Source organism: Pogona vitticeps, chromosome 2, assembly GCF_051106095.1.
Source record: "Pogona vitticeps strain Pit_001003342236 chromosome 2, PviZW2.1, whole genome shotgun sequence".
In the NCBI taxonomy this organism is placed as follows: Eukaryota; Metazoa; Chordata; class Lepidosauria; order Squamata; family Agamidae; genus Pogona; species Pogona vitticeps.
In genome coordinates this window covers 286,198,077-286,342,255 of record NC_135784.1, presented here as the reverse complement: position 1 = coordinate 286,342,255, position 144,179 = coordinate 286,198,077, and the positions used below count along the sequence as shown (strand labels likewise).

Genomic DNA, 144,179 nt, shown 5'->3' with positions numbered 1-144,179 from the left:
GATTTCATGGCCCTTGGGATCCCTTCCAACTGTATGATGTCTACTATGATAGCAGAGGAGTGACAGAAAATTTTGCAGACTATAGTCTTAAAAAAAGCCTTAGCAGGTCTTAGCATATCAGGACAGGACAGGGTAGGGAAGTGATAATTCTTCAGACATTTCAGCCTATAACTCCAATTAGCTCTGTCCAACATGGCCCATAGGAAATGAATGTGGGAGGTGTAATCCAGAATACGGTACTTGAAGGACTGAAGATTACACTGCCGAAAAGGAGAAGTTAGGCTACATACTCATTGTTCTAGAACTGGGGCTGAAGATCTTATGAAACCTGTATAGATGCGAGACCATGAGCGTAATACACTCTCATAATCCCATCACCATCTGGAAGTAGATTCTTACATTTGGCACCGAATTTAGCTGAAATCTCTGGACAATTGGCAGATCCTCGTGTTGGAAAACAGCCCAGAAACAATACGTTTCTAAACAAAATAAACTGTCAGGAGTATGTTGCTGAGCAGCAAATTGCAAAAATAAGTTGCTTCACTTTCCCTTAAATGTAACTAAAATGAGTAGTAAACTTACTGCCAGGTAGTGGCAGTAAGTCTGCATTATTATTCCAATATTCTAACAATCTGTTTTTTATATATCTTTCCTAGAATCTTGCTGCCAGGAACTATAAAAATGGCAGTTTCCACATCTGTAAGTTTTGAGTCTTGAAAGAAAATGTTCACTTTGGATTTCAAAGATCATGAGATTCAGTGCAGAATGTCCTGTAAAAAGCATGCTTGAGTTTAAAGATTAAGATAGGAAAATTTACTGCTTAGTCCAGTGGGTGATAAAACATTAAAGCAAGCCAATGAAGTCTGAAGAAGAGTGCATAACTGTATTCAAATGCTTCTGCACAATTTCAAAGTGGGCCTGATGGATCAAGTCTGGCAAAATCATTCTCCAAGTCAAAAAGCAAAATCTACTACTAGTGAAGTGCTTGTCTACTAATACAACTCTACAAGCCTAGGCTATTCCTCTTCTCTTATGGTTAATGGATTATAGACATGGGTACATACTGCCAGTTCGGGGGTTTGTGCCAGTTCATTGAATGAACAAACTTCCCCGCCCTAATTTCTCCAGTGGGTGCCCACTCAGAGGCAACACCCTGGCTTCCTCAACCCGCCTCCTCCAGGCTCTGCCTCTGAGTGAGCACCTGCCAAAGGAGGTGGAGCTAGGAAGTGCTGAACACCTCTTTGGCTGTCCAACGAACTGGCACAAACTGTCAAACCAGTGGTTTTCCCCCCATCTCTAGTGGGTTGTAGTGCAGTCTCAGCAAGACCCCTAAGAGATATAGGTACATGCTTCAGTTATTACTGATACATTCTTGCTAGCAATAGCCATCAGTAAGTTGTAGCAAATGGAGATTTTAAGTCTATATACACTTGTTTGGTTGGGGTTTTATTAGCCAAAGCATGCATCTGAAGGTATGTGATGTGGCAAATTTGCTGAAATAATGCAGGTACTCTGAAGAGCACTTAAATGAAAAGCCTGCTGAAAGAATATCACAGTAGCATCATCAAAGAAAGGATGGCTATTAATGTACCATATTTTCGCTCCATAAGACGCACTTCCCTCACCCAAAAAAAGTGGGGAGAAAGTGTGTGCGTCTTATGGAGTGAATACTGGCTTCCCACCGACGCCATTGCCACCACGCCGCCCTTCTCCTCCCCTTCCGGAGCAGGGAGCGCTTCCGGATGATGAGCTGGCTGGGACAGAGTTTTAATTTAAATTTTTTTTTTTAATTAGGTGCATCTTATCGTCATATGCGTCTTATAGAGCAAAGAATACGGTAAATGTTAATAACCAGCTCTTTCTATCTACAAACATCACTACAATTTTATCTTAATTTCTTGGCTAGTTGAAAAGTTTTATCGCATAGCAAGCAGATTAAAAATCACTGCTCTCAAAATCACCATCATGGCACTCTATGGCTTTCTCTGTTGCTTCTCTAATTTGGGAATGGGCAAATGGCTCTAAAGAAAAACAGTCTGGACATACAATTGATGGCTACCCATGAAGACCCTCTTTACTAGGTACACATAACCGACTCAAACATTTTACACGAAGGTTGATCCACAGGAAGATGAAGTTTCACCTTTGAGGTGTTGAGAAATTAGTTTCCAAGACAAGAGAATAATATGTAACAACCACAGTAAGTAGTGGGATCATTCCATACCTTATAGCCCTTTCATAGTTCAGCTGGTGCTCTGTAATCTGTTCAATGCAAATAGAACTGTGCTCTTGTTTGGGTATTCATTGAATACACATGTAGTGCAGCAGAAGAGCAGTGCAGAAGAAGAGGAGCACCAAAATGGGACATGAAAGGACTTTACTGGCCTATCACTTATAAGGAACCTGCAAACTGCTTTAGAAGCAGCAGCGTTTAGAGGCTAAAGTTTCTGATCCAGAGACCAATACATCTTTATTTAACTAGAAAGGCTAAGCTCCCACTTACTTCCTAATCATCCAACACTCTTAAAAAGCCAACAAAGAATATTTTGAGGCATCCGTGGTTATGATCAACAAATACTAGATTGCTTCCCTGAGATTATCCCAAAGCACTGTGCAACTTTGCTACACAGAATGATTTCAAATGGGGAGCCACCATTGTTCACCAGCAAACATTCGCCTTGACAAAAGGGAGAGAACAATGAGAATCTGTTCTAAGGGGGAAACAGAAGGGCTAAGGCATGCAGAGAGAGGCGTCATTACCTTGGGTAAACATTTCCAAATACATGCCCTAAAAGCTGAACTCGTGCAAAATAGCCAAGCAGTGGATACACAGTCACCATCTGGAACAGCAGGAATATTCTTGCAAGAAATGACATGATGTCACTGCTGGGGAAATTGTCTAGAAAGTTCTAACAAAGGAAAAGACTAATGAGACAACAGCAAAAACAGATCTCTTAGAACATGTATTTTTAAATTAACAAAAATCACCATCACATATACAGGTTTCAGAAAACCTTTAAACTGTCTCATCCATTTAATACTCTGTCTTCAATATTGCTGACAATTACATTACACAGCTAATGTAAAGCAGAACTCATATACACCCCCTTTATCCATAGTACTTTGTGACCTTGAATTTAAAAATGAATAGAGACCCATTTTATAAGCAAGGCTATTACTACCCAAGGCAGATTCTTACATTATGTTGTCTTACTTACACTTATTAGAAGACCTATAGATAAGAAACAGTAAATCTAGAACAAATTCGGAGCCCAAAACAGGGTCAGTGGATGGAGGGATAGTAGCTACGTTAATGAAGAGCATTATGAGGTCATTTGTTTGGCATGATGACCAGAAGTTTGACTATCACAGCCAAGAAACTTAGGAAGTTGTTTCATACTAAGTTAGAACCCTGATTCATCTTGTCCAATACAATTAACTTTGACTGACACAGGCTCTCGAGGGTTTTAAGTATGATTCATTTCTAATCTGACATGGAGAACCTTGAAATTATTTGAAAGTCTCCCATCCAAGTACCAACCTGACTAGCTTCTAAAATCAGATGAAACCTAGTGAGTTCAGAAAGCCATGATGGGAGTAAGAAGAGATACATCTTAGTCCACAAGAGGAGAAATATGTGCCCTTCCTATGCTGCCAGACTGCAATATAACATCTAGTGTGGTATAGTGATGAGTGTTGGTCTATGTTCAAGTTGTCACTATGCCCCAAAACTCACTGAACTAAGATTAAGCCAGACATTCTCTTTTGCGCTGAGTGAATTCACGAGGTTTTTGCAATGATAAAATGGGGAAAAGGAGAGCTGTGCTTCAAGCTATCTCGAACTCCCTGGAGAGGAGGCAGGACAAATACGTAATAATAAATCCCCCTCATCCATAGCCAGTATAGCCAGGGGTAGAAATATCATGAGAACTGAAACCCAGTAACAGAAAAGAAATGGACCTGGAAGTTGGCAAATTATATAGTCTGTTTCACAGGATGGTTACCATGTCAAAGTAAATTAGTCATTCTGGACATTTTTAACCACCTAAGGTGTTTGTCTGAATCCATCCTTGTTTGTCTGGTTATATTTTACTAATCCTGTGCCAACAAAATAGGAGACTGTGGTTCTTTTTTCTTTCTCTGGTGGCAGAACATGTCAGGTCTCATTCTTGAATCAGAAGAGGGATCCGGTGGCCACAAATCAGAATGATATGCAATGATCATCTGCTGAAATGTCCTCCTATGATCTTTTTCAGTTGACTAAATGGGTGGGGTATAAATTCAAATAAATAAATAAATAAATAAATTTTTCTTAATACTCTCTTTTTATATTTTTCAGTTTTATGGATAAGATTATTTTGCATTGGTATAGAAATCAAGAATCTACAGTATACACAAATTTCCTAGTTTGGATGAAACAATAAGCTATGAATCATTAGAGATTTCCTGGTGTAACCACAATTTGAATGGAGTGAAGAACCTAATAAGAGTTCTGCTGTGTCAGACAAAAGGCCTACCTAGTCCACCAAGTTGTCACCCAGTTATTTATGACAACCCCACAAGTTGGAAAGAAGTGCAACAGGACCCTCTGCTAGGGTCCTCCACAAATGAAACAGAAGCATCTGCTCCTAGACAGTAAGACTGCACAGATGAGTGAAATACTTGTTCAGTATTCAACAAAATGGGGAACTACTATTAATTTACAAACTTCCTTGGTTACTCATACTTTTTGCAAAAAAAGTTGTATCCGTGAGCAAAAATCTTTGTTCCTTAAAGCCAGATGGTCATCCAAAATAGTTTACAGTTTAGAAAACTAACTGAATGTTGTTTCCATGCTAACGTTTTTCCTCAGTCCAATTGTTACAAAGATTAGATGGATATTTCAGATCAGTATCAACTTACAATCAGTACCTAATTGCTGCCAACACAGCTTTGGCTAGAAAAGTAACAGTATTATTTATGGGTGACATTGTCCACAATTCTGGCTTCAAGCCAAGACAGGAAAACGCGGAAGAGAGAACAAGGCATGCAGTAGCATAAATTCTGAGCACATTAAAAGATGTTCAGTATGCAAAAGATCTTTCGTACCTGTTCTATGCAGTCTTTGCTCAGTGGCGGAGATGGAAAAGCAGCAAAGATTAACACTCCAACATAGAGATATGTGATACCCACCAGAAAATAAGCAATTGCAAGATCTCTGACCTATCATTAAACAAAGCAACAAAGAGTAATTTATTAAGCAATTATTACTGTTAATATTAAGCAGATATAGTGCTTATAGATATGGTTTTTTGAAACAGTATTATAGTAATGTGTTGCAGCATGTACAAAATTAATGAACATCTATCTGTATCAGATAATAAAAAAGTTATTGCTGTACTACAATTTCCAAAATACCCCAGCCAGCTATAACCACTGGTATTCTGGGAGATAAAAGTCCAAAAACTGTTTCCTGTCTTTTTTCCACATATATTCATACAAAGTCTAATTTAATGTGCAATCTTAGCAAAGCACGAAGAAAAGACGCAAGTTAATTTGTGCTAATTCAAAGATAATTAAACCATCACATTCTCCCATGGATCACTGAAATTTGGATCAGACTACTGATTTTAATTTTCTCTAAAGAGAAGTTGTGACGTTTACCCTGTGGCGCCTGCTTGTTTCACCAAACCCAGAGCTCCCGAAGGTATCCCAACATGCCCTTTAACACACTGCCACCAGTTGATCTCTTTATCAACCTGTATTTCCTAGGAAAGACTGAGGTCCATTCAGTACTGAACTTTTAAATAGAAACAGGTTTATTGATTACAAGTTTTTTTAAGAATAGTTCTTAAGCACATTCTTAAAGTTACACAAAACTTCCGTATTTTACTTTAACCTCTCCTATCTTAATTAGTACAGGTCACACTCTGACTAATCACTCCTTAAACAGTCTCCCTGCCTCAAACTCAAACTATCTTCTCTCTTCTCTGTCTCTGACTCCACTGACTAGACTCATTCCTCCCTTCTAGTTTCTCTGGCTCCACCTCCCAAGAGTTCCCATTGGTGCAGGCCAATATCATTATATATATACGTATAGGAAGACATGGTGTTCGCTACAGAAGTCTTTATTAAATACAGTGGTGCCTCGCAAAACAATGTTAATTCGTTCCGCAAAAATCGCTGTCTTGTGAAAACATCGTCTTGCGAAATGCGGTTACCCACTGGAATGCATTGAAGTCCATTTAATATGTTCCAATGGGGAAAAATTGTTGTCTTGTGAAAATCGCCCATAGAGAAACCGTTTTGCGAAGCATGGACCCAGCTGTCAAAATTGCTGTCTTGCGAAAAACCATCCCTTTAAAAAAAAGTTTTGCAAAGCGCGGACTCAGCTATCAAAATCGTTGTCTTGCGAAAAACTATCCCAAAAAAAACCCATCTTGCAAAGCGCAGACTGAAACATCATCTGGCGAAAATCGGCCATAGGGAAAACCGTTTTGTGAAGCGCCATAGCGGTCGCAAAAACCCAGCGTCTCGCGGATAAACCATTTTGCGAGCTAATCGTCTAGCGAGGCACCACTGTATATGTGCTGTAAAGCAAATACTGTAGAACGAAACTTATTCAAGCATTTTTTTTTAGTAAATGATCTAATTTAACTGTGTTTTAAATACCACTGTTGCTTAGAGTTGGGGAACGCGCGTGAAATCTTTTTCAAGAGCTGTTGGTGATATTTCACATATGTCTATTAAGCTCCTCTTTATAGACCTGAGCAAATTTTAAATGGTGGAGCTTCATGTACTGTGCCACAGTAACGGACTAAAACCTGATCCTGAAAAAGTTACTGTTTTGGAGCAGAACTCCTAAAACCTAACAATCAGCATGGCTAGAGCTCTGAAGGGAATTGATACACCGTGCCTTAACAGTATTGGACAATGATTCTGATACCTTGAAGATGTCAGGAAATTAGATTTTAATTATGTGGCTACTAAATGGATAGGATATCATCGGGGAAGACTGGGCTAGAGGAACTGGAGCTTTCACATCTACGCACTGCTGTCCATTGTATTCAGCCACTATGGGTTACTGAATTAGCAAGTAGTCCAATCCACTATATGGCAGCATTATATATTCATGTGAACATTCCTTTACGGACAGGACTAGTTGTTTACAATTCCAGGGGTCAAATACTGTAAAATTTGGTGACGTGCATCATATATTGCAAACCTCAACTTTCTTGTGGTCTGTTGTTTAAAAAAACAAAATTATTTCTAGCTCTCAAAGTTGTAGAGATACATTTTGAAAACATTACAGGCTACTTAAAAGAATATTTTTCTGTGTGTGCATGTTCGTGTGTAATGCATGTGTCCTTGCCCTTTCTTCTGAGGACATCCCATTCTGTATTGGGTGGAGAAAAAGATATTCCTTAGACGAAGACAGTCCTTGTAGGCACCACAATATTTCTGCCTATGAAATTAGCTCACTGCTCTGGTATAATCTGGCAGGCTTTAAAAGCTTCCAGATCTATTCTGGGCTCTCCTTAGGATCACAGTCCTCAACAGTTCCAGACCTGAGACCAACCTTTACCTCAGGTATGCACTTGGGGACCCACTTTTTCACTTATTTGCCATACATTTATTTGTATGTTGCTGCTGCTGAAACCCAGTTTAGGTTAGTCTCTAACTTAGAAGTAGCTCCAAAATCATCAGCCAAAGAGTAATGGTTTAGGCTAGGATGAGAAAATGTCAAGGGAACACTCTATTTTAGAAATTTAGATTTTTTTAATGTTTTAAAAATGTTTTTACAATTGTTTTAAATCTTGACTAATGTTTAATTTTTTTTTAAATACATATGTATGGTATGTTTGCATGGATGTTTTGCTGAGTTTTTCTTTCTGGGGTTTCTTTTTGTCTCCTCATCACATGGCCTGGGGGTGGGGCCTAGGGGCTGGGACTTTCTGCTTTAAAAGAGCGTGCCCCAGGACCGCGCGCCTAACGCCGTGCAAAGTTCTCAAATTCTATCTCTGGCCTTAATATGATAAATAGGAAAGCAAATTAGATTTGCATAAGCCTGGGAGGCAGGAAAGTCTTGAGGGTCAGATCATACTTCCACACTATTAAAGAGCAGGCTAAGTAGGTGGGGCTTGTCAGCCATGGAAGGCAGCCCATCTAGGAGAAGGAAAACTCCAATTTCAAACCTCCACTGCCTTGTGGCTATATCCACTCATGGAAAAGGGTTCAGGAGTTAACCTAGAGGCAAAATCCGGAGCTGGGGTCCCGAAGGCATCTCGTGTCGTTCTGCCAACTCCTATGACATTGCTGGAACCAGTTGTATTGGCTCTTGCCTTTCCATTGGACCATTTCAGCAATGTGGAGAGGGGGGATCTGCTGCTTGGGTAACAGCCTATCCTCCATATTACCTTACCCGGGCTTCATGCTCTGGAGAGGACACTCCTTGATTCAGAGCATGTCACCATAGTCTCTCGAGACTGAAGGATGCCTATGGATGTATGGTACTTTGTTATGATTGTAAGATTTTAATTGTTGGGAGTCACCTTGGGTCCCCTATGGGAAGAAGGGCAACACGTAAAATGAATCAAAGAAATATGTGCCCTCTAAACTTCTCAGGAGCATTTCTTTGGTATTTGGCAATACAACACATTACAATATACTTCATATTGAGGAAAGGAGTATGCCAGCCTTTCAAATTGGTTTTTTGAGATGTGATCACCTATGTGCTTCTCTATTCACCCTAAATTATTTCCTCCCCTTTCCTCTGGCAAACTACTGGTCTCCCTTTTGTGGCTGTTTCTAGCTGGGGAATAGCAAGGTAAATGGAAGAAATGCAGGTGAGGAAGACAGAGATGTTTTAGGGTAGAAACCAGGACTTTGTTTGGTCACCTGAAGCCTGTTAACTCACTATGGACAGCTATTTAATTATAAGAAGAAAACAAACTTGCTGACTGACCAGACCTTGTCTGTAGTTATTGAAATGTATTGTGTCACTGTCTACAACGCCAGACACAGATCACCAGCCCACCATGTAAAGAACTGTATAAGCACATCATAAAAATGATGGCTGTGGTCCAAGACATTGTGTAAGCATTACTCAGTTGGAGAAGGAATCAAGAAAACGGGGGTTGGGAGGCAGAATTAAGATGTGAAAGATAGTCAGGCAGCCTTAAACTCAGGATTCTCACAATATCCCTATGGTACCTATGAATCACACTCTTGTAATGCCTGGCCTACATACAGGCTTCCTAAGGGAAAAGAGGCATAATCCTGAGGCAAGATGGAGGATGGAACAAACGATCAACAAAAAAGATGACACATTAAGTACCTTCTAGAGATGTGGGGACTGTTGCTTCATGACATTTACTATAACTAAAGAAAATGGTATGCGCCACAGGTTTTCCTCATGTGTAGATAGTCAGGATAATTGTTTCACAAGCCAAACACAAGTAAATCTATCTGTTTGTCTGTTGTCTGCCTGCCTATCTAAGGCAAGGAAGTTCACATAGACTTCCTCTTCCCAGATTAGTTCCTACAATATTCCTGTGACTAGGCCAGTGTGTATACATGTGTGAATGCGTGATCAAGAGTAAGAAAGAGCTTGGCCCCATGTTACCCAGCGAACTTCATGGTGTAGTAGGGATTTGAAACTGCATTTCCCAACCTTGCTTGCTTTTTATGTACCAATTTTCCTCCAAGAATCTCATGGTGTACATGATTCTTCTTCTCATTTTATCCTCATAATAACCCTCTGAGAGAAGTTAGGCAGAGTGATAAAGACTGACTAAAAGTCACTTGGGAGCTTCATTCATGGCTGAGGGGGATTACACCAGCACTCTGACCATTATATGAAATTGACTTATCTATAGCCAATTGGAACAGCTTTGTTTGAAAGATGGTTTTGGAAGATGAAGCAAATGTCAATGAATGCAGGATTGGGCTTTGAGCTGGAAAACCTGGGTTCAGACTCTATTTCCACCAGGGGTTTACAGTGAATTTTGGTCAAGTCACTCCCACTAATGGTGTCATTTTCTTAATTTATAATATCAAAACAACAGCAACCTATCTGAGTGGTCGGGCACATAGAAAAACATGAATGTGTAAATTCTACCTTTTGCAAGACAACATAAGCACTGATAACATAATGGAATATTGTTGCACTGAGTTTTTTCTATTCTTGCAGACAAATAAAAGTTCTTAACATAAAATCAATTTTATGTTACCACAAGAATAATCTAATTCACTATTCTAATTAAAACAGACTGGTTATCTCTGTACAAGTACCTAACAATATGTACTTTATATAAACTACCCCAATATTAGCTATCTTTTAAAGTCAAATTCCTTAAGCTATTGCTAGTGTGTTAAATATAGTTCTCCTTTGTTTAAGGATGCAGTGAGTTACTCTCATTACAGATAGTTTTTAAGTCTATGATGAAACAAAGCAGTAATCTTGTATTCTCTATATACTCACTCTAAATTACTCATGATTTTATGTGCTTCTATCATATCCCTTCTGGGTTACTTGTTTGCTAAGCTCAAGAACCATAGTAGGCTTTAGTGTCTTTGCGTATGGAATGCATTCCATACCCCTGATGATTTTTGTTGCTCTGTTCAATCCTTTTTCCAGTTCTGGACCTCAAAGGGAATTATGATGTCATCAAAATTGGCACAGAGCAAAATCCTTCTTTGTTATAAAACTCCACTTACATGTATGTCAAATTTTGGAAGAGTGCAACTTTATACTACAAGTGTGAGAATCACGGTACAATTTATTGAACTGGAAGCATGCTAACAGGGTAAGCTTTTTAGTTATCATATACATTGACTAGTCTTTTTCGGCACACACTGAACAAACAGAAGAAGAAAGATTGTTTTGTGACTCTGTCAGCTGAATAAGCTCTTCATGTGCTACCATGGGGCTTTGGCTATAATGTATAATACGATCACATTTCCATCTGTCTTAGGTACATGGTATAATTCAGTTATAGGGAAAACAGGTGTATCTTACTAAGGACCTAGTTCTTCCAAACAGCTACTAATATAATAAAGACTTCTGACTGTATGCTACCATACCATACTTAAGGGAATCTCTAATGACAGATAATTTTTAGATTGACTACAGATTGTAGTTGGCAGAAGCACCTAACAAAATGGCTTTTTAAGGAGGCAGGGAGGAATTGTGCCTCTAGGGACCTGTCTTAGGTCTCAAGGGAATGTCTTCTTTCAGAACAGGGGTGTGTGTGTGTGTGGGGGGGGGCGAACCACTGTAAAATTGTTACCACATCTTATAGACCAGAGGGGTGAAATGCTGACATGCCAAATATACTTTTATCATTGGCAACAGATGCTGGGGATTCTGGGAGTTGTAAGGTTCAAGACTGCTTTTGGTCAAAATTAAAGAGATACCGGGGAGCACCATGTTGGCCCTGGAATGCACTTTGCAGATTCCTAATATATACAAATTCCCATATGTATTGGGAAATGAAAGAAGGTTAGAGATAAAATTATTGCTACATCATACTAAAGAAACTAGATCTAACAGTTTTACTGAAACTGTGACACAGCTGGAACAAGACAAACACCAAACCCCTATCACAAATGACAAATTCCTAACGCTTCTAAAAAATCTCAGTGAAGTTATCAGAGTTAATGTCAATATAGTAGACAAATAATATATTCAAGTGAAAACATCAATTTTATTGAATATATTCAATAGAAAATTGAATTGCATTTCTCAAATGAAATGAGAAAAAAGGGAAGCGTATCCCATTCACTGTTTGGCAATTTTTCCCAGTGCTCTATGACTATTTTACCCATCTTAGTCAACAAACTTAAATGACTACTGTTTTTCAGTAATCTTAAGTAATTATTGTTTTACCTAAATTAGATAATTCACCTTCTATGTTCTTGTTAAAACACCAGATTCAACTCCCCAATATGTGCATATAATTCTGAAACCAATGTTGTAGAGGTATGTTTAGAGATGTTACTAGCAAAACATGGTAAAGGTATAGAAAAGTCAACTATAATGAAACTCAATTTGTCAATTAAAACAACAACAATTCTTTGGATGTCCAACTTTTCTATCTTTCTCACATTTTAATATAACAATTTCAGAATGAGAACAATGACTATGCAAGATGCTAGCCCACTAACTGGACATTACATATTTAACATGGGCATTAAAATAATATGCAAACAGAATGTATACAAATGAAAATAGTTCTCAAGTACTATAGTGGTTTCTTGCAAAGTGACATTTTTAACTAGTCTTTTTAACTTAGTTATTTTCATCGTATATTTTGTGTTTATGGGCCTGAGAGCTCAGTGGGTTAGGCATCTGACTGTGGAGCCAGTTCTATGGAGTTCAATTCGTCACTGTGTCTCCTTGAGAAAGACTGGACTCCACGATCCATAGGATCCCCTCCAGCTCTGCACTTCTAAGATTATGATGATTACTCTTGTTGCACAACTCTGTCAGTTTAAAAGGAGATGTGTTGAAAATAGGAATCTCACTAATTATATTTGAATTCCATAAATGTTATGGCATAGAGCATATTTCTGGCCAAAATCCTATTTCTAGCATAACTCATTTGACACAACTTTTGACAGTGTACTACTGCAATTTAAGTAGGTAGACATTATTTGTTGTTTGTCGAGTTGTGTGATTTGGTACACAGCAGATAGTCTACACTGACTTTATAGCAAGCAGAAATTTGCTGTCAAATGTTACCCCATCTTGTGTTATACTGGCAATAGGACTTTTGTCTCTATTTTTTTTCAAGACAGGTTCCATCTTGCAGCTTTTCCAATGACATGTACTCAGATCCTTCATGCATCTGACCTCAACAAGGCACAGTTGCACCCTATGTACCCTGTGCCTGCTGGCCATTCCATAAAGCCAAAGAACCTGTGGTCTTCTAAATGCAGACACTATTATTCAGATAATCTCAACACTGGCTAGGCTAGCTGGAGCTGATGGTAACTGAATGTTAAGAACATCTGGAGAGGAAGGTTTAAGAGCACTGACTTACAGGATGCACACACACAAAATGCAGCCTGCTGGAATATGGAGCCCAGCAGACTCTCAGGGAAATAAATAAAAATATGAATCCTTCTGTTTCTGTGAGTGTCTCTGCTGGTTTCACAAAACAGCTCAGACTAGATTGGCTCTTTATCTGCAGATAAACATTTCTCAGACTGTTACTTACATTTTTTTCTTGGTTCTTGTTATTCTTCAGCAGTGTAATGACACAATTATGAATGAAAAAAGCCAAGGTCAACACTCCTGTAAGCTGAGGAAACAGAATCCTGAATTCTGGGGAAAAGAAAGTAAGATTAAAATGATCAAAATTGCCATATTAATGATATCTCATTCTTACTTACTTCTACACCTGATTTTGGGGCAACCTTTATGAAGGGGGATATTTGGGGCTCATAGAAGAGAATCTTCAATCACTTAATTTAACTGAACAGAATACAGAGGGAGGAAGGTGAAAGGAAAAGAGGTCATCACCGCTCAGAGACCACTGGCAATGGCACGGCTTAAAAATCTTGTAAATAAATAAATAATAAATAATACCTAAAATAGCAAAGAAGTAATTCTACAAATAAGAGGCAATGGCTCAAATCTTGCTGCACAACTTTGCACCCACAACAGGGATTGTGTCATCGTAAGCGACAAATGACAACTAAATAAAGGCATTTCAAGGTGCACATGACTTGCAAAGTGTACCTCAAAATCAACAAAGGAAGTCTGCAATCTCTTGCAATTTGCCACTGGTGATGTTCTAGTTTGGGCTCTGTACCCATCTTCACTTAAATACAATGAAACACTGCCCCGGTGCCTATTACTATAAGGAGATGGTTCATCTTACACAATGCAATACGTGTCTGTTTCCAGGAAACTGTACTTATAATTATCCTTAGATGTTTTCTCTCTTTTTCTTGATTACCAACAAACTGATGGTGGAAAAACATGTCTCATTTTGCCCATTTTCATTTAACTGCTCTATCCTAACTAAGAATTATCCAAAGTAGATTTATAACCTAACAATTACAGTCTGTTTTATAGGACTTCTGCAGTATTTTCTACAAAACTTTACCAGCTTAAGTGTGGGGACCCTAACTTTTAGAAACTGAGAGAGAAAGATAAAACACTAATCTTGAACACATTTTACTTTGGATTAATTCTCACTCATCAGTTAAACTTTATTCCAAATCATGTGTTCACCATCCAAGTGTAAGAGTCTCTCCAGATGGAGGAGTAAAGCAACATTATACAGGGACTGTACACTTTCTTAGAAGTAGGACTTTTATCATAAGGAAGGACATTCTTAGAAAACTGCCATTGTATGTTGGGAAATTGGGAATCCACCAACAGTGTTCTACTGTAACTGTGTGACGCAGACTTTGGATACATCAAGAGTTCTTTGGGTTGGTATCAAACAGTGTTTGTATAGTAAAAAGACAATGGCAAATTAATCCATAGGGAAAAATGCAACAACTTTATTGACCTTACAATGTAATTTTATAAATGTATTCTACAGAAGTGAAATCCACTCAGTTGACTAAATCTTAGTGCAAGTACAAAGAGGTTTGCTAAAAATATTCAGTTTTTTTGGGGGGCGGGAGGAGGGTTAATGCATTTTAAAGGGTTTTAAGAATGCAACAAATTCATTTAATTTTGCAATTGCAGAACATTTCAATCCCTTCTGTCTTTGCATTTCTGTCCCCGTACAACCTCCACTTTCAGCTTAGAAATTAATATAGCTACTTTTTTCTTCCCGTACTCAATACATTTTATATACCTTTTGAGTTAAATTTTTATTTTTTAATAATGCATATATAAATGTCAGACCACATATTTTCTTGAGGTACTAGTCAAGCAAGGGAGTATTCATCTACCTCCTTCAAAAATGTCCCAAAGCCTGATTTGAAACCCAATGCTCTCACAAGATTGAGCACTCCTCCTCTTTAGTACTGTGGCATATTTCTTCCCTGCTTTCATTTTAACAAACTTTTGCATAGATCAAACATTTTGCACTGAGTGGGTTCTGGAACATATTTTGCACACATGGAAATTACTGTACATGGAGGATTAGTAGTAGGCCTTAGCTTAAGTTTAAGTTATACGCACATGTCTTATATTTCCTGAACCCACTAGAAAACCAATGTCAGCCACTCCCAAATTAAGGCCACCAACTGACAAACAATGCACGTCATTTCTATTTTTTGGGCATCAGAGTTCACCAAAAAAGAACAGGAATAATTTTGTCCCAATCCCAGTGTTAACAACAACAACAACAACAACAACAAAACTCAACCAGGATGATCAACAAAACTAATTTTGTGATGTATTTTGTAGGGAGAGAATGTGGTGTCAGAATAAGCCTAAAATGCATACAGCACTAAAGAAAGATTGGAAGAGATTGCTAAGAAGTTCAGTGCGTTTAGCACTTGGTTGTGAAGACAGGTTGGGAGTTCAATTCCCCACTATGCCTTTCAGAACAGCCAGCCTGCGTAGCCATGTGCAAGCTGCACAGTCCTAGAGTACTCCCAGAAGGGAATTGTTCAGAAAATCCTAAAAAGTGTCTCTGTGAGTTGAGATCAAATTCATAGCATGTACAGTAATTATTTACATGGTTCGAAGTTTTTATCCCAATGGCTGACCTAACACATTTGTTGTTTTCCTTTTACTGGTATCTACAATGGCCATGCTGATAATGTAATATATCTTATTTTCACAAAATGGGGGACAACATGATGTGACTGCCTTTTTCATTCTGAGGTGACTCTTAAAGGGTTTTGCCAACCCATTCAATGTAATATCCTAGAGCTGAACTTTCAGTGTTTGTGGATCTGGTCTGTTTAAACTTGCAATCTGGATTCAACCAGATGCCAAAACAGGCTTGACATCTGTTCCAATTCACAAACAATTCATCAAAGCTGTCTAATTCTCCCCCTCCCCCTCTTCTCCTGCTCTGTTTGGATAACAATGCAGACTATAAACATTCACAGATTAAGTGTGCCAGTAAACAGTAAAAGCCTGAGCAGTGTTTCCTGACGAAGGCCATCTGGAGGTCTGACACGGAACCGCTCCATGTTGTGTGTTAGATTAAGCTAAAGGAGAGTTGAAAATCAATGCTATGGGCATGCAGTCAAGGGTAATTCATGTACCTACGCAAACATTCCATGTATATCCTGTGGCACATAGATATACCTGTTGCATAGACTGACCCACCCGGATGCAACTTGGCACACTGGGAGACTATGGAGGTGAGCGAGTAGTTTGCCCAAGACTATAACCATACTGTATCTATTCTGGCCCCAAGTCATCCTCTGGCTGCAGATCTTTACCAAGTGGGACTAAAAGTGTACGTCCCACACCATGCTCAAAGGAAAACGGTAAAACAAATGTTTTTCCTTCCACTGCTGCTATGCCAAAGGTAAAATCATGCTCTGTGTCATCATTCAGATGGGAAATGTTTACCACAAAATCAGCCATTGAAGAAGAAAACTCTTTGGCACTGTTATTTACACTACTATAGTGGTTAGGAGAGCAAAAGAAAATGTTTTCCAGACCACAAATCCTGAAATTTGGTGGGGACTTCTAACAAATCACTCAGAGTTCCACGTGCTTTTAATTACAACAAACAGCAGTTTTTCTTCTGCTAATCAAAATGATCTTAGTTTGTGAACTTCATCAACCACCCATAAAAAAAGCACCACTGAAGAATAATAGAACCATAAGAGGCTCTGCCATCTATGTAGATGTTAAAGCTCCAGCACAGTGACTACACAGGGCAAATAAAATTGGCCCATGTTTACAATATTCTGTTTCTCATTATTTGATCTGCCACTGCAAAGAAAATGCAGCCCAGCAGAATCTTGAGTCCTTCAGCAAAGGACTATGCTGCCAAGTCAATCTAGTCATACCCACCTGGTACTCTCTGGATGGACTGGACTAGAATCCCTAGAATCCCCCATTAACTTGGGCAATAGCTGGTAGCTTGTGGAAGTTGTAGTCTAAAGTAACTAGAGATCATTAAGAAGGGTGGGGGGGATTGGCCTAATTTCTGCTGTAGAGCCTGGGTGGGGACTGCGCAGCCATCAGCTCTAGTTAGACCACAACCCATCAGCTTTAGCCAGTAGAATCAACGAGGAGGAGCTGGCTCTGCAGACAAACAAGAACTGAAGGACTACATATGCCCCATTAGTACTGTAGACCAACTTCTTCCACCGAGTTTTAAATAGGGCATCATTACAGAGACTATATGTCTGTCTGTTTTGGCCTAACTTATTATCTGTTTTAATGGGCAAGGCTGAGGTGCTAGTCCTATTCACTAGTGACTCTGAGATCCAGAATCATCAACACAGTCTGTCTCCTCTATCCTGTTGCTGACATAAGCAGCCATGAATCTGAAGAAGGGACAATTTCTTCTCAAATGTGAGCTCCACACATGGGCAACAGCCCTGGAAAGTCTGCATTCTTGCTGATATGTCCTTGCTTGCATGAACAAAGAAGCAACAAGGGGCTGGGGCACAGCTACCTTCTTTTCATAATCAAACTGATGATTCCTGTTCACAGAACAATAAATAGGACTATTGTCGGCTGTCCAGTCAGTTCATAGCCAAGATGAGATTTGAACTGGGGGTTCAAAGAAACACCTGCTGTCCCTCATCAGTGCTTGTAAACATACAGCTTAGATTATAATACATAGTGACATAAGATGTCCTTTGTTCGTTTTAGCATCGTCTCTTCACTAGGTTAAATCACAAAGGAAAGACTAGTTATGTATGAAAATAAACTGTGCGAACCAGCTGCGCCTTTGAAAGGACTATCCTGCCACAGACCAAACTGTTCCCATGGATTGGCTTCTGTTTAAAAAATTCTCTTCTCAATATTCTGAAACACCCATGCACCCCTCCATAGGAAGAAGTGTTCAATATTCTTTGAATTACATCAAGTTTACCGAAAAGGTAATGGAAGAAGAGCGGGGTTCCACCTCTTCAACAGCAGCTACTTCTGTGGCCATTAGGAAAATTATGAGAATTGGGAGGCCAATATGACAGAAACCGTGTTTCTTATCCTGAGCTCTAAAGATGAAGAGCAGGAAAATAAATAAATTCAAATTAGGAGAGTAAGGCAGCAGCTGTGCCAGTCCAGCAGCTATTTTGAGCTTCGGATGGAGCTCACCCTAAATATGAGGGGAGAAAGAGAAATACTTTCCTTGCCTACATGGTCAGATCCACCAGATTAATTCCACAAAATTGGTTAGGTTAGGTGCTCTGAGTGGCCCAAATTCCTGTGATGTTTTAGAATACTGTACCATTGTGCTCTCTTAGAGGAACTCAATGTTAAAGATTTGCATATGGAAGACAATTCTGAAACAGCTCATCAACAGTGACTTGTCATTACAGAATATTTCCCACATGTATTCTTCTCTGTGGGAAAAAGTTGCACTAGAACCAACCCCTTACAGTTCTTTGGTTTATAGTTAGGGATATATCATGACCTAGAGACTTGTAAAACATGAATGCCACTTGGAAGAAATCATGAAATTCACTGGGGCATGTTTCGGATTCCCCTGGTTTCATATTAAAGCAAGGAATAATTAAAAATTAATGATTCGCATGTTGTTTCTAATTCCCTCAGCTACCTATTCCAAGCAACGGATAATTTAAAGAATAGCAACTGGCATAATGTTTTCTCCGTCTCCAGAGGAAGTAAAGAAGAATAATCTAATCAAACACTACAAGAGGAAAATAAAATCTGCTGAGCTTTTCTTGGCTGCCCAACAACACCCCTAAGTGAAGGTCAAAGGAGCCATCCCTGATGCCTCCTCGTAAGTCTTTCAGAGGAAGAAAAGCAAAGACATTAATGGCCTCAAGAGGACTTGAATAGTGACGATGTAATTTCCAGGTGGTAGGGAAGCTGGACGCCAGTCAATCCACCCAATCCAGCTTTTTTTGCCTGGGAATCCAGCTATTACCCAGTGCTGACTCTGGAAGTCTCATGTCTAAAAAGCTTCTTACTAAATAACTTCCTCAGCATGGAACCCGTATGTTACTCAACTCACTTGAATGCCTTGCTTATTTACTCTTTCTAGCAACTCTCTGACAGAACTCAGAAGCTGCAGGAGAGGAAAAGTAGTGTATGAACAGAGGAACAGGAGCAAAGCTTCCTTTTCATGTCAGGGTGTGTGGAAGAGGGCTTCCCTTGCAATGCCCACACATTTCCCTTTCTGATACTGACATCCGCAAACAAATTGAAAGATCAGTGTGGGTGGAGGGAATAGAATATGACATTCTAGATCTCCCATTTTGAAACTGGAACTCTGTTTCCAACCGCCAATGAGGATTTCCAATCCATCCTGTAGCTCTTGGCCAAAGGGCCATATCCCAAGGAGTTTAGGAATACAGAGTAAATATCCTATTAAATTATCAAAGAGGGAACTTTTTTGGGGGGTGGGAGGGGAAGTTACCTGGCACAAAATATTCACTTGTTTCAGACCAGTCAAATTCTAAATGGCATCCCAAACGTGCAGCTTTCACAGTGACAAGAATAATTAGATAAACGACTGAAACGGTACCTGTAATGGGGAAAGGGAAAAAGAAAAGTAGTGAACCTAGGAACATTTAGAGTGACTAGCAAGCAGTAAAAAAGTTGCTCTCTGGTCTGTGAGAACCACGCATTGCCTGGCACCAGCTCAAAGGAAGTGGGTATGTCCTTCTTCCCTCCTCCCTTCCCCATTTTGTTTTATTTGCTTGTAAATTGTCTTTGGTGATAATTTTCTACTATTGAGATATCATATCAGGGATGAGGAACATGTGGCTCACCAGCTGCTCTTGGAATGCAAGGTTCCATCAGACCTAACCAGCACAGCCAATAGTGAAGGATAGTAAGAAATGAAGTCGGACAACATCTGAAAAGCCACACACATTTCCCATTCCTGTTCTTCATCATATCCAACCAGGAATAAAACAGAGAGATCTCACAGGATAGTAAAAGTCCGAGGATAGGAAATTATGCTATCTTGATCCTTTTATGACTGCATCTACAACAGACATTTGTACTGAGAAAGATTCCAGAACGTGGAGACGTGAAAATTTTGTTTCAGAGCTCAGTAAAGTCACTTTCTGTACTATAATTCCCAGAATCTCCCAGACAGAATAGTCATTAGACATAATGGCTGGGAAATTGTAAAGTGCATTTCAGAAAAGCGCTTTTTCAAATTTTGAGGTGAGAAGTGGACAGGTATACATTGCTGGACTACAACTCCCAGAATTCCCTTCTGGGGAACTCTGGGAGCTATAGTCCAAAAACACAAATATGCACATCTTGAAACAAATCCTCAAGTTCTGAGGACAGGTTCTGCTTAAAAAGAAAAGATAATTAGTATGGAGGTGGGCAAATCACAGGGACCATAAAGAATCTCCTTGGAAATATTTTATGCACAGAAGCACTGCAGTAAGTTTCCCTGTTAAGAACACCTCCTCGTTACAATTTGCCTACTTGTTCCCATTCACATAAACAAACAGTAATTCTATTCTGAAAGTGTGTCATTTCATTGTAAATGTCTATTTTTTTTGAAGAAAAAAGGATTAGAAATGCCTCTGTTAATAAATAACTACTAAAAATAATAAATAATATAATAACTAATAAAAATTATAAAAATATTGCTGTTGTGAGAAGATAATATATAGCAAGGCAGTACATGAATAATGCTTGAAAAAACATAATAGCCATGACTGTTATTTGTCAACAACTGAAATCCAGTCATAAATCATAACTACAGAAGGCCCACTGAGTCAGTAGGGAGTTAGTAACTCTACACCTCTGTAAATTCTACTCATCCAATGAACCTACTATAGTTGTTACTTACTACTGGATTTCAGTCATTGTGTCCATGTTTTTACTATTATCTCTGTAAATCTATAAGAACTAGAAATTTCTTTTTTTTTTTTTTTTGTAAAAATGTGAAGTTCCTTAGAATTCTAGCAGGAGCAGCGAAGGGATCAGGGAAAGGTAGCATTAGCCTATTTGGCCCACATTAAAAAGAAAATAGTGCAATACTGAAAATATTAAGCCAAGACAATAGACACTGAATAGAAAAAAATTTCAGGACTGCAAACACATTAAATATATTTCTCCAGGACTAACATTGCCTACCTAACATGTTAAATTTGGCAAAGAAAGATGGAGACTTAAAATTCAATAGCAGAAGAATGACACTCAGGTACAATGGGACAGTTTTTGATTTGTCCCACAACTTTTCAAAATCTGGAAAACCTCCACCGCCAGCAGAAACAATCAGAAGTGTTCTGTTTCCCGACGCTTCCTCTCCAGCATCACCTGGACATATTACTGGGAAAACAAAAAGAGAACAAACGTCAATTTACTTTCATGAAAGCATAAGGAGTGTGTGTGTGTATATGTGTGATAGAAGGTAAAGGTTCCCCTTAAGAGGAATGAGCTCTCTATAGTGTCTGAGGCCACATGACTTAAATATAAATACTGCATGTGTTTCAGCATCCCCACATAGTCTGTAAAGAAATCTACATTACAATGGCTGCAACTGCATGACCACCAGCTATGCTGTACTCATCCTCGTGTGCTGGAATTCTATGAGAAATTATATCTACCAACTTGCTGAGTCATGAAGGATAAGTACTGTGAAACAGTAATTGCTCCCATACTTCTTTTCACCCTTGGGCCATCACAATGTTCCCTTCCCACCACTGGATGAAAGTTGTTCACAGTGTGGCAGGGCAACAGACAGTGTGACCTACAAGAATTCTCCAGTTAGGAAAAATCAGCTGAATGTTTTGCTTGGTACTCTTCTGTGTGCTCTCTACCCCCTTCCTCTTTGCAGAAAACAAGACGGAGAATTGAAGCAGCACTCAAAGGGCTGTTATCCTCCAGCGCATCTCTCTGATGATACGCTCCAGATGGCTATGTGCAGTACTATCTCGGGTGGAGCTCTGCTTCGTTGCCTGCGATAAGCAACTGCCCAGTTGCCCACCATGAACAGGCATGTGCCTAGTTAAACGCTGTACAAAGAGATATTTATTGAGCTGGATTTAGTTTAAACTGTTTCAACCTAGGCCCCACTGAGATCAATGAGGCATTTTAGGTACAATCATATTCAGCAGAATTTGCCTAACTTTGACGGAGTGAGCGCCCGTCGCTTGTCCCAGCTCCTGCCAACCTAGTGGTTCGAAAGCATGCAAATGCAAGTAGATAAATAGGGACCACCTCGGTGGGAAGGTAACAGTGTTCCGTGTCTAAGTTGCACTGGCCATGTGACCACGGAAGATTGTCTTCGGACAAACGCTGGCTCTATGGCTTGGAAACAGGATGAGCTCCGCCCCCTAGAGTCGGACACGACTGGACAAAAATTGTCAAGGGGAACCTTTACCTTTACCTTTACCTCAAAAAGAGCCCAACATATCTACACACACTTGATACTCAGGAACATTTTGCCTTGAGTTTAATTCTGATGTGTATCAGAATATTTGGACCCAAGCAGAGCAAATTCACTGACTCAGTGGCACTTAATGTAAGTATTTAGTTACTAAAGTATGGTTGATTCAAAAGTTCTATTTTCACTGGGAATAACAGCTGGATTTAACCCAATGGCTCAAATTCTATTGCTTAGGATAGTAAATTGCACTATACTAAGTCCATTGAATCAACTGAGGTTTAGTAAGTCAATTGCTCTGTACATTTCATTGATACAATTCTTACTTGTGACTTACTATATACTAAAGAAAGTCACAATTAAAGTAGGTTCATTTGAATCAATGGAACCTACAGAGAAGTTGACTCACCAAATCCCGATCAATTCAGTTGACTTCCTCTAGTGAGATTTACTAACAGGATTTTGTCTGACATGTGCAACATGCCACTATCGATAAGTACAACTGACAAGAGAGGAGGTGTAACAGGGTCAATCACAGTGTGCCCTGCCTAATTTTCTAGATACATGCAAGGATCCCTAGTGTCACCAGAAAATGTCCTCCTTGCAGACTAGTTTCCTTGTAGTGCATGGTTCCAGCTTTGTCTTATTGAAGCCACTCACCATACACTTTGTTGAGTAAATGTTTTCATAATTATTCTGAGCAAAGAATGTATATTTCTGTTCAAGTTTCAAAATTAACATGAGCTGCAAGGGATGTTAATAGTATTTATTCATGTAAAACTCCTTGTGGCCTAGCTTCTCAACAAAAGGGTTCTTCACATACACACCAACACTTTGTATAAAACCCACATGCCAGGGATTTTTTTCTTGGTCCACAAAGGGCTACTGTTTAAATTTTCCAGCCAACAGGTTAAGTAAAAAATGGGGCAAGCAGAACAGAAACTTCCCCACTCCCACCTTCTCTGCATTTCTTCCGATTAAGGGCAGACTTATACAAAACACACACAGCACTTACTGCACAATTTTGCTCTTTAAATCTGCCCCAACCCACTTCATATGTGATGACGTCAAATTAAGTTTGAACCACTGTGGTCTATCCCAGTGATGTGTTGTTTCAGCCATAGTTGTTGACTCTATGGTATGATGTGGGGGAGGGGAGGATGCAAGCAGCTGTCAGCAGCAAACAGGCATGATTTATGCACACAGCATGGTCTTACTATGCATTCCACAGAATTTTCTCAGTACAGATCTTTTCATCACATCTTGGCTGTGTGCCTAGCTGGCTACAATGCTCTTAACATAGCTTCATGAAGCATTGGGTCGTTTCTCAGAAGGGCCAAATGAGTCACTAGCATTATTTTTGCCAGTCTGTTTGCTCTCCATTGTCTTTATAATAACAGTGTCCGACAGAAAAGTCAGCAGTATCTCTGAAACCTATATGGACTTCTCACGAGGAAAGGGATGAAAGATCAGTGGTTGATTTTTAAATTCTCTGGGATACTGTATTTGCTTTGTGAAATAAACGGTCATTCCATTTAGGTACAGAAGTAGTCCAGATGGAATCGTTGTAACCCCCTGAGATCTTACATCTCTTCATTGACTGTTTTTCTCAGTGTATTTGTTCTTCAGGCATATTTTAGTGGGGTTTTTTTTGGGGGGGGGGAAGCAAAATGGCCAAAATCCTATTGCAAAATAACTGGGTCTGTAAGGGAAATTGTGCAATTATTTTCTGGCAAGTTGTCATACGTCCATGACCTGAGTGTGTTGAAGCATACGACAGCCAGCCAGAAATTTGCATACCAGTTATTCAGTTTTGGGTGTCTACTCCTCAAATCCAATAGGATTCTGGGCAATGTGAAACGAAAAAAACAGAAAAAGCAGATAGACACCACTGGAGAATGTACTGGAGGCCCCTCTCTTTCCTTCAAAAACAAAAAGCAGCTTTTTGAAATTCAGTATCCCAGGGGTGGTACTGAATTTTTTTTGGGGAAAATTAAATGTTTATTTAGCTTCTGAGAGTTTACAGAATAGCATAATTATGTGCAGTAATTAAAGGCATAACTAAAAAAGATAGGATATAGTATTGCTCAGTGTAGCAGTCACTAGCTGAAGAAACAAATGGTATGCACTAGTGAAGACATTTGCTTTTTTGCACAGAAAAATGTGGTGGGACAGAAGAATGATAGGTTTCCCTTACCTCTGTCACTCCCATTTGTACCAGGAACAAGATCTGTCACATTAATGTCATGAACGTAATCTGAAAAATCGCAAGAAAAACATATTAAGAATACCAGGACCTTCCAGCTACCCTCTTTGAAAGGTACATTTTTGGAAAAATCATGATACTTACATCAGCAACTCCAACCCGACTTACAGCAGTCATAGTCCAATACCTGTATGTCTCAAGGGCACCGGGGTGGGGGAGGCTCTGTTATACTACACCTCCCACAGTGGGCATGCTTGGTTACCAACACTGTCTTCTTTCTGGTACCCAGTTACTCTGTTTCATCTGCCCAGGCAATTTTATTCTGTACTATACTTTATAAAGTTGGCTGAAATATTCCTTAAAACAAATGTGGGAATATGGAAGCCACATTGCAAAACATCCAGAGGATCAGCTGTTCTACAACCATAGCAGGCTAAAAGACAGCCTTCCCCTCTTTCTCACTTTACAAACTTGACCATCAGGGCCTCTATTCACTTGCTTGTTTGTTTAAAAGCTCTTTTGTATTTTTGCAATGATATGGTCAAGACCATTTAGAAAACCAGAACATTCAAAGTAATAAACAAAGACATCTGCAATCTTTCCAAGTACTTGCAAAAGCCCAAAAAGGGGGGGGGGGGGGCGGACCCAACAGTGCTAACATGAGTTGGTTTGCTCTTACTTTTCCCCTTCTCCATCCTGTATTGCCATCTACTGGATAAACAGCTTAAAGAAATTAAACCTTCTTGACACTGAGATGAAGCAGCAGTGTGAGCCACTCAAAGAGGAATTTAAAGCTAATTATACCTATCTGGACTTATTGACAACCAAATGAGAGTTACTTCCAAATAAAATTCACACAGTTAAAACAAATGCACCAGGTGCACCTGTTCCTGGAGATGTCTGATTGGGCCATGCTGATATATGGCTTAGTTATGCTGACTTGAATTATTGTAATGCATTTTACACGGAGCTGCCTTTGGAAGGCATTCAGAAACTTCAGCATATCCTAAATGCTGTGGCCATACTACTAACCAGAGCGGTTCGCAGGCTGTAGAACCTCCTCCCAATGGAAGCCAGGTCTGCCCCCTCCTTGCTGACTTTCTGCCAAGGAGGGGATTTTCACAGGCAGGATGTTGTATTTGTAATCTTTGTATTGTACTTTTAAATCGTTTTATTCAATTGTTGCTATAATGTGTACATGGTCAGTATTCTATTCAAGATTTACATGTACTGATCTCATATTTCCCGAGAATCATCATTCCTGAATACGTTAATAATTAATTAAACTACTGTCCATTTGCTTATTCAATTAACAAACTTCTCAGTGCTGAGTGTATGTTTTACAGCAACTCTTCCAGATGATTTGAATATATGATTTATCTCAGATATCTTTACACACCCAGGGGAGCACAGAAAAGGAATAAAACTATTTAAACCACGTAAATACAAAGTCAACCCCAAAGCCACAAAATAGTAAAAACAGCATACATCAGTCAGTTAGATTAAAGCTGCATCAAGGTGAACCAGACTGTTTCACGCCTGGTACATCACCAATAATACGGCCTTCTCTCTGGCAACCACCTGCATTACCCTCAGATAGTGTTGTGGTGTCCTGTGCCAGGAGGCCCTTTGCTGACACTTTTAATCCATGGGAAGATACAAAGACAGAACTGAATCCTAAATCAAAAAAGACTCTGAAGGTCACAATAAATACTTTAACCTGGACATAGAAATGGATGGGCCCAGTGCAGCTGGCATTCCATAGCTGTAAACCTTTCATACTTCTAGTCCTAATAATTTATCAGTTTCCTTCTGGGTTGACTCATTTCCAAAGAGAGGTAGCCCCTGGCACATAACATTACAACTGTCTATACTGGAGCTTACTGGAGCTTCGGTAACTGATTGCCAAACTATCATGAATTATAACCAAATATATAATATAAAACACGTAATATAAATTATAGCCAATTACTATTATATGCCAATTTTACAGCCAATTATAATTGCAAATTATAGCCACCAGATATCCACGGTATAGTTTAATGCTAGGTATTTTGAGCTCACATAACGAAATGTTGCTAAATTTTACAGTTTGCTTCCGTGTAAATCAGCTAGAAAAAGATCAGTTAGGAGCAAGTCAATATAGGAACAATAACATTTAGTGAGGATTTTCCATTTAACTAGGAAGGGAAATTAGGCTTTGAAGCTTCGCTCATATCCTATAAAAGAGTGATGTTTGTTTAATCTAACCTCACCTCATGCCTGTGCCACCATAACCATGCCACCTGAGGTTATGGCAGATGGGAGGGATTTATTCTACAGAGGTGAAGGGCTGAGCAAACAAAGGCAGGATACTATAGTAAGCCCTCACCCTCAATTGATTTCTGCTGTATAGGTTTAACTATATACTCCCTGCCAGGGACGTGGTGGCGGTGCAGGTTAAACCGCAGAAGCCTCTTTGCTGCAAGGTCAGAAGACCTGCAGTCATAAGATCAAATCCATGCAACGGAGTGAGCTCCCGTCGCTAGTCCCAGCTCCCGCCAACCTAGCAGTTCAAAAACATGCAAATGCAAATAGATAAATAGGTATCACCACGGTGGGAAGGTAACGGCGTTCCATGCCTAGTCACACTGGCCACATGACCATGGAAAATGGTCTTTGGACAAACGCTAGCTCAATGGGTTGGAAACGGAGATGAGCACTAGTGTCGGATACAACTGGACAAATTGTCAAATGGAACCTTTACCTTACCCTGCAATGAGCTGCAGCTCCTGAGAACAAGGAGGATCTAGTATGATTTATGAACACTTATCTTCTCTATGGGTGAAATGAAAGCTTCACATATGTTAAATGGATGCTCAAAATGGGGTACTCAAGCATGGAAAAGCAGTGAACAGAGCTGTATGATGAAGTCTGCACCATTCCGATTTTATATGTGGAGAAAAGACTTTCACAGACCTCCCTGCCTGCCCAAAGAGACACTTTTTCCAGCCTGTATTCATTTTGGTTGCATCGCTCTCAAGTACCATTGACAAGTACCAGGCACTCTTTTCCTTAAAAATATCTGGTGATGTAAGAGAAAAGAACACAAACATCTCTGTCGCTAGACCCAACACAGGGATAACGGAAGAGTTATATCTATGGGCTGGAATCACAGCCTTCTCATTTTTAAAAAAAGCATGTTTGCTTCCAAGATTCTTGAAGGGCTGCCATGTTAAAATATGTTTCTGATTGAGAATTTAATACTTCCCTTTAGATAAGATTACTGATGTTCCAGACGCTTGGTTTCCTTACATGTTTTTAGAAGAACCATGATCTTAATCTTTTACTCCAGTGGCCAGTAGGCTGCAAATGAAAGATTTCTTTTTTCCATTTCAATCTGCGAGTGACTTCATCTCTTTGCACGAGAGTCACATACACACGGAAATTGGAAAAGGAGCTTTTTAATCAATGGCAATCTGCTGCTGACATCATTCCTGTTCTACAGACACACCCATGTAACAGGCTACTGGCCAGAATCTGTTTAACATAACTCCATCATTGGCTGCCTGCAGTGGGCTAGTTATTGTTTGGCAACAAAAGACAATGACTAGCAGCCAAAAAAATCTGGAAGAGATGACTTATTACTACTACTTCTAAGCATTTTTTGGACTGCTGCCATCATAAAGTAGTAAGTTTTGAGGCACTTAGTCTAGTGAGAGGAGCCTCTCCCCAAGACTGCAAATGGTTTTTGGTGTGTGCAAAAACTATGCTAAGAGCAATCAAGATCAATTATTTCTTCCATGACACATAAACTCTGATTTTATCTTCGGGTCTCACTATTAAGTATTACGAATTGTATGGGTTAACCATTACTTATGGATTCTGCATAAGTTCTCTAGCTCCGTGCTTGCAGTCTCCATTTGAGAGCACAGGGATCTACAGCTCCCAGGACTTGCAGTAACAACTAGCCAGGACAAATTTGGATTTTCCCCCCCTCTTTCTATCTCTGCCCATCATGTTTGCCAACATCCAGTCTGATGAAGAGTTCTAAAAGATCTGAAGTGCTTACTTTTTTAATGTTTTTATTTTATGGTGGTATTATCCACCTCTACTTTTAAAATGTTACTTATTGACCACATGGCTAAATCTTTTCAGCATTATGGATTATACAGTGGTGCCTCGCACAGCGAGGTTAATCCGTTCCGGATTAACCCTCGCTGTGTGAAACATCGCTGTACGGGAAAAAAAAAGCCATTGGAATGCATTAAACTTAGTTTAATGCGTTCCAATCGGCTGATTTACTCACCGTACAGCGATGCTTCCCTATGGCCGGCAGCCATTTTCGCGCCCTCCCCTCGCTTAATGAGGGCGCGAAAACGCTGCATGCGGCCATTTTGGGGCTTCCGGCGGCCATTTTGGACCCACTGAACAGCTGATCGGCGGGTCGCAAAGCAAAGGTCGGTAAGCGAACCGCTTACCGACCTTCGCTCTGCGATTTTCGGCCATAGAGGCCATCGCTCTGCGATCACATTTGCGATCGAAAAAACGTCCTCATAGAGCGAATTCATCACTGTATTATTTTACCTATCTATATTATGCTATAATCACTGAATTTATGTTTTAATCTGAATTGTTTTACATGTTATCAGACTTAGTTCTTAATATATTATATTAATATCTGATGTTTCTTGTGAGTAGCTTTGGGCACATTCCACTGTGGAAGTATACTCTATTGACAAACTTTAATTTAGCCTGCAATCTTATGTTCCCTGGGAAGGCTCTTCAGGGGGACTATAGATTTAGCCAATTTTTCTCTCACTCCATAGAGGGAAAGATCTGCAGTATTAAAGGGAATCAGTCTTCCCTTGCCCTTGCTGCTCCACAGATGGTAATGATGGCAAAAAGGAGTCATTTTAGGGGTGGACTAGGATGGCTTAGGATCTGTTGGTTCAAAGCCGTCTTCTAATGTGCCTACCAAATGTGTGGGGCAAGTACGTGAGCCCTATTGTCATGTATTTATCTTTCTCCATGGAACCAAGTGTGAAGAGAAAACCAGAAGGAAACAAGATGATGAATACCACCCCCTATTGTAGCAGTTCCACCACCCCACAACTCCTCTTATTTCTGAGCCCTCTGCACTAAAACCTGCAAGCGTCCTCTTTGTTCTGGCACTTTAGGTAAAGGTAAAGGGTCCCCTTGACAATTTTTGTCCAGTCGTGTTCGACTCTAGGGGGCGGTGCTCATCCCCGTTTCCAAGCCATGGAGCCAGCATTTGTCTGAAGACAATCTTCCGTGGTCACGTGGCCAGTGCGATTTAGACACGGAACGCTGGCATTTTAGCTTTGGGTAAAATACCCAAGGAAAAACAGTGGACAAATTACATATAGTTAAGCTTGGTGAGATTTTCATCTCTCAGAAAAGATGAAAAGATCCACTAAAACATCAGTGCAAATGTATGAAGAAGTACTGATTGAAAAGATTTCTACAAGATGCAGTAATGAGATCTGTTACAAACTTTTAAAATTTATTTGTAAGGTAAAATGCTATCACCCAGCGGTGACAGATTAACCAAACAAAACAAAAAACCATCGCACTTACTATAAATAAATTTTCCTGTGTTGAAAAGGAAATTAGACATGAGCACCCAGTAAACCACCATGGCTCCAATAAGAGACACCAGTGAAAATAAAAGGCTAGACCACTGTCCAAAGCATCCAAAATAATACTTGCAAACATCTGGGAATTCCCAAGTTGAGGTATCGATTAATGCTGAAAAAACAACAGGAAGAACATGAATCCATGAGGCAAAGGTTAATAGAAAGGCCCACTCATCAAATCCTATCCTAGTTTTCCAGGAGAAATTAGCTACATAAAGACAATAAGAAAACTTTGTTTCCAATATCTTAATAAAATAATTTTTAAAAAAGCAGTAGTTTGAGGAACTGTTTCAAGTCATTTCCATAAATTAAAGAGGGAAATATTTGGATATAACTTGCACAGATGCATTTGTGAGACTTATGTAAAACCTAAATTGAATATACACAGAATTCTAACATGCCAAGATTGTTAAGTGCCAGCTGAGATGATACCAGATCAGCTGAATGTGTGCTGAACTTAAATCCTCCCCAGCTATTTTGGAAATTATTTGGGATTACCTTCACCTTAGCCTATAACTGTGTTAACATCATCTCTGTATCCCTAGGCTGTAAGGGGTTTTATATCCAGCATAACCATGGTCCTTCTCCTCTCTGCTCCTTCTCCACTCTCCTCCTTTTGTGGCTCTTTGACTGCCAGATCTCAGTCAGCAAGAGATCTTACTGGTAGCAGATTGAAGGAGTCTGACAACAGAAGGGGATTCCACGAGGAGAAAAGGCTCTCGGCATTCACAAATGGTGTGGATTTGAGTTAATACTGCATTTTATGTTGGATACAATTTAGTCTCAATTTCTCAAGTATGATTAAATAATAATAACTGTGTACTGTCAAGTCAATTCTGATTTATAGCGACCCTTTTTAGGGTTTTACAGGTAGAGATTACTCAGAAGTGGTTAACCATTTGCTTCTTCTAGAGGGCACCCTGTCACCTTGCCTGTGGCCACACAGGCAGGCTCTACTTGCAGGAGGCACAGTGGAGAACTGAATTCCCCACCAGCTCTGCATCCAGAGACCTACGTAAACCACTGAGCAATCGTACAGCTGAACTTTCTTAACAGCTGAACTTTTTTAAATAAAAGAACTGATACTCCTGTATTTCCACTTGAATATTAAAGGTGGATTAGCGTTCTCATGGAAACATATAGAATGCAATAGCAACCATCAGCAATTAAGATAAGGGCATTAATTCAATTACTTGTCCAATCTAGAGTACCAATTAATAAACTGCTGAATAGTGATAAATGCTTATTCAAATCCCATTGACTCAATGGGTCTCCTTTAGTTGAATGAGTACACTCTCTGACATGTTCAGTAGTTTTCTGTTTATAACATGCCCCCATTTATAAGACGCCCCCCCAATTTTCTAACCCCAAAATTACGAAAACTTAGCTTTGAGGATTCAGCCTCTGAGCTCAGAACATCGGATATTTTGTCTCTGTTGAATCTTGAGCCTACAGGCTCCATCTCCAAAGAGGTGTGTTCCAATTGGTTTGTTCAGGATCAGCTGACATCAGTTCCATAAGGCTCGTGATTAGAGGAAGCTAAGTCTCCTGACTGTAAGAAACTAAGCCTCCTGGATGAAGGAAGCCTGTTTACAGAGGCAAGGTATGTGCCGTTTTGTTACTTCTGTGTAAAATACGCCCCTCAATCTTTAGGGTAATGATTTTAGGAAAAAATAGCGTCTTATAGACGGAAAAATATGGTAACGAGATGCAGGCCAAGCTCTGCCTTGATTTTGTTTTTTAAGAGCAGCATAAATCACCAGCTCTGGAGGGCTTCTCATACTTTTGGAGAAATTTTGGAGAAGGACAGGGCAAAAGGAATGCAGGTGACTGTACTCTACCACTAGTTACAACTGGTTGGTAATGCTGGCAGTCCAACAAAATTTAGAAGGCCACATTTCGACCACGCTTGGTTTCAGAATGTGTGGCAGGCTGGAGATGCACTCCTTTTGTACTTCTGTCATTGGAATGACAGCACTGGATTCTTCCCAACATTTTTATTCACCATCTAAAGCCAAATATACTTCTCTGGGGAGAGAATGTCACAATCTTGGCATTGTAAGAGAAAAGACTCTGAGCCAAGCAACACCCATATACTGTACATATAAATGGAACAGAAAGCCAACTCTGAACACTCCAAGGAACACCAACATCCTCAGTGAGCACAAAATGCTGCCTGAAAAGGTCAGGATGGGGGAGCAACTATTATTCTACAATTGTAAAGTAAGAAAATAGGGTAGCAGTGCAGTGAATGTGGGCCTACTAAGATCCATTAAATCAGTTATGGGCAGCAACACAGCTCCTTGGCTGAATCTGCCTCACCCCCATCTCAGACATATTTTCTCCCAGCATCTTAAAAAATATATGGCTGAACCTGGGAGGCAAACTAGACATAAGCAGAAAATGCTTATTATAGAGGACTTTTCGCAGTTTGCTGGTGTAATTTCATAGCAAGCAATGGAAAGCCTCTAAAATTAGCACGTCCTGCTGCTTTCAAAGGGCTTAGATGTTTGGCTGCTGAGCCAGAGGTTGGGTGTTCAATTCCCCAGTGAGTATTCTCTGAGAAGAGGTAGCCTTAGACAAGCTGGACAGTCCCAGAAAGCATCCAGAAGAAGGGAATAGTAAACAACGTTTTAGTTACCCTACACTTAGAAGATCACAGAAATGCTTGCCATAAGTCAAAAACAAGTTGGTGGCATGCAATTAATATTATTATTTATTGGTTTGTCACACAAATTCAGTGATGCTGGGTAATGAAACATTTTAATATTACAGTAAAGTCCGCTGGTCTGCAGAGGGCTTTGGGCAAATCTTTCATTAGAAGTGGCCACATGGCCCATCTCCACATTAAATATAGATATCCCTCCTTCCCCCTCCCATCAATTTAGGCATGTGCACTAAACTTTGTTCACTGCTATTTACAGCAAAATTTTAATTGTTTTTTTCCAGAGCAGGGAGCTGTTAGACGGAGGAAATACTACACAAAGTTAATGATCCATGAACTTCATAAAATTGGCCCTGCTTCACATGTGTGAAGATGCTCTGTCAAGTGACTTCTGATTGATTCCCTTCTACTTTGGAGGGATCCAGAAGGTGGCAGCAGTGTAATCAACGTTAGGCAACAACACACAGCCAATTTAATTTCCTGCAATACTCTTTAAGATAGAGCATTTTATTTGGAGTCCAAACAAAAATATGTGTATATGCCTAATGGCCATTTGGGGAGAGAGAGCTAGATAGACACTCCAGGTGGATTTCCCAGCTCTCCTACTAAACTTCCCTTTCTGCAGGGCATAAATAGTCAAGAAAACAGCTTCTTATAACAGAATGACACTCAGTGTCTCAAAATACATACTTACGTATCATTGCCCTTGATTTCACAACTCTGTAGCAGCAGTATAGTGTCAAAATGCCCATTAAAAGAAGAATAATGATTCCAGTGGTAAATCCCGCCTGTTTAAAAACCAGAGGAATTCAAATTACACCCTTGCTGGAGTGCAAGATGCAGCCTGCAAGTATTTTTCATTATAATCATGTACATATTCCCATACATATACACAATTACCCTACCTGTTTTATTCCCCAGGGAATACTTAAGATAGATGTACCCATCATTGTGTTCCAGATCATGAATCTGAGGGGGGGAAAGTATGACAAATAAATTTCATTAAAAGACTTAATGAGACTTTTTTTATTTTTACAATTTATACTATGAGTTTGCAACAGACAAATTCTAAAACAATTAACTTCCTATCAACCATACAAGTAAAGTGCTTCACCTACATTGTTACTATACTTGAATTTTTGCCATGACCATCAGCACAGCCATCTATTTTGAAAGCAGTTCCTAATGGACTGTACACATAGATTTCTTCTGGAGCAGGAAGTACATGATCAGGAGCCACCTGTCAAAAGATTTATTTTATTTTATGTGTTGCATTGATATGCCATCTCTTTCCCCATAGGAGATGCAATGCTGCTCACAGACAATTAAAATAACACGCTAAACATAAAACATAATATAATATTTTAAAAAACAGTCAGAACCAACATTTAAAAATACTTTAAAACATGATCTCTGAATTCAGTAAATACAGAATTTCATAATGTCCTCATCTGCCCAATAAAAGCCTTCCTTTTTTAAAAAAAACCCAAAAGGATATCATAGTTGATTCTACTGAAAGCCATTGCCAGGCCCAAAAGACAGGGACACACTGCTGTGTCCAATATCTTATGTAGGTCATCCACCCAGGAAACCAAGGATATCTTCATCCCACAACCAGTCCTGAGACCAGACTGAAAGGGTTCTAGAACAGTGGGTTCCTAACCTTGGGTAACCCAGGTGTTCCTGGATTGCAACTCCCAGAAACATTGGCTGGCACAACCTGGTGGTGAAGGCTTCTGGGAATTCTAGCCGAAGAACATCCGGGTTATTCAAGGTTGGGAACCACCGATTTAGAGAGAACTGCTTCATCCAAGAATTCCTGGTGGTGGGAAGCCATCACACACTGCAATAGCCTACTTGAAAATGGAATATTGGAGGCTGAAGATGAGAACAAAAAGCATTAAATATAGTGCAAATCTGCAGTGTTCCAAGAGTGTACTCATTCACAAGCCTACCTACGGGGTCATAGTTATATAGCTATAAAACACACATTGGAAACAAACAGATAACCTGTCTTTTAATGCATATACTGTCTTGGATCACATACAATCTTATTATCTATTGTTTCAGCTGCTTAGAGAACAGTCTTCACTGGTATGTATCTACAGAGGATTTAAGGATGTCTAGGGAATGACCCAAGGGTATTCAATGTGGTGCAGTGGGTAGAGTAATGGACTAGGACTCAGGAGGCCTGGGTTCAATTTCCTGGCTGTGCCATGGAAAATCATAGGGGTATGTGTAACTGGTAGAACCATTCCTTAAATACATTACTGACCTGAAAACCCTATTAGGGTTGCTATAAGTCAGTTCTGACTTGACAGCACATTACAAGAGGGAAATGTCCACTTGTGGTACTGTGGAGTCCCTTACCTATGGGGCTGTTCCACAGGAGTTTAATTCTTGACTTCTTAACTTCATAGTACCATAGCTATGGAACATCCTTCTAGCAGAGATCCATGCTTATTTCATTCACATCATAGGTTAAAATGTATTTACTGTATGGGTACAAGCATCCAGGTTAGAGAAAAATGGATGCAGGAGTAAGCAATATCTGGTATGAACAACAAATATGCCATGAAACTTTGGAACTTTATCTTGGACTGACATAGATAATTATTACCAAATGTTAGCCAGCTAATTGATTTCTTTAGTGCTATATGGAATCTTTCTTAGTTTTATTTTGGCTGCTTGTTTGTATTCTTGGTTTTGGATTTTATTAAGAACTTTCCTTCCTTCCTCCCTCCCTCGAAATATTTCTATTCTGTATTTCTCCATTAAAGGACCCAAGGGAGCTGAATCAATATTAAAATACATTTAAAACATCAGAGCCCAACAATCCATTTAAAACCTCTCTCAGAGCACCAGTCATTAAGAAGAAGTCTGCCTGAAGAGAAAGGTCTTTGCCTGCTTGTGGAATGACAGCAAAGATGGGGCCAGACTGGCTTCCAGTGGAAGGGAGTTCCAGAGTCTGGAAGCAGCAACAGAAAAGGCTCTCTGCTATGTCCCCAACCAAATGCACCTGTGGGGGTGGTGGGACTGAGAGAAAGTCCTCCCCTGGTTACTTTTGATACCTGTATGTTATCTTAAATGTGCCTTTTTGTATGGAGTCAGCAGTCTTGTGAGGAAAGATGTCTTATTAAATAAATAAAAGTCCCTGTCAGTTTAATACTAAAAATGATGGCCTAATGCAAGTCTAAATATCTACTTACTGAATCTCCATTCATGTCACCTCTAACCTTCTTTCCTTCCAGTTTTGCTTGTCCATAGATTGAGGAACATTAAACCCACTAAAAGAGTTGTCCTCACTCCACAGCTGACCACATAAAGCATTGCTACCATAGATCAAATAATCCAAAGAAGGACAACAGGGCTGTAGTTTTGCTTTTTCTTACCAGTGCTCTGTCTGAAGGGGAAGTGAGCCTACTATAATAATGAATCCGTTTATTCATCGCTGAAGCTTCATCTGTAACTCTCTGCATGTCGTCATTCACACTAACGATATTTGTAGGTTCTACATGGAATGGTCTAAAGGACAAACAAAAAAGTCAAGAGTACTTAAATTAGAATTAATAAAACCAGACACTAATCACATGATAAACAGCAACTTATCTCTGAAAAGTATACATTTTTATCTATTTACATTTCAAATGGTCAAATATGGCATAAATTCCTAGTCAGGCCAACCCAGCTGAATATTTTTCAAAAACCGAAACGTGTTTTTAATTATTTTGAATGCAGGGAAAACTAGAAAGAGAGGGGAAAATATTTATGTAAGGCTGATACGCAGGCCTTTTTCTTTCTCAGTGTCCTCTCTTAGCAAGGTTTTCAGTCACAGACATACTGATTCCCTTCCTTTCCCAAAGCAACACACCTTGAGCAGTCTGCAAAATTCTTCAAACTTGGAAAGAGATGGAAAAACACTTTGTAAATGTTGACATCATCTATCACAGTGTAAAGAAAAAGCAAAACTCAACATTCCTTAAGGAAGAAGCAAAACCCAACATTCCTCAGAGATAAGCTGCTCTGCGCATGGGTAACTGCTTTGCTGAGATGCGAGAAATTGTAACCAATGCATATAATCCTCAAGGAATCAATCAACTGCTGCATACTTTTGTTCTTTTTAAAAAACTGTATTAAAACCTGAACTCTGTTGATCTCAGGGTCCCCATCCTGCTGGACACCCAAGTACCTACTTGTTTTATTTGAATAAACCTGTTGCCCTTTCCTCCAAGAAACTGGAAACTGTTTCCTCCAAGAAACAGGGGGCCAGGGATCAATGCACAAAGACCAGCTAACGACACCCATCAATCACTGACAGATAATCTCTCCCCCCCCTTTGTCACAACAAAAACATGCTGATCACCCTATCACCTGAAAAAAGACAAAAGCTGTTGCCACAGCTATTAAATACTCAACTATCCAACAAACAGCAACAGAGCATGGACAGAGTTCCTACTCCAGTCCTCTGAAGATGCCGGCCAGAGACTGGCGAAACGTCAGGAAGAACAACCTTCAGAACATTGCCAAAGAGCCCGAAAACCCCACAACAACCATGTCTGCTTATTGTTATTGCTCGAGACTTGGCTTTGTAAAATTAGCTAAGACACTGAGCTCTGGGAGTAACAACAGTGTAGGGCTGGCTGGATAGGTCAGTGGTTCGAGTATCTTGCTAAAAAGCCAGAGGTTGGGAGTTGTATTCCCCACTGTGCCTCCTGTAAGTAGAGCGGGCCTGTGTGGCCTCAGGCAAGCTGCACGGTCCCATGGCACTCCCACAAGAAGGGAATGGTAAACCACTTCCGAGTATTTTCTACCTGGAAAACCCTGAGAAGGGCTGCCCTAACATAGAAATGATTATGATTATTATCACAGGGTAGATGAATCACCTTAGTGCAGAAACTGGGGTCAAAATAACAGGGAACATATATAATTCTCCCCCCTCCCCCCCACAAAAACCCCAAGTGAAAAGACGTGCTTTTTCTGAACATAGACTAGTGCTCTTCTTCCCACAGCGGCACATGGTTTACAGTATGATCTTTGTGTGTGGTCACAAGTGGGACCTGAAAGCAAAAAGGGTCTCAGGGAAACAACAGCAGTGCCATATCGTGCCTAAAACTGGAGAGTCCATCTAGGTATCATGGTCAAACCCTCATGGTTTACTTATTTTATTTTAAAGCCAGTAGCCACTGGGGCATTTTTGTGGCACTTGATTTCATATATTAACTATGATCTGCGTGGAGTGTTTAATGTCATCCAGTCCTTCCCATGGTTCGACCCCTCCAGATGTCCTGGTGACAACACCCGTCTACCCCTGCCAACATGCTGCCTGAAGCGGATGAGACTTGTCACTTGACATATCCTAAGTGCACCACATTAGGGAAGATTGATTTTGTCTGTCCTGCGATTGTTACTGATCAACTTCATTGGATGATCCAAATTCCAGCAATATGAGAAACAGAAAATGTTTAACTATTTTCTCTACTACTTCTATACTTAATGTATTTCTTCATCAACCTTATGACTAATGCATGGCACATTTTTATCATAAAAAAACAGGATTTAGGTAAAAACCCTGTGAACCAGATTGTATGAGATAAGGAGCAAAAAGAAGTTATATATTTAATTTTTTGGCATGCAGCAAAATGTGCCCTTCAGTTGTGGCAGCTGCAGTCACTCCTACCAGTCTCACACCCCATACAGACATATCTGCAGCACAAATGGCCTGCAGAAGGTGTTCCAGGCCCCATGATAATGCTAACAGGGTTTCCACAACAAAGAATAACACAAGCTAGTGATTCACTCCTTCCCTTGCTCCAAACAGCACAATAAGTCTAAGCACACACAGCTGTTGTCCTTCCTTCCATCCCCTCCCCTTGCTCCCGGTTTCTGGTGCACAGGTACCACACGCATACAAAACACATTCATGCTGAGTCCTGGGAATGTGTGGATACACTGCCTAACTTATGAAGTCGCCTTACATATAAAACCCAAAATTTCTACTACTCTATGCCACATACCTTAAATTTGTCTTTCCGCCTAGAGATCCAGGGAAATATATCAACATCCCATGGCTTGGTATCCCTATGTGCTTTAGAAATTAGGTGAACTAACTAGAAAGATCACTAATTTTGTGTCATTTCTTGAGTAGGATTGCACCACAGCTACTAACAACATGACCTACAATGGAATGACTTCTTAAAACCAGCTACCACTTTTTTTTCCAACAGGTTGCATACTTGTCTCTTCAGAGAACCAAATATCAATAAATCTCTTCCTTAAGGTGCCTACATTTCAGATAAAAGGAAGAGTAATGTCTCAGGAAGCCGATTTGTCCATGAAATCTGCCACAATGTTATTGTCTTTACTTTTTCTTTTTTCTTTTGTTTTTGGCCTGATAAGAGGACCAATGTTTGCCTTTAAACAGTATAGTTTAAATATAATTCCAGAAACATTACCTTGAAGATCTTCCAAAACAAGATGGCACTAACCGGACAGTCCAAGGATTTAAGACATGCTTTGTTGACTTCATATTTGTTAATACACTGCAAATGTCACCTGAAGCATGCACAACTCTCAGGCCATCAGGGCAGGCATCTTCTAAATGATCTCAGGTGTTCTACTGATCTCCCCAAAGGCCTGTGTTTTCCAAAGCCACACCCCTTGTTAAGGATTTCTCTTTATTATTCGTATTTCTCCATCCTCTTCCATTTTATTCTGCTGCTTTTCAGAGCTGATTCACATATGTACATACATAATTTAATGAATCCTAGTCACAATCCAAGAAAAGGAACATTTCAAAACAAATCTTCTTGCCACTGTTGCTGCTATCCTTATCTGCGTCCTTTGTCTAACCATGCAACTACTTCAGGATAAGGCCAAAAATTCCAGACACATGAAGGCAGGCAGCAGTTAATCAGTAAAAACAACAACACAAATTCAGTCTGCACATATTCAAGACTCACACTAATATTTTCCATGTTTCCGTGTTTTAATCTTTCAATTTTATTTTAAATCATATATTGTTTAATTTGTCTTTTAATATTTAATTTATTGTGTTTAACACAATTTTTGCACCTTGAATCACTGTGTAGAAGAGATAATTCCAGGCATCTTTTAATCTGCTGTTACAAGTATGTACAAAACAGATCATCATCTACTTTTACAGGTGACTTTTCTTACTTATTCTGGGTACAGTACTTCCACGAGAAGCAGATGTTAAGATGATTTTTTCATGGCATGTACTATAGTGACAGGAAAAGCAGACGTTTCATCTGACGGTCTCTCACTGGTTAAATAAACAATAAAAGGCACAGGAGACACATCAGGGAATCACTTCCTTCTCCCCTGCCCCCAAATCTAATTAAGGAGACCAGAGGCAAAGGAAGGGATTCCAGCAGGTGAGGCTTATCATAGAAGACTACGACTAGAGGCAACTACAAAAACTCCTTATTTTAAAAAAAAAATAGGAATATTTTCCTCCTTTGCAATGGGCCAGTTTGCATTTCACGTTTAAATGAGACTACAGCCATTGCATAATAAAGGTGAAATAAGGCAGTGACCCATAAAAATGTGCTTTATAAGAAGGTTTTTGTATCTGTACCACTCCAATCAAATAGCAGAGCTGCTGGATCTGATTCTGTAACTTAAATCAAAGCAAATTTCAATAAAGTATTGAGAAATCATAAGATCTGACTATTAGCAAATCTATTTTTTTTTAAACTGGAGACATATTTGCCCCCATATATGTCAGCCATTTAATATGTATACTAAACCAATGATACTACCCTTTCTATGTCTCTACCATTCTATAAATAACGAAAGGAACTGGTACATCCATTAAAATATTAGGTCAAAGGAAGATAAGACTGTAGTCTCAGGATGTAGAAAATACAATTATCTTTATTCCAGTATAAAATGCACGATATGTTTCAGCCTATATACAGGCTCTTTCCCCTTTCTAGTATAACTGATTTAATGGAACAGTTTGAACAAATAGGAAAAAATGAATTAGAGTTAAACAAACACAGGAAGTATAGATAATATCTATGACACTCTAGATATCGAGCTGGATAAATGCATTGGCAAAGCAGCTACCATGTTCTCTAGACCAGCAGTCCCCAACCTTTCGGGACCGTGGACCGGCTGAGGAAGGCGGGGCATCCCCCTGCTCTCGTGTGTGTATGCACTCTCTGGTGCATGTACGAAGCGATGGGGAGTGCTCCCGCCCCTTTGCGTATGCACCGGAGCACCCACTCGCCCCCTTCCCCTGGGCATTCGGGCGCATGCATGAAGGGGTGGGGGAGTGCTCATGCCGGTGCTGGCATGCATGCACAAAGCAGCTGTGGGGGAGAGTGTCTGTGGAGGGGGTGGGAGGTCTGTTTTCATGGTTCGGTCTGGCTCAGACCGCGCACCGGGGATTGATGACCTCTGCTCTAGACTCACAAAGAGTGCATGCCTTAATAAGAAGCTGACAGCATATACCAAGATCCAGGTCTGTAGAACCTGTTTTTTGAGTACACTCCTGCACTGCAGTGAGTGCTGGACCCTTCGTGGATGGCAGGAGAGGAAGGTGAACACCTCCATATGTGTTGTCTCCAATGCATTTTTGGTATCACCTGGCAGGACAAAGTTCCTAGAACAAGCTGGAATCTTTAGCATGGAATAGCGATGTCTACGTTGACTTGGGCATGTCATGAGAATGGCTGACGGTTGGATTCCAAAAGATCTCCTGTATGGAGAATTAGTGCAGGGGAAATGCCCCAGAGGGAGACCACAGCTGCGATACAAGGATATCTGCAAGTGGGATCTGAAGGCCTTAGGAATGGACCTCAACAGACATCTGAGTGTTCAGCCTGGAGGCAGGCGGTGCATCATGGCCTCTCCCATTTTGAAGAGACATTTGATCAGCAGGCCGAGGCAAAGAGGCAGTCCTGAAACCAGCAAAATCAGGGAGCTGGACAGGGGACAGATTGTATTTGTCTCCAGTGTGGAAGGGATTGCCACTCTCAAATTGGCCTTCTCAGTCACACTAGACGCTGTTCCAAGACCTCTCTATTCAGAGCACGTTACCATAGTCTCTCGAGACTGAAGGATGCCTACATGCATGTTTGTATGACTGCAGATTAAATGAAATATTATTTTAATATCCACTCATCTTAATTTTATGTATATTTATGCAACACTTTAAATAAGAATATCATTAATTAACAGATGAATACAGTAAAAATGTTATGAATGTGTTGTGGTATTATGGATGGTTAGAAACTTCAAGTTACATGTTAAACATTTCAACCTATATTTTTAAATGCTTAAAAATGGTCTTACTCACCTTCTCTTCAATAAGTCATCACACGGTACATAGGGGCAATAATAATCATCATCATAATAATACATGCTAACTTTCTAGGGTTTCCTTGGTATACTCAGAAGTGGTTTAGCAATATCTTCCAAAGGAAACACCTATATGATAATCCTGGCTCTGAAAAGATCCTATGGAACCAGCACCACCGATTCCATAAATTTAATAACTTTGTGGAGTTTGGGGCAAAATATTCATTTTCTCATATCTGCACTTCGTGACAACCCCAATATTTTTACTAGGCCAGCATAATAATAGAACCAATTATTTGTAAGATAAATTTGGAATAGCATTCCTCTTCACCTAGAAGTCCAGAATGGGGGTAGGATTTTGACTACATTTCCCAGAATTCCTGACTGCTTGACAAAGCTAGGTGAAGGATTCTGGGAACTGTAGTCCAAAATTAATTTCCTCAAGCTCTTGCGAGCTAATTCTAGCCTATAAACAGGACAGTGGCAAGGCACCTAGACAGTTGTTTCAATTATTCTGCTTTTTATATGAATCTAGCAGATACTGTAGTCTTGAGATAATGTAACTGTAGGCAAAGTCCTGTGAAGTGGGAGGATCAACTGAAGCAAATAGGATTACAATAAATATGAAATGAAACTAGTATAAAAATGTTGAAGAAAACCAGACTGTCCACACAATCGTCGAGTGAGCAGGGGGTTGGACTCAATGACCTTTCAACTCCATTATTTTATGATTCTAAATGCATACTTAAGTATTTCTCCTCACCTTTTGTACTTCAGGTCTTCTGGGTTAAACTGAATGTTGAGGATTCCAATGTCATTTTCATCACCTCCCACAGGAACCAGAAGAGGTCTAGTATCTTCCTCCATATTTAAATTCTTTCTAGTTGCTGTGGTAAGGAGTATTAAATTTTAAAACAAACAAACAAACAAAAAACCCCAGATAAATTATTTTAAGTGATCACAATTACATTTCAAGCCTTTCTTTTCTTATGAAATGAAACATTTATTAAGAAAAAGAAAAATGGCGTTTTGGCAATATAATGGTATCCTCCCAGTTCTATTATGTGAAATGGCCAGATTTGTAAAAAAAAAAAAAAAGCTAGGTGAAAAACTATCAGTGCAAGAATCATTACTAAATCCCAACCAGGAAAGAATTATCTTATTAATATTGGTATTAGTACTGAATATTTGTTTAGCATTTTTCTGCCCACCAGGACTTCCAAAACAATGTATAATAAAATAGATTTTTCTTTAGCAGCAAATTAAACACAATTTCTAAAAAGCCGATTAATAAACTATTTCAACAGGAATAGAGCCAACCTGATTCTCTTCAGAAAAAAGTTGTAGAACTGATGTACTGTTTAATAGAAAGCCCTGCCTCATGCTCTCATCAACCAAGCTTCGAAGTGGGATAAGGATATACATTAGGCTTCCCATGGGAACCTCAAGGGCTAGGTCCAAAACACTGACCTTTTTAAATGTTTTAAATATGGGCTGAGTAGAGTGGATCCATTGCATACCTCCTCTACCAAGCCCACTGGAGAGATCATTTACTGTCACTACCATGCCATCAAGTTTCTGCTAGGGAGAGATGGGGAAGGATTGGTGTTTGAAACAAAGCACATACTACACATGTACATTACTTATGAACATGTTCATGTTTCAGGACGCCTCTGATCAGCTATTTTTCCCCACAAACACTTTCAGATGTCTACAGAGACAGATACATACATACCTGTTTGTGAGGCATTTTTACTCATTAATTAATTTGTCTGGTAGTAGCCACAGGTAATTCCTGGCTTAATAAACTATGACATACACACATTCTATTCACTTTAGATTTACTTCAATGGGAAAACAAGTAGGAACAGAAGAGTTTCATTCAATGTCCAAACCAAGGATTATAGTTAAATAAATCTTAATAAGCCAGACTTTCAAAGACAAAAACCTGCAACTTTAATCCTGACTTCTTCAGGCACTCTTAACTACAATCATAATTTGTTGTATCACGCAATGTTTCTCCCGTTCCTGGTTTGTTGACTGAGTTGTATAAATGGGAAGGAAAGAAGCAGATTTATTAAGCCATGATTCCTGTTTTATTGTTTAGTACAAACATGGTCACTGCTTTGTAAACTTATGTGTGCCGCTTGCTTTATTTATTTATTTATTTATTTATTTATTACATTTATATCCTGCCTTTCTTCCAAGGAGTTCAAGGTGGTGAATGTGATTCTCCTCCTCACTTTTATCCTCCCAACAGTCCTGTGAGGTAGGTCAGGGTGACAAAGTTATGACTGGACCAAGGACATCCAGTGAGTCTCATGGCCAGAGTAAGAATTCTAACCTAGATCTCCTGAGTCCTTTGACACTCTAATCACTCCACCACAAATCATCTTCAAGTCATCTTCCAAGACCACCAAGAGCCAACCAAAAAACATTCCTTGCTTGTTCCTTCCATTCTGTCTCTATCTTAGTAAACTCGCGTGTGTTGAGGACTAGTGTGACTTCTTCCAAATGATTGTTTCTGTTTGCTGGTGTTCAAAACCAGTTCCCCTTTCAACTGTTTCTTAGTAGAAATAAAACTACTGAAATGTACATTAGATGGGAAATCTCTGATAGTAAGTCTGATAGGAAGTACAGTAGTTCTCTTGTTGGTACTAGTTCCATGAGAGCTGCTCTGAAAGCCTTTTGGCCTAAAAACAACATAAAATTAGATCTTGGACAAGTTACCTTTTTAAGTTACAACTCTCAGAATATCCCAGGCAATGTGACTAGAACCATATAGTCAGATTGTCAGAAAAACAGTTTAAACAAATTGAATGAAAGAAGAACTATGAAAAGTGCTGGTTTGTTTTTCATTTTCATCCTGTACTTATTACACAATCCCTTCATATTTTGACCCAGGTCAGTTTAATGGTTCAGAAGCTCAAGGCTTGCCTCAAAATGTTAAGTAGGACCAATGAATGACAATGGTTAAAGACTGGGGGAGGGAAAACAAGTTAAATTTAGCATTGCTCCTCAAGAGTGTAAAATTAACATTTCTCACCATAAGACATTACCTGTTTTAAAGGAGACATAGACGGTTTGAAACAGAAATCCTCATTCCGCTGCAGAAAAGGCCCAGCATGCTTTTACTGAGATAAACACAAAAATAAGCTAATCAAGTTTGTAGGAAAAACTGAGTCACAGGAAGTTAGAAGATAACATTGCAAATATTTGTGCTGATTCAGCTACAGACGTTACCATAGTGCTTTAAAACCACTGAAGCATGGCTTTCCAGCAATAGCCTCTCTTGCCTGCTGAAGGTTTAGAAAACAAGAAATTACCAATGTACTCTTGTACACATCTATTCAGACGTAAACCCCAAGTATGCCCAACAGGTATGCATGCCTGACTTTGATAGGATTTACTCTCAGGTAACTATATATCACTGGGTGGATAACTCAGTGGTTTAGTTAACTGGCTGCAGAACCAGAGACTGGGAGTTCGATTCCCCTCTGGGCCTCCTGTGGGTACAGCCAGCCTGTGTGGCTGTATTTGAAAAGTGCTATCATATCACCCCTCAGCCTTCTTTTCTCCAGGCTAACTATGCCCAATTCTTTCAGCTTTACCTCATAAGGCTTGGTTTCCAGCCCCCTGATCATCCTTGTCGCCCTCCTCTGAATTTGTTCCAATTTTTTAGCATCGTTCTTGAAGTGTGGTGTCCAGAGCTGGACACAATAAGGTGAAGCCTAACCAGTGCTGAATGGAGGGGTACTAGCACCTCACGGGATTTGGAAACTACACTTCTATTAATGCAGCCTAAAATAGCATTAGCCTTTTTTGTAGCAACATCACACTGTTGGCTCATATTTAGCTTGTGATCGACAACAATTCCAAGATCCTTCTCGCTCGTGGTTTTGCTGAGCTAGGTATCCTCCATCTTGTAACTGTGCAATTGGTTTCTTTTTCCGAGGTGCAGTACTTTACATGCATCCTTGTTGAATTTCATTCTGTTGCTTTCGGCCCAGTGTCCCATCTTATCAAGGACATTTTGCATTTTGTTCCTGTCTTCTAGGGTATTAGCTATTCCACCCACTTTGGTATCACCTGCAAATTGGACAAGCATTCCCTGAACTCCCTCATCCATGTCATTAATGAAAATATTGAAGAGCACCGGGGCAAGGACTGAGTCTTGGGGTACCCCACTAGTGACCGCCTCCCAGTTAGAGGACCCATTAATCATCACTCTCTGAGTACGATTCTGTAGCCAACTGTGTATCTATCTGACACTTGATCCATCCAGCCCACACCTAGTTAGCTTGCTAATCATTATATCATGGGACACTTTGTCAAGCTTTGCTGCAGTCAAGATATGCTATGTCTACAGTATTCCTTCTATCTATCAGGGAATTAGTTTGGCAAGTGTGATTAGGTTCTTCTATTTCTTTGGGCAATCCCTCATCTTCGGCGGGAAATAACAACGGAGACGTTTTTATAACCTTTAAACTTTCTTCTTTATTGACACTTATCTCCTCCCACACATTACTTATGGGATCGAAAACTCTTAGCTCTGGCAAGAAGCCGCAAATGACAGAACGGAAACTCTTGCCATAGTCCCACGGACTCAGCGGGGATGCCCCCCACGCCATTCCTTGCAGTCCGGTTTTAGGGGAAGAGTACTTCGCAGGGCCCAGATCGTCCCACAGCATGTGTGCCTGATCCACCCTCTTTCGTCAGGCTTGTCATAAAACCGGTTGTGAGCTATCTCAGCTTCTCTCTGGAACTTGAGCTCACGTGGCACTACTATCACAGTCCATTCTTTGGTCATGTATCTCGACGGTCTCGACTCCCCTGGTGGGGGCTCCAGCAGCAATCCTCCCACTCTCAAGTTAGGGAAGTCTCTTATCAGACCTTGGGCTCTTACCCTCTCAATCTCCTTTCTACTCGTTTCAGCTCTTTTTCTCTCGAAATCTGCCACAACTGAACCAAACCAGCGCACCCCTTCCTCATTTATATCTTCCTCCCAAACTGTCACCTCTTGCTCCGCCTACTTTCTCCCCTTTTCCTCCTCTGCTAGACAAACCTGTCTTTCCCGCCATTTCCTTTGATTGTTTCCCCCGCCTTTTCCTTAATTGTCTCCCCCTCATTCTATCCCGTTCTTCTCTTCTTCTCCTCCTTCTATGGCTTCTATCACTATGGATGGCTCACTTGTGCACTCTTCTCCTTCACAGCAGGATTTGTTCTTGACAAATCCTTGTTGGCTTCCAGTTATTACTGCCTTGTTTTCTAGGTGCTTGCACAATGACTGCTTTATGATCTGTTCCAGGATTTTGCCTGGTATTGATGTCAGGCTGACTGGCCTGTAGTTCCCAGGTTCCTCTTTTTTGCCCTTTTTGAAGATAGGGACAACACTGGCCGTCCTCCAATCCTCTGGCACCTCCCCCATTTCCCATGATTTCATGAAATCCAAAATTCACTGGTAGATAATAACTTTATAGGATCAGCACAGTTTGTGCAAACTTGTGAGTCTCCAGAAAGTTTCACCAGGACAGGTGGTAAACAGATGCTAGTAGGTAGCATGGAATTCCAAATTTTAGCTAGATGTTTTAAGTAATGAGCTTCATTTCCAGCTGTATTTATAAAAGGTCTGTGTTGTTCCTTTGAACTAATTTATGCCTCCATCAGACATCTGCTTTGCCTAAGGGAAGAAGCAGATGTCTAAACTGCTACCAGCCTTGTATGTCTGGAGAGAAGAACTCACAGTTTCGCCTTCATCCCATCAATGGTGTCATGTGATACCTGCACCAGTGACTTCCTACACTTCCATTCTAGGGAGTAAGTCAAATGCAGACCTCACAGCTTAAATCACCTAGTCAAAATTTTGGACTTTAAATAGTTCTGGGGAATTCAAAACTCCATGCTATTGCAGAATTGCAACTGGTCCTAATACTAGTACTGCAGATTTTTACTCCCCTACTAGATACCAGACGACCCTATTTGCATCTACTGTAAGTTGCAAAATGCTTTGGGTCATTCTTATACTTAATATAAGATTTCCTTGCCGCACCATCTATTAAACAAAAGGGGATGGAGATGCATTTCAAATCAAGCTTTGGTCCACCACCATCATTTCAAAGCTTTGTTTTGACATAGCTATACTATGCTGGAGACTTTTCAATTTGATTTTCTGTAATCATTTTTCAAGTTGCAAGGTTCCCAGAGTGGATATATCAGAGCTTTGAAAAGTTCATTGGACTAAAATTGCCCAAATCTCATAGCCAGCATGGCCAACATAGCTTTGGAACAAATCTCTAATTTGAATTGAATCCTTTCCTTCACAAATCTAATCAGTTAGTTATCTTAAAAATCACTGTAACTATATACACTAGACAGACAGACTCTTGGCACAATGTGAAGACCAATCAGTACAGTATTAGGCACGGAAACACCTGCATAAGTGAGTTGTCTTGAGTTCAATTTGTGAGGCGAAGGCAGGATATACATCAAATAAATAACCTGGTTCGCCTGGTACGGTGGATAAACTGTTTTCTATAGAGTGGCCTTTTAGGCCAGATGGGCGGGGTATAAATCAAATAAATCAAATAAATAAATAAAATAAAGAGTACTACCATTAGCAGGTAATAATGATGATGATAATGATGATGATGTTTCATGTCAACTTCGCTCAGTACAATAATTTATGTCTGGTTCTGGTCAGAAACAGCCTAGCCACTATTGGTCAGGCAGTAATCAACTTTGGAATTAGGCTACTGTAACATATTCTTTGTGCAGCTGCCTTTGTGTGTGATATTACATTTTTGTTAAAGGATCTAAATAACTATTAATTAACAATGCATTTTCAATGCTCTATTGCTGACATATTGCTGTTATCTAAACAATAGTCCTTCCCTGCTGAAATTTTTGGAGGACCCCTTATTGATCATTGACCGACAGCATGTCAACATGTAACACCATGAAAACAGATCCTTATCAGTAGTGATACCCCCTGTAACATCCTGTCACACAGAGTTCAGTGGGCAGAAATGTGGAGTTTTGAAACTCACATTTTACATAGGCTTTTCGTATCCTATAAAAAATTGATCCTAACACCGCACTATTTAACTGTTTAATTTTTTTTGGAGGGGAGTAAAATTATTATTTTATTACACTGATTCTAAAGGATTACAGATTCAGCTTGAGCATAACACTAGGTGTTCTCTCCACATAAACATTATTTTAAATATTTATTTCACACAGTATCTGCATGTATTTTAGCGGTAATCTTTATTCGCGTCCTCCATGTACACCACATAGATTTTACCTTGTTAAGCAGTATATATGAGTTATAAATAATACATAAACAATATCGTTACACTATTCCACGAGGAAAAACAAAACAAAACAAAACAAAAACCCCGAAACCCACAACTGGGCAATATTTTCATTATAACCAATCGAAGCATCATCGATTTTTAATTGTTTTTATAACTGATAGATGGTCACACAAACAGCTATTAACTATATGTTTACTCAGAAGTAAGTTCTGCGGGGCTTTCTTCTAGGGAATCGTGCATAGCCTCAAGTGCAGGCACACCGAGGTGATGCTCAGAAAGAAACCGAGCGAGGATTTCCTACCTGGAAGCGCTTCCGTCTGTCTAGCCCCGGTCTCGGGCTACGTGCGTTTCGCCGGCATACAAGTCAAGAAAACATCAACAGGAAGACCTGCTGCTGTTCCCAGCATAGATCATAGAGAGAACACACTAAGACTAGGACAATCGGTTCAACACTTCCGGTCCAAAACCGATCATCCACTCTATCTTCCCGTGCTAAGTACGGATCGCACCGTAACAGCGACCCCGTGTGTCCATAGGGTTAAACGATCAGCCATAGAGATCAAGACTAGTAATGGAAATTTTCCTTCGACACTTAAAAGAAAAATCCAAAGTGTGCGCGCGTTAAGGGAAATGAAGCACCGGGCAGTCTATTGAATATTTAGGGGTGTTTGGATCACCTATCTCTGTAGCAATCATTTAACTTCGCGAGCCGGTATTTGTGTGGAATTTCTCTTGAAGAGTTTTCTTTCTATGCTACGGTGAAGTTTTGAGCAATCCAATCCTGTAATGCACACCTTAGAAGCAAGGTGTTAAGAATCAGTGTGGCTTCCTCTCCGGTAAATGTATATAGGATTTCAAAACAACTCTACAGATAGAGGCAGCAAATAACTTCAGTTGAAATATTTGTGTATTGCATCAGGATTTGACTGCAGATTTGGAGAGCCGATGCAAAAAAAAAAGAGATTTGCATGTTTAAATAACATATCTAAATGTAAAACGTTTACATTTTATGTAATCCTCTCTGTGTTAATAATACGTCTACTACACTGTTTTGTACTGGACATGCATATCTGATTTTAGCAACTGAAAGACTTTGTTACAGCTTATTGAATCTATCAACTTCAGCCTCCATCTGCAATTGGAAATTGCAAAACGGAATGGTTGTACAGTGGGGTCTTGACTTGAGAACTTAATCCGTATTGGAAGGCGGTTCTCAAGTCAAAATGTTCTCAAGTCAAATCTGCATTTCCCATAGGAATGCATTGAAAACCATTTGGTCCGTATCTGCTCTTTTCCGTCCATAGAAACTAATGGGAAGCTGCTATTCCGCCTTCTACCACTAGAGGGGGGATATTTTGTTTCTTTTTTTCTTAGGTCAAGAAAGGTTCAGGGAAGGCAGGGAAAATACAGTCCAGGCAGTCTGAAGACTCCCAATCCACTCTCTAAACGCTGGGAGGAGTGAGGAAGCAGACAGGCACCCTTTTCACTGGCCAACAGTTAACTGAAAGTTCAAATTTTGCACTTTAACTGCCTCCCATGTGGTTTTTTTTCAGTTCTTAACTCAAATCTAAGTACTTAAGTCAAGTCAATATTTTTCTATGAGAGCGGTTCTTAAGTCAAAATGTTCTTAACTCAAGCCGTTCTTAAGTCAAGACCCCACTGTAATTGTTATCCCAGTCTTCAGCCAGATATTTTTAAAACAAGCTACACTACAAACAATGTTGTAAGTACTTATCACTCAATACTCCTATCATCTGAAACAAAAGTATGGAAAAAGTACAGTATATAATACAGTACTGTATTCCTGATATATGATTAGCCTCCACACCAAATGAGTTTGCTATGTGGAGATAATATTGGACTGCATATGAGACCGTTACATGTGGCTGTTATATATATATCCTCATAGTGCTAAACCACTCTCTGGGTGGTTTATAACAGTGGTTCTTAACCTTTTTGACAGAAACGCCCCCTTGAGCGTTTGAGGAAGTTATCATCGCCCCCCCTCCCTGCGGTGATGATATCTTTTATTTATTTATTTATTTATTTATTTATTTATTTATTTATTTATTTAAGACACTTAAATCCAATGACCCCTGAAAACAAAATTCAATTCCAAGAAAATGAAATGCCCCCCAAAAGTAACATTTAATGATTTAGTTGCAAGCAAATTTTAAGACGCAAAAATAAATAAAAAAGGGCATAAAAACAAACTGCAATGCAGGAACTAAAAATTTCAAGACGAAAACTCTGAAACTAAATTAAGATTGGAGGAAAATATATATTCATGCACATTGTAAAAAGGCTGCAGCCATCTTCACAGGTTTGGCTTGCTCCAGCACCCCCCTACCGCCCCCTTCTGCTCCAGCGCCCCCACGCCGCCCCTTTTTGTTCTACCGCCCCCCTGAAAAATGAAATCGCCCCCTGGGGGGCATTATCGCCCACGTTAAGAACCACTGGTTTATAACATAATTATGGGTGGTTTATAACAAAAGAACACTCCCCCCCCCAGCAAGCTGGATACTCATTTTACTGATCTTGGAAGGACTGAAGGCTGAGTCAGTCTTGAGCTGGCTACCTGAATCAGTAAGAATTGAATGCAGGTTGTGAACAGAGACCTGACTGCAGTACTGCAGTTTAATCCTTAGATCACAGGGCTCTTTTGCATGTCTATTATGTGACTTTCAACCTCCATTTCCATAATATAAGCATAACATCTCTCAGCCCCACACAATAAAGAGGGTTAATTTTCTATCGTTTTTCTCCCCTCCTAGCACAGAAAAAATTTAGAAGGCAACTTTCAAAAAAATACACATTCTCTACATTCAAGATGAGCCATGTTTTAAAAAACCAGGACCTGCTATCTTTATTTCTACTTTTTGAGGACGTTGTGTTGGGGAGAGGAAGGGAAGAAAGAATGACTATCTCCAGTCAATCCACTGGAAACAATCAAACTCTCCTTGGTCTCTTCATTTTCAGCTAAAAAAAGTTGTATCTTTTCCTAACAGAGAAGAGATAGTCATAAAATGAAAACTAATCAGGAAATCTAGTCTGCAGACAAACGAAAGCCAGTCTGTAATCACTACGGAGAGGCATGATCACAGGACAAAGTTCAGTGAAAACATCAGCTCAGTGAGTTTCAGAAGTGAGAGGAAAATGCAGCACTTAGGAAAAGAATGACAAATGAAACAGCAAACTATCATGCTGGTATACGTTCACACTATAACATGCATCCACAACAAGAATAACTTCAGGTCCTCCTATAGTTTGTACATCTCATTCTGGGAAAATGTGCAGTTTTCCTTTCAGATGTTAATACATGAGGATTAATGCAGAACAGGTTGCCCACACCATGTCTGCTTCCTGTCTTTGCAGTATTCCAACGTGCATGTAAATGTCAGAGATTGGCAAATGTCAGAGATTGGCCCAGTAGAAAATTAATGTGAATAATAACTCCTCCCCAGAATTAGCTTGTAACTGGGTATTACCATAACAGGAATAAGAGATGTATCAAGAAAATCACAGCACTGACATTTAGACAATTTTCTCAGATCCTTCCTAAAAACATGTTGTGGTGGCCAGTGAACTTTTGTTAGATGGGTCACAGTTTAAGATTTATAGACATCTCAGATTAAGTGGGGATTCCCAGTGTGCTGTAGTCATGGTCTAGAGTGATGGACTAGGATGAAGGAAGAATGGGGCTGTGAGTAGAGATTTAAATCAGGAAGAATGGGAGAGCTGAAGAGATGGGATCTGCTGTTGCCATTTGGACTGCTAAAGTCCCTGACAACTTGTCATAATTCTTATATGTTTGTGTTGGAGGAGTGAATCCATGTAGTGAATTCATGTATATGCGATTGAACTGATACTTCATTCTAGAGAGCAATGGCTCCCAACCTTTTTCAAGTTGTGACCCCTTTTGTAATATACAAGTAACATCCAAGCCCACCACCACAGTTGCATACATAGTCTGTCGTCATTGTTCCTTGACATGGCGGCACTGTTGATGCTGCTCCTGCCACTCACTCTACTGCCACCACTTCAAAATTGTGGAGGGAGCAGGCTAGAGAATTTAAAGGTAGAGAGAAAGCAAAGGACTTCAAAAATGGGCCGGGGAGGGGGAAATAACATTGTTGTAGCCAGGGGGTGAAACCTCTATGCAGAGAGGATCCCCCTCAGAAAGTGGCAGAAAGCTTTCCTTGCACCCACTGCAGAAGAGGCAGGTCATTTATGTTTGTTGTTCAGAGGAATTTCTTTTTCTCTCCTTTAGGATCTCTAGAACTGATGTGTCATAGCTAAAATCTCTTTCCTGTGGAAGCGGCAATTATATCTTTACGCTGGCATGGGTTGTATATAAAACAAAATAATAAATTAAAAAAATGTTTTTTGGAAAAAATAGTCCTGGTCATCTCAGAAAGTAGAGGCTTCTTTCTCCTCCAAAGGCTCTCTTTCTCATACATTGTTGTTTAGTCGTTAAGTTGTGTCCGACTTCATGACCCTATGGACCAGAGCAAGCCAGGCCCTCCTGTCTTCCACTGCCTCCCGGAATTGGGTCAAATTCATGTTGGTAGCTTCGATGACACTGTCCAACCATCTTGTTCTCTGTCGTCCCCTTCTCCTCGTGCCTTCACACTTTCCCAACATCAGGTCTTATCCAGGGAGTTCTCTTCTCATGAGATGACCAAAGTATTGGAGCCTCAACTTCAGGAACTGTCCTTCCAGTGAGCATTCAGGGCTGATTTCTTTCAGAATGGATAGGTTTTTTCTCCTTGCAGTCCAGAGGACTCTCAAGAGTCTCCTCCAGCACCATAATTCAAAAGCATCAATTATTCGGCAGTCAGCCTTCCTTATGGTCCAGCTCTCACTTCCATACCTTGCTACTGGAAAAACCATAGCTTTGACTATGCATACTTTTGTCGGCAAGATGATGTCTCTGCTTTTTAAGATGTTGTGTAGGTTTGTCATCTCTTTCCTCCCAAGAAGCAGGTGTCTTTTAATTTCAAGGCTGCTGTCACCATCTGCAGTGATCACTGAGCCCAAGAAAATAAAATCTGTCACTGCCTCCATATCTTCCCTTTCTATTTGCCTAGAGGTGATGGGACCAGTGGCCATGATCTTAGTTTTTTTTTAATGTTGAGCTTCAAACCATTTTTGTGCTCTCCTCTTTCACCCTCATTAAGAGGTTCTTTAATTCCAGACCACTTTCTGCCATCAGAGTGGTATCATCTGCATATCAGAGGTTGCTGATATTTTGTCCAGTAATCTTAAGTCTGGCTTGAGATTCCTCCAGTCCAGCCTTTTGCATGATGTATTCTGTATATAAGTTAAATAAGCAGGGAGACAATATACGGCCTTGTCATCTTCCTTTCCCAATTTTGAACCAATCAGTTGTTCCATATCCAGTTCTAACTATTGCTTCTTGTCCCACATATAGGTTTCTCAGGAGATAGATAGATGGTCAGGCACTCCCATTTCTTTAAGAACTTGCCATAGTTTGCTGTGGTCCACAAAGTCAAAGGCTTTTGTGTAGTCATTCTCATACATACACACTAACATTAATATCCTGCTCCGAAAGGTCAAGGATGAAATTATTTGAGAAGGGATACGACACATAGGTGACCTGTGACCCCCATAGAGGTCACAGCCGCAAGGTTAGGAAAACACTATTCTAGGTTTTGAAGACTTCTAATTTGGAGCCGATTCTTCTGTTACGGATACCCAACCCAGGTGAGGAAGATATTTTGGATTTTTGTCTGAATTTGACTTCAGTTCTTGTGTGAGGACTAACTACAATTTCCAGCATAATACTGGCTGTGAATCAAACTGCAGCAAAACACACGGTGAAATTACACCCTTAGTAAGGTTTTTGGTGTGTTGAATTTGTGATTAGGAAATCTAGGTTCCTCAGTAATTGAGATCTTGGATCACTCACTTTTCCTGATTTATTTCATAACACTGTTTTGAGGCTGGATGGAGAAAGATTTCCATATGCTGCCTTGACGTATATGGAAAAAAGATAAGACATAAACGTTTATTTATTTAAAATAAATACTTTTATCCAAACTTTCTCCTTAAAAAGAACCCAAGATGGCTTACATAATTAAAAGACAATATTTAAAGCTAAAAACATGAGTATAAAAATACTAAAAAGGATCAAACAAGTACCACTCTGAGAAATTGTAAACAAAAACAATTGTAAAAACACATTAAAAGCAATAAGGCATAGCAATCCATTTAAAAATCTCACTCAGGCAGCCACTCACTCAGTGAAAGCTTGCCTGAAGAGAAACCTCTTCATCTGCTTGCAGAAGGACAGCAAGGATAGGGCCAGGCTGGCCTCCTGTGGGAGCCAGTTCCAAAGTCTGAGAGCAGCAAGAGAGAAGGCCCTCTCCTGTGTCCCCACCAAACTCAGCTGTTAAGGTGGTGAGACCGAGGAACGAAAGGCCTCTCCCAATGATCTTAAAGTTGGGGCAGGCTCATAGTGGGAGATGTGGTCCTGGAGATAGCTTGGACCCAAGCTGTTTAAGGCTTTATAGGATAGAGCCAGTGTTTTCAAATTGTGCATGGAAAGGGATCAGCAAGCAGCAGAGCAGCTGCAAAAGGTCATCCCTGTAGCCAGCTCCAGCTGGCAATCCAGCTACCATATTGCCATCAAGTTGCTTCAGATTTAGTAAGTCAATGAATTAGGGATCTCCCAAAGGTCCAATAGAGTGTAAAAGCCTTACTCAAGTCTTGCAAATAGGCTGTTGCTTCATTTACTGAATTAATTCAATTCACATACCATCTTTCTCTTTTCCTGCTGCTTTCAACTTTCCTTAGCATTATCTGTTCCAGTCAACCTTATATTTTTCACAGTATGCCCAAAATAGAATAGTCTGTTTTAAGCATGTTTTTTTAATAAACATTATTCATTATTACATTTTACATGCTGTTCTGTTTAAAGACCTCAAGGGAGTAGAACATGAACTATACAATAAGCATAGCAATCTAAAAAGACCAAATAATGGATTACCAGGAAAGGGGTGGAACTACAAATAAAATCAGCAGACCGCTCCTTGAAACCATTTCATTCCTTAATATTGGGCAAAATTACTTAAACACACCATCGAGTTGAAAAAAAACAAAACCTCATGGATCTAATTACATAAAAAAGGGAGCGGCAGCAGTAACTTTTCCACACAGTCCTCGTTGGCGAACCGCAACAATAAACCCACGAATAACCAAGGCTCTTAAAATCTAAAGCTTACTATCTCATGTTTTATTAACAGGACATATAACTGGGTAAAACCAGCAGACTGCCCTCAAAAAAAAAAAAAAAAACACGTGCGTATACAGTAATGTACTGCATTTCGAGAATGGCTTTAATCTGCTCGTACACCTGGGTGCGGCTCTTTAAGACCGCCCCCATCCACCTGCGTTAGCCGATAAGTTTCGTTTACTCGTTGCGATTGGGAAAAGCCTAGTCGGGAAAAGCTCTTCCGCAGGCGGCCACCAAGTAATGTACCACGACTCGCGCAAGCGACAAGGCTTTGTTTACGGGCGCTACGCCACAAGCGCAAAATAATAACGGACTTCCCCCCCCCCCGCGCCGTTGATTTAGGAACATTCTTCTCCCCCTCCGCCCCCGCCTCGACTAATTGTTATAGCCCCGGCGGCTTGCGATTGGTCGCCACGGCCACGAAGGCGGTTGGGCGCGGCGGGGCGGGGCGGCAAGAGCACGTGCCGCGGAGCGCGCAAGCTGGCGCGCGCCTTAGTGGTTGAGGCGTGAAGGTGGGCGCGGAGCCGGTCCTGAAGCGCCTGCGTTGCCTCCCGACGTTCTGAGGAGAGTGAAGAGCGGGGGGCGGGGGTGGTTGAGAAATTGAGCGGGAAACGGCTAGAGGGGGAGCGCCGTCGTCGTCGTCTGCCGCAGGTGGGCCGTGAAGTCGGAAAGGGACGGGTGGGGAAGTTGACTCCAAAGAGCTCCCATTTTTAGGGGGCGGCTGGCACTCCGTCGCCGACTCGGCTCCTTCTACCGTGTGTGTCTTCTTTGCCTCACAGGAGCCCCTAAGAGGACGGGTTGCCGCCATGGGTGACGAGGATTGGGATACGGAGATCACGGGCAAGAAGATCGGCCGAGGGAGCGTCGGCGGAGATGGTGATGCTGGCCTGGAAACTGCACCTACTTTGAAAACCACTTTCCCGAAGCCGGTGGGTGGCTGTGAATGCTGGAGGCGGGGAGGTTAAAGGTGTCTCCCCGCTCGCACCGTTGTGGAAGATCCCTTTTGCGGGGTTGGGCTGTGCTCCGTGGTACAGTTTTTTTCCCCGCGGGTGTGGTTAGGTGGGTGGATGAATGAATTAATGAGTTAAAGGCAGGGAGAAACCAAAAGACTTCAAAGATGGGCCCGGGTGGTGGTCGAAGAACATTGGGGTAGCCAGGGAGGGGGCGAAATCTTCACGGAGAGAGGATCCCCCTCAGGAAGAAGATCCCTCCTGCAGGAAGGTTGCTTTCTTTTTCTTCTATTAGGAAGCAAATTATTGGGAAAAAAACCCCAGTGTAAAACAGTGTAACATCATTTATTCTAAAACTGTGGTTTATTATTCTTGATGGACTAATAACAGCCTCTTTGAAGTTATCCAGGAAACTGTAAACTTCGATGGGCTGCTTAAATTAAGATTTTTGGTGGAAATAAAGTGGAATCGAACTCATTGTCCAGCTAATTGCAGCTAATCTGAATGAGCTGGCAGTTTATATTAGTAACAAATGCTAAAACCTTACATAAACTGCAATTGTGGATGCACTTATTTGGGAGTAAGGTTAATTGAGCACTAAATGTTTTCCCAAATAAATAAGCATTGCATTGTACTGTAAGGCCTGGTCTATATTTGCAACATATGTGGTGGAATCCTAGGTAAATTGAGTAAAATGCAGCAGGATAAATTACAGGTGGGGAAGCCATTTTTTGTATCCTGTGTCTTGTTTGAAAAATAAAACTGCCCTATGGATAAGAGATACCACTTGAGGATGATGAATCATCATTAAAAGATAGCTATCTGCTTGATTTTTTTAGTGATCATAAATAAAAGTATCACCTGCTCCTGCATATTAGGAGGGGGGATTCTAGTCTAGTTTCTTGTTTGTTGTCTGTCTATATTCCAAGGGAGAGTCTTTTCAGTTCAAAACTGCATGCCTGTGATCCAAAACAGTTCTTGTGTCCTTACTAATTATAGTGTAAGAATAATTAACTACATATTCTTGGTAGTGCCCTCTCCACTTGATAGTGGAAGCAATGATTACTTAGGATGTGTTTTCAGGGGAAACAGTTTGTATTTTGGATGATTTGTAAAGCAGTCCAGTGTGATCTATTTCTCAGTGATCATGTACACTACAGGGAATTGTGCTTTAGCCTGACCCTGAGCTGGGCCTTTTGCTGTAAGACTGCTACTGTTTAGGGCTGGTCTGGAGTGATTCCTTGGAGGGGTTCTTTAAGGGAGAACACTCCCGGCACAGTGACTCCTGATATCTGATTGCACCCTTATTATTTTATTAAAAAAATTTACTCCACCTTTCTCCTTAAAAGGATCCAAGGCAAAAAGACAAAACTTTAAAGCTAAAAACAGTAGTAGAAATATTAAAAAGGAATTAAATATTATATTAAAATGGTAAATAAAATTAATACTAAGAACACATGCAAAAGCAACAGAGCACAACAATCCATTTAAAAGCCCCCTCAGAGAGCCAATCACTAAGGAAAAGCCTGTCTGAAGAGAAAAGTTGTTTTTCTCCACCCTTAGGCTACAGTTGTGTGAAAAATTAATTGGGAGTGATCTACATTTATCTCAGTGGGTGTTAATTGAAAAGCCATACACACAGGACTAGATTGTTGCTGTATAGCAGTGGTTTCCAACCTTGGGTCCTTGCTACTGTCTCTTACTCTTCCATCAGCATCTATGAACCCCCTGAGTGATCAACAGACCACAACATTCTTGGACTACAACTCCCAGAAATCCTGGCCAGCACAGCTAGCAGTGAAGGCTTCTGGGAGTTTTAGTCAGTGAACATCTGGAACCCAATGTTGGAAACCACTGTTTGGAATCCTGTTTCTGGCCTCTTGTTACTTTCCCATTGATATTTCTTGTTTAATCATTTTTTTGTATCCTGCATTGGTACTTAACTATGGGATGAAGGTGCAGGCTTTTAAAAAGTAAATAGTGATTTGTTGATCACTAATTAAACTATGAAAGCGAATAAAAGCTGTGTGATCTGCGTACACAACCCAAAGGGTGTACAAGAGTGGGTGATACCTTGTGTTTCTGATATTCAGATATCGCAAACACAAGATAACTGTGGCCTACATGAGTCTTCATGAGGGTGGGCATTGCAGAGCTGTGTGGATCATAGAAGAAACGTACAGTAAATGTAGCAAAATTCATGGTCATATGTGCAGGCCAAGTTTCCATTTCTAAAAGCAAGTTCTAAAATGGGAACTTCAGAATAAGCTCAGAGGTGGACAATTTCAGAATTCACTTCTGGATGTGTGAATTAGAATGTCACTCCCAGTCTAATTACAGTAGGGACTGCCTATCACTCAGCACCTGCCATGGCCCTGTATCAAAATAATGTGATTAGTTTCTGGCTATCCATGATTCATTTTTCTCTTCTGACAGCATATGACAGATGTAATGTTAAGGCAAAGTTGTGTGTTGATGTCAAAGTCGAATACTAGTAGCAATATGTTACATAATTTTTTAAACATTTTAAATGCCAGATTTAATTTTTGTTCTTAAATAAACACTTACTAGTTGAGATAGTAGTTCCGGTATGGCCTTATTCTTTGTTTAATATTGTAGGGTGGCTTATCTGGAAGAGTGATTGAATCATCGGGCAGTTTTGGTCAGAATGTAAAACCACCAGGTATGTGTGAAACATTTATACCGGCTGCAGTTATAATCAAATTATCTTTTCATGGCTGTACGCAAACCTTGTGAAATTATGTTGTGCCACTGTACCACAGATCTAAAGTGCTTAATGCCCACTTAGATGATCAATGTAGGTAAATTAATTGGGATTTAGAAATGTTTTGAGTAGTGTCAGTTTGAGTAGGTTGTGTAATTTGTGGCTAGGTAAACTGATAGTTGTGAAGCAAAAATAAGAGTTCTTTCTTAGTTTTTATATGATACACACATAATGCAGTATGCAACCTTTTAGATGCTGTTCCCTGTGTGAGTGGAGAAGGAGGGTGCCTTTTCCAGAATACCATGCCTGCTATCAGCTGTGCTTATTTTTAAGGAGAAAATAAAAGATTAATCAGATCTCTTGAATGGTTTCACAACAAAAATAAGCTGTGAGTCCTTTAAAACTGATGAATTAAATTACTGTCAGTTTTTGTGGACACAGTCCCACTTTTTCAGGCACAGAAGACATGAATTGTATCAACAGTTTTCTAGGTAGAGAGTGCTCAGAAGTGGTTTGTCATTCCCTTCTTCTGGGGGCATCCAGCTTGTCCACGGTCACCTAGGCTGATGTTTCTGGGATTCACAGTGTGGAATTGAGTGCCCAACCTCTGGCTGTGCAGCCAGATACAGTATCTAACTTAACAGCCAGCTAAACTTACTATGCAACAGTGAGACCAAAGTTTGCACATGGCTTGTGATTTTCAGTTGGACTTAATTTTTTTATTTAAATCATTAATTTTTATCCAACCTAGTTCAAATACCTGTTATAATGAAGTATAGTTGAACAACTCCAAGAATTCTAGCAAAGTAGTTAAAGAGAAATTATTGTCTTTAAACATATCTGGTGCTTTGTGTAGATACATGAACTTAGAAGCCTTGGGCTTTGCCATCAGTATCATTTATTTCATTCTTGTCAAAATCCTCTTATGTGTAACTTTTGAAAGGACATCTTTTTAAGGATGTTCCATGGTGAGTTGTGTGACTCAGTATGCAATAGATAATATCTACAGAGATTTCTTGAATTGAAGCAGTTTGCTTCAAAAAGTTGCACCAATGTAAGTAGGCAAGATAATTTTTGAAGTATGTAATTTGCAAATTTCATATTCTGTGTTCTATATTATTGCACTGTTCTCTTATTTGTAAGAGTCCTCTATTGATTTATATTATATCCATTTACTTTGTTTCCAAATGTGCAGTATAATGCTAATAAATAACTTCAAAATGTTTTCTTCTAAAAAGAAAGGTTATTGGTATTCTAGATATGGAAGTACCGCATCCATATCTAGAATAATAGATTCTTATTTTAAGCATATGAGCACTTGCACACATGCTGTTTTTAAGTGGATAAAGCTCTATTCCTATATAGCCGCCTAGAATGGTCTTAACCGACTAGATAGGCAGGATATAAATTAAATAAATAAATAATAAATAAATAGTGATAGATGTGTGTCTTCACTACATGTATAGTGCATACATGGTACTTCAGAAAGCAATTGGGTGAACTAGAAATCGGAACCTGTGAAATATTTTGGGTGATGCAGTGAGAAATAATCTTTATTGAAAACTTTAAAATTAAAATATGTATCTACCTAGAATGTGTGTCTTTCATTTTTATGTGAGAAGATTATGAACCATGTGGAGTACAGTTATTGGATGTAGCATACAGACCTTATGTTACAGGTTTCAGTGTAGGAAACCTGTAACATATTTGCTAATTATTATTGTGTTGACTGTTCAGACTTGTGAAAACATAAAGAGATTTCAGAGTTTGAAAGAAGGTTTGGTTAGTTTTCCTTCTGCAAGTCAAGGATAAGCAAGTCAAGGATATTTTATAAATATTTTAGACTGCAGCTCCCATCATACCAGTGTAGCAGGTTTTTAGTAATAGTGGAGTTGCCTATTGCTGTTGTAGATGTTCTTCATCTGTGGAAGTGGGGATCAGATACAGAAAGATTAAATCCTCCTTACTGAGAAGGCAGGCCCAAGAAAAGGCAGACTGGGGAGAAGACCTACCTGCCACCACCGTTTTTTGAGTCTTCACTTAGTGGGAGAGCAGGGTTTTTTAGCTGTTTGAGAGTAGCCTCAAAACAGCTTTTCTATAGGCCTTTAATGTTTCATTTCAAAGCTGATCTTTCTTTCTCTTCCTGTTCGCTGTGAATTACCCAGTTAGAGACCATTGGAAGAGTGAAGATTTTTGGTCTATGGAGACACCTCCCCAATTTACAGAGCAAAGAATCAGGTCTCACTCTGCTCCTGCCCTTTAAGGGGTTCCCAATCCAGTGGCCTAACCACAAGGAGCTGGGAAGTGAAACTGTTAGTCTGCAGCTAAGCAGAACCAGGCCCATACAGCCTTGGTGTCCTACTGTTTCTGTAGGAATGTGCTGCTAACAATTCAGGGAATGACTGCTTTACTAGTTCCTGCATGCTACCAGACCAGCCTTGAGCAACTTTGTGTAGCACTCTGTGGGAAGTCTCTAAATCCAATGTCTGGCCTAATCTTCGAGGCAGCACACCTACATCCACCTTCTTCACTGGTAATTAGTTTTTAGCAAAGGAAAGTTGGTTTTGGTTTTCTCTTTGGTATTTAGGAGAAAAAATAACTGGAGCTGCTTCTTTAATGATGGAAAAATAATCTTTTGGGGAGCAGTTGCTTCACCTTAGGTATTTTTTTAGTGGGCCATAAGGTGGGATCTGATGGTTGATCTATCTGCTGCAGCAAACAGTTGCCAAGTGCTGAGGTTGCTCTTGTGCTACCTGCATCTGAAGACAGAGGCCATGGATGTTTGTGCCAGAATAACCCACAGAACTGTTGAATACCTTCTTACCAGTTCTTCTATCTAATATTCTGAGATTGCTGTTTCGAGCGAAAGTGACTATAATTGCTTGGTCAAGAAGGTCTTAGTTTCCAGCTCTCAGGAAATTCACTGAGATTCTGATTTCGCCGCTGCCGCCAGCTCCGTGGAGACATCCTATCGCGCTGTTCTCCGCAATGGATTAGCCACTCTCCGGCCTAGCAGAGAGGCTTGTCATCCCGCTTTCTGCCAGGACTTGGTAATTGATTGCAGACAACAGTGCAATAGGAAGCCTCCATGGAGCCAGTGGCAGTGGCAAAATTGTGAGTGGACAGTCTGGCCCCATGGGGCTGGACCCTCATTATTTTCACCTGTGCGGGGGAATTCATTTACGAATACAAGTACCCCCATCTCTAGTCTAGACACTCATTAGGCCCATTAGGGAGAAACCAAGCTTGGCGGTGCGCAACATTGGCAATTATAGGCCCGACACCAATGTTTCTTTTCTTAGCAAGGTAGTAGAGAGGGTGGTGGCCTATTAGCTTCAGGCCCTCTTGGATGAAACCAACACCCTGGATCCATTCCCACTGGGCTTCAGGCTGCGCCACGGTATGGAAATGGTATTGATTGCCCTGCTGGATGACCTATTGATGGAGGCCCACAGGGGCAAAATGTTCTTGTTGGTTCTCAACATCTCAGCTGCCTTTGATATCATTGACCACAGTATCCTTCTAGGGGGGCTCTCCAAGTTGGGGATTGGTGGTCTGGATCTTGCTTGGCTCTGGTCCTTCTTGGAGGACTGTTCTCAGAGTCCAGCTTGGGGAGAATATATTGGCCCTGTGGCTTCTCAATTGTGGGGTGCCACAGGGTTCGATAATCTCTCCAATGCTGTTTAATATCTACATGAGGCTGCTGGGGGCGTTATCTGGGGGTGTGGTGCCTTGTGTCATCAGTATGCTGATGACACTCTGCTCTACATCTCCTTTTTTCCCATCAGCAGTGGATAACATTACATCCCTTGAGCACGGCCTGGGGGCTGTTTTGCAATGAATGCAGGAGAATGGAGCGAGGCTGAACCCAGACAAGACGGAGGTCCTGAGGGCAGGTGCCTCTATCATCTGTGGGTTGGGAGCTCCCTCTCTTTTGGGGGAGTGACTCTCACTACAAAGAGTGTGGTCCGCTGCTTGGGAGTCCATCTTGACCCGGCACTTGCCATGGAATTCCAGGTAATGTCTGTGGTTCGCACCGCCCATTTTCATCTTCGGCAGATTGCCCAGCTGCGCTCCTATCTTGATGTTGGGGCGCTCACCACACTTGTTCATGCGCTCATAGTCTTGAGATTAGACTACTGTAATGCAATCTATGTGGGGCTTCCCTTGAGAATGATGTGGAAACTTCAAATGGCCCAGAACATGGCGGCCAGATTACTAACTGGGGTGAAAAAATATCATATTTCCCCCACTCTGGCCACCTTACACTGATTACCCATTAGATTCCAGATCTGTTTCAAGGTGCGCTAATGGTTACATATAAAGCCTTAAATGGTTTATGACCTTGATACCTGTCAGAGCACCTTCTTCCACCTAGTTCTACCTGTGTCACTTGTTCTGGCCAGACTGGGTGGCTGAGGGGCTTAACTCTGTGAGAGGTCCAGAAGAAAAATACTAGAAACCAGGCCACTCGGCGGTGGCCCCTCACCTTTGGAACATCCCCCCTGAGATCCACCTGGCTCCCTCGCTAGGAGTTTTTAAGAATAAATTGAAGACCTGGCTCTTCAGGCAGGCCTTCCCTCCTGACATTACTTAATGTCTTCCCCCAGTTTTTCCATCTTGGATTATGTTTGCTTGTATAATTTTTTTATTGATGTTTTTAATTTTATTGCTTTTTGGACTGTAAACCACCCAGAGTAGATTTGTCTAGATGGGTGGTATAAAAGCCAAATAAATAAAATATAAATAAATAGCAGTTCTGTCAACCAGCTCAGTATTCCATGGAACACTGATACAGGTGGATGGATGCACCAACACTTAAAGTAGGCCAGGAATGTTGGAATTCCTTGAGGTACCAGTAGATCTCTGCAGAAATCTTATCCCTCCCTTCTCAGTAAGGAGCAGTGAACCCTTTTCTGTCAGGTCCATTCTCCACTGGCCAGAAGGTGCCATGTGCTTTCTCCTATCTTCACATAATAGGAGACTCCGGGAATAATGGTTTCAATAACATTTGCTAATACGGGCATCTTGCCAATCCTAATTTATGTTAAGAAGCAGTGATAGAATTTTGAATGCAAGTAATGCTAAATTACAGTACTTTAGCTAAGCTTTCGAGGCACAAGCAAATTTGCTCTGAAAAAAGAAATTGATTTTCTTTTAAAAAATCACTGTAGTGGAACAGCTCAAGATTTCTGCCTGCTGCTACTGCTGAATCATAATTTAACACAGAGTTTAAATTGGAGTGAAGTTGTCAATGTGTAATCTTCAGTAGCTATCTAAACACATTTGTAAACTGTATACTTTGGGAGAAAAACTGATTACAGATGCATGTTGAGTAATAAACCTTTCTCTTTTTAGCTGCCAGTGGAAAATCAAATGGAGAAATGAAACGAGGAAGTGGATTTGGAAGTGGGAGGACTTTTGGAAGCAGAGGTACTTCCACAGTGTATTGATAATTTATGGATATTGATATATGAAACTTAGGTGAGGTGGAATTTGATCTAAATTATGTTATCAATTTATAATGTTGTAGCACTTCAGCAAATTAGTTTTAACAGTTCAGAACACTTTGTCATGTAAATGAAAATAAAGATTTCATACAAGTGAAATTGATTCCCAAGGGGCCTGAATAATCAATATTAGAAATATAGTGGTTGAAATCCTATTGTTGTAAGTTATGCCAGGTTGATTGAGTTATCAATCTTGGTGATTTTGTAACAAATTAAACATGTCTGGTTTCACTTCCGAAGCTCCTGTGTAAACATTTTTCATCACTAGGAACTTGTTGAAACTACAGGATGGAGAGGGGGAGTCTTCTTCCTAACACTGCCCTGCTGGTAAAATCATTTCACCAGTGGCAATTTTTGATAATTAAAGGCTTCTGTCTCCTGTTCTCTTGCCTGCAACAACTTCCCAATGAGGTAAGTTGTTACACAGGAGCCTTGAGGACTTTGGCAGAGAAATTTGGACATACAGTATTTACTTTCCAAAATTGCAACTCTTTACAAGTTGGGGACATGGGAGAGGGCCTTTTCTGTTGCTGCTCTCAGACTCTGGAACTTCCTCCCACAGGAGGCTAGATTGGCACCATCTTTACTGTCCTTCTGCAGGAAGGCGAAAACCTTTCTCTTCAGGCAATCTTTCCCTGAGTAAATGGCTGCTGAACGGGATTTTTAAAACTGATTATTGTACCCTGCTACATTGAATGTGTTTTGGTGTTGCTTATGGTTTTTGTTTGTTTGTTTGTTGTGTGTGTTTTTTGCTATTGTATTGATCCCTTTTAGTATTGTATACTCATTGTTTGGAGACGTGGTGGTGCTGCGAGTCAAACCGCAGAAGCCTCTGTGGTGCAGGGTCAGAAAAACAGCAGTCGTAAGATCGCCTGTCCCAGCTCCTGCCAACTTAGCAGTTTGAAAGCACGTAAATGCGAGTAGATAAATAGGTACCACCATGGTGGGAAGGTAAATGGCGTTCCGTGTCTAGTCACACTGGCCATGTGACCACGGAAACTGTCTTTGGACAAACGCTGGCTCTATGGCTTGGAAATGGGGATGAGCACTGCGCCCTAGAGTCAGACATGATCTGCCATTGATCGTTGAACTCCCGGATCGCCTTAAGGGGGCACGGGTCTATACTAAGCTGGACCTCCGTTGCGCCTACAGTTTGGTGAGAATCCGTGAAGGCGATGAGTGGAAGACGGCTTTCAAGACTCGTTATGGCCAACATTAGTACCTTTTGGCCTGACCAATGCTCCGGCTGTCTTCCAGCGGTTCATGAACGTCATCTTCCGAGACCTGCTTGATCGCTTTGTGATCATCTATTTGGATGACATTTTGATTTATTCCCGAGACCCTGCTTAGCACACAGAACACGTTCATCAGGTTCTGTAACGCCCACGAGATCACCGACTGTGCCAAGCTGGAGAAGTGTGAATTCAGCCTGCAGGACGTCAAGTTCCTAGGCCATATTGTGTCACCTCAAGGGATCCAGATGGACCCAAAGAAAATAGAAGTGGTACTGACCAGGCAGAAGCCCTGGAACCCTAAGGATGTGCAGCAGTTTCTCCTTTGTGTCCTCTGTGAATACAAATGGATTAATCTGTGCCTGAGCAGAGCAGTCTTTGGTAACTTCCACAGCTTTAAGCACTTAGTGCTGGGACCTCCTCTACACCTGGCTATATAACTCCGCCCCCGGCCCAGTGCTTCAGTTCCTTTTTCTGACTGCCGCTGTAGCAGCAGCTTTGTTTGGACCTTCGCAAGTAGAAACAATTCTTCTTTTTCTTTCTTTTTCTTGCCTTTTCCCCTTGTTCTTTCTCTGTAACAAGTTGTTTCTTTGCCTGCGGGATAAAGTACTAGCCGGCATTAGCTGTTCTTTGTTGAGACTTTACAAAGCCGGCATTTCAGCCCTCAGGGCTTTTCTCTTATACCTTCTTTATAAAGCTACCCCCAGGCTGGAGAGCAACAGCTTTTTGTCTGTTTGCAATTTCCTCTCTTAGCAGGATAGAAGAGGACAGTTTCTCAGTTTGCCCTTGGCAGAACTTGGCTGCCTTTCTCGCCTGTCGCTGATTCTCCTGGCTGAGCTACAACCTCCCCGGAGTTTGGCATAGAACAGCCCTCTTGTTTCAAGGGGCTCGTTCTTACAGCTGTGTTGCAGTGAGCTGGGCCTCTACGGCCTTAGGACTGCCCTGGAAGAAGTAGGGCCTCTGTAGCTCCTGCTCCCCACTTCAGTGGGGTACAGCCTCTTCGGAGGCTGGCGCGGAACAGCCCTCTTGTTTCAAGGGGCTCATTCATACAGCTTTTGACCCCACAGGAGTTAGGGCTCTGTTGCCCTGTCCCTAGAAGGGCCTCCTGTAGCGCCGGTCACCTTCCCTGACTGTCAGTGATTCTTCCTGACATGGGAAGAGCCTCTGAGTGTGAGTGCCACACATCAACTCTCCTTTGTGTGCCTGCTCATGTAGCTGCGACTTCCGGAGGGAGCTGCACGCCGAGGCTGTAGATGTGCCAGCGACATATGGTAAGGCTTGAGTTTCCCTTTAGGGATACACAGGGCCCCTTCAGGTCCTGCGGCTAGCCCTATGTGTCAGTGCTTTGCCTGTCTGGGGCAACCCCCTTGGGTGTTTGGTGTGAAATGGCCCTCATTTATCAAAGGGCTTGTTCACGCGGCTGCTATTTCCAAATCCAGTTAGGTGCAGAAGCAAAGACTTTCTGGCAGCATTTGACAGCCCTAGTTTTGCCTGCAACTCCCACCACTAGCCCTGCTAGTCGGTGATATTCCTGCCAGTCCACTTCATTGACTGCATTTCATGAAAGTTGTCACCAAATAAAACTACTACTTTATAATCATCATCTTAGAACAGGAGAGCTGGAAGGGATCCCCATGAATCATCAAGTCCAGCCCATATCAAGGAGGCATAGTGAGGAATTGAACTCCCAACCTCTGGCTCCACAGCCAGGGACCTAAACCACTGAGCTATCCATGTCAGTCTTTAAGGTGCCACCAGACTCACTCACTGGCTTCAATTCCCCATGGTGCCTCCTTGAGAGGGGCTGGACTTGATGATCCCTAAGGTCCCTTCCAGCTCTGCTGTTCAAAGATGGTTATTTATTATTATTGATGGCATAGCCTCTGCTTCCTATGGCCATTTTTTCTTGTACAGTGGTGCCTCGCTTAGCGATTGCTTCGTTTAACGATGTATTCGCTTTGCGATGGGTTTCTTTGAGGAAATTTCCCCATCGTTTAACGATGTTCTCTATGGGGGAATTTCACTTAACGATGTCCGTTTTTGCTCATTTAAAAGTGTCTTAAAATGTTTGAAACCTGTTTTAAATGCTTGGATTCGGTAGTGCATCTTGTGAAACATATGCAAACTTAATTTGGTTTTGTTCTGAGTCTTCGTTAATTTTTGGTGATTTTTTTGTTTTCCCCATTTAAATCCATTGAACGGACAGTCTGTCTTCTTGTGGGAGGGATCAGTTTGTGATCAGCACACAGTCATGTGACAGTCACCCTTGCAGAAAACTTCTGCAATTACATTTCTGTGTGTGATTTCTTCCAGTGGGATTCTATTAGATCTGAGTTCACTGGAGTGAAGTAGCTGACTGGATATCTCAGTGGTTTAGGTATCTGGCTGCAGAGCCAGAGATTGAGAATTAAATTGCACACTGCAATTCCAGAAGACACAGCCTGTGTGGCCTTGGGCAAGCTTCACAGTCCCTTGGCACCCCCCAAAAGAAGGGAATGGTAAACGACTTCTGTGTGCTCTGTATCTGGATTAACCTGAAAAGGGTTGTTATATTGGAATCAACTTGACAGCACAAAATTATTACTATTAAAAAGCAAGCAAGCCCAATGTATTTGATACGGTGTTTAATCACATCTGTGCCCTGACTTGGAGAAACATAAACATTGCTTTCTTATGGTTCTTTTAAATATAATATAAAAATGTTATTGAGATATTTGCTGAATGTAATCCAGATGTTGTTCTTCATAGCCTCTGTGAATTCATACATATGGATATTGTCTGCACCTGTGCTGACTCTCTCGGAAGATTCTAGAGCTAAAAGTAACAGTTTTATGGTGTGATCCTCCACGAGGTATATGCTCCTCCCACCCACCATCTTCCCCAGCTCTTTTTTTCCGCCGAGCTGAACGGTTCTCCGGAAAGATAGAGCGCTTCACTATTGCCCTTTGACTATTTTTACAGGCTCCTTTGAGCTTTTGGTTTTTGTTTTATTGCCTATTTAGTGATCCTCCATGTCTTTTGTTTGCCTAATTGGCTCCCCGCTGTTTTATTCCCCTTCCTTTCCTCCCTTCCACCCCTCCCGTTCCCCTCTTACGGCCTCGCCAGCTCCTTTCAAATGCTGTACTACCTGTGCGAACAAAATCTGACTCTCTGACGGCCACAGCCAGTGCCTTTTTTGTTTGGGCGAGGAACACCCGACCCATTCGTGCCCTGCCTGCAAGAACCTAACCAAGCCGGCACTCAAGCAGAGGCTGCAAAGACTTCGGTCTTACCTTTGGCAAACAGGCACGAATCCTCCTGCACCATCTTCGGAGGTAGCCAGATCTCCTACTCTCTCTGCGGATAGACTCCCGGCTGGCCAAACTGCTTCTGACTCTATGTCCGTGCTACCAGTCAAGGACACTGTTGAAAAAGCAAAACCGTTTGGTAAGCACAAGCTACCTTCCTCTGACAAATCTCGAGTGCATGATCCAGGCTCGAAGAAAAAGTCAAAACCCATTACCAAAAAGCCCAGGAATAATAAGCCTCCTCATGTAGAGACGCCTCAGCCTTCTCTACCCTCCCCTGTTCTTGAGGAGTCTTCTAGAGAAGCTCCAGATCTGGCTTCAGGGGGAGAAGAACCCCATGGAATCATGGCCCCCCTCATGATGCCACTCCAAACTCCAAGCATTGGCCTCATCGCGGCTGCGCCACAGTCCAGCCCTGCCTCAGCCCATTCCAACCCTGATTCAGGGTGGGGAGCTGAAAGCTCGGCATCCGATCCCGAGATCCCCCCTTCTCCACGAAAGAGAACGGAGAAGCGAAAGCACCTGTCTCCATCGAGGTCCGTGGTATCGCAAGGCGATTACTGTTCCTTCCAGATGATGCCATACCTGTGCTTCGATCCCTATATCGTGCAAACTCTATATGAACGGTATCATACCGACCAGCTTAAATGACCTTGAATGACACCGGACCATTCTCAGGTCACCCCCTTTAAGGACTCAGATCATTTCCGTATGTCCGCTTCTGCCCCTGCGGTTTCAACCTCATCTAAATGCTCCTCTTCTCCTTCTAAGTTGGCTCTACTATCCCAGAAACAAGGCAAGGCTCATAAAGCAGTAGCCTCACGTGCTGTACCACCCGTGCCGGACCCAATGCCGTCTCAGGATCCATTCGCGATTTTACCAACTCAGCGATACCATGCCCCCTTGACAGAGGGCTTTGCACAGTCAGACTGCCCTTCATGCCCTGGCTCCCCTGCATCCTCAGAGGCACAGCACTCTGAATCTTCTCACGAGCCCAACTTGCCTACTCTACCTCCAGATACGAGGGACAGCCATCCCTCTTCTTCCTCGGGCAATTTTTCCTCCTACTCCCATCTCATCTCTCAGATGGCCCAAGCTCTGCATCTTGATACCGGACAACCTCCGTCCACCGATACTGACCCCATGTTCGACGATATCAATCAGGAACGACCCACTCCTTTGAGTCTTCCCTTTAACAAGTCAATTCTCCAACTTATTAAGTTGGAACCACAAAACGAAGCATCCACACCAGAATCAAAGAACATGAGAGACACTGCAGACTAAAACAACCAGAAAAATCTGCAGTACCTGAACATGCCCTAAAACAAACTGGACATGAAATTCTATTTCAAAATACTGAATTACTGGACAATACCAGCAATCATTATGTCAGACTGCACAGGGAAGCCATTGAAATCCACAAGCACCAGCAGAACTTCAGCAAAAAAGAGGAAAGTGTGAAGCTCAACAAAACTCTGCTCCCAGCTCTCAAAAATACACATGCAAAAGGTCAACGAATTCTACCCAGCCACAAGGACAGGGGATCACTACACACAAAAGACCCGCTAATGACACCCATCAACCACAGTGACAGATAATCTCTTCTCCTTAGCACAACAGGACACCCACAACAGGACACACTAATCACCCATCTACAGAAAAAGACAAAAGCCTATCTTACAGCCATAAATACTGCACTCCCAAGCCAGAGCATAGAGTGCTGTCCTCTGAAGATGCCGGCCACAGAGACTGGCAAAACGTTAGGAAGAACAACCTTCAGAACACGGCCAAAGAGCCCGAAAAACCCACAACAACCATTAGATCCCAGCCGTGAAAGCCTTTGCGAATACATTATTAAGAACACTTTCTACCATTCAGATCTCCCATCGAACCAACGGTTTCTACAGGACCCATGGCGTTGACGCAGACTTTCTCAACAAACATCCAACTCTATCATCGTTGAGTCCAGTCAGGCTCGAACCTACACCAAATCTAAACCAACACCTGCCAACAAGGAAGGTAGAAAGATTGACATACTTGGGAAGTGAGTGTACTCCGTGCAATCCTTCTTGCTCAGAAATATAAGTTACCAGGCAATTATGGGCGCCTTTCAGCGCCACCTATGGAATAAGGTTCTTCCTCTTCTAGACACAGCCCCAGAACCTACAAAGTCTGATCTCATGAATATTCACTCACAAGCCATTTCTCTTGCCAAATACCAACGAATTGCTGTGCGCCACTCCGCTAAAGCTGCTCATTCATTCATTCATTCATTCATTCATTCGATTTACATCCCGCCCATCTGGTAAAATTCTACCACTCTGGGCGGCTTACAGCATAAAATAATACAAAAACATTTCTATATAAAAATAGCAAATGGTGTGCAGAAATATAGTAAATAATAGATAGAAAGGAAAAGAAAGAGTTAGACGTTGACAGGAGACTCTAGTTACTTCCATATCCATTCGACGCCATGCTTGGCTCAAGTCCTCCACAATCTCTGACGACCAGGATCGAGGACTTACCATTCGATGGTGCCGGCCTCTTTAAGCAAACAACCGATGACACCATGGAGGACTTCCATAAAAAACGTAAGACAGCACGGTCCTACTCCACTCAGCCAACTACCTCTTACCAAAGGTCCTTCTACCGTTCGGGCCAATTTCACCACAAACAATACCAGAACCAAAGATTTCAACCTTACAGGCAGTACTGTCCTCATCAAACTGATAGGACTCTACCAATTCCCCAACCTCTGATGGCATCATACCGGCCTCAGAGCCCACCCCGACAGCACTAATCCTTTCGTAAAGGACAACAAAAGGGTAAGCAATATTGATAATCATTTTCATGTCTCTTCCCCGATGTTCTTCATTCACTGCACCATACCAGATTGGCCCCATTCTTTCATTGTTGGCAAGCTGTCACATCAGACAAATGGATTCTATCTATAGTAGCGTCTGGCTACCTAATAGAATTCTCTGACTTGCCCCCTTTGGGGTTCATCCGCTCTACACTCCTTATTCCTCTGCCCACCAGGACGAGGTTACTAAACTCCTCCAGAAGCGTGCCATCCTACCGGTCCCAGCCTCAGACTGTCACAATGGTTTCTATTCAAAGTACTTTACAGTCCCTAAGAAAGATGGAGGCCTCTGTCCTATTCTCAACCTCACCCATCTCAACCGTTTTATCTTTCCCTGCAAATTTCACATGCTCATGCTGGACTCTATTGTTCCTTTGTTTTCGCAGGGAGACTGGTTCATTATTATTGATCTGCAGGACGCCTATTTCCATGTCTCCCTTCACCCGGACCATCAAAAATTCCTCAGATTCCACTTCAACAGCACTGCTTTACAATTCTGTGCCCTCCCCTTTGGGCTCTCTACTGCCCCCAAACTTTCAACAAGTGCATGGCACCGATTGCCGCCTTTCTTCGCTTCCAGGGAATAAACATATATCCCTACATCGATGACTGGCTAATCGTGGCGGCATTGTACCACGACGCCATACAGGCACAAGACCCAACACTCCACACTCTTCAAGGTCTTGGTCTCAAGATCAACTTCGAAAAATCCCGTTTGATCCCAAAACAAACAGCAAAGTTCATTGGCATAGAGATTGACTCACTTCGTGCCAGAGCGTTCCTGCCCCTAGAACGGATCAGGAAAATACAAAAAGCCGTCCATCCGTTCCAACTTCATTGATCTGTCTCGGCGCACCATGCCCAGCACCTCCTTGGTCTCATGGCATCGACAACATCCGTCGTCCAACACGCCAAGCTCAAGATGAGGTCTCTACAGGCATAGTTTCTCTCTCTGTTCAATCCAGTGACAGACCCCCCCCCATCCTTATCACTCAGCTCACCTGGTGGACTTGTCCGCAGAACCTTCTCATCGGCAGGTCTTTCTCCCCCCTGCGTCCAACAATACAGGTCACAACCGATGCCAGCCCCACAGGCTGGGGCGCTCACTGCTGCCAGCACACCGTCCACGGTCTGTGGTCAAAACAAGAGCTACCACTTCACATAAACCATTTGTAACTGTTAGCAATCATCAGTCTTTCATGCCTTTTTCTCCCTCATCAAGGGACAGGTGGTGCAGCTGGCAACAGACAACACCACTGCACTCTACTATGTCAACAAGCAAGGTGGCACCCACTCCTCTTCCCTCCTTTATCTAGCTGTTCACCTATGGGAGTGGTGTTATTCCAACCATATCTTCCCTATTGCTGTCCACATCTCTGCTGACGCCAAAGTCCTAGCCGATCACCTCAGCCAGCTACCAATGAGAACCCACAAATAGGCTCTGAATGATGTCGTATTCCGGTGGCTATGCCTACCTTCCATAGACCTCTTTGCGTCCGATGCCAACAAGAAATGTGCCCGGTTCTGTTCCAGAGCTGGGAGGGACAGCACCTCTCTGAGAGATGCATTCCTGATGGACTGGTCTCACGATCTCCTTTACATGTTCCCTCCTTTACCTCTCATCCAGAGAGTAATTATCCATCTTCGACAAGACAGAACCAATGCAATTCTAATAGCCCCATATTGGCCCCGCCAACCATGATTCACTCACCTGGTCTCGATGTCAACGGACATGTTACGTCTTCCTCTCCATCTAGATCTCCTCTCGCTCGACCACGGGCTCATCTATCACCCCGACGTCGCTCCCTCAGCCTTGCAGCTTGGAGGATACTCCCAACGTGATGCAGGTTCTCCTTCAGGCTTGTAAACCTTCCACCACTCTCCTGTATGAAACAAATGGAAATCTTTCCTGAAATATACTCATGACAATGACTTACCTGCTGTACCTGTCTCCTTGAAGACCCTACTTACTTACCTCCTTCATCTCTTCATCTCCCTCTCCACGCTGAAGGTCTACTTATCAGCCATCATGGCTCATCAACCAGATGACTTCCCCTCTTCCAAGTTGTTTTCCCACCCAATTGTCAAATTCCTCAGGGGACTCAACAACAGCAACGCATCACACCCCAGTGGTCATTGCAGGTGGTTCTTAATGCCTTGATGCGATCTCCATTTGAACCAATGGTGTCTATCGACCTCAAACTCCTCACTCTCAAATGGGCTTTCCTAGTCGCCATTACCTCGGCCAAACAAGCCAGCGAGCTTGCAGCTCTCCAAGCTGATCCTCCCTTTATCCAGTTTCACCCTGATAAAGTGACTCTCTACTTTGACGTTTCCCTTCTCCCAAAGGTTGTCTCCGACTTACACCTCAACCAATCCATTATATTACCATGTTTCTTTAACTCTCCATTCTCATCGCTGGAACATATGCTCCATAAACTCAACTTCAGACGTGCCCTCGCCTTCTATGTTGAAAGGACAAAAGCCTTCAGGAAATCCAATAAACTCTTTGTATACTTTCATGGCCCAAACAAAGAGGCTCCAGCCTCCTCTCAATCCATAGCACGCTGGATAGTACAAACTATCTCTCTGGCTTACAAGTTGTCTGGGAAATCCCCTCCAAAACATTTAACAGCTCACTCGACCAGGGCCCTATCCACCTCCACTGCCTTTCAACGTGGCACCGAGGTTCCTGACATCTGTCGTGCTGCTACCTGGTCCTCACCGTCCACGTTTGTCAAACACTACCAGCTGGACATCAGAGCACGCCAAGATGGTGCATTTGGCAGAGCTGTCCTGTCATCCTTCTTACCGTGATGACCCACCAACCGGTAAGTGCAGCTTGCTAGTCACCCATATGTGTGCATTCACAGAAACCACGAAGAAGAAAAACAGGTTACTTACCTGTAACTATAGTTCTTCAAGTGGTCCTCTGTGAATTCACACAGCCCACCCATCCTTCCCATCTATCCGTCACGGGTTAATTACATACAGTACATAGTTCTTTCCTTGATACCCGGCGGATAAAATTCAGGAACTGGGGAAGATGGTGGGTGGGAGGAGCATATACCTTGTGGAGGATCACACCATAAAATTGTTACTTTTAGCTCTAGAATCTTCCGAGAGAGCGCAAGCACAGACAATACCCATATGTGTGAATTCACAGAGGACCACTCAAAGAACTATGGTTACAGGTAAGTAACCTGTTTTTCTTCTTGCATAGTAGACACTTAAATCTGGATTTCTGGCTCAGTTCTCACATTTAGCAGCTGAGGTTGAGCCTACATGGTTCACAGCTGCTTGTTTCTGTTTGCCAAGTTTTTAATGCACAACTTTGATAATTTATTCCTATTTCTATTGATTGGCAATCTGTGGAGGCAGTATGATTTGCAATTGGGCTCTCAGTTCAGATACAGTATCAAATCATAGTTAAACTGCTACTGTGTCTAGTGATAATTTTCTGATAATTTTGCTGATTATTACTGTTCTGAATTTTAGGTTTTCAAAGTATGGGTGATGGAGGTGTTGCTTGTACAGTTGGAAGAGTATTTGACAGATGTGGCAGAGGAAAGTTTACCAGTAAGCTATATGGGTTTTTGTTACATTAGTAATGGATTTATTCAATCACAGATTTAGGCTGAAGAATCTAGAAAGAAAAGCATGAATAAGTAAATGGTAAATGTTTTTACATTGTCTTTAAGATATGGTTGTTTGAAAATCATTCTGTGTGGACTTCAGAATTACTATTTATGTGCACCAGAGCATAGTGTCTTAGAAATAAACATATTTAATACTGTACCTTTTCTTAGCAAAGTGTCACTATGTAAAATGAAATAAATATGTATTTGGGTTATATTAAAGCAGATGATGAAAATGAGAAGGAAGAGGGAAAATGGAATTCTCGTGACTTTGGCTTTAAAAGAGGAGGATTTGATGCTCCAGCAGGTATGAATTGGGATGAAATAATTGCTTATGGCTAGAGATGGGCACGAATTGCCACTTTGGTGATTTGCCCCGGTTCCTTTATCACTTGCAATAGGTGTTCTGTGGTTTGGTGCCCTGCCCCCTCCAGTGGGTGCCTGCTTGGAGGAGCATTCTGACTTCCCTATCACGCCACCACCAGGTGCTGTTTCTAAATGGGTGCCCACCGGAGGGGACAGAATGCCGGACCATGGTGTTGCTTTAACAATATTCCTTAACCATCTATTCTCTATTCCTTCTTTTTCCTATTTTAAACACACCAACTTTCCAATCTCTATCTTATCTCTCTCAGTTCAGTATCCTATCCCATTTCCTATCCCCTTCTCTCTGAGTGTCTAAATATCACTTTAACTCCGCCCCTCCTGTCCTATCATAGGCTCCTGCACTTGAGCTCCATGTGATGGACAGGAGTGACGTGGGCATTCCGCCACACATGGAATACCTGTTGGAGCTGTAAATGAATTGAGCTGAACCTACAGTTAGTGCCCATAACTACTTGTGCCTGGCTTACTCTCTTCATATGTGTTGTGCTGATCCAGATTTGAGAACTGTATAGGATTGTTGGCAGTTGAAGTACTGTATATAAAATTGTACTGCAACAAAAATGTTGTGTGTCTTTAACGTACACAACCCAGAAGCCTTCTGCTAAATAGAAGGGTGTTCATTTAGTTCTGAAGGTATTTCAGAGCACTTCTTAGAAATGCTTTCTTCCCCCAGGTCACTTTGAAAACAGTGGGAAAGGATTTCAAGAAAGAGGTAAACTGTTTATATAAGTAATTCTTGTTGTACATGAAAGATTACTTGAAGTGCTTAATTTGTCATCTTCCTAACCATCACAATCCTATGAAATATAGCTCACAATCTTCCTATTTAAACTGTCTTCAGATAGTATAGCTTAATTTTGTTCATTGTTTCTTTCTGCGCTTTGTCATCTGTCTTATCCCAGCAAAGTCCATCTCTGAATTCTCTGTGGATTTTGTCCATGTGGTTCAACATGTCCAAACTATTTCGTTTTTATTGTATTGATAATCATCTTTACATAGTTATACACAATTTAAACTGTAACTCTTAACAGGAGGTTACAAAGGAAGCAATGAGGAAATAATTGGAGGTTCTGGAAGGAGTAAGTATATTTAATTACATATAGCTTCAAATATTTAATTTTTTTCTCTTCTAAACAAATATTCATTTCACTTAAGGTATGTGGAAATCAGATGGTGATACAGAAAAAGGTGACTGTGGAGGTAAGTTTGGCCACAACAAATAAAGTCTAATAATTAATAATTGGAAATTATTAATTTTTATTACATTATTAATTTTCTGTTAATTTTTATTCATTTTATAAGAAAGCACTAGTTTTATTACCGAAAGCTTTTATAACATAGTTTGTATTCTGCATGCAGAACCTGTTTATTCCTTTTTTTCCCACACGTTAGCTAATGAAAGTGGAGCCTCCTTGGCAGTGGTTTAACATGATGATCTATGCAGTGGTCCCCAGCCTTTTTGGAACCGCATACCGGTTGGGGGGGGGCTCCGTGCGCAGGGGCACACCCATGCTCGTGGGACATGCCGGGTGGGGGCGCCGAGATCCGTCTCTGGCAAGTTCTGGGAAGCCTATGGACCGGCACCAGGCCGCAAACCAGGGGTTGGGGACCCCTGATCTATGGGATCTCTTCCAGCTCTGCAATTCTAAGATTATTATAAATTGTTATTATAATTGATTTGTATTGGAAAAATTCTTTTGGTTGAAATTCCATGCCCAACATGTATATTTAAAAAAATCAGAATAGTTGGTATAGCTGATTCAGAACTTCACTCTTCACATCTTATTCTCAGGTCCAAAGGTGACGTATGTACCACCACCACCACCAGATGACGAAGATGCCATTTTTTCACATTATCAGACGGGGATAAACTTTGACAAATACGATGACATTCCTGTGGAGGTTTCAGGGCCTGATAAACCACCAGGAATACTGGTAAGTTTTTCAGTATGTAATCTGTTTTCAGCAATTGTTAGAAAGCATAAAAGCAGCTAAGGAAAATAAATGGAAGTGGCAGAATTATGTTCTGCAGTTTCTTTCCTTTCTGAATCAGAAGGTAAAATGATATGAATATATTTTTTTTTAATTTTCTTCTAAAATTTATTTTCTCCACATTTAAATGCAACTAATTATACAGGCTTTTTTCTATATTGTATGATACAAATTTCCAAGCCAATTTTATTTTGGAAAATTTGATTAATTCTCTTTTAATTGGTACAGTAAAAAATGAGAGAGCCGCCCAGTTTCACCGCCACACCTTTCACATTGACTAACGTGTTAAAAAAAATCACTCTAAAAGCAGTTAAACTAGAAAAGAAGGTATATTTACTTCCAGTTGCTATCTGTAGTTACAGTCAGAAGGATAAGAAAGAAAAATGAGAGGCGAGTCTCAAACATGTTGGAGACAGACCCTCCATGCTGGGTGTATGGTAGGAGAACAGAAGCAGAGAGAGACTTAACAAAGGAAACAAAGCCGTTTCATGGTTGCTTCAGGATTAAAGGGCTGCGATCGTGTAACACAGCCGTGACAGGGCTGCACGATCGCAGCGCTTTGATCCTGAAGCAGCCACGAAAGGGCTTCAGGATCAAAGGGCTGCGATCATGCAGCCTTTACTCAAAGGGAGCCTTCCCTTCTTTTTTGCTAAGCCCCATGGCTTCGCAAAAGGCAAGGAAAAGCGGTGGTCAAAGGGAGCCCTTTGATCCCTGCATTTCCCTTCCTTTTGCTAAGCTCCATGGCTTAGCAAAAGGAAGGGAAAAGCAGGGATCAAATTTTCTAATTTGGGGTTAGAAAAGGGGGGAACCTCTTATACATTGGGTCATCTAATAAATGGAAAAATATGGTACTCTGTGCTTCCACAAGTGAGTTAGGTCTTCTCAAATCTACCTGTGTTGAAGTTTTAACTGTACTGTCCAACTTTTCAAGAAGCAACAGACCTTTTGAAGGAGGAGGCCAAAATTTTGTTCGCAGACTTCTAGAAGCAGAACTACAGTAGGACCCTGATATCCACTGGATCCATATCCATGGTTTCACTTAACCATAGTCTGAAAATGTTAAAAATAGTAAATAAAAACAGAAATGAATATATGTACTTACGGTGTAATTACCAGAATTGGCCTCTAGCATTCTATGTGTGGTGTGCAAAAAGGAACAAACCAGGCTAAAGGTCATGTCACCCACCCTGGTGCCACAGCCCAATATTAAAGGACCAGTGTGCTTTTTTTATTATCATCAATGGAAAACTCAACAGTGGCCAGAGGACTGGAAAAGATCAGTCTACATCCCAATCCCAAAGAAGGGCAGCGCCAAAGAATGCTCTAACTACCATACAATTGCACTCATTTACCACGCTAGCAAAGTTATGCTCAAAATCCTCCAAGGTAGGCTTCAGCAGTATGGGGACCGAGAACACCCAGAAATACAAGCTGGATTTCAAAGGGGCAGAGGAACTAGAGACCAAATTGCTAACATGCTTTTTATAGAGAAAGCCAGAGAGTTCCAGAAAAACATCTACTTCTACTTCATTGACTATGCAAAAGCATGGCAGAAAGTGAGGACTTAAAGAAGCTCTTAATGAGGGTGGAATAGGAGAACACAAAAAATGCTCTGAAGCTCAACAACAACAACAACAAAAAACAAGATCCTGGCCACTGGTCCCATCACTTCCTGGCAAACAGAAGGGGAAGCTATGGAGGCAGTGACAGATTTTACTTTCTTGAGCTGCACGATCACTGCAGAGGGTGACAACAGCCACAAAATTCAAAGATGCCTGCTTCTTGGAAGCAAAGCAATGATAAACCCAGACAGCACCTTAAAAAGCCACCCTCTCCCTGCCTTAATTCAGTTTCTCTTTCATTTTCAGTTTTGAGTCAGTCTGTCTCTCTGTCTTTCTGTCTCTCTCTCACACACACACCATTTCCTCCCTCCCTCCATTTTCTCCAATTACATACATTTAAATAAGCCTGATGAAGTCCTTGGTCTCTTGCACCTTTCTTTCTTTCTTCCCTCCTTTCCTTCCTTGCTCCTTTCCCGTCTTCTGCTTGCTCACATTCACTTCCGGAGGAAGCAGTCATTCAGAAGCCCCTGATTGATTGATTGCCTGGGCTAATCCCCAGCTGCAAACTCCCCTATCTCCCCTATCTCTCTGAACATTTAGGAGTCCGCTGCTTCAAAGGAAGTAACAGGATGAGGTAGTTTACAATTTGACCTTGGCTGCAGAGGGTGGGGGGGAGGGGGATACCAGCCTGCTCATTACCCCCAGGATTTTCACTTTTACTCCATTTGAGGTAATTGACCCTGGTTCCCCGACCCATGCTTTATGCTTACTATTTTTGGCCACTAGGTTCACCTGAAATTGCCTGAAAAGTTGTTTCAGTTGCTCAGTGTTAACAAGTTTGCTAGACTTCCTTAATGTATTTTGGTGTGTAATATTTTGATCCCCCACAGACATTTAAAGAAGCTGCTCTGTGCCAGACACTAATTGAGAACATTGATAGAGCTGGATATAAAAAACTTACTCCAGTGCAGAAACACAGCATTCCTATTATTCTGGCAGGGCGTGATTTAATGGCGTGTGCTCAAACAGGGTCTGGAAAAACAGTAAGTGTAAAATGGCATTCTTATATCTGAGGCAGAGTTTTGGTGGGACTGTAGTAATATGGTATTAGGGCCTTTAAGTACTGTATCTGATCAAGCTGTGAGTTTTCCTGGGCACCTTGCTCAATTTGAGCCGCTTCCAGTGGTTCCCAAGAAAAGTTCTTTACTTACTGAACTGTTTTCTTTGCATTGATAATAATTTTTGTTCTATATTCACTTTGCTGATTATTATGCAGATTTATTGAATACATGCAAGAACACCAAATACAGATAATTAAAAGTGGTATTTAAAAATAAACATAGTTGATAATACTGTTCTTCATGGTGCCTTAAGGTTTAAAGCTGCATAAACTAGGGATCAGTGAGCAGCCTCAGTGTGGGCGAAGTACACAGTATTTCTGGATATTACTATCTGTTGTGCTCTTCTAGTTAAAAAAAGAACTAGGTTACTTAACTTTGAAGGTTCAGACAAATCCTCTAAGGTTTGTTCACTGTATGTGCAATGCTGGACCAAAGTTTGTTATTTTGAGTGTGTTCCATAAATTTCCATAGGTCTCTATAAGTTGAGATTTTTAGATGCATTGTGCATTTGTAAAATTAGTTTCTTCAGCGTGGTCTCTGTGAATCACACATTTGGGTTAAACAGCGCCTGCGCTGGAACTTCAGAACCTTCTCGAGCTTTTATTCTGAAAAGATACAAAGCTTAGATCGCCCCTTGTGCGCATGCTCCCTCCCTCCCTCCCAGTCTCATCCATTTTTTCCGCCATAGCGCGTGGAACGATTCGGATAGAGCTCTCTAAGTTGTCAGATATGTGACTTCTTTTTGGACTCTTTATCTCCTCCTTTAGTCAGTTTTGTCGCCCCTTAACTTGGACTGTTTTCGATCTTTGCTTTGCTGTAGCAGATCTGCTGTTTGCTTGGCTTTTTCCCAAGCTTTTGTGAATTGCCTGATTGCCCGCCTGATTGGCATGGCGGGAGGCACCATTATCCACTTGACCCTAATTGCCTGAGAACTCTTTGTTATTGGTGTGGGAATAGACGCTTTTTTCTCAGCCTATTCTTTTTATGTCCCCCTCAGGCCCTTTCAGCAAGTGCAGGGCTTGTGCTAGGGAGCTGCCCTTTTACGATAAGGACCAATGTTGTCTTTTTTGCCTGGGGGACACTCACATTCCTTCTCTTTGTTTGCATTATAAGAACTTTACGAGGGCTGCGCTTAAAGCTCGGCAGCAGAGACTCAAGTATTATTTGTGGGACAAGGCTTTATCCGCCTCACAAACTCTTGCCATGGAGGCTTCCTCGAACCAGTCAGTGACCCCAACAATTGAGGCAAATGTCCCTGCTCTTTCTACTGGCACCTCTAAATCTGGCGCGAAAACTCCTAAGAAACCGGTAACAGCTACTTCTAAGAAGCCTGTTTCCTCAGCGCAGGAGACTCCCGCGCCAAAGGCTTCAAAAACTAAGAAACCTGCTGGCCAGAACAAAAAGGGCGAAAGTAGGGAGCACAGTGTTATCCCTCCTATTACTCCGTCCCTGCCTTCACCGATTTTAGAAGATTCTTCAAGGGATCAGGACTCTTTTTCTGAACCGGCTCCCTCTATGCCTCCTAGCCAGCAAGCAGAGGGCAACTTGGAAAGCGGACGTTCGCCTAGCCCTGACAAATTGGAAGCGGCTGTTCTTTCCAGCCCTCAAATGGCCCCTCAAAGCCCTGAACCTCCGAAGTCTCCTTCTTCTTCGCCCAGTAGAAGTCTTCCCCCACGGAAGAAATCTTCTAAAAGGAGGCACTCTTTGACTGAGCGATCTCAGTCTACTGACGGGGAGGTTCGACGTTGAAAGAAGCATAAATAAATAAATAAATAGGAGAGATCGCTCTCCTGGTCGACATTCCCGCAGGAGGCGTTACAGACATCGGAGTCGTTACTACTATACCAACTCCACCTCTTCTATCTCCTCGACGTCGGCGGGCCACCGGAGACATAGAAAGAGGCGCTATTCTACCACCTCTTCTTCTGACAGTTCGCCCTCTCCTCCCCTCCTCGACATCAATGGAACCAAGAGGCTGAGACATCCTTGCCAGCTAAGAAAACTACTTCCAAAGCACCTCCTAAGCCGCCTTCTACGTCGACGTCGATGTCCAAGGGGACGAATCACTCCATCCCCTTTGCTCAAAGGCAAATGCCTTTGGATGATGAAGAGGCTCAATGCGAAGTCTACTCTGATCAGGGAGAGGAACTACTCTCTCCACAGCAAGATTGTTAGCTTGTTGAGGCTGAAACCTGTGAATTTAATGCAGGTGATCCCAATCCTTCATCTCCTTCTAAGGATTTTTCATCCTACACTCAGATGGTGGCTAGAATGGCTAAGGTTTTAAAGATGCAAATGCAGCAGCCTCCTCTTCCGTCTGAGGACTTGATTTATGGAGACATAGATCAGGAGAGTTCACAACCCTTAAGCCTCACTTTTGTATCTAAGTTGGTTAACCTTATCCCTGAAATTTGGACTCAGCCTGCAGCACCCTTGCCTATATCCAGGCATACTGAGAACCTCTACAGAATCCATGGGGATGATACCAACTACATTTCTAAACATCCTGCTCCTAATTCTGTTATTGTTCATGCCAACTCTTCAAAAGCATCTGGCAGACATGTTGCCCCTGTCAATCGAGAGGGGAGAAAATTGGATGTTTTGGGCAGGAAGATGTATGGTTTCCAAACCTTTCTTCTGCGTATCTGCAATTACCAAGCCACGATGGGTGCTTACCAGAAGCACCTTTGGACCAAGATCCTTCCAGCCCTCCAGGGTGCACCCGAGGATACAAGACAGGAATTCCTCAATGCTTATGCAGAGGCAATGACTCTGTCTAGACACCAGCATCTAGCTGCTAGACATGCTACTGAGGCAGCAGCCAAGACACTCGTCTCTACTATCACATTATGCCGGCATGCCTGGCTTAGAGCGTCTAGTATTGTAGAGGATGTAAAGAAGCAGATTGAGGAACAAGCGGTTGATGCCAAGGGCTTGTTTAATGAGAAAACTGATGAATCTCTCAAGAGCCTACATGAAAGTAAAAAGACAGCAAAATCATATACAATCCACCAGCAGCCAAAGTTTCAAAAGTCCGACTGGCAGAGGCAGTTTCCACAGCAGCAGTATCAGCCGCAAGCTTCTCAAGGCTATGAGCAATTCAGAGGCTCTCAAGGCAGGTCCTCTCGTGACTCTTTGGCTGCCTCGATTTACAAACAACAGACACAGAAACGTCAGTCTTACCGTCCACCTGCAAAGAAGTCCAAGCATTATCTTTGACTTCCACAGTCAGAATCACGATCATCTGACCCGGTTGGCCCCTTTTCTACACAATTGGAAAGAGATTACAAAGGACAAGTGGGTCCTGAATATAATTCAATTCGGATACAGACTAGAGTTATTATTATTATTATTTATTGGACTTATATATCGCCCCATAGCGCTACAAGCACACTCCAGGCGGTTTACAATTTTAATTACACAGGCTACACATTGCCCCTCCCCCCAGCAAGCTGGGTACTCATTTTACCGACCTCGGAAGGATGGAAGGCTGAGTTAACCTTGAGCCGGCTACCTGGGATTTGAACCCCAGGTCGTGAGCACAGTTTTAGCTGCAGTACAGCGTTTTAACCACTGCACCACGAGGCTCTTGGTCCAGAGTTGGTAGAGTCTCCTCCTCTGGGGCATCTAAAGGTGACAACATCCAACCCTAGCCTGGAAGAGGAGGTTCTCACTCTCCTCCAAAAGAATGCCATTCATCAAATTCCTCATCACAACATCACAAAGGGGTTTTACTCCCGGTACTTCACTGTCCCGAAGAAGGACGGGGGTCTTCGGCCCATTCTCAACTTGCGAGATCTCAATACTTACCTTCGCCCACGTTGCTTTCGGATGGTCACTCTAGAGTCAATTGTCCACCTGTTAAGAAAAGGAGATTGGTTCGTGGTTATAGATCTGAAGGATGCATACTTCCATGTGACCATACACCATAAACACAGGAAGTACCTCCGTTTTCTCATCAACAACACGGCCTACCAGTATGCGGCCTTACCATTCGGCTTAGCAACGGCTCCACGCATGTTTACAAAGTGCATGGCTCCAGTGGCTGCGTTTCTTTGTCTACAGGGGGTAAAAGTATTCCCGTACATAGACGATTGGCTCATAGTGTCGCCATTCAAACAGAGAGCCATCAAGGACTCCAAGTTCACCCTTCTCACCCTCCAGAGGTTAGGTCTCACCATAAACATCGAAAAATCTCATCTGAAGCCATCTCGGGTGATGAATTACATAGGAGCCACATTGGACTCTATAAAAGCAAGGCCCTTCCTTCCTCCAGAGTGCATTCAGAAGCTTCGGGTTGCTGTCAAGAAGTTTCGACCTCGCTCTCGGGTGTCAGCTCATCACGCACAACACCTGCTAGGTCTCATGGCCTCAACAACGGCATCTCTACCACATGCACGTCTAAAAATGCGCTCATTACAGACATGGCTTCTTCATCATTTTGACCCATTGTTGGGAGATCCTCAAAAAAGAATTCTAGTTACTCCAGAACTAGCAAAACAACTCGGATGGTGGACTTTCCTGCCACATCTGCTGATGGGCCATCCTTTTCGTCCACTGCAACTATCTGTACAAATGACAACGGATGCAAGTCCCACGGGCTGGGGAGCACATTGTGGAGACCACAGAATACATGCCCTTTGGTCCCCGCGTCAGAGAGGACTGCACATCAATCACTTGGAGATGTTAGCAGTGATAAAAGCGTTCAGGGCCTTCCTTCCGCTGATACAGGGTCGTGGTGTACAGATTGTGACAGGCAACACCACGACCTTGTACTACATCAACAAGCAGGGAGGAACGAGGTCCATGTCCCTTCTGTACCTGTCGATACACCTGTGGGAGTGGTGTTACATCTGTCATTAAATTTACTCAATGGCAATCCACATCTCCACATCGGACAACCAATTGGCAGGCGACCTGAGTCGCCGAATGGGACAGACACACGAGTGGGAGCTGGACAACAATGTGTTCCAGATGCTATGCAGAAGATGGGGTCAACTATCCATAGACGTGTTCGCTTCATACAAGAACAAGAAGTGCAAGAGGTATGCATCTCGAGCAGGCAGGGGGCCCGGCTCTCTGGGAGATGCTTTTATGATTCCTTGAAAAGGTCATCTACTTTACCTACTTTACAGGAGAGGTCATCAGCAGTCATCATAGCACCGTTTTGGCCACGTCAGCCATGGTTTCCTACTCTGCAGGAATTGGCCACTGACATGCTGAGGCTTCCCTCCTTTCCACATCTGCTGACTCAGGATTCAGGGAATGTTCTGCATCCGGATCTGCCGTCCCTCCACCTAGCTGCATGGAAGATCTGCCTGAAATCAAGGAGGTATTAGACAAGTCAAAGAAACCTTCCACTCTTCTGCTGTATAAATATAAATGGAATAACTTTCTTCGTTTTACCACTGAAAGGAACTTGTCAGCTTCTCTTGTGTCACTACAGACTTTACTTCTGTATCTTAGACATCTCTTTGACTTAGGCCTTACCTTATCCACTCTCAAGGTGTACATAGCAACGATAGTCTCTTTTCAGCCCAGAGACTCTGAATCATCTCGCCTCTTCTCTAATTCGACATTGAAAGCGTTTTTAAAAGGACTGGTCAATATTCACCTCCTGTTAGGCCTCCAATACCCCAATGGTCACTTACATTGATTCTACACACCCTTATGAAGCCGCCGTTTGAACCTATGTCTTTGTGTGATGTCAAGTTTCTTTCTTTCAAGACTCTGTTTCTAGTTGCTGTTACATCTGCTAGAAGAGCAAGTGAGCTGGCAGCACTAAGGTCTGATGCTCCTTGCAGTTCTATAAAGACAAAGTTATGTTGTTTCCAGATGTTTCGTTCTTACCTAAAGTTCTTACGGACTTTCATCTTAACCAACCTCTCTCGTTACCTACCTTGTTTCCTGATCCTTCATCTGACGTAGAAAAGATGCTCCACTCCCTCGATGTCAGAAGGGCATTATCATACTATACTTCCAGGACAAAGGATTTTCGTAACTCTGAAAGGCTCTTCTTGTGTTTCTACGGACCACATAAGGGTTCTCCAGCGTCATCTTCTACCCTGTAGCTATGGCTTGTCTCCACTATTACGCTTGCATATGAACTTACATGTTAGCCTGTGCCTGAAGGTCTTAAAGGGCATTCTAGAAGGTCCATGGCAACATCCACTGCCTTACTACCTGGTGTGGACATTCCTGATATTTGCAAAGCAGCAACTTGGTCCAGGGTGTCCACTTTTGTTACCCACTACAGTCTGGACCTTCGGGCAAAGAGGGAGACGAGTTTTGGAAGGGCTGTCTTGACATCTGTCCTGCAGTGACGGCCCCCCTTCCGGTAAGTTAGCTTGTCAGTCACCCAAATGTGTGATTTACAGAGACCACACTGAAGAAAGAGAGGTTACTTACCTGTAACCATGGTTCTTCAAGTGGATCTCTGTGAATTCACACATGCCCACCCAGCCTCCCCACTTATGTTTAAGTGAGCTCTTGCTCTGGCAATGGCGGACACGTGGAACTGAGACTGGGAGGGAGGGAGCATGCGCACAAGGGGCGATCTAAGCTTTGTATCTTTTATTTATTTATTTAATTTATACCCCGCCTATCTGGTCAAATATGACCACTCTAGGCGGCTTACAACACACTCTATAAAACAATTAAACATATAACATACCACATAACATAATTAGCATTAATAAAAAGAAATAAAAATTTTTCCCAAGATAGCAAGAAACAAGGTATACTGTGGTAGAAAAAGAAAAAAGAATAATTAGAAATTAACTGGAAAGGGGGAAGGCCTGCCTAAACATCCATGTTTTCAAAGCTTGAGAAGGTTCCGAAGTTCCAGCGCAGGCGCTGTTTAACCCAAATGTGTGAATTCACAGAGATCCACTTGAAGAACCATGGTTACAGGTAAGTAACCTCTCTTTCTGTTTTCTAGAATTGAACCATTTCTAAATTATAACATACTCTCCCTTTAGGCAGCTTTTCTTATTCCAATTTTGGCACATATGATGCGAGATGGGGTTACTGCCAGTCAATTCAAAGAGCAACAAGAACCAGAATGTATAATTGTAGCTCCAACTAGGGAACTGATAAATCAGATATTTATGGAATCAAGAAAATTTTTGTATGGGTAAGTGTTCAAGCAAGCAAAATTTCTAATGCAATATTCCAGCCAAGAAACACAGAAAATTTCATTCCTAGGTTAGAATTGTTTTGGTATTCCCAAATAAAATATACCCATTGAATCACAGGGACTTACCTAAGTGACTCATCCATCATTTGATAATTGATTCAGTGGGCCTACTAGGTTTCTGAAGTTTGGAGTGCTTACTCTGGGCTAGTACAGTATTTCAGGATGCAGTCTAGTCTGAGCAGGCAGGCTGCTAAATAAATTCTGACTTGAATTTCTTCAGAGCAAGCAAAAACAGCATTCATTTTTTTAAAAAAGGAAATAGACGACATCCTACTTGTTAGTTACACCAGCAGGTGCAGTGGTGTAAGTTGCTCTGAAAATTGCCAGTAGTTAAAGAATTGGCACTTCTGTCCCTTGTGTGCTGGTTCACATGACTGGTGTGCTGTGAGGAGTAAAAAGTGTCAATTTGTTAACTACTAACAATTTAGGGCTGCAGTTTACACCATTGCACTTATTCCAATGTAACTAACCACTAGAATAATGAGCTAGAGACTTACAAATGTAACTACTTATGGGTTAAAAGTTGAAATAGGATGATTTAGAACATGTATATTTGGACTTCTGATCTCTGAACCTGGATGCAATCACATGAGAGACTAAAGAATGTTCAGTACCTCTTTCCAGAAGCACCAGCTGGGATGTTGAACTTAATTGCTAATACAGTGGTGCCTCGCTTAACGGGTGCCCCGTTTAACGACGAATCTGCATAGCGATGAACTTTTTGTGATCGCATTGCGATGTTTTAAATAGGAAAAATCGCTTTGCGATGATCGGTACCCTGTTTCGCATACAGGTCATCGCATAGCAATGATTTTCCAACAGCTGATCGGCGGTTCCAAAATGGCCGCCGGGTAAAAAAAAATGGCTACCTGCTGTGTTTTTGCCCGGATTCCTCGCTTACCGGGCAGCGAAAATGGCGGCCGTATGGAGGATTTTCGCTTTAAGGTGAGTTTTAAGCCCATAGGAACGCATTGAAGGGGTTTCAATGCATTCCTGTGGGCTTTTAAAAACTGCATAGCGACGAAATCGCTTTGCAGCGATTTTTGCTGCACGGATTATCGTCGTTATGCGGGGCACCACTGTAGTTCTTAGTTTGTGTGTTACTGTGATTTGCTGCTGCTTTTACAACAAAGTAGAAGTATTGCTACTTCTAGACACTACCTTATATGATGTAGTCATGAAGTCCTGCTAGTTCTTGACTTCACTTTATTTTAGGGCAAGTGAAAAGCTGTAAAAGTGATTAAAACTTGTCACAATGCTGTATTTTCCACATATTTTACAACAAATGTCGTAAATGTCGATAGTTTTCTTCATCATGGGCTCTTTTCTGTGGGTTTCTTTACCATGGATTTAGGCTCTGTTTAGACCCCAGTATATTGTGAACAAGAGAAGACTGGGTCTCCAAGATATATCATAACTGGCTGCTTCACACTGAGTTGTAATAATAAGACTTTATCAACTTTCTTTAATTCAACAGGGGTTAAGTTGGAGAGAAGTTGAATATGTCTTCTATTAGGCATGCTATTAAGAATCAGTATATCTTGGATATCATTATTGTATAATTGTATTATTGTACAGTGGTGCCTCGTTTAGCGACGTTAATCCGTGCAGGAAAAAACGTCGCTAAACGATTTAATCACTAAGCGATTTTAAAAAGCCCATAGGAACGTATTAAAACGCATTTAATACGTTCCTATGTGCTAAAATCTTACCTCAAAGCAAAATTCCTCCATAGCGGCGGCCATTTTGGGTGCCTCTACAGCGAGGCAAAACAGCGGCGGCCATTTTGGAACCGCCGATCAGCTGTTTAAAAAGTTCGCTTTGCCATGATCACTTCCCCGCGATCTTCGCAAAGCGAATTTTAGCCATAGAGGACATCGCTAAATCACTCCAGTGATGGCCAAAAGTCCATCGCAAAGCGATTTCATCACTCAACGGAGTGATCGCTAAGCGAGGCACCACTGTACAATAAATTAATTATCTCTTGTATTGAAAGCAAATAATATCCAACTATTGGTGGCTTATTCTGTAAACTGACTGAATAGGGGTCTGTTTGATTTAATTACATGAAGCCATTTGTGCCCTAGTGAATACCTGCCAACATGATGGAATCTCCTCCTCTCCCTTCTAGCTTGTTCACCATCCAAAAATTGGTAAATTTTTGGGGCTGCACAGAAGACTGGGAAGGGGAGGAGGATTGGCCTTTCCTTGTTCAGCTCTTGGAATCAGCCCATTGGATACTGGCCAGTGTCACATTAACCAGGAGGAAGAATACCCACCCATATTGTAGCTGTTTTCAGAGCAGTTGCTGTGTTAATCTATTTCAGCAATAACAAAATAAAAGAATTATTTTGGCAACCTGAAGACTAACAAATGTATTTTAGCATGAATCTCCACAGACGAAAATCTGCTTGGCACATGTTCAGAGAGATACATGTTGTAATCTACGAAAGCTGATGTGAAATAAATTTGTTAGTCTTTAAGGTGACTTTTTTGTTGTATATATAGGACGATGTAACTTTGAATGCAGTACATTAAATATTACCATTTTGTAGTAGTGACCGACCAAACTCCTGTTGCTTGGTAACATGCTAGAGTAAGGCCATTGAATTAGTAGAGATTTAGCGTGTCAGCTCCATTGAACGAAATGGGTCTACTCTTAATGGCAGTTTGCTGTGCTAAAATAAATTGCAGTTAGAGTAGGTACATTTGAATCTGTGGACAATTAACTGGCCTACTCAAGTGTGATCTCCTACAGTAAGCCAAAGGGTTTTTGCTAGCATATTGGACTAGATTTAAAGAGAGCAGTGTTCAAGTCTCCCCAGCCATGAAAATTTACCGGGTGGCCTTGGACTGACTGCCCATTTTCAGGCTGATCTCTTTTCCAAGGTTACTTTGAGGATAATGTAAGAAGAAGGAGAGTCATTTATGCTGCCTTTAGTTTACTGGAGAAAATGGGGAGTATAAGTGTAACCAATCAATAAATAAATACAACCCTCATGCATTTCAATAATTTTACTCAGTACATGGGTTCAGATGACGCTCATAAAATGTACAAAGAGCATACCATTTTAAGTGCTTCTTGCTGTTACGTGCTGTCAAGATTGCGTCTGACTTGTGGTTTTATGAATTAGTGTCCAGCATGTACTGTCCTCAGAAGCCCTGCTCAGCTCTTGTAAACTCAAACCTATGACTTCCTTTAAGGAGTCAGTCCATATCATCTTAGGTCTTCCTCTTTTTTTGCTGTCTTCAATCTTTCTCAGCATTATTGACTTTTACAGAGTCTTGCAATTTCATAGTTTATTCAAAATATGACAGCCTCAGTTTCATTGTTTTTGCCTCCAGAGATAGTTCAGGCTTTATTTGCTTTAGGACCCACTTCTTCATCCTTCTGGCATCCAGGAAGGGGTTTCACTGCTTAGTGGATTTTATTTTGGAAAATCATTTAGAATTTGTTTTGGTGTGATTCGTTATTATTTAAATGCTTTTTTTCTTAATAAAGGATAATGCAGCTTTAACCATATTGCTGTTTTTGCAGTGTATTGTGGACACAGGTTTATTTAAACAAAATCCACAAATGACCAAGATTTTTGTTGAGATTAATAGTGATTTCAAAAAACATGCAGCATCACACATTCTCAAACTGTTGCTTAGGCTGGATGGTGAAAATTGGAGAGGAAGCATGTTTTATTAAAGCCATGCTGTTAATTTGCAATAAAGTATTGATATGTTAAGATGTATTCAGTTCATTTGGTGTTTCTCATTAAATAAGGATTGTAATTATATTTTTTTATTTACCAGAACATGTATACGTCCCGTTGTCATTTATGGAGGTATACAAGTAGGTTATACAATTCGTCAGATAAAGCAAGGTTGTAATATATTGTGTGCTACTCCTGGAAGACTTTTGGATGTCATAAACAGGCAAACGGTAAAATCTGTGTGTGAATATTCTCTTAAACATTAAAGTTACTCAAATTCGTAAAATACTTGGCATCATTTTATAGAGGTTGTTAACAAGTTGCTAAAGCTATTATTCAGTGGGCAAAGTTATCTGGCTTCACAAGTAAGGGAATTATATTGTCAGGCAAGGGAAATAATTTGAGGATTCTTCTGCATTTCTTAACACCAGACGAATGTGAGGACAGATTATTGGGTGACATTGGTGCCTGAAAGAGTGGAGACCAGTGATCTAGTTTACTAAATTTTTTCTGTTTTAGAGAAGTGGCTTCCCAAAGTTAGGGGTGTGTGTTTTTTTTTTGCCCAGACCACCTAAGATTGTTTAACTGAAGATATTGGAGAGAGAACATGGAACCTTTGGTGTGTTCTACATCTGGGCTGTAGAACATTGGAATGGAAACTATAGTATGACAGATTTGAGGTGGGATAGAAAAAGAAATGTCTGAATTGTGTTCTCGAAGACTTTGATGACCGGGATCCGCTGGTTGTTGTGGATTTTTGGGCTGATCACCCTGATCACAGGAAACACCCAATCTCCTGAAAAGAACAAAAACTCTGATCCCACAGCTATAAATACTCAACAGTCCCTCACACTACACCAGAACATGGGTAGAATTCTAACTCCTGTCCTCTGAAGATCCCGGCCACAGAGACTGGTGAAACGTTAGGAAGAAAAACCTCCAGAGCACAGCCAAACAGCCTGAAAAACCCACAACAACCAAATGTCTGAATTGTTGGAACAAACTTTGGGTGAACACTTCCTGATTGTTTTTTGTTACCTTGAATTGGAAGGGTCAGTGCAAAAGAGCCATTAGTAAAGCTGCTACTTCCCTTTGCCTAGATAACATGGATTGAGCTACAGCAAACATGATGTCCGCATCTAGTGGCTTAATTTCTGTCCTAAAATGCTGTGGTGGCTTGTTAAAAAAATACTGTGGCCATAACTAGGTGGTGGTCAGAATATACAGTGGGGTCTCGACTTACGAACGGCTCGACATACGAACATTTCGACTTGCGAACCGCTCTCATAGGACTATATGGACTCGACTTACGAACTTAGATTCAAGTTACGAACTCTTTTTTCCCTTTTTTAAAAGCTAAGTCATCTTAGGTTAAAAGAAAAAAAGAAAAAATACCCCCCTCTAGTGGCAGAAGGCGGGATAGCAGCTTCCCATTAGTTTCTATGGTCGAAAAGAGCAGATACGGATTAAATGGTTTTCAATGCATTCCTATGGGAAATGCAGATTCGACTTAAGATTCGACCTGAGAACTGCCTTCCAGTACGGATTAAGTTCGTAAGTCGAGCCCCCACTGTATAAACTTTCCTATCCTTTGTGCTGTTAAATCATGTTTTTGTTTGGAGTTGGTTTACACTAACTGTATTATGCAAATACTGGGAGGGCATGTAAGATGTTTCAGATGGTCTTCATTACATGCTTTACTTTGAATTTTTACAGCTGTTGTGTAACAATGGAAGTGTATGGGTAACTTAATGCTTAAAATAATTTATTTTCTTTGTTTACATTTCTTCAGATTGGATTGAGCAAATTAAAATATTTGGTGTTAGATGAAGCTGACCGTATGCTGGACATGGGATTTGGCCCTGAAATGAAGAAGCTGATCTCAAGCCCTGGCATGCCAGCAAAGGAGCAGCGTCAAACACTGATGTTCAGTGCTACTTTCCCTGAAGAAATTCAGAGGTCTGTATTAGTGCTTTGATTTTCAATACACAAATAATCAGTCTTAAATTTTAGATCTGCTAATTTGAGTAAGTCATCTACAGAATAAATATAGCGGTACCTCGACTTACAAACCTAATCCGTATTGGACCAGTGTTCGCAAGTCGAAAAGTATATAGGTCGAGGCACCATTTCCCATAGGAATGCATTGAAAGCCGATTAATGCGTTCTGAAGGAAGGAAAAAATACAAACATTTTTTTTAAAAAGCACTGCAAGTCCCACGCTGGGACTGCAAAAAACCAAAAACACAAATAAAAAAAATTGGAGTAAGTCCCATGCTGGGACTGCCAAAAACCAAACAAACCAAAAAACAAAACAACACAGCACAGAAACATAACCCCCCCCAGCCCAGACCCACCCTGCAAAAGCCACCCAGAACAGTTTAAAAAAAAAAGCAGCGGTCTGAAGCCTCCTGGTGGTTCCCTGCCGCTGCTGTGAGGCTTGAGCCTGGCTAGGGCGCTTTGGCCACTCGCCCCTGGCGGAGGCAGCGGTTGCCCAGCGCCAGGAGACTTAAGCTGGCCAGGCTTTGGCTCAAGCCTCCCGGCGCTGGGTGACCACTGTCTCCGATCATGGCGGCGGGGGATCACCGGGAAGTCTCCCAGGGCTTCCCTGCCACCATCAGAAACCTCCTGGGGGTCCGATTGCAGTGGCGGGGGAGCAATTTTAAATTTTCCACCACCACGATCAGACCCCCAGGAGGTCTCCCAGGGCTTCTCTGCTGCTGTTGGAGACCTCCTGGGGGTCCCCCGCCACCGTGATCTGCGCCTTCAGACTTTCCTGGGGGAGTAGACCGGGCCTTCCGGGGGAAGCCCTCAGGAGGGCTTCCTGCTTTCCTGGAGAGTTAGACCAGGCCTACCAGGGGAAGCCCTCCTGAGGGCTGGTCTACATCCTGGGAAAGCCTGAAGGCGCCGATTGTGGTGGCAGGGGACCCCCAGGAGGTCTCCAATGGCGGTGGAGAAGCCCTGGAAGCTTCGCTGCTGCCATCGGAGACCTCCTTGGGGTCCCCCACCACCGTGATCGGACCCCCAGGAAGCCTCCAGAGGCCTCCTATCATGGTGGGGGGGGACCCCCAGGAGGTCTCCAATGGCGGCGAGGAAGCCCTGGGAGCTTCTCCACAGCCATCGGAGACCTCCTGGGGTCCCTTTTCCTAACAGTTGGGGCAAAAGAGCAGCCTCTTCGCCACCAATGGTTTTAATGGAACGAAAAAAGGCAGGGGAAATTTGAATTTCCTGCCCTTTTCCCCTGCCTTTTTTCGTTCATAGGTAGAGGCTCCGCAAGTTGATGCAGATTTTTGCGAACGGAGCCATTCGTAAGTCGAAATGTTTGTAGGTAGTGACCTTCGTCCAACTATATTTGAAATGTTGTGGTATAGAAGATGGAACAAGCTTTTTTTACTGTTGTTCCCATAGTGATGTTTTTTTTTTTTTTTTGAACCAATTAACATCGTTAAGCGAGGCACCACTGTATAGAACAATTGAGTTGGAAGGGACCTCTAAGGCCATCAAGTCCAACTCCCTGCTCAATACAGAATCCAAATCAAAGCAGATCTGATATGTGGTGGTTCAATTTTTTCATGAATGCCTCCAGCATTTGAGTGATCACCACCTCCTGAGGTAACTGGCTCCATTATCATATTGCTATAACAGTTAGTTTTTGCCTGACACTCGGGCTACATCTGTTATAGGCTTTCTGTAACTTGATCCTATTATTACATGTCCTGCACTCTGGGATGATCGAGAACAGATTCTGCCTCTCCTTTGTATGGCTACCTTTCAAGTATTTGAAAAGTGCTATCTTCTCTCTCTTCAATCTACTTTTCTCAAGGATAAACATTTCCAGTTATTCACATCTTCATCGTAGGGCTTCAGTTTACAGAATAGATTCTAAACTTATGAATAAGATTGGCAAGTAGGAAGTAGTGTGTTTCATGTGAATGGCTTTTATCAGAATATACATCACATTGAGGAGTTATTGCTTGTCAGAGAAATAAAATATGTGTTCTGCGTGGGTTGGATGAGATCTAGAATTCTCACTTTAAGATCCTAATTTCTGTAGGTTCTGTGTTCTTGAATAAAACCATAGTTCAGAAATGTATATATTACTTGTGTACAAGAATAGTCTTGAAAAACGCATTTTGAAATGATGCCTTCATAGTGTGTAAAATTTGTATAAAATATGAGTTAATTAACAGAAGTCTGCTGATAACGTGGCTAACTAGTGCTTAACTGCTCCTTACATGTTTCTACAGTATAATAGTAACACCTTTTTTTAACTACTTATCTGTTTCCCCACCCCATTCCAAATTCATTAAGTATTTGCTCAAAAGAACTTTTTTTTTTTCATTTTAAAGGCTGGCTGGAGAATTTTTGAAGTCCGGGTACTTATTTGTGGTTGTTGGTCAAGTGGGTGGAGCCTGCAGTGATGTTCAGCAGTCTGTACTTCAAGTGAAACAGTATGACAAGAGAGAAAAGCTTATTGAGATTCTCCGTGACATAGGTAATCTGGTCCCTTGCAACTATAAATAACATTATCTATTAAAAGATAACTTTTTAGCCCTATTCAGATATTGCATGCCAGGGACAGCTAACACATGAGCAGGCAAATGCTTAGCTCTGGCAGTTGTATCTGTGATTTGTTCATGTGGAAGGTAATGCTTTTGAAGAGAAATTTCTTGTCTTTTGTAGTTTTTTGTGCACATGCATGATCCTATATTTTCCAGGTTTGCTGCTCATGTGGCATGCCTTGTGAAAGAATTCTCTTTAGACAAGTGATTGTCCAGGTAAGCAGAAAAGAAACAGAGAGAGTAGAGCTAGGCATTCTCCTGCTAACATTCTGGCTGCAGTGTGGCAGGTAACACCTGACTAGGTCTCTTGTGTAATGAAGACTTGTGCTAGTTTGTTAATCTTTCCAGATGGTAGTTAGAAGCTGGGCATTATAGAACTAGGGAACATAGTGGAAATAAATAGTGTCATATGGTACGTGTAGTTTGTCTATCTGATCAAAAAGCAGATTATTTTGCATCTGTGTTATATCAGGACTATAAATGTAAATCACTCTATTTTTATAAAATGCTTAATCTTGGCATAAATATCTTGGAGGTTTTTTTTTAGTTAAGGCTTTTATTTTGCATTCCCTCTTGTTGCCTGTTTTAGTACCCCTTATTTAGGAGATGTTGCACTTGTCCTGTCATTTGCTCACTATAATAATTTTAACCCATTCTTTTCCTAATGGCGGGTGTTCCATGTTTTTTTCTGTCTAATCTCTCAACAATTCCAATGTGAGTTAAGGTGTAGGAAATTCTTGCTGGTGCTCTAACTTTTCTGCTAGGGACGATTGCATCCACTTGTTCAGTTACCTTTTGGAGTTATGGTCTGTAGCAGTATCCTTTCTGCTATTGTTTCATACACTGTAATCACTTCACTTTGGATGACCTACTTTGTGAAGGAGCAGCACTTCAGGATGATCATATACCTCCTTGAAGTCTTATTTATCAGAGAAATGAGACTTCAAGGAGTAATGAAAGATGGCCAGCATACAAGGTGGGTGAGAAGAGTTGCTCAGAGAAATCTGCTCTTGGGGTGAATAGATAGCATTGTGAAATTGGCTAGCTGGGATTTGGTCAGGCAAGAGGGAGATTTAAAGTTCCTGTGATAGCAGACGAACATGCACAATATGTTCTTTAACACACAGTTTCTTCAAAAGTAGCTGGAGGAGGAGGGAGCTGTAGAGTTTGTAGAGGGCTAAACCTCAATAATGGTGCAAAAAGAGCATAAGGGATTGATCTGATTTAATGAAACTGATTTAAAATGGCCCAGAAGTGCCAGAAGAGTCCTCCATCTGGAGACATTCTGTAAAATTCTTAAGAATCTGAAACTCTGTGTCAGGTTCCTTATATGGAATAGGAGAGGTCATGAAACATTGTTATTCAATCCAGCTGACTCTATTTTGCTTTTCCAAAATCTACTTTAAGTATGGGTTTCATGCAGTAAAATTGTGTTCTTGGTTGCAGTGTTCAACCATCCCTTCTCTATAGCTAAAGTTTAAGGAGCTGTTCTTCTTCGTGGTCTCTGTGAAATCACACTAATGGGTTAATCTGTGCTTGCGCAGAAGGCCTCGGAACATTCTAGAGCTTAAAGTAACACTTTTGGCTCCGCCCCCCAGGACCTCATGGTCCGCCCGCCCTAACAGCCACTCAGTTCCATTTTTTCCACTGCTGCAGTTAGGTCTCCTAGCTAGAGCTCCGTGAAACTTGGAAATTCTTAGAAGATTCTTCTGTTTGGTTCCGTTTGATTCATCTAAGGAAAGTACCTTTGTATTGTTATTAGGAGGGGAGTTGTTGGACTTTCTCGTGAGGGTTTTTTCCCTGTCTCCCCTACCCTTCCCCCAGGACTGTTTTTCCCGCCTTTTTTTTTCTTTTATGGCTTCCAAGGCTCCCTCCTCACCTAAAGTTACTTTTAAGAGTTGTGTGGCCTGTTCTAAGAAAATCCCATCTACGGACGGCCACCGCTATTGTTTATTTTGCCTTGGAGAGTCGCACGTCCCCCAGGCTTGCCGCCATTGTGAAAAGTTTACTAGGCAAGGCCTGAGACTTAGAGAGCAGCGTCTACGTGCAGCGCTTTGGGAAAAATCCCTACGCGCGCCAACTATGGCAACAGATCCTGCATCTGCAGATCCGGACCCTTTACCCAGCTTGAAGGCCAAAGACAAGAGCAAGGCTGCTACGTCTAAAGGGAAGGCCCCTAAACGACAGGCCAAGCCTGCTAAACCCAAGGCTCTGGCCTCTCCTCCTCCTTCTCTTCCTTCGGCTGCACCTAGCCTACAGCACCAAACTTCGCCTTCACTACCTATTCTTACTCCTCAATCCCCCATCGAGATTCCTTCGCAGGTTTCTTCGCCTCCAACCTCCCCAGCCTCTCCACCTCCGCCGGCCAACACTCCAGATATAGCTCTCCTCCCATCCCCTCCAAGGAAGAGGAAGGCAAAAACGAGGCATTTGGCACCATCCTCTGGAGATTCCCGGTCTCCGAGCCCCTCGGGACCGAAGGTCTCCCCCCACGGGGCTAGACATGTTCGCCCCAAGAAAATGAAGAGGCATGGAACTATCGATGAGCATTTCGCTCCACTTACTGTAAACTCTGTAAGAGTTACTTGACACGCTGGAGGAGGCAGATGCAAAAGCTTTACGACCCTTGTCTTCTGTACAGCCTGACTGCTGAGAGTTCGGCTTCCGACTCTTCTTCCTCCTCGTCGGACACTTCCGACTCTTTGGTATTGTCGGTACCGTCATTTCCCGATACCGGAAGGAAGAGACACCGACACGCACCTTCGGTACCGTCATCCCCCGATACCGGAAGGAAGAAACACCAGCCGGTGCCGACAGAGCCCTTGTCTCCTAAGAAGCTCTGGCCGCGGCGCAATACCTCTGACCAGACGCGCCCGTCCGCTGCGGTACCGAGCAGTGCCCCGCCCCGTACGGCACCCGATACCGCAGTCGATTCCGTCCTACCCAGTACTGATACCGCGCTTCCGAAACGCAAGCGCCCCCGCGACCCGGTACCGTCACGGCCACGAAACAAGAAGCGTCGTCATGCCTCTTCTGACTCTGACTCGTTTCAGTTGGACGTTCTCGATACCGATACCGACCCTGATACCGGTCACGGTACCGGGAAGCGTACCGATACCGGGGCGAAAAAGAAGCGCCCCAAGAAGAGGGGGAAAGAAATGCCGGTTCCCGCCTTTTCTGCGCCGGAACTTCCGTTTCCTCCAGTCCTAACCTCTGATCATTCCGACGATTCCTCCGCTGAGGGTTCATTTTCTGATGCCTCTGCTCCAAATGATAACACCCCGGACTCCGTTATAATTGACAAGAACCCGGTTTCTCCGGCAACCGATATTCCTAGTTATTCGCAGTTGATGCATAGAATAGCTGCCGTCTTGGAGCTGCCTGTCAAAAGACCTCCGGAAATGGTCCCTGACAAAGTATATGGGGACATAGATGAGGACCAGAATTTACCTATGCGTCTGGCTTTCATCCCGTCGCTACTCAGAACCCTAAAGCAACCTTGGGACAAACCTTGTTCTACCCCCCAAATGTCCAGACGGGTGGAGAATTTATACCGTATTCAGGGGTCGGAATTGGACTTCCTTGTTAAACACCCTACCCCTAATTCCTTGATCGTGGACGTTGCCCAGTCTAAGTTTCGACCCACATCAGCCGCGTCTCCAAACAATAAGGATGGGAGGAAAATGGACATATTTGGCCGTCGTTCCTACGCCTTTTCATCTTTCGTCGTAAGGGCTGCTAATTATGTGGCCGCTATGGCGGCATATCACCAGCATTTGTGGAACTCGGCTCTACCCTCCTTGCAAGCTGCACCGGACGAGTTACAACCCAGGGGTCTTTCACTGCATCAAGAGGCCATGCAACTCATTCGTCAAGAATGAGTCGCGGTCCGGCATATTTTGGATGCTGCGTCGCACAACCTGATGACGAGCGTCGCAATGAGGAGACAGCCATGGCTTAAATCGGCGGCGATTCTGGAGGACTCCAAGGCCCATATCCTTGACCTCCCCTTTGATGGCTCGGGTTTGTTCGACCCAAAAACAGATGAAATTCTAAAGGGTCTCCACGAGGCAAAGAAAGCTGCAAGGTCCTATGCTGCTCAGCCCTACTACAAGCAACGTTATCCGTGGAAGTGCCATACATTCTTCCCCGTTGCGCAATCGGGAAAGCCCTATCTTCCCAAACAGAGGTACTGTTCCCCCTCTGCTGGCTACACCACTAGACATGACCAACGACACAAGATCCGTTCTTCCTTTAAAAAGACTGACCGCAAGAACAAACAGAGTCTTTGACTGCTCTATAAACACTTCCTCTACTTTCTACGCCACCCATTCGTCTCCTTTCCTCTCAAGCTGGTCTATGATAACTTCAGACAAATGGGTCCTTTCTATCATCGCACATGGTTATGCGATAGAATTTTTGGAAACACCTCCACCCCGTCTGCTTCTCACCCCCCCCCCGTCCACTCCCTTAAAGCAAGAAATAAACACTCTTTTGCGGAAATGGCGATAACCAGAGTTTTCCCAAATCCTGCCGATCCTGGCTTCTTCTCCAGGTATTTTTTGGTGCCGAAAAGGGACAACTCCTTTCGTCCTATTCTAGATCTAAGGCGCCTCAACAAGTTCATTGCTTATCACCGTTTCTGGATGGTGACCTTGGAGAGAATTCTACCCCTACTTCAGCGAGGCGACTGGTTTGTGGTCATAGACCTCAGCGACGCCTACTTTCACATAAATATAAGGCACGATCATCGCCGCTATCTACGCTTTTCGCTGGGGTCATAATGCTACGAATTCTCCGCTCTGCCTTTTGGACTTTCCACCGGGCCCAGAGTCTTTACGAAATGTATGGCCCCGGTGGCAGCGTTCCTGAGAACCAGGGGTATAGCCATCTTTCCATACATAGACGATTGGCTGTTGGTTGCACATTCAAGGCACCAGGCAGAACGTCATACAACTACGGTCCTCCGCCTTCTCAGAACTCTCAGACTAGAGGTGAATTAGAAGAAGTCCGTCCTCACCCCTTCGCCTGTTGCTACTTACATAGGCGCCGTTCTCGACGCAAGGACAGGAAGGGCATTCATGCCCCGGGAAAGGGCGCAAAAGATGGCTGCTCTCATCGAGCATTTTCGTCCACTTCATTATGTCACCGCACATACTGCTCAGAAGCTTTTAGGACTGATGGCCTCCACTACTTCGGTCATCCCTCATGCGAGACTGAAACTTCAGTTGCTCCAGGCGTGGCTTCTGTCGTTCTTCAACCCCCTTCTGGACTCCCCCAAGAAGAGGCTCCTGGTATCAAAGGAGTTGGCGGAGCAACTAAGATGGTGGGTCAATCCAGCCAATCTGTTCATGAGGCGTCTATTTGCTCCCATTGTTCTAACAACGCGGATTACGACGGACGCCAGCGACATCGACTGGGGTGCTCACTGCTGCGGCCTGCAGGTCCACGATCGTTGGTCTCCGAAGGAGCGTGCCTTGCACATCAACAATCGGGAACTTCTTGCCATCTTCAAGGCCTGCCGTGCATTTCTGCCCCTTATCAAGGGCACAGCCCTCCAAGTAGTCTCAGACAACACGACGGCTGTTGCGTATGTCAACAAGCAGGGAGGTACCCACTCCCTTTCCCTCCTGTACCTTGCTGTCCAGCTATGGGAGTGGTGTCTCCGACATCATGTCTTTCCGTCCGCTGTCTACATATCCACTCACGACAACATACTTGCGGATCGTCTCAGCAGGACTGCTGTTACGATGCACGAATGGACGCTGGACCAAGCAGTATTCCTGATCCTCTGCGAGCGATGGGGAACCCCGGCAGTGGATGCTTTCGCCACATACCTCAACACCAAATGCCCCATCTTCCTCTCCAGGGGCGGACAAGGGTCGAACTCTCAGGGCAACGCTCTGATGGTGTCGTGGAGCAACCACTTCCTGTACATGTTTCCCCCGTTTCCCCTTCTGCTGAGGACACTTGTAAAGATTTGCGACGACAACGCGAATGTCATCCTGGTTGCTCCATTCTGGCCCCGCCAGCCATGGTTTGCGAGGCTCATTACGAGGGCGACGGGGTACATCAGGCTACCTTACCTCCCCCATCTGCTGACGCAGAACGAGGGGACAACTTATCACCCGGACGTGCAGTCCCTCCACCTCACGGCTTGGAGGATACTCCCACAATAGCTCACGTCCTCGCCCATTGCCGCAAATCGTTAGCCTTCAAAGGCAGCCCATCTAGAAGGAAAACTCTGATTTCAAACCTCCACTGCCTTGTGGCTGTGTCCACTGATGGAAAAGGCTTCAGGAGCTAACCTCAAGGCAAAAGCCGGAGCCGGAGGCAGTTCATGACTGTGTACAGTCACGCTCTGGTAACCCCTGCAATGTCACTAGAACCAGTTGTATTGGTTCTTGCCTTTCCATTGGACTACTTCAGTGACGGGGAGAGGGGAATTTTTCTGCTTGGGTAACAGTCTATCCTCCATATTACAGTGGTGCCCCGCATAGCGAGTTTAATCCGTTCCGGATTAACCCTCGTTATGCGAAATCGTCGCTAAACGGGTAGGGGAAATGTATTGGAACGCATTAAACTTCGTTTAATGCGTTCCAATACCTTTGTTACTTACCCGTTCAGCGAGGATTCCAGGTGCCGGCAGCCATTTTCGCGCCTTCGCTAAGCGAGGGCAGGGCGCGAAAACGGCTGCCGGCAGCCATTTCTGGGCTTCCGGCGGCCATTTTGGAACCGCCGATCAGCTGTTCGGCGGCTCCAAAATGGCCGCCGCAATACCCGATCTTCGCAATGTGGGTTTTCCCCATTGCGACGATCGGGGGAGTTTCCATATAGCGATCCCGAAAAAGGGATCGCTATACGGAAACATCGCTATACGGTGCACTCGTTAAGCGAGGCACCACTGTATTTTACTGAGGCTTCATGCTCTGGAGAGGACACTCCAGCTTCGCATACAACATTGAAACAACACGGAAAGTAGCAGTTACCAGTTATAATTCTTTGCTCGATTGGTGTACAGCATGACGCCAGGGGCTACTTCCAACGGTGGGAGAGGTCATTGTACCTCACTAGGTAGCTACCGCCCGCCTTAAGCTGCGCAACCCCCAACCAGTAAGGTGCTGCCTTGCCACGGCCTGTTAGCCTCACGGGGTACATGGGGTTTAGGGTGAAAGCTGACAAGCAGATTGATAACCCTGCACCATGCAGCAGTCATAAGAAAACTTCTGCCCTAAAGTTGGGCACCTGGAATGTTCGAACAGTGACCCCTGGCTTTTCTGACGACCTGCAGGAAATAGACAACGCACACAAGACAGCTGTCAACAACATGGAACCGAGTAGACTGCAGATGGACATTGTTGCCCTGCAAGATACGAGATTGCCAGACCCGGGATCTGTCAAAAAAAAAATCTCATTCTTCTGGCAGGGAAAACCATTGAATGAGACCAGGGAACATGGTGTTGGCTTTGCAGTTAGAAATACTCTTCTGAGATCCATGGTTCCACCTACTGTGGGGAGTGAAAGAATCCTGTCTCTGCAGCTCCATTCATCAGCAGGACCGGTCACCCTTAATAGTGCATATGCACCAGCACATAGAATTTGGCTTTGATGTCTGTCTACAGCAGAAGTCAAAGACAAATTCTATGACGATCTGGCAGATGCTGTCAAAAAAATCCTGGAGAGAGCAGTTGTTCATTCCCGGATAATTTAACACTAGAGTTGGTGCTGATCACAATTCTTGGCCCACTTGTCTAGACTGTTTTGGCATTAGGAAGATGAACGAAAATGGCCAATGCTTGCTGGAGTTTTGCTGTTGTTATGGTCTTTGTGTCAGCAACACGTTTTTTAATAGGAAGCTTCAACACAGAGTCTCTTGGAGACATCCAAAGTCAAAGCATTCACATCAGCTCAATTTGATCCTCACTAGATTCTCTAGCCTTCCTAATATTATAATCCCACACAGTTATCAGGGTGTTGATTGCGATACTGATCATTCCCTGGTGTGTATCAGAGTAGAACTGTGAATAAAGAGATTGTATCGCATGAAAAAGGAAGGAAGACCATGTATTGACATCAGCAAGACTCGCAATCAAAGAAAAGAGAAGGAACTTGCCCAAGTGCTTGAGGAAACCCTTCCAAGCACAGCTGGTGCAAATGCACCTGAACGATGGGAACATTTCAAGAATGCTGTTTATAACACCGCCTTGTCCACATTTGGCAAGAAGCCCAAAAATATGGCAGGCTGGTTCGAAGCCCATTTGGAGGAATTGATGCCAGCCATCGAGGATAAGAGGAAAGCTCTAGCAGCGTACAAAGCCTGTCCTAGTGAGTACAACTTGCAGGCTCTTCGAGTTGCTCGTAGCAAAGTTCAACAGGCTGCCAGGGGGTTTCACCAATTATTGGCTTCAGCCCTGCTCTCAGATACAGATAGCAGTGGACACAGGTAACATCAAGGGACTGTATGATGGTATCAAGCAGGCTTTAAGTCCAATACAGAAGAAATCTGCTCCTTTGAAGTCTGCCAGGAGTGACCATCCAGGACTGAGTACAGCAGATGGAACGCTGGGTGCAGCACTACTCTGAGCTATATTCCAGAGAGAATATAGTAACCAAAGAGGCATTAAATAACATTGAGTGCTTGCCTGTCTTGGAAGAGTTGGACAGTGAACCAACTTTAACAGAAATAAAAGCAACCTGGAATTCCATCGCCTACGATGGAATCCAAGGCCGCTTGTATTCCATTCAAGGCACCTGGGAAGGATAACATCCCTGTTGAAGTGCTGTAAGAGACAATCACCACCAAGCTGTATGAAATCTTGTTTTTGCTGGAGGGAAGGTGGGGTACCACAGGACACGAAGAATGCAAACATCGTCGCATTGTACAATAACAAAGGCGACAGGTGTGACTGCAATAACTACCATAGCATCTCTCTTCTCAGTGTTGTAGGGAAGCTGCTTGCCCGTGTTGTGCTGAAGAGGCTCCAGATGCTTGCAGACAGAGTCTATCCAGAATCACAGTGTGGATTTCGAGCTAATAGTTCCACCACTGACATGGTATTTTCCCTCAGACAGTTGCAGGAGAAATGTAGGGAACGTCAGCCACTCTTTGTGGCCTTCATGTATCTTACAAAGGTCTTTGATTTGGTTAGCAGGGATGGCCTTTTAAAAATACTTCCCAAGATTGGATGTCCACCTCGTCTCCTTAAACGTCATCAGGTCCTTTCATGAGGAAATGAAGGGCACTGTAGTTTTTGATGGCTCAACATCAGACCTCTTTGACATCCGAAGCAGAGTGAAACAGGGCTGTGTCCTCACACTGACCCTGTTTGGGATCTTTTTTGCTGTCATGCTGAAGCACACTTTTGGATCTGAAACAGAAGCTGTCTATCTCCAGACTAGATCAAATGGAAAGCTCTTTAATCTCCCTAGATTGAGAGTGAAGACCAAAGTCCAGCTGAAATGCATGCAGGAGTTCCTCTTCACTGATGATGCAGCTGTTGTTGCCCATTCTGCTGAAGAGCTCCAACAATTTATGAATCGTTTTAGTAATGCCTGCCAAGATTTTGCAATCAGCCTGAAGAAAACACAAGTCATGGGCCAGGGTGTGGACTCACCTCCCTCTATTACCATCTCCACACAGAAACTGGAGATTGTTCATAATTTTGTGTACCTTGGCTCAACAATCTCTGACACCCTCTCTGTAGATGTCGAGCTGGATAAACGCATTGGCAAAGCAGCTACCATGTTCTCTAGACTCACAAAGAGTGTATGGCATAATAAGAAGCTGATGGCATATACCAAGATCCAGGTCTATAGAGCCTGTTTCCTGAGTACACTCCTGTACTGCAGTGAGTCCTGGACCCTTTGTGCACAGCAGGAGAGGAAGGTGAGGACGTTCCATATGCATTGTTTCTGATGCATTTTTGGTATCACCTGGCAGGATAAAGTTCCAAATACAGTGATCCTGGAAGGAGCTGGAATTTTTAGCATGTATACATTACTGAAACAGCGACATCTACGTTGGCTCGGGCATGTTGCAAGAATGGCTGATGGTTGGATTCTAAAGGATCTCCTGTATGGCGAATTAGTGCAGGGAAATTGCCCCAGAGGGAGACCACAGCTGCGATACAAGGATATCTGCAAGTGGGATCTGAAGGCCTTAGGAATGGACCTCAACAAATGGGAAACCTTGACATCTAACCATTCAGCCTGGAGGCAGGCAGTGCATCATGGCCTCTCCCAATTTGAAGACACACTTGTTCAGCTGGCTGAGGCAAAGAGGCAGTCCCCAAACCAGCAAAATCAGGGAGCTGGACAGGGGACAGATTGTATTTGTCTTCAGTGTGGAGTGGATTGTCACTCTCATATTGGCCTTCTCAGCCACACTAGGCGCTGTTCCAAGAGCTCTACTCAGGGCACGTTACCATAGTCTCTTGAGACTGAAGGATGCCTACAAAAAATCTCCAAATCCCTTGAGGTACTAGTTCTCCTTTATTCGGCATTGGTTATGCCTTATCTTGGGTATTGTGTCTAGTTCTGGACACCACATTTCAAGAAGGATTCCTATGAATTGGAAGAAGTTCAGAGGAGGGGGACTAGAATAATCAAGGGGCTGGAAACCAAGCCCTATGAGGGAAGATTGAAAGAACTGGGCATGTTGTGCATTGAGAAAAGAAAACTGAGGGGATATATGATAGCACTTTTCAAATATTTGAAAGGCTGTCGTACTGAGGGGCAAGATTTTTTCTCAGTCATCTCTGAGTGTGGGACACGCAACAATGGGCTCAAGTTACAGGAAGCCAGATTTACATTGAATATCAGGAAAAACTTTGTAGCTGTTCGAGCTATACAGCAATGGAACCAATTTTTCAATAGGTGGTGAGTGTTCCCACACTGGAAGCATTCTAGAGAAATTTAGATAACCACTTGACAGATAACCTTTGATTTGTATTCCTGCACTGAGCAGGGGGTTGGACTCAATGGCTTTCCAACTTTATGATTCTATGAAATAATCCAAAAGAAGCTTGGCCTTTCTGTGGCATCAATACTTTGAAATCAGCTCCCAATGGAGATTTGCCAGGCTCCTTCCCTTCTAGTGTTCAGGCTTCTGAAGACATTGCTTTACAGAGAGGCCTTTTTTTAAAAAAATCATTTTCCATTAGGGGAAGTGAAGATTATAGGGAAGGGGATTTGGATCAGGGTGTTGGGGTAAATAAAAAAAATACAGAAGATAGAGAACAGTATGTATCATTATTACATTTGTCAATATATTTCTTTCTAAGCTTACTTCACACTTACCTTACCATTTTTTCTAAGTCTTTAAAATCTAAAAGTATATCTTATATTTCCTTTCTCATAATTGTAACCCATTCATGTTCTCATCCAGTTATACAAAGGTTCCAGTTTTTCTCTCTCAGCAATTTCGTTGTCTTTTAATACTTCAATTAAAATATCCCATTTCTGCTGCTTCAAAGAAAATTCTATTAAAAGTCTCCTCTTTTTTCCAGTATTTGGCATATAAAATTATTGCTGCTGTAGTTTCATGTATGATCAAATATCTTTTTTCTATCGATTCTGGTATTATATTCAACAAAAACAATTCAGGTTCATATGGAATTATAGAGGATAACTTTTTTTGTAAAAACTCATGGATTAGTTTCCAAACGTTCTTAGCTTCCCGACAAGTCCATCATATATGATAAACACTACCTTCTTTTGATTTGCATTTCCAACATTTGTTAGAGGTACAATGGTGCCTCGCTTAGCGAGCGCACCGTATAACAACGAATCCGTATAGCGATCCCCTTTTTCGGGATCACTATACGGAGCACCCAATCGCCGCACCTCGCATTGCGACGATTGGGGAGTCCGGCCGCCATTTTGGAGCCGCGTTCGGCAGCTCCAAAATGGGCGCCGGATGACCTGAAATGGCCCCGTGCTGTGTTTTCGCGCCCTCGGCAAGCGAGGGGAGGGCGTGAAAACGCGGCGTGGGGCCATTTCGGGTCCGTTTTGAAGCCACAAAACAGCTGTTTTGCGGCTTCAAAACGGCCGTGGGCAACCCGAAATGGCCCTGCGCAGCGTTTTCGCGCCCTCCCCTCGCTTGCCAAGGGCGCGAAAACGCGGCGCGGGGCCATTTCGGGTCCGTTTTGAAGCCGCAGAACAGCTGTTTTGCGGCTTCAAAACGACCCGAAATGGCCCCGCGTGGCGTTTTCGCGCCCTCGGCAAGCGAGGGGAGGGCGCGAAAATGGCTGCCCGGGGCCAGGAAACTTCTCTAAGTGGGAAGTTTAGGGCCGATTTGGAACGCATTAAATGAAGTTTAATGCGTTCCAATGGCTTTTTACTTCCCGCTTAGCGAAGATTTCATATAGCGAAGGTTAATCCGGAACGGATTAACCTCGCTATACGGGGCACCACTGTACTTTGGTATATTTTTGATACTTTTTCAGGTGTCATAGACCTTCTATAGAACATCTTATACATATTTTCTTTGTACAGTGGTGCCTCGCAAGACAACATTAATCCGTTCCACAGTTAATGCCGTCCAGTGAAAATGTCTTGCGAGGCACGGTTTTCCATAGGAATGCATTGAAATTTAATTAATGCGTTCTAATGGGAAAAAAGTCAAAAGCAAAAAATAATAATAAATCACTTACCTCAGAACAGTAGGAAAAAGAGCGCCAAACGGCTCAGAGCCAGCAGCCAGCAGGGAGCCGGGAGCCATTTTCTGCTCTTCTTCGCTCCAGCCCCTCCCCCTCTCTGCGTCACAGCTGATCAGCGCTGGGATTTAGAAACTTCCCCAGGTTTGCCCAGCAGGTAAACAGGCAGTGGAAATGCACCGGGGAAGCCTCTGAAGCGGCGGTTTGCTGGTGTGGGTGGGGGAATGGCAGGGACAGGCCCGCCATGCCCCTGCAGGCAAAGCACGGCTTTCAGAGGCTTCCCCGGTGCATTTCCACTGCTGGACAAGCCCCGGGAGGCTTCTGAAAGCAGGGCTTTGCCTGGGTAGGGGTGGGTGGGGGAGTGGCAGGGGCAGACCCGCCACCCCCTTCACCCCCCTGCGGCAAACCGCCGCTTCCAGAAGCCCCCCAGGTGCTTTTCCACTGCTGAACAAGCCCAGGGAGGCTTCTGAAAGTGGTGCTTTGCTGCGCGGGGGGGGCTACCACCCACCCCACCCGGCAAACCGCCACTTCAGAGGCTTCCCCGGTGCATTTCCACTGCCTGTTTACCTGCTGGGCAAGCCTGGGGAAGCTTCTAAATCCCAGCGCTGATCAGCTGTGAGGCAGAGAGGGGGACGAGCTGAAGTGAAGAAGAGCAGAAAATGGCTGCCGGCTCTCCAGAAGCCTCTGACACCCTGCACCGATCAGCTGTGAGGCGGGAAGGGGGGTGGGAGCGGAGAAGAGCACACACACCCCGCCTCCCCACCAGCAAAGCAGCACTTTCAGAAGCCTCCCGGGGCTTCGTCTTGCGAAACAGGGCCATAGTTAAAATCGTCTTGTGAGGCACCAAAGCCCTCGCCGGACCCAATCGTCCAGCGAGTTTTTCATCCTGCGAGGCAATCGTCTTGCGGGGCACCACTGTAATTAATTGTTTTTGTTAGCTTAATATTACCTTCCCATATTTGTGACCATGACTTTAAGTTAATAGTGCAGCCCACATTTTGGGCCCAATTTATCATATATTCTTTTAACTATTTCATCTTGCGTTTTTATTTCTAGTAGATAATTATACAACATTTTAATCAGTTTTTCCTTTACATTCAGAAGTATCTTATCTAATGGTGTCTGTTCCTTACAAAAAGCCTACTGCTTTATCTCCTGATTCTTGAATCTATTTGTGTTTTTGTCCACCAATCAACTATTGTTTAAAACAAAAGTAAAAACAGTTCAAAAGGACATGTATGGTGACCGTAGTTCAAAAACATTGTGAAAAGAACACTCACACACAAACAAGCATTTTTTTCAAAAAGATCCACAACAAAAAAAGTAACATCCTGTGACCAAACAAGAAATAATCCTCAGCACACTCACCTGGTAGATGATTCACTCATGGCCATGCATCATGTGACTGCAAGTTTATGATACAATCTCAATGAGGAAGGCAACATTTGGCTTGTGTCATTGCGGCTCGAGATATCTGTTTAGTTCCAGGAAGAAAGTATTGGGCTTCAGTTTTACCACTGAAAAGCATTACTCTCCTTTATGTAAATTCATAGCTATGTTAGTAGGTTAAGAGGGAGCTATCTATTAATTCCTCTCTTCTTACAGGTAATGAGAGAGTCATGGTATTTGTGGAAACTAAGAAAAAAACAGATTTCATTGCGACGATACTTTGCCAGGAACATATACCAGCAACAAGTATTCATGGGTAAATATGTGTATGGGCTCTGGGAATTTTTAATTTTTAATTAATTAGGTCTATGGCTGAATATGAATCTGAGAAAGGTTTTGACAACTGTATTCCATTGGTGGGAGCATTAAGGACAGAGGGTAACACCAGATGTGTGTGTGTGTTTTATGCTGTCAAGTCGAAACTGACTTATAACAGCCCTAATAGTGTTTTCAAGATAAGTGAGGTATTTAAGGAGTGATTTTACCAGTTCCATTCCTCAGTGAGTTTCCATGGCCAAGTGCGGATTTGAAGACTGTTCTCCAGAGTCCTGGTCCATCACTATATCCACTACACCACACTGAGAATTGGTGCCAGATGTAGTTCTTACTAATTTGGATACCTTCCCATGAAACAACACAGCACGATTTGATGCCTATCTTTTCTGGAATAGGGCTCAGTGTAGCAATTTTCTGAGCTGCAAATCAGAATTGAGTTCCATGCAGCAGTTTCCATAGCTTTAAGAAGTCTCTTATCTCTGTCCAGTGATTGGAGATTAAAAAGTAGAGATTTGCTGCCCCAGATGGGGGCTTCTCCATTCTTGGACTTCTGAGTCAAAGTTAATCATGATTCAAGTTCTAATATCTCGGATCTACATTGTTGGGTTTTGTTTTTTTCTTCCAAAGATGGCACAGCAGAACTTTTAAACATCCCTTTGAAGTCTGTTGGCTACTGATGGTCCTGGATTCTCAGATTAGGATGAAAAGGCATTCACCACTGAATTGATCCCCACTATTGTCTAGGAAAACAGAGGTCGCATCGGCTAGATTTTTGTGTCTAGGGTTGATGCTTATGGATTTGGTTACAGTTCTTTACCTTCCCTCACCCTGAACAAAGCTCACAGCTAATCACTGTTTCACTTCTTCTGGTCCACATTTTCTCTTATTTTAACTTCACTGGATTCTGTGCTGCTAAAATATGTAGAATACACTAAAGAGAATTCTCTTCCTCTCTCTGGATCAATACAGTGTGGGGCCAGACTGCCACAACAAAATCATGACCAAGTTCAAAATGTATCCTACTGATTTGATCACATTTTTTTGTAGTTGCTTACATCTTTATGACAGGTAAGGTAGAGTAGGTGGCACAAGTGTGTTTAACTGGAAACAGCTTTAGCTTGGCAAACATGCATTTGCAAAAGATTAATCTTCTGTCTTGATAAACACTATTTGCTTTTAGAGTTGCTAAACATGTCTTTGCAAGGTAGAGTAAATCCTTCCTCTGTTTATAGGGATCGGGAGCAGAGAGAGCGAGAAGAAGCTCTCCGTTATTTTCGTTTGGGAAAATGCCCTGTGCTTGTTGCTACGTCAGTGGCTGCGAGAGGTCTGGATATTGAAAAAGTTCAACATGTTATAAATTATGATTTGCCTTCCACCATTGATGAGTATGTTCACAGAATTGGACGAACTGGGCGTTGTGGTAATATAGGCAAAGCTGTTTCCTTTTTTGATCCTCAATCGGACACTGCTATTGCACAGCCTTTAATAAAAGTCCTTGTAGATGTAAGTTGTCTTTTATTCTGTAAGTTTATGTTTTTTTTATTAAATTGGGAGTGTTAGCCTAAATTATTTATTATGTGAATTTTTCTCTCTTTGGAGGCTCAGCAAGAAGTACCAGCATGGCTCGAGGAGATAGCTTGTAGTGCTGGTGGAATCAGTTTCAGCAGTTCGAGGGGGAGTACGTTTGCATCTATTGATTCTCGAAAGGTAAATCTTAAGAAGAAGCCCAGCTGTTGATTGATAAATAAACTTTTTTAAAAAAAAAAATCAAAGATCCTTTAGTGTTTTGTAATATGAGACTATTAAAATAAATTAAGGTTAGAGGGAAGGCAACAGATACTATTGAAATTTAAATCAAGCCATGTCATGGTAAGAAAATTTGGGTAATTTCCAATAGATACTATATTACTTAATGGGAAACACTACTAGGGAGATTATCGGTTTCAGGCTGAGCTCAAAGCCTAGTTTCTCATGTGTTATGTATGAAAAAAGTCTTATGTACATGCATTGTGAAAGATAATTGATTACATCTTCATTAGACATGTTCTGAAAATTATGAGATTGTCTAGTGCATTGATGGGCAAGTGTGAATGTCTAGGTGTTAGGTAAAGGTAAAGGTTCCCCTTGACATTTAGTCTAATCATGTCCATCTCTAGGGGGTGGTGCTCATCCCTGTTTCCAAGCCGTAGAGCCAGTGTTCGTCCGTAGACAGTTTCCGTGGTCATGTGGCCAGCACAACTAGACATGGAACGCCGTTACCTTCCCACTGTGGTGGTACCTATTTACCTACTTGCATTTTTGCATGCTTTCGAACTGCTAGGTTGGCAGGTGCTAGGAGAAGCAATGGGCGTTCACTCCATCATGTGGATTCTATTCCTTCACCATTTTCTGTGCTGTCTAGTGTTGCTGGAAGTTGCAATTGAGCAGCATACGTGAGAAGTAATCACATGATATGCATTTTTTTTATTATAGGGCACAGTTTTTTCTGTTCAAAATGAAAATCTGTCAAATTTTGTTTTATTTAGGTTTTCCATGGCAAGGATAATCAGTGCAGTGGAGGATTTGCAGCATCAAATATAACTGCAGCTGATGAATCATGGGATTAAGGCAGTACTCTCTCATGGAACAAATCTCTTAATGTACTGTTCTGAATCTTCCAAACAAGTCAATTATGGAGAGAGACTGGATTATGAACATATTTACTCAGGTCCCTGTGATTTCACTGGAACTTACTTCCAAGTAAACATGGTTAGGATTGTGACTTTAATGTTTAAAAAACTGTTGTTGTTACTTGGTTCCTTGATTGAATGCAGTTCTTGAATACCGTCAAGACTGGCAGATTACATATATAATAATTTGAATTGCTTAATTTAGTTGCTAAATTTAATAGTTGTGTGAAGTAACACCACTTGTAAAGAATTGGTTAAAGGATTATAAAACATTAAATAAAAATGTAGGATTGTGTCCTGTTCTTTGGGTTGTATAGAACTTGTCTCATTTCTCTCAAAACCTACTTAGAAGTCATTGATTATCATTGAGATGTAATTAGTTTGCATAGGCTTGTGACCACATTGCAGCAACTTTCATTCTAAATAATTTTTTAGAAACAGCTACAGACAGATCATTCTGGAACATGTTCAGCACTGAACCCCTCTACATAGCCCTGCACATTTTATGGTTATGAATAGGATCTTTTCTGTTAATGGATCTCGTAAGGCAAGTAAAGCAAAACAGGGTTTCTAGGCTGTGTCTTTGCATGATGGCATCTGTCCATCAAGGTGCTTACACTTAATTTTTGTAATTTGTTTTCAAAGGCCAGGATCCAAAGAACCACAGAAGCAATGTCCTCAAATCAAGGGCTTTTCAAACTTGTTTTTCTCTAATAACGCCACCTGTGTAACACAAGGCAAATTGTTTCTGAAAGTGGCCATTTTTGAAAGCCATTTGTGTGATATGCATGAATGAAGGCTGGGATACTTTTTTCAGGTTTAGGGTGGGTCATTAGCAGGAATTAAACAGGAAACAAGAAGGAAGCCCATGTACAAGGAAGAAAACACTGAAATTTGGAACTGTTATTAGTCTTAAATAAGCATAATCCAAAATAAAATTTGCATCATTTGGTGTTTTCTATGGTAACTACAATTACCATCGGTCAGGTTCTGGGACAAGCCTATTGTTTCGAAACACTTTTGTGTTTTTACTGCTTAAATGTATTTTATTATAACACAGAGGGATTGAAAACAAGTCTGCCATACCCTTCTCACAGAAATGGTTTGGCATTTGATCTGCTGATATAAAGAAATCTTGGTTTAGAAACTGAAGCAACCTTTAGCTCTATAGTGTTGTTGCTAACATGTACTGCCACCAAATGGTTTTATGACAGAATAGCATCAACTTTTAGCCGGGGAACCAGGATTTTTCATTTCACAACCATGAGGTGCTGCTTGCCACAAAATCTTTTGATCTCTTTTTACAATTTCTCCCCAATCTGTATCAATAGGTGCTTTGCGGAGGAAGTCTTGTGGTTTTAGGAAATCATTAAAAATACTGTCATGTATAAGGAATCTTGCTTCTTAATTTTCTTCAGAAAAGAGGCATGTGTATTTTTGTATCTGGATGTTATACAGTGACACTATATTGTTACAAACTAGCCATGTTTTATTGCAACATGACATTGAGTAGTTTGATCTTGAATAGGCAACTAAGCCATCAAATTTACAAAAGACCAATGCCTAGTAAAAATAAAAACCACTGTAACTGGTTGGTGCAAAGATCAGTAACAGCTTGTATTTTTAAAAATTCTTCAGGCTTGATTATGGCATTCCTCAAGGTAAGTACCTGTACTGCTGGTGTGCAACAAAGTACTGGCTAGGTTATTGAGGGAGCAATGCCCTTCTTCTGAATTAGTTTTGTGTGCTATTGGCAGCCGTGTATAAGAAGCCAAAGCATTTGCTGTATACGAAGGGTGTTTACTTGAAAGAAGAGAGATGTTTTTTTAAAAAGGCAACAGTACTGAAAACACTTTAAAAATGCAAATACTTTCTCAAGGAGTGCCAAAAAGGCAATTTTTATTTTTATTTATTTATTTATTTATTTTATTTTATTTTTACCCTGCCCCTCTAGACAGCGTCTACTCGGGACGGCTTACATAGGTTAAAACACTTCAAAATAACATATATAAAATATAATTCTTACAATTAATACTAAACACATTTCCAAGATGGCAGGACTCAAGAAGAGGGGGAAAAAGAAAAATCAGTTAATTGGCTGGAGGGAAGGCCTGTTTAAATAACCAAGTTTTTTTAAAACACCCAGTGAGGGTGCCAGCCAAATTTCAGTAGGGAGAGTGTTCCACAGCCAAGGGGCCACCGCCGAGAAGGCCCGGTTTCTTGTTTTTTCCTTTCGGGTCTCCCTTAGCGTGAGGCCCCTCAGCCGTCCCTGCTGGCTATGTCGGGTGATTCTCTTCTCCGGGTTCAGCCTCAACCCACTTGACTGCATCCATTCCAGTACGGTCTCCAGGCAGCGCTGAAGGGACAGAATAGCATCCACTGAGGTAGGTGAAAAGGAGATGTAGAGCTGTGTGTCATCAGTGTATTGATGGCACAATGCCCCACACCCCCTGATGACCCCACCCAGCGGCCTCATGTAGATGTTAAACCATTGGGGAGATGATCGACCCCTGCGGGACCCCACAATTGAGGCACCATGGGGCCGAAACATTCTCCCCAAGCTGTACTCTCGGGATGGTCCTCCAGGAAGGAACGGAGCCAGGCAAGTGCCAGGCCACTGATTCCCAACTTGGAGAGCCTCCCCTGGAGGATACTGTGGTCTACAGTATCAAAGGCCGCTGAAATATCGAGGAGGACCAACAAGGACATATTGCCCCCATCAGACTCCCTCAACAGGTCATCCATCAGTGCGACCATTGCCGTCTCTGTACCATAGCGTGGCCTGAAGCCCAACTGAAACAGGTCCAGTGCGTTGGTTTCGTCCAAGAGCACCTGGAGCTGATCTGGCACCACCCTCTCAACCACTTTGCTAAGGAAAGAAACATTGGTGACTGGCCTATAATTTCCAATGTCGTCCGCCGCCAAATTTTTTCTTCCTAATGGGCCTAATGAGTCTCCTTGAAGAGACCCATTAATTATTTCAATGGCCCATTCAGTTGTTACAGGCCTGGCTGCTTTGATTAGCCAGGCCGGGCAAGGGTCGAGAGAAGAGGTGGTGGCCCGACAGTGATGAAGCGTCTTGTCCACCAAATCTGGTGTCACAGGCTGAAAGGAGTCAAGAATTACTGGGCAAGGCGGAGCGCTGGACATCTCTGCTCAATCCATTGTAATGAAATGAAAAAGAAGGGATTTTGATACTGCCAAAAATGTTTCCGAAAGACATTGAGAAAGAGCGAGAGAACTGTTTCTGCTTGAGTTGAAAAAACAGTGAGAAGGAAACCTCTCCCACTACAAGACAAACACTGGGCATTACTAAAGTTTTCATCCCTTCATATAAGCTGGTTGCTTCAGGTTTTTGCTGTTTTTTCATTTCTTTGTGTATGAGATCTCTATTTTATCAGTATAATGTTAAAATGACTGGTATATGGCTGTAAAATTCTTCACACTAATACTGATTTCACTTCTCCAAATGTTGGCATCTGTGTAGCCAAAACTGATTGTGCTAGCTGGGGCTTTCAAAGAATTCTAATTTCCCAAAGTGACACAAGCATGGAGGTGAAAATATTTCTTTTATCCAAAGCATCTTAAATTTTCAATTTTTATTGGCCAAAACCCTATTAGGATTTTATCCTGTAGTAAATGAAATCACATTAGCTGTAGTGGCAAATTGCTGCTAATTAGCATGATGCCAGTAATATGCCTCATAATGTGACTGGCACATGACTAGACCACCATGACTTGTGGGATTTCAGTTACTCTGGAGAAAAATCCCCTTAGTTTCTGACAATTTCTTTAAAAAGGCCTTTTGAAAGTTTAGTGTATACTCTTGTTTTTAGTCTGTGCCAGCCACCCTGAAAGCAATATGTTGTAGGATGGCATAGAAACACCATAAGGATGTTGAAGACATTTGGAATTTGATTTTTTTTTTTTCATTCTTGGTGCAGAGAAAAGCATGGAGAGATCTGCCCACTCTTACCCCCTTACTGAGAAAAAGAATAAAAATCTGTCTGGATGCTTCTTCATTAAAGGAAATAACTTATTCATGGTCTCTGTGAATGCGCACTATAGGGTTAATCTGTGCTTGTGTAGAGGTTTCTGGAATATTCTAGAGTTTTATCACATGTACACGTGTTCTGCGTGCCCTGATGATTCCCTCAGTTCCTTTTTGCTGCTGCTGAGGTTTCATCTCTTGAGCTCTCCATTCGCCTTGCTTTCGATTCTTACTAAAAACAAAAATACAGAAGGAAAATAGACTTTCGAGCTGTTTCTCGCTCTCCTGACTGCCTTACCTTCCTTCCACAGGGCAATTTAACGGTGCACCTCATGCCCTAAAAAGACCCCCCCCCCCAATTAGGATGGAATATATTCCTGTATTTTTTTTGTCTGGAAGAATTGCACCAACCTTCTTCCTGTCAGGTCTGTAGAAATCTTACCAAACAGGCCCTCTAATAGCGCCTCAGATCCTTCCTCTGGGAATGTTCCCTTTGACCATTACCACCTTCAATGGAACCAGTTTCGGTTCCCCAAGCTAGCACAGTTTCTACAGATATGCCTTCTACTTCTCCGATACTGAAATTAATACTTTTGAAGCCTAATTTGACTTCAAAATCTTGAGACCTCGGGATCGATGTCGAAATCGACATTGAAACCAACCTTGGCCTCTGACCATTCTAAGTCTATGTACTAAGGAAGAAAAACACATCTACAGACTCTCCCTCTACCAGGCTTCCTTCTTTGCAGTCTGTGCCCAACAAAACTGTCTTCTCTTCCCATTCAAGACTAGCCAACTGTGTATCTTGATTCACCTGCGGATGATGACTCCATTCCTCCATCATCTGGACAGCCACCACCTCTACTTGCACAGTCGCTAGACTGGCCTAACACTTTTGCTGATGTTACAGCAATTCCTCTATCAGCACACTCGAGCCCCAAATCTGTGGGTTGCACTGTCTCCATTTTTGGGTCTGATTCAGCCTCTTCTTTGGTTGATCCATTGCCACCATGCAAACGATCTTGAAAGATTCACTATACACCTGAAACTTGGTGATCCGATGCCAAACATTCACAACCTCTGATACCACTGGTGTTGATGTTATCACAGGACACTCACGCTCGATACCAGTACCCAAAGCGAGTCACTTGTCTGAGCCACCAACATATTATAAACCCCCACCGAATCATCACTGATCCAATCGATACTGGCAGCCTGATACCAGTTTCTACACCAACCCCAAGCATGCTCAGTATATGTACTATTATCTTTCTGACTCTTCCGAGTTCCCATCTCCACCTCAGTATCATCCTCCATCCCAAGCATATTATCAGTCTTCTTCAAATGAATTGCTGCCTCCCCTGGTACTGAAACCAATCAAACCTGCTCATAAGTGACCTGCTGAACCTTATACATCGCAACCAGCTATGATACCGCAGCGATCTTGACCATCAACATTGCTCCAATCACAGGTTGCAGAACCAACTACACTTTCTCATGTACGCTCTTCTTCTCTCCAAGTCACTGCCACCTACACAGGACCATCACCAGCTCCACTTGATACCACTCGCTCTCGACAACCGAAAAGGCTACCCACTCAGTCCATCCCTCTGAAACATCATGGTACCAGCAAGTGTAGACGTTATCCTACTTCACCTCCACAGGACGACCTGCCTCATACATCTGGATCTTCATACCATACATATCGCACCTGCTCAACTCACCAACTCTCTGATGCTAACACTTCAGACTCTTCGCCTGCACATGAGTGTTTGCCTAATCTACCTACACCAGATTCACATGTAGCCGATACCAATCCACCATCTCCATCTGAGGACTTTTCTTACAACTCATTCTCCACATAGCAAAGGTGATGGACCTTGATATCCAACAGCCAGTACCAACAGAATCAGACAAGGTTTATGAGTTTATCTTTTCTCTCCTCAAGCTCATTAAACAATCAGTCTAAACCGTCCTCATTACCACAAATGTCCAGACCTATTGAGAATTTATACAAGACACATGGAGACGATACCAACTTTCTCTCCAAACATCCACCTTCTAATTCAGCCATAGTTGATGGTACACAAAATTGATGGTACACATAATCACTCTAATGCTACTCCTAATAACCGAGAAGGTAGAAAAATTGACATTATTGGTAGAAGAGCCTATTCTTTAGCTTCCTTCACCCTTCAAGTTGCCAACTATCTAGCTGCTATGGGAGCATACCATTGCCATCTCTGGAACAAGGCTCTACCAGCACTCCAGTCCACACCCAACAAATACAAGGCCTGTGGCCTTGCTTTCCACCAAGAGGCCATGGCCTTAGCCCGTCTTACCATTTGATGGCGAGGGCCTCTTCGATGACAAGATCGATGAAATTCTTGACAACCTGTAAAAGATGAGGAAGACCGCCCACTCTTAAAATACGCAATCATATTACAGGCCCCAGCACTACCAATGGTATTGCTCTTTCCCCTATCAACAGTACAGACAACCTGTGGATAGGCAAAGATACTTACCACCATCTTCTTCATCTTTCCAACCTCATCATAACAACCAATGACAGTGCCCCTGACAGTCTTTCAGGCAGCCTGATAAGAAACCAAAGCAGAATCTTTGACTTTCCCACCGCCCAGATCTACCCACCTCCAATTTGACCCCAAAAATTTAGAATGTTGACCCTCGACACTATTATCCCTCTACTTTCACTGGAAGACTGGTTTGTTGTAATCAATCTACAGGACTCCTACTTCACCATTTCAATCCATCCATCTCATCAAAAGTTTATCAGATTCCAATTCAACAATTTCACCTATCAGTTTTGCTTCCTACCATTCGGACTTTCAATGGCACCGAGGACTTTCATGAAGTGCATGGCACCAGTCGCAGCGTATCTCCGCCTTTGGGGTAGAAACACCTACCCATACATTGATGACTGGCTGATATTCACGAAATCGCACCACAATGCCATGAGAGCAACAACCATCATGCTCGACACGCTTCAAGGTCTCAGCCTCAAAGTAAACCATGCAAAATCTCATCTGGAACTGTTGCAAACAATCACCTATGTCGGAGTCCTTCTGGACTCTGTGCAAGCCAGGGCATTCATCCCACTGGAATGAATCATAAAACTAAGGAGAGCAATTCATCCCTTTCAGCCTCGAGTTCTTGTTCCAGCTCATCATGTTCAACATCTCCTCGGGCTCATGGCATCTATGACATTGGTGATACAACACGCCCGACTCAAACTAAGGTCACTCTAATCGTGGTACCTCTCGCTGTTTGACCCGGTGATGGACCACCAGTCTATGACTTTGCCAGTAACACCAGAGTTAGCCACTCAATTCACCTGGTGGACTTCCATGTTGAAAGTCAATTCAAAGTCTTCCAATCGACAGTGCAGGTCACCTGTCCGGCTAGGGAGCACATTGTCTCCATCACAAAATACATGGATTATGGACAAAAAGCAAGAGAGGTTACTCCATATCAATCATCTAGAGCTCTTAACAATCATCAGAGCTTTCCATGCCTTTCTCCCTATCATCGAAGGTCGAGTAGTACAACTGGAAATGGACAATACAACTGCCCTATACTATGTGAACAAACAGGGAGGCACACACTCTATCCCTCCTATACCTAGCCATCGACCTGTGGGAATGGTGCTATCAACACCACATCTTCCCTATTGCAGTACACATCTCTAAGGACAACAATTATATAGCAGATCATCTGAGTCGAAAGACATCCAGAACCCACAAGTGGTCTCTCAAGGATATCATTTTACATCAACTTTGTCAATGTTGGGGAATGCCTGCCATCAATGCCTGCCATGACGATGATAATTCAGTTCCCTGAAATTGCTATACAGCGAAATCGTCATCATGTGAAAACAGTTTCTGCATTGGAATGCATTGAAAACCGGTTAATGCGTTTCAATGGGGAAAATACCTTGTCGTCCAGCGAAGATCCTCCATAGGGCAGCCATTTTGCGCCGATCAGCTGTTTTTAATTGCTGTCTTCTGAAGCATGGGTCCGGAAAACAGCTGGAAACCATTTTGCAAAGCTGACAATCAGCTGTAAAGATTGTCGTCTTGCGAATAAACGGACCAAATCGTCGTGAAGTGGAATTCCCCCATTGAAATGCCTGTTTTACGAATCGCTATAGCGGTCGCAAAATGTCATTGGCTGGTTTTGTCATTTAGTAGTGTCTTTGTCATGCGGGGCACCACTGCATTTGCATCACATATGAACATCAAGTGCAACATTTACTGTTCTCAAGCCGGAGCAGACAAGAACTCTTATCGGGGACGCTTTCATGATGGATTCGAATGGGAATTTGCTATAACTCTTCCCACTGATACCACTTATTTAGCAGACAGTCAGCCATCTCCATCACTTCCAATTGAACGTGATCCTCATAGCTCCCTGGTGGCTGAGACAGCCTTGGTTCACTTACCTCCAGTCAATGTCGATGGAAACGTTTCGGCTCCCTCTGGCTCCCGACCTTCTGACATTGAACGAAGGGATCATCTAGACATTCCATCCCTGAACCTCATTCCACTTTAAAGGTTTATATATCAGGCATCGTTGCCCATCAACGTGATAACTCCAGCTCAGCAAAACTTTTATCTCACATCAGGTTAAGAAATTTAAGGGACTCAACAACATTCGTCCTCCATGCCCGCATATCATTCCCTAATGGTCACTGCAAGTCATTCTCAATGCGCTTGTGCGCCCACCATTTGAACCGATAGTCTCTTCAAACTTCAAATTGCTTTCTTTGAAAACATCCTTTCTGGTGGCTATAACATCTGCTAAAAGAGCTAGTGAGCTTGCTGCCCTCCGCTCTGATCCACCTTTTATCCAATTTTATCCAGATAAAGTGACTTTATTTTTTGATGTCTCCTTACCTAAGATTGTGTCAGAATTTCATCTTAATAAGCCAATCATATTACCATAGTTCTTTCAATCACCATCATCTCCTCTAGAGCACATGCTCCATATGCTCAACGCAAGACAGTCTCTGGCATTCTATATTGACAGAACTAAGACTTTCAGAAAAACGAACAGACTTATGCTTCCATGGTCCTCACAAGGGAGGTCCAGCTTCATCACAATCCATTTCCAGATGGATAGTCCAAATTATTTCTCTGGCTTATGAATTATCAGGCAAACCACCTCCTGATAAACTGAATGCACATTCCACTAGAGCGCTGTCAACATCTACTGCCTTCCAGCGTGGAATTGAGATTCCTAACATCTGTCATGCTGCAACGTGGTCTACCCCATCGACCTTTGTCAAGCACTACCGATTAGATGTGAGAGCATGCAATGATGCTGGATTTGGCAGAGCTGTGTTGGCATCCTTCCTACCATGACATCCCACCATCTGGTAAGTGAAGCTTGCTAGTTACCCATTTGTGTGAATTCACAGAGGCCACAAAGAAGAAAAAGAGGTTACCTACCTGTAACCATAGTTCTTCTAGTGGTCCTCTGTGAATTCACACATCCCACCCATCCTCCCCTCTGTCCGTCACGAGTTAATTTTAATTATTCTTCTGACCGGTGGACAAATTTTAGGAACTGAGAGGAATTGTGGGTGGGTGGAGCATGTGCTGAACAGGGGAACATCCCACTAAATTGTTACTTTTAGCTCTAGAATCTTCCGGGACGTTCAGCACAGGCGCAGAACCCATTTGTGTGAATTCACAGAGGACCGCTAGAAGAACTATGGTTACAGATAGGTAACCTTTTTTTCTCTCTGCCTCCTGTCCATTCACCACAATGCTGAAAACATGGAAGTGTAAGATCCCTTCTGAAACACAAGCCCTACAGGACAGATCCTAGTCCAGTATTCTGTTTCTATGAAGTAGAACTAGTTACCTCTGAAAAACCCACCAGTGGGGCATGAATGCAACTCTGCCCTGCACTGTTGAGTTCCCAGCAGGTGACATATGCACCTAGGCATGCTACTTTTGATACTGGGGGAGTATATAACCATCTTAACTAGACTATCTTCAGGGAATGGTATACAGCCATCCTAATGAGTACAGACTGTTCGTCCTGAGCTCCCAGAGGTTTGCATGGGAAATGCTATTGTTGTTTAGTTGTTAAGTCATGTTGAACTCTTGAACCCCATGGACCAGAGCACGTCAGGCACTCCTATCTTCCACTGGGTCCCGGAGTTTGGTCAAATTCATGTTGGTAGCTTCAGTGACACTGAAGGGAAATGTTATAAGGTGTGACAAAGAGGCTCAGAAGTCAAATGCCATTTTCAGGCACCTTTAAGATTAACGAGTTATTATTTTTCATAAGCTTTTGTGTGTAAGCACAGATCTTCAGATGAAAAAATGAAAAATAAAAACTCGTTAATCTTAAAGGTGCTACAAGACTACTCAGTTAGACTCAGAAACTTTAATGTGTGGGTGAATGTGTTTTGTTTGGTTTTGAAACAGTGCTGAAAAATGGCGATGAAGGTGTCATTCAGCACCGTTGAAACTTTGCATAGGCTTGCCAGTTCTATGTTTCAACTGTGTCTTCGTAATATGATTCGTGTATAATTCTCCAATTATGAGCTTAAATATTTTTGGTGTTGAATCACAATTGGTGATTTCCAATCCATCTTTGTTTCTTGGAAATCACCAATTGTGATTCAACACCAAAAACCTTCCATTCTTCCAATTCCACCCTGACAAGGTTACTCTTTATCCAAATGTCTCCTTTCTCCTGAAGTTCAGAGGTGTGCTTTGCCATTGAGTTTCAGTGGTGGTGGTGTTGCAACCTATGGCAGATGTGGGAGGGGTTTAGGCCCAGATCTATTGGTCAGAGTTTAGAAATTGTGTGTTGGTGTGTGATGGTTTTCAGATTAAGCTAAACTGCTGAGCTCAAATAATTGCTTCCGTTTGCAGTATGTTGTATTCATAAATAGTGGTTTTAACAGAGTGTGTTGGTTGATCCGGTGGCAACCTTCAGGTGCCCCTATGAAAGTAGTTCTGAGAGGGTAGGAGGAGGTACAGGGACTAGACATACTGGGTAGGCAGAAATTCAGTAAAGTAGCTTGCCTAGTCCTTCTGGATGTTGACTCAAGTCAAAACAGCTCTGTCACGTCACACCTGCCTCTTAGAGGCTTTCACATTTCTTCTCAGACTGCCTCTCGTTGGATTGTTGCAACTATAAAGTTGGCATACCAACTTGCCCAAAAGCCTCTGCCTGTCGGCATTAAGGCACACTCTACGAGGGCTGCTACTAGCACAGCCCCTTCTACATTTGCTACTCATTACCACCTGGGCTAAGACAGATGCCACGTTTGGCAGGGCTGTGCTCTCTTCTGTCCTTCCGTGACGTCCCTCCTCTGGAAAGTCAGCTTGTTAATCACCTTATAGTGTGCATTCACAGAGACCACAAAGAAGAAAGAGAGGTTACTTACCTGTAGCTCTGGTTCTTCGAGTGGTCATCTGTGAATTCACACTTCCCGCCTATCCTCCCCTGGTCCGTCATGATGCAGCGGTGGGCTGTTTTTAGGATGGGCGAACCACGTGTACTAAGGGAGTGGTCCTAGCAAATGTGTGATAAAGCTCTAGAATATTCCGGAAACCTCTGTGCAAGTGCAGATTAAACCCTTTAATGTGAATTCACAAATGACCACTTGAAGAACCTGAGTTACAGGTAAGTAACCTCTTTTTTTGGAGTATGAGATGGCTCCAAAGCCTGGGCACACATATATACCTGTTCCTCAGTGGCAGCAGGGCTCACTGCCTGAGCACTAAGATGTTTGTGTTTTGTGTTTGCACAGCACTGGCACACCAAGAAGCTGGGAGGGATCATGGAGACGAAAACTAGGGAGAGCATGCATTTGGGCCCATTGTGCCATTTGGAGCACGGCAGTGAGTGGACCACCAGCACTGCAGCTCATGAACCTTTCTTGTTGCAGAAGCTCAGCCAGCTGTAAGACAAACTTGTTTTTTGGGTGTGGGGAAAGGTGAAGAGCGAATTCCCAGTGATGGTGTAGAGCCTGGAACAATACCATGTGTCGTGTACATTGTTGATTAGGTCACACAGGACAAGAGCAACAATAGAAATGTGAGCAACTGCTGCAGTAGTGCTGTGCAAGCACATTTCATTATGTGCGTATTCACCCAAAAATGTTCTCGCCCTGCTCCAGGCCCAGTTCTTATCTGACTAGCCCCTGTGACATCACCAGAGAGCCCCTTCTCACGTGACATCTGAGGGTGTGGAATGCTACTGACCTGGTCATGTGACCTCTTGAACTTCTTGGCATTTGGTTCCACCAACAATGGTATCCTTCTAGAACAAGTCAGTTTCTCCAACCTGGTGCCCTCAAGATGTGTTACATTATAATAGACTCAACTCAAAGTGCTGTTTCTGGTGGGCTTTTTTTTGGGGGGGGGTGTATATGTGTGAGAGAGAATGTCTGAAATCTTATTTCCTTCCACATATACCTATCCAAACAGCAAGGTTTCTTTTTGGAGGCCCTGCATTGATTGACTTTGCCGAGAAAAGAAACATATGTAGTTGGCAAACAAGAAGTCTACCTAAGGGGTGCCCCCCCTTCCCAGAGAGCCTTGCCGGTGCCACATATATTGCCCTTAGATGCCAAGTGAAAATTTTATATTCTCCCACAGTTTTTAAGATCCACCATCTTTACATTCTGAATTACAAATATCATGTATAAACACACCACAAAAGCGGGTTTATTGTTTTCCTTGATGATCATTCTCATGCTAAAATGTGTTGTTTTGCCACCATGTGGGAGTTTGGTACTAGGTTTTAATATTTTATGTTTGAGAGTCACTTAGAAAAACTGTTTGTCAACCTGTATGACTGCATAGCTCAGTGAGTTAGTTACCTGGCTGTAGAGCCAGAACTTCAGAGTTCAGTTCCCCACTGTGCTTCCCAGCAGAAGAGCCAACCTATGTAGCTTTGGGCAAGCTGTACAGTTCCAGAATGTCTCCTGAAGAAAGGAAGGGCAGACCACTTCTGAGGACCATAGAAGAAAACCCTGGAAACGGTCATCATAAATCGGACTCAACTTGGCAGCACATAAATCGCACAAATAAACCGAATGACTCAGGCACTAAATACTGATTCCTGATATCATAGTGTAATTTGAAGCTAAGGATCTTTTGTGACTTTGAGAGCCTTGTGAGGATACAAAGCATATTCTAATTCTTTTAAATACATGCAAAGCGCTTTGGTCTCTCTAAAGCAATGACCATTCGTCATGCTTGCTAGAGCTTTCAGGAATTCGAGAATATTTAGGATCTCAAGTTTGGGAACTACTGCTGTAAAGTCCTGTATAATTACTGATTAATCAGGTTTGGATGGAAACAAGAGGGGTAGTTCTCACAAGCATGTGTTTAATAATATTTTGAGAACTCTTGTGTTGTTCTCTAAATAATATACAGTACTATTGACATACAAAAAAGGTAATCAATCCTCTTCTTCTTCTTCTTCTTCACCTTCTGAACTTCTGCAGACATAACATAAAGAAAATTATATTAAAAATGCACCCCTTAAACTGGATTTCCTTCCAATGAGTCTGGCAAATTGTTCTTCCGTGCCTACCATTACCAGTGTTTGAAAATAATTTATTTAAAATAATTTATTATTCTTATTCACAGGTTTTTGTCAGTAATTAATTAAAAATTCATTGGCAGAAATCCTGTTCCAATGTTACACAAAGCCTTATGTTTTGGAAGCAAATAAATTAAGAAATCTCTGTAGACATTAGCTGTTGGCAAGCAATTCTATAATGCTTTTGGATATTTCTTAAGATACAGCAATTTCCTTCCAAATATTGTGCAACAGGCTTTCAGACTGATGATTATTGTTCACATTAGATGTATTACTGTCATTTTCAGCAGTTCTACTTGATATTTAAACAATTAGGGCTGAAATCCTGTTGTTTTGCTATGCCCAGGTATCTCAAAGTTGTGCAAGTGGTTGCAAAATTTGTGCCATGATGACAGTGACATCTAGTGAACAATTCCAAAGGCACAGCTGCACAACCAGTTGTGCAACAATTTGTCCAATAAGGCATGCAGTGTGGACACTCTGGAGAATCATATAAATGAAAATTATTTCCATAATGATCACTTGGGGATCCATGTGCTTGGGCCCCTTGTGCCATTTGGAGAAAGGTGTGGCCAGTGCTGGTGTTGTAACTTGTGAGCCTTGTTGGAGAATCTTTGCCCTCAGAGCATGCCAAAAAAAAAGAGAGAGAGTCCCCGTAAGTCACCAGTAAGCTTTCCACACGCCCCAGGAAAAGCATACAGTCCAGCCAAACTCCACTGGTGCGGCAGGCAAGGCAGTGCAGGATCTGAGCTTTAGCAGCGACGGCAAGGGCTGCTATTGGTATTGGGCACATTTTGCCAGCTGAAGGCCTGCTGGGGAAAGGAAATCTCTGGCTCGGAGTTGCCTTGTTACCTGATTGCCAGACCTTCACCCCAGTTCTGGGCCCCTTTACTTGGATTGCCTCATACCCCTTTCGACAATGAGCTGACCCCAAAGCCGTTCTGCCTAACCCTTCCTTGTCCTTTCTTTGTGTTGTCACGAGGGCCTCCTCCCCAGGATGGGTCAGGAAATGGGAAGCGGCTGAACTCACAACCCTAAACCCAAGAGAACTCAGTGGGGGACACTGCCAACACAATGGTGGGTCAGGGCAGGCAGCTTAGGAGACCCCTGTCTCCTATGGTGTCACCATGTCTTTGTCTAGCAGGACCCTTCAATCTCTTCACAGCTGCATGATGTCTAAGAATGGAATGTCTGTTACCCTTCTTTCTCCTTCACAGATATTAAGTGTGGAGAGCCTTCTCGGTAAAAGGAGGTGGCAACCTTACATGGCAGAGAGGGACAGTAATTCATGAAGTATGGTACACACAGGGAAAAGAAATCTGCACCAGAAACAAGAATATACTGCGAAAGACCAATTATTTTTCTGCTCCATTTGCTGTGAAATGTTTGATATTTCAGCACTAGAAAGACAAAAGCTTTCTTCGCTAATAGAACGAGGGACCAAATCCCTATTGGACCACTTGTCAAGCAAAAATTCAGCACAAAGAGATTACAACCACAGTGAAGCAAATATGTACCTGGTGCCCTCCAAATGTAGCTACATGACAACTGCAGTTCCCATCATCTCCAGTGGCTATGCTGGCAATAATGGGAGTTGCAGTTCAAGGCATCGGGAAGGGACCAGCTTAGGGGAAATAATAACATGGCCCTGGTTCCTGAATTAAATGATAAAAATGCATGTAATACTACAAAGAGTTAATTCCCTCTGCTTTCTCTCAAATAATTTGACCTTTAACACATCCACTGCTTTCCCTTCTCCCTTCCTCCTGTTTTCTTTGATTTCTTTTCTAGTAATAAATAACTCAATTTGGTTTTGTCACCTAAAGATATGAGTAAAAAAAATTGCTTTGTAACATTAGCTGTCTACCTCAGAACATAAATTTCCAATTCATTCTAGCCCAGCAGCTTGGAAAGGAAGAAACAACCCAGGTTTAGATATTGTGACTTACGGTTTCTTTGAAGTCCCTTCGCTTCCCTCATCACCCGAAGCCCTGAGGAAAAACAGTGAATAGCAGATGTTGAGAAGAATTTGCGCCACCACAGCTGCCGAGTCTCGCTGGCTCACTCCTGAGCACCAGAATAGGTGCTTCTGTACCTCTCCTTCTCCACTTCTTCTCCCGTCTCTAGCATTCAACTCTATCCCTGAAGCCCTTTCCCTCCTTCACGCCTGATTCTTTCGCTTCCACCCCTAAATTTCTGCCACAGGGCGATTACTGTGAGTCAAACTCCAGCAAGAAGCAGCTCTTTCCTCCGGTGATATAATCCCAATCAGAAACTGTTATTAACACTGGTCGCTGGATAAGAGGCAGTCTTGCCTCAAACCAGGTGTACACAAGCTCTAGGACTCCCCAGGGGCCTCACTGCATGCAATGAAACAAAACCGAATGTGGCTGGACACCTCTTCCTGGTTTTATAAATGCACTTTCAGGGAGGGGAAAAAACAAGGAGTAGGACCTTGGTTTGAAAGAGAACTCCTGTTCTTGGACCAAAAAGAGGCAGAAGGGCTGCCTGAGGCCTGTGGGCTGCATGTGGCCTACCCCGTTCCTCCTAAGCAACTGGAAGTTGCGTAAAGGCAAGTACGTGGAATTCCATACAGGCAACTGAGTGAGCAAGCAGAGGAAGGAAGCCCCATTTTCATGCCCAGCACAGAAGTGTCAGCCTCTGTTGGCCTCAAGAAGGGTTGTGCTTGTTTGACCACGGTCAGTCCCTATCGTTCAGCAGAATACCACCTTTGTGGTGGCTTTGCCACTTCTTTTCTCCCTGTGCTTTGTAGAGAGTATTAAAGCTTGAGGGCAAAATAAGAGTATTTTTTCTCCAAGCTCTGAGGAACAGAACTTTTTTAATGAAGTAAAAGAGCTTATAGCACCTTAAAGACTTAACAAGCTCTATTTGGAATAAGTTTTTTTTTGGGGGGGGCTGCACCCCCCCTTACCAGACAAGTAGTTCATGAAAGCTTATGTCAATTAAAACTTGCTAGTCTTCAAGGTGCTGTAATAATCTTTATTTTTATTGCAACAGTTACCACTTTGAGAAAACTTTTCTGTCTGTACAGACTGAGCTTTTCTGTCTATACAGACTGAGCAAGGGGATGAACGTGTGGCAGAGTTAATTATCATAAATGTAATGTAATTCAAATAAGTGAGGGTGTTTTTTTTTTTGTTTAATTTATCATGGATCTGACAGGCTTACTCCACACAGAAAGCTGCCTTACAGACCAGTTGTTAAGGTCAGTTGAAAGAGAAGGGGGATACAGCCCCTGTTTTATTACAGTTACTTACTCCATCTTTGGACTTGAGGCTTCGCCTGTGTCCTCTTCAGTGGAGGTTGGTTCAGCTGGTTCAGGAGGGGGGGGTGGCGGCGGCGGCGGAGCCCTGACAGAGTGAGAAACAGGCTTTCAGGAGAGTGGCCCTACTGGGCAAGCTAGCTGACTGGTTTGCAGTCTTGCTAAACGCTGAAATCTGCTCAGACCAACAGTGCCCTGACACTGCAGCTTTCAAAAATCAAGTTTGGACTTCAGATCCAGTGACCGTGATGACTGGGGGAATCTGGAAGGAGGAGCCTCATGGCGCAGTGGTTAAACTGCTGTAATGCATCCAGTACTGTGCTCCCGACCCACGTTTTCAATCCCAGGTAGCTGGCTCAAGGTTGACTCAGCCTTTCATCCTTCCAAGGTTGGTAAAATGAGTACCCACTCATTTGTAGCCTGCATAGTTAACTTGTAAATTGCTCAGAGAGTACTTTAAGCACTATGGAATGGTATATAAGCAACACACTTTGCTTTTTAGTCCAAAGAGGAACTTAATTTTTCCCAACTTGGTGTAAACAAATAATGCTGACTTTGTGTGCCCAAACAAGCCCTTAGTCACCCCAAGTGGCACACTCTTCCCAAGAATTACCAGGAGGCTTGACCCATATGAGATAATTTCGCTTCATGTCTGGCCCATGTTCTACATGTATTTGCAAAGTCACTGGCCTTTGGGTGACGTAGGTGTATTTTGTAGGTTGGCTCAGGCTTGTTGCACCCTCCTCCCCAGCCTTATTAATCTGTAACTATGTTGGCAAAAATCACTGAGGGGGCAGCCTGCTTGGAATAAGTTTTACAAAAATAAAGCCTTGCTTTTTAAGATCAGGACTTCCAGAATCTCCAGGCCACCGTGGGTCTTAGCAGTTGTATAATAGTGACAGACTCCAAAAGGAGGCAGGGTAGTTGGGAGGAAATGTTTTGTTTACTGAGACCCTTAGATCACCTGCCTTGGCATATGTATGAGGGTATTTGCTTGCACAAATGGGAGTTGCTAGGAGGCGGAGCCAGAGAAACTAGAAGAGGGGGTGATGAAGATAAGAGCAGTTAGTCAGAGATAGTCAGGAGAGAGTCTGAAGTGAGACGTCAGGAGTTAAGGGAGGCAGTTGAGAGTGTGGAACTTTCTCAGCATTGCTATTGATTGATTGATTGATTGATTGATTGATTGATTGATTGATTGATTGATTTGATTTTTACCCCACCCCTCTAGACAATGTCTACTCAGGGCAGCTTACAATTAAAACACATCAATTTATACTGTACATATATAAAATCATAAAGATTTACAATATTTACAATTATAATTACAACTACAATTACAATTTGAGCAATGGATTACCAACCAAGACATAGCCAAGATGGCATACCATAAGGGAAAAAGAAAAAGAAGGAGCTAGGGATAGAGATAACTTAATTGACTGGAGGGAAGGCCTGTTTAAATAGCCAAGCTACTCTCACCTATTACTCCAAATGCCTAGTGGCAAGGGGATAAGTAGTAGCCCAGATTTAGGTAACCCTGCAGTTACTCACAGTTTCTTTGAACTGGCCTTTTTCACAAGAGGCTCTTCAGGTGGACGAGCCTCTCTGTCAGAATCAGGAAAAAAAGAGAGAGAGAATTAACCAAAGTTTACAGCATGTAAAAGCTGTTCTCACCCATTCCCTTGTGCAGTCATGATGCCCAAAGTTGTCTTCAGCAACTGTTTCAATGTTGCTTCTTCATCATCATTTTTAAAATTATTATTCTTATTTATGTGAATTCTATTTGTTGCCCACTGATCTACTGTTTCCCCTTGCAGATTGTTTTGAATGGCATCAGGCTGCTAATCTGTGCCACAAAGGAGAAAACTGAAAGGCATAATTTATAGCTCAGGTTTTGCATCTCTTGGGAGTACTTACATTTTTACGGAACTGCGCTTTTCCACAGGAGGCGGCTCGGAGACTACTGGTGGTCTGAAAACCAGAAAAGACCAGAAGTTTCATGGAATTTGCTATACAAGGATCAGGTCTCAGGTGTTTTATGGCTTGGCACCATTTATCTAATATTGATCAAACTCTTACTTATTGTTTATGCTTATTATAAATAACCCACAATATTTTGGCTGATATTGCATAATGACATTGTCAACTTTTTGTGCAATTTTTAAAATGCAGTACTTCATAAATGTAGTTTTACATGACTTGGTTCATGGTTCAAATTTTCTTAGCAGTTTAAGGAGGTTTGTCCTCACAGTTTGTAATTAATACAAACTGATCTTAAAGTCTGCCTGGGCTTTAAGATCACCAAGAGAGGACTTTCTTTAAGTCCCACCATTCTCACAGGTGTGCTTGGTAGGCACAGAGGAGAGGGCCTTCTCTGTTGCTGCTCCCAAACTCTGGAACTCCCTCCCACAGGAAGCTAGGCTAGCCCCATCTTTGTTGTCCTTCCGCACGCAGGCAAAGACCTTTCTCTTTAGGCAGGCTTTCTCTTAATAACTTGTGGTCTGAGAGGGATTTTTAAATGGATTGTTGTACTCTGTTGTTTTTTTATGTGTTTTCCCCCATTTTTTTCTTTTATTATAACACAAACAAACATACAAGACAGACAAAAACATATATACGGGGAGGTAATTTCCATATATCCACCTAGTACAGAATTCTGAATACATAAACCATATTACCTTACTAATATATTTAGACCATTATTAAGCTCAAAACGTTACTTCCTAACTTTATAATGATTAACATACATACATTATCTAAAATATGAACTTAGACCTATATTGATCTTACATTCAAACAATTCTATTGTTATATTTAACATGAGATATTCTAGTTTAAGATTTTTATATGCTTATCTATTACCCATAAATGTGAAAATCAACAATTACTAACACTATAATATAGTATAATTGTATCCCAGCATCCTTATTATATCCAATTAAATGTCAAAATAGTGGTGCTTACAAATCAACAAAAATCGGTATTTTAAAAAGAAAAAGGTTATCTATATATAAAATTTTAACTACATAGTCATACTATGATTCATATATTACTTAGTGTTTTTATATCTCTATCTTGTCATCAATAACTTCTAACAATTATATTCAACATGAATATTCTAATTTAAAAGTTATATGCACTTATCAACCATTTGAATCGTTCACTGTGAGCCTGGCCAACGGACAAAAATTAAAAGTTGCTGCAGAATGGACAGTCTTTATACCAGGTTTGGGACAGAAACTTGAAAATGTGCTTTATGTTCCACAGCTGGACTGTAATATTCTAAGTGTATCTGCATTAGACAAGCAAGGCTATGCAGTAATATTTGAAAATGCAGAATGTAAGATTAAGAAAGGAAACTATGTGCAAGGGCAAAACAAGAGAATAATTTCTATGTATTGAATTGTAAAACACAAAGTGATACACATACAATTGGGAGGAACACACCACAACATGACCAGTGTGCACATTTGTTACACAGAAGACTGGGTAATGTGAATTTTAGAACACTTCAGAAAATGCAAACAATGTCAAAAGGTGTTAAATTAAAGGAGTGTGGAATTGGAACCAATGTCTTCATGCAGTGCTAAAAAAATGAATTACAGGAACAGTCTGGCTGATCCATGTCTATATATAAAAGAATATGGAAATGAACTGAATATATTGCTGGCATATATGGATGACATATGTTTTTTGACAAAAGATCAGAGCCAGATAAACTTATTTGAAAAGCATCTGAAAAAAAGAATTTAAATTGAAAAATTTGGGTCCAATACAAGATTATTATTTTTTTATTAAGACAAAAGATGAAATTGAGCAGATGTTGGAGTGATACAATTTGCAAGACTGTAAAAGTGTACAAACCGCTATGGTTATAGATTTTCAAAAGTCTGATGGAATAAGCAAAGAGTTCGAAAATCAAGAAATTTATCAATCTGCAATTGGCAGTTTAATGTATTTAGCGAATTGGACTAGTCTGGCTGATCCATGTCTATATAAAAAAGAATATGGAAATGAACTGACCAGACATTGCAGCAGCAGTGAACATACTGAGCAGACATGTGTCTAAGTCAACTGTGAAACACTGGCAAGGTGTAAAAAGAGTATTTAGATACAGTACTTAAAAGAAACAAGTGACAAATGTTTATTCATAAAGCCTTCAAAAATTGTATTTAATGGCTTAGTGATTGGGCGAATGATGAAAGTGACAGGAAGTCAATGTCTGGATTTGTAGTGATGTTTGCAAACACACTAGTAGGGTGGAAATCTAGGAAACAAAGTTCAGTTGCTACTTCAACAGCAGAAGCTGAATTTGCTGCTTTATCAGAGCTATGTTCTGAAGTAGTCTGGTATAAGCAAATGATTAAAGATTTAAAGATTGAAACACGTAATGCAATAAAGGTATTGGAAGACAACACAACTTGCATACAAATGGCTGTAACAGAAAAAAATAAGAAATAGGAACAAACATGTAGACATTAAGTATCACAATGTGAGAGAAGCCATAAAAGAAAAGCTGATAGAATTACAGTATTGCAAAACAGAGAAAACTGCTGCTGACATTATGACAAAACCTTTGAATGCACAGAGACATGATGAAATAACCAAGGAATTGGGTATGATTTCTGTTCAGGCGTAAATTAGGAGGGGTGTCAGAATATTGAAAATTTACAGGCCTGGACAGAAGAGAAGCATTGATGAGCTGCCATGATATCCAGGTGTGTAAAATGCTGAGTCACAGTGACTCTGGAGAGATGGTGCCTGGATGATGCAACACTTGCTCTGATTGGGCAAGGGCAGATACTCAAGTGTATATATATGAAATGTACAGAGAACATGTACCACCCTTCACTTTGATGATTCCATGCTGTCGTGCTGCCGCTTTGTATATTTGTATATGCTGTAAATACACGTGTCGTGCTGGAGGAAGCTGAACGTGTCTGCGTAAGTTATTTTGCCATCAGGACCTGAAAACACTAACTCTGCTGGATCTTTGTGGGTTCGCGGTAACAAAGTAACTTTCCAAATTTTGTTATATTTCTCAGCCCCATGTATAGACCAGGGATCCCAAATTGCTTATAGCATTATAAACCTAGAATTAATTTCTTGCATCCTTTTTACCAATTTTGAAGTGCCATCTATAACATCTCTTTAAGCCATTTTCTCTCTGATTTACTAAATTTATCTCTCTATCAATCCTGCTCTGACTTTGAGGCCAATCAGTATCTAGTCTGTAATCAACATTTTGTTGCCCTTCCAGCTTCGCCTTCCCACTTCCCTGCTTTGAGTGTTCTCCCATCAAATTAATGTCTATTTTTGGAGTAATTTTCTCCTTTATATGCATCCCTTGTTCCTCCACCTGACCCTCCCTCTCACCAGACAAATTCATTATTCTGGCCTCCTTTTGGGGGTTTTTACCCTCCTTCACAACAACAGATAAAGCCACTGTCTCTGGTGCTGCCTCTGCTTCGATAGGCTGGTCTGGTTTCTTCAGATCCTCTTCTTTTCCGTTCCATCCTGAGAGCAACGCCTTAATTTCAGAAATCTGGGCTGTCATGTAATTAACAATGTTCATTTGGAGCTCCTGTAGAGCGTTCTTAATGTAGTGCTCCATTGTTGAGTTGGGTAGCATACTCTCTGATTCCTGGATATGACTCTCACGTACAGAAAGGCATTCTGTCGCAGAGAAAAAAGTTCTTCTGTTTTCTCCCCAAAGCCCATCAAATCGGCTTGTTTATTCTTTCCTCCAACCAAGAGCTGTAAAATAATTAAGTAATAAAAGTCAATTGCTCAGTACAGCTCATAATTTATTATTGCTATCCCAGGCTCCAACTTTCACCACACAGCTCCAACTGTAGATCCAGCCATGATGAAAATTCGTTTAATTTATAATCCACCTCTTGCAGCGCAGTTCAAGATCGCTTACGTTTCTCAGCCTTCTTAGAATTCTAATTTTGTATTGTAAAAGTTATTCCATCTGTCAGAGTACAGGGGATGAGAAAGAAGAAGTCTCTGTATCCGTGTCTTTATCTTTTTACAGAAAAATATAAAGAAAAAGTATTAACAACAGCGGACCGATAGCTGGTCGAGAGCATTCCCTCCGCCGCTTCGGCCTGTTTCCTTTTTCCTTTCCTTTTTTTCTTTCTTCTTTTTTTATTTTGTTTTCCTTACCTTTGAATTGCTCTCCCTCACTCGGTAAATACTCTGTTGGTCTGGAAGCCAGCTGTTGATTTTGTGGTGGAGTGGTAAACGGGAGGAGAAGCTGTTTGGTGTGGCTGGCGTGGCAAGACAAGGTTTCCAAAGTTCGCTTGGAGTCCGAGAGCCTGGAGTTCCCCTGGAGCCTGGGTCGTGAGGCTTGAAGGAACCCCGCGTTTCTGGGTCTGGAAGAGCCGACCCTGCAAGGCTTCACAAGGCTTGGTGAGCCGGCACTGGGAGGTTCAAAAGACGTGATCCAGCGCAGCGAGGCTTGGAAGAACTCGTTGGCTCAGAAACCGTGCCAGGGAAAAATTGAAACTCGCCTGAAAGACTGCAAAGGCTTGCTGAAAAGCTCAGAGGAGTCACTCATGAAGCTTGGTGAGCTGTTGCCGGGGGGGGGGGGACTGAGAAGTGCCGAAGTGGTCGCTGGAGTCGGGAGCCTCCTCGTGAGTCTCTACTAGGAGCTGGACCCAGGAGACTTGTTGCAGAGTCCCGTTCGGAGCTGAGAGCTCTCATTATGGGGTTTTGCTAACTACCATACTCAGCGAGGGCTCTTCTCCTGTCCTCCCCCCACAAAGAATTATAATGGGAGTGTTATTTTGTCTATCAGTTCACTCCCTATTTCCATCTCTCCTTCTAATACTGGATCACGCTCCGCTCTTGAGTCAGTGTTTTACTTATAATCTCTGCTCCCACAAACTTATAAAAGTTAAATTTAATACCAACAACCTTCTGGGAAGAACAAGAAAAAGACCTACAGCCAGGGTGCAATGGATCAGGACCAATGGTGTGGGGGGGGGGAGGAATTGTGGGTTTACTTTTTATAGTTTATATTTATATTTTATTTTATTTACGGATTTAATCTTTTATAGTGTTTATTTATATTGTTTTATTTTATTTTTATCTTATGTTCTATTACTTTGTTTTGTTATATTCATTTTATTTATTTACTTTATTGCTTTCTTTTTACTCACTCTTTACTCACTCTTATTGTAACAGGCTGTCACATTCCCGGGAGTTACAACAGCAGAGTCCAATAAGCCAGTCCTATGTCAGGAATTCAGGGAATGCAGAGCCGATATCCAAATACCAAAGCCAACTCACACAACGTAGTCCAGGGTCAGAGTTCAAAGCCAAAAGGCACAACGTAGTCCAGGGAACAAGGTTCAAAGTTGTCAGGAGCATGGATGTAAGCCAGAAGCTTCACTTGTTGCTTCCACTGATTTTCAGCCGTCTGAGAGCTGTTTATATAGTAAAAACAGCCCTTGAACTGCTGGAAGCCTTTTCATCCTGTAAGAACTCAGGGCTAGTTGATCGGATGTTTCTGCAGGCAGCCTTCAAACGATCCTCTGACCTTTTTGTCATAAGTCTTCCCCAAAGCCTGGCCCTCAGCCTGTCTGCTGGGGGAGGAGAATCTGGAGGCGATTCAGGTGTTTGTATTTCTGATTGCTCAGCATTCTCCTCAGCTACAGTTAACCAGGTTCCAGATCTTCGGCTGCACTCATGACAGTGTGTGTGAGCAGAGCCGAAGAGCTGAGAGGCAGCAACCAGCTAAGGGGCGGGTGGAGGTGGGGCATTTTATTAATAATAAAATTTAGGCTTCAGGCTGGGGCCTGTTCACAGGGTGGCAGGCGCTCTCTCTGGCTTGAGCTTGGGCTCGGGCGGGCATGGTGTTACGGAATGCGTTCCTTGGGAGCCTGCCGAAAGGTAAGCCAATCCTCTCTGCCTTTCTTTGTGCCTCGCTGGTGCAGATGGTGCTGGCGGCAGCTCCTCCCTCCCTGTCCACTCTTCTCTCACTACCCCTCCATTCTCCCCTCCTGCCTTCCTCAACCTCCCCTCCCCCGGTCTCCCTTGGGGGCTGGCAGTGTTGTGTTCTGCTTTCTCAGCCAGAGTCTCCTCCTCGCCTCCTCCGCTGCTCTCGACGAGCCGCCACGCAGGGAATGGGTCAGGTGGCTCCTCAGACAATGGCCCTTCATGGAGAGGCATCTTGGTTCCCTCCTCAGCTGTGCTGAGGGAGCCAGAGGGGGAGATGGCGGGGGAGGGGGTCAGGCAGCAGCGAGTTGAGGGGTGCTGTGCTGTGCCGGGCTAAGGGATAGTGCGCCCTTCCACTGCAGCAGCCGTGTCCTCACTGACGGCAGGAAATGCCAAGCCTTTGGCTCTCGCGGTTTAGGCATTACATAGATGTGTGTGTGCGGGAAGCGGGAAGGTAAAAAATGAATGAGCGGTTCTGTTGCCTATGCAGCCCCTCCCTCCTTTGCTTGCTTTGGGCCACCAGGGCCCCTGAATGGCTTTCGCGAGGGATCTCTCTCCCCCCCCACTTACACACACCCTCCTTCCACAACTGCTAATGGAGCCTTGCCTTGCAGCGCTGTAAGTCTTGGCCTTACCTGGCATTTTGTTCTCATTAGCTGCTGCCTCTCAGCTGGCTACCGCCTTTCAGCTGTTCGACCCAGCAAAGCAAGCGAAGGAGGGAAGGCTGCATAGGCAACAGAACCGCTCATTCATTCATTCATTTGCTGAGGGGTATGTCACAGAGCCCTGTGGTGGGGGGCTGAGGGGAGGGCTGGCTATGCAAAAGGATGACACAGCCCCCTCCCCCTCCCCCTTTGGGTAGGGCCAAGACAGGGCACTGCAAGGCAAGGCTCCATTAGCAGTCACTGAAGGAGGGTGTGTGTAAGTGGGGAGAGGAGAGAAATCCCTCCTGAAAGCCAATCGGGAGCCCTCATGGCCCAAATAACCTAGCAAAGCAAGCGAAGAAGGGAGGGCTGCATAGGCAACAGAACTGCTCATTCATTCATCTGTTTTTACCTTCCCCCCCACAAACACACACGCCACACGCATGCATCTATACAATGCCTAAACTGCGAGAGCCAATGGATTGGCATTTCCTGCTGCCAGCAAGGACATGGCTGCTGCAGCAGAAGGGGCACCATCCCTTAGCCCGGCACAGCATGGCACCCCTTGCCTCGCTGCCACTCAACCCCCTCCCTCGCCGTCTCTGGCTCCCTCAGCGTAGCTGAGGAGGGAAGCAAGACGCCCCACCACAGAGGGCCATTGCCCGAGGAGCCACCTGACCCATTCCCCACGTGGTGGTTCATTGAGAGCAGCAGAGGAGGAGACTCCGGCTGAGAAAGCAGAACACAACACCGTCAGCCTCCAAGGGAGACTGGAGGCGGGGAGGTTGAGGAAGGCAGGAGGGGAGAGTGGAGGGGGCGAGCGAAAGAAGGAGCAGACAGGAAGGGAGGCGCCGCTGCCATCAGCGCCTCGCAAGATGAAAATTTTTGCAAGACAACACGTCTTGCGAGTCGCCAAAAAACTCGCAAAATGGTTTTGTCTTCTCAGTTTTTCATTGTGTGAGGCATTCGTCTTGCGAGGTACCACTGTAATATGTGTTTAATTCTTTTTAAATACTTGTATATTTACTGTTTAAGCTTTTAAACATTGCCTTTTTAATGATGTAAGCAGCCTTGGGTTCTTTTTAAGGAGAAAGGCAGGACATAAACAAACAAACTAATAAATATTACAAAAACTGTTCAGGCAGCACATACAATAAAAAAATCAGGTCCTACCACTAGTAAAATCAAATCGTGTCAAAGGAGTACATTATGTAAAGGAACCAGTTTGCCATATTATTACAAATGCATATAATCCATGAGGCTACTGGTAGCCCAGGGGGAGAACAATGAAGGATGAGCATTGCTGAAGCTCCATCTCTTGATTAAATTAGCCCTATTTGTTAGGCAAGATTCTATGCTTTTTTTGAACAACACAGCAGTTAAAAATTCAGAAAGGGAAGCAATCTCCCTTTCTGAATTTTACATGCATCTCCAAGCTGAGAAAACTGCTTCTGGTGAATTTGTGTCACTTACAGTAAGAGCTTTGGCAAAAAGGTGACAATCCAAACCATAATCACTACAGGTTTTGTCTAGCTTCTGCGGCTTCATGTAGGAAGCTTCTACACCTTTTCCAGAAGTTGCGTGAAACCACAAGAGCTGGAAATGTGTAGGAAATCAAGCAAGCAAGGCCTGCTGTGTAGCAAGCAGAGATCTCAAAACAGCCCTTTGCATTTATACCTTGCACTGGCCCAGTTGACTATATCATCTTGTGAATAGTCTTCATCATGTAACTTATCAACCATGCTCTTTCTCTTTGTTGTATCCAGAGGGTGATACAGTTCTTTGAGCCACAGAGCATTATCAACCGAAGAACCTCTAGAACTCTGCAGAGAAGAATGTGAGAATGAGTCACAAACAAAACAACAGTTTCAGAATTGGGGTTGTAAAAATGCCACTGCTTTTCCCCAAGTTATGCTTTCACAGTGTGTTGGACTACCATTCCCATCAATGCTGTGTCCAAGCAGGCTGAGGAAGATGGGAACTACAAGAGAACACTTTGGAAAAGCCTGGTTGAGGCAGTCAAAAGCCAATTTCAATTCATTGGTTCTTCAGACTCCAGAACAGGGCTGGACAACTTACCTCTCAGCCTTCCACATATTGCTTACTTAAATTCCTATCTGCCCTAACTAAAGAGGTTGAATATGAAAGCAACTGTTTGACAAAATCTGGACTTTGTCCAGACCCATTCTAGAGATGTAGCTCTTCACCTCTGCCCCCCCCCCAGATGTTTTGAATTGCAGCTTCCAGAGTCCATAAGCACTGGTCATGCTGGCTGGAGTTTCTGTGAATACAGAAGGATCCCCATATCAGTGAGGGATCCATTCCACAATTTATCACAAATGCCTGAAACCACAGAGAATAGCAAACCCTGTATACAACATACAAGGAGGTGGGAGAAAGGCCACAGGGCCCACCCCTTTGTATGTTGTATAGAGGGCTGCAGTAAACAATGGATAACAGAAATTCTGGATACCAGTCCTACAGATATGGGGGTCCCACTGAAACTTCAAGACTGGTCTTTAACTATAGAGGCTATCATTGGGACAGGGAGAAAATGTAGGTCAAGTGCCACTTAAGTCTGTAATAATGCATGACTGTACTCTGTCCCATCAAAGTGAAGGGGAGGTGGCCTTAGGTAAAGGTAAAGGTTCCCCTTGACAATTTTTGTCCAGTCGTGTTCGACTCTAGGGGGTGGTGCTCATCCCCGTTTCCAAGCCATAGAGCCAGCGTTTTGTCCGAAGACAATCTTCCGTGGTCACATGGCCAGTGCGACTTAAGGAGACATTATCAGCTGCTCCACTTAGGGAAGTAATGTGACAAGCACAACATCTATCGGTTTCCTGGCCTTGATACTGGAAGGTCCAGCTCTCACTGGCAATGTCTGCTGCATCATTCTCATGGGATCTTTGCAAACAACATATGCTCTTGCTAAACACTTTGTACTTGTCAAGACTGATGGATGCACTGTGTGTAACTACATGTAGAAAGAGCTCAGAAAAGTTACTTTTTATAGCTTAACAACTAGAATTCCTCAGGCAGCATTCAGTTGTTGGCTAGGGAATTTTGGAGGCTTTGATAATGCTTCTTCTTCTTGGCCTATTTGTGGGACAATCAGGCTGTCACAAGGCCACTTAGCGTGTCTGTAAGAACAAATGGGAATGTGGGACCTCGTCTTTTAGATCAAACAGCAGGACTGGATGATGAATCCACCACCGCTTTTACACTTATGGTACAACCTACCTGCCTTTCTGATGTACTTTTCTTTCTTCTGCCCAGAAAAGATCTTGAAGAGAGAGAATTTAAACATGAGAATTTTTTAAAGGTTTGAATGAAAGCTTCACTCAATGGTGTACAAATGTTTTAGGACCAGAAATATTACAGATTTCAGGGGTGGGATATATATGTATTTTCATATTTTAACTCTCAGGGCAACAATTTCTTTGACTCTTGGGTTCTTGGACTTATGTCTGATAAAGTTACTTTTACTTAGAAGGTAATTATAATTGCCATGAGCCTCAAGGCTTATCTGCATTCTTGTTGTTCAAATTGATCAGAGCCACTTGGTTCTCTGGATGTAACATCATTGTATATTTAATGTGCAAGTTCCAGAAGCCACTTGCTCCTGCACATGGAAACAAACATTTGCAATATCACTCCACAGCTTGGCAAATTCCTCTTAAGGATGAATAGAATGCTATGTGGAAGCCATTGAGAACTGAGCAATGGGTTTGGATCCTTGACTACATTTAGCTCTGCAGACCTGTATCCTCTGCCTGGCATCCAAATCTTCATCCACATCTGGAGAAGAAGAGCCTTAACAACCAATAACGGGCAGCTTAAGCATCACCACTTTATGGGAGAGAGATGGATTTGGGTACACAGTGTTGCGATAGAGTTTGCAACATGTATATTTGTAGGTTTGGTTGGCAAGAACTGGGTTGGCAAAATGAAGGTAAGAGATCTTTGCAACACAACAGGGAGTCGATTAACATAGCAGGTGACCAAGGCAGTGCACAACTGAAGAAAAGGAAGATTAACAAAAATGTCTTGTGGTCAAATTTGACAATACAGTTAGCATGTAATTAGAAGCAAATTCCTGGAAAAGATGCT

The 144,179-nt window shown here is 42.3% G+C and overlaps 3 protein-coding genes and 1 long non-coding RNA gene across 9 annotated transcripts in view; 1 reads left to right on the top strand and 3 right to left on the bottom strand.

The window, feature by feature from the left end:
• The window catches only part of SLC38A9 (solute carrier family 38 member 9), a 60,836-nt gene extending 10,784 nt beyond the window's left edge, over positions 1–50,052 (bottom strand). Inside the window, exons 1-14 of one of the 2 annotated variants that reach the window (XM_072992755.2) lie at positions 49,873–50,052; positions 45,315–45,389; positions 43,019–43,142; positions 36,321–36,453; positions 34,047–34,168; positions 33,834–33,897; positions 33,623–33,716; positions 30,205–30,375; positions 24,616–24,675; positions 21,167–21,361; positions 19,479–19,586; positions 13,203–13,309; positions 5,089–5,202; positions 2,761–2,909 (exon numbers count right to left, since the gene is read on the bottom strand). In XM_072992755.2, the coding sequence (XP_072848856.2) occupies positions 2,761–2,909; positions 5,089–5,202; positions 13,203–13,309; positions 19,479–19,586; positions 21,167–21,361; positions 24,616–24,675; positions 30,205–30,375; positions 33,623–33,716; positions 33,834–33,897; positions 34,047–34,168; positions 36,321–36,453; positions 43,019–43,122 (1,421 nt within the window). In that variant the 5' untranslated portion in view covers positions 43,123–43,142; positions 45,315–45,389; positions 49,873–50,052. Of the gene's footprint in view, positions 1–2,760; positions 2,910–5,088; positions 5,203–13,202; positions 13,310–19,478; positions 19,587–21,166; positions 21,362–24,615; positions 24,676–30,204; positions 30,376–33,622; positions 33,717–33,833; positions 33,898–34,046; positions 34,169–36,320; positions 36,454–39,380; positions 39,580–43,018; positions 43,143–45,314; positions 45,390–49,872 lie in introns of those variants that run through there. The other variant, XM_072992757.2, reaches the window with a different exon arrangement.
• Positions 50,053–57,262: 7,210 nt separating this feature from the next.
• Positions 57,263–114,909, top strand: DDX4 (DEAD-box helicase 4). 5 transcript variants are annotated; one of them, XM_020805567.3, is made up of 19 exons: positions 57,270–57,480; positions 57,609–57,758; positions 60,399–60,462; positions 65,863–65,937; positions 76,895–76,975; positions 77,261–77,341; positions 78,095–78,133; positions 78,453–78,500; positions 78,577–78,621; positions 79,214–79,356; positions 81,866–82,018; positions 89,077–89,231; positions 93,096–93,225; positions 94,788–94,954; positions 97,345–97,490; positions 111,819–111,918; positions 113,171–113,441; positions 113,538–113,645; positions 114,464–114,909. In XM_020805567.3, the coding sequence occupies exons 2-19, from the start codon at positions 57,636–57,638 to the stop codon at positions 114,542–114,544; spliced, it is 2,010 nt and encodes a 669-aa protein (XP_020661226.2). In that variant the 5' UTR covers positions 57,270–57,480; positions 57,609–57,635; the 3' UTR covers positions 114,545–114,909. The 5 variants fall into 5 exon arrangements, with proteins under 5 accessions (XP_072848855.1, XP_072848854.1, XP_072848852.1 ...); XM_072992750.2 differs by having other exon boundaries at positions 57,271–57,480; positions 77,258–77,341; XM_072992754.2 differs by lacking the exon at positions 77,261–77,341 and having other exon boundaries at positions 57,263–57,480.
• Positions 66,520–81,686, bottom strand: LOC140704983 (uncharacterized). Its single transcript, XR_013541123.1, has 5 exons — positions 81,370–81,686; positions 75,108–75,279; positions 74,398–74,527; positions 70,519–70,648; positions 66,520–70,060 (listed from the first exon to the last, which is right to left on the bottom strand). It is a non-coding gene; the product is annotated as an uncharacterized LOC140704983 (long non-coding RNA).
• A 13,052-nt stretch (positions 114,910–127,961) lies between the features above and the next one.
• On the bottom strand, positions 127,962–141,890 carry LOC144586343 (uncharacterized). The gene is made up of 6 exons (XM_078384430.1): positions 141,747–141,890; positions 133,396–133,449; positions 133,030–133,083; positions 131,477–131,569; positions 130,148–130,189; positions 127,962–128,094 (listed from the first exon to the last, which is right to left on the bottom strand). Exons 1-6 carry the CDS (start codon positions 141,809–141,811, stop codon positions 128,055–128,057), a joined length of 348 nt encoding a protein of 115 aa, XP_078240556.1. The 5' UTR covers positions 141,812–141,890; the 3' UTR covers positions 127,962–128,054.
• Positions 141,891–144,179: the final 2,289 nt, after the last annotated feature.

Coding starts and splice junctions, on each gene's coding strand:
- DDX4 (XM_072992750.2), top strand. CDS start 57,636: ATGGGTGACGAGGATTGGGATACGGAGATCACGGGCAAGAAGATCGGC. Junction 78,622..79,213: donor AGAAAAAGGTGACTGTGGAG/GTAAGTTTGGCC, acceptor TCTTATTCTCAG/GTCCAAAGGTGACGTATGTA. Junction 113,442..113,537: donor TAATAAAAGTCCTTGTAGAT/GTAAGTTGTCTT, acceptor CTCTCTTTGGAG/GCTCAGCAAGAAGTACCAGC.
- LOC144586343 (XM_078384430.1), bottom strand. CDS start 141,811: ATGGTTGATAAGTTACATGATGAAGACTATTCACAAGATGATATAGTC. Junction 133,084..133,395: donor AAGCGCAGTTCCGTAAAAAT/GTAAGTACTCCC, acceptor TGATTCTGACAG/AGAGGCTCGTCCACCTGAAG. Junction 130,190..131,476: donor GCCTCAAGTCCAAAGATGGA/GTAAGTAACTGT, acceptor GTTTTTCCTCAG/GGCTTCGGGTGATGAGGGAA.